Raw genomic sequence first — 144,179 nt, 5'->3', positions numbered from 1 at the left:
GAGAGTTCAGTGGTGCGAAAACCATCGGCACTGGTCTACAGATATGTTGAAAGAAGTGATGTGGTCAGAGGAGTCATCCCTCTCCATATTCTCCACAAGTGGGCGAGGTCATGTGTAGCATGTACCAAGATAACGCTACAGGTCTGAATGCTGCACCCCTAAAGTGAGGGGGTCTGCTGGCTCTGCTATGCTGTGGTGGGCATTTTATCGACATGGATTTGCTCCCCTTGTCCCTTATAGCGTTTTTCCACTATAGTACCGTGCCGCGCCATGCCGTGAAATTCACGGTTCCGCATTCATTCCCACTACACCAGCCCGCTTGGTTCTGGGAACCAACTGTGAAAGATTTCAGCCGGTTTGACATCTGGTGCTGGCCCAGTTAGAACGGGGCCGCGGAGGCGGGCCTAAATATGATCTCCTTCGTGATTGGTCCGTTAGAATGTCAGTTAACCAGGCTGCTACAAACTGACAAGTGACAAGTGTCAACCATTAAACCTTCAGCCAGTGGGCTATTATTTACAAACATTAGTTTCTGGAGAGATTATGGAAGAAACTGATTTGCTTGCTGAATTTTTTGTTGGGTTTTTCTGTTGTGTAGCCCAGTTTACATTTTTCTTACAATGGAAATGGAAATGTGACCACTAAGCACAGATGCAAAAGTGGAGAAAATCTGAGAATTATTATAGAACTTGTTGAGATCTCTTTTGAAACTTAAAAGGAGTCTAATTTGAGCATTTGTCCATCTTTTTGCTCTGGAGAAAAAAATGAGAAGCAGGAGAAATAAGCTATAGTCTCACTTGGGTTTCACACAGATCTCATAGTTGTCTAGGAGAAATAAATGAAACATTTCTGAGAGCTCCTTTCTGATTTTCTTTTCCTCTGGGTAGCCACAACATTACCTGCCAGCTATCTTTTAGCGCTCCAGAGAAAGTTGGGATGTTTGTCCTCCAACATGTGTACATATGTTCAGTGAAGAAAACACGTGACAGCAAACTCAAGCAATCTGCTTCTGTCTCTGTGGTGGCTGCTGCCGCTCTGCTGCACACTGATACAGGAAGCGCAGAAGGTGCCAGATCTTTCTGAATGTTGGTAACAGAAAAAACACAGTTTTAATAAGTAATCTGAGCAAAACTATCGTGTGTGCACTCGATAGTTGTATGCAGGGGCGCCACCAGGAATTTTGGGCCCCATGAAAAAAAAAAAAAAAAAAAAAAATATATATATATATATATATATATATATTTTTATATATATATATATATATATATATATATATATATATATATTTTTTTTTTTTTTTTTTTTTTTTTTTTTGTATATATATATATATATATATATATATATATATACATGGTTGTATGTGCATTATAGTTTCTGAAAATGACACTTGTAAGTTGATGTTAAAAATAACCGCCTCAGTCCACTAAAAAAAAAAGGTTTGAGAATGTTAGCTGGGGGGAAGTCCACCTGAATGGCAGGAGGCTAACAGTTAGCATGTGGAGCATCCAGCCAGTATCCAGCACTCAGCAACAATTTCAGCAAGATAGCAGCACTACTGTCCTACACAACAGCTGGGGGGAAGTGAAATACCATTTTTCCACAGCTTTGTAGACAGCATTATGTGACTCTGTCAGTGATGGACTTGCAGTGCAGTGTTTGGAGCCTCTAGCAGAGAGACCAGCACTGAGTGGAGGGAAGTGAGACGAAACGACTAATGTGATCTGAGCTTTTGTGCCATTGCAGAGTTGTAAGCATGGAGGTCACCATATCAGGCAACATCATTTCATTTCTATATAAAAATATGGATGGTGAGATGATTCAGTGTTGTGTTTTCCTTTAAATGTAAGGTTGCACATCCCTGTTGTCATTGTCACTTATCAGCTCATTGGCTGAAATTGCTCATCAATGGTAAGTTGCTGGCTTCCATGTCCACATAAAACATTTCCAACACTCTACCGGCAACCTTGCTGTGCCAGCTGCAAGAAGCAACAAACAAACAAATTTCTTCTTATTTTTTTGTTTGTATCTACTAATTTCATTTTATTTAGTCAGTGCCCACTGATTTGTGGGATTCACCAATGTTTTCATAGTTTTGCTCTTCTTGCCAAGTTTTGGAGGTGATCAAGAGCACTATTACCAACATAACGAAACATTTCTCACTCTCACCGACCACAAATTGTTTGTCCAGTTGCAAGAAAATATTGACTGTCAAATTATTTTTATTTTCAAAAATCACTTTTAGAGCATTTTATGTTTTAGAGTAATTAGAAAGATGAAACTGTTAAAATTTGAAAAACATTATTGAAATACTTTGAAATTAAAAAAAAAAAAAAAAAAAAACACACAACCCTAGACTGTTATTAGTTATTATTAGTGAACATTTTTGAATTTTTCAAAAATTTTCATTTTCCTATAGAAAATCAAGGCCAGTGCAGTTACCATTTTGGTTACTTGCCCTTCAGTGGTAAAAAAAAAAAAAATCTAATAAGTATTTATATCAAAAATACAAGAAAAACACCTATAAGATAAAAGATTTTTTTTTTTTTTTTTTTTTTTACAACATTTGAACATCAAGTGAACATCATAACAAAAGTGCTGATATAGGCACGCGTGTATGAGGGTTCGAGGAAGTGTGTGTTTGTCTCGGTCTGTATCTGCCTCTGTCTGTCTGTCTGTCTGTCTGTCTGTCTCTGCCTCTGTCTTTCTATCTCTGTTTCTATCTGTTGTGTCTTTCTGTATTTCTATAAAAAAAAAAAAAAAACAAAACAAGAAAAACGCCTATAACGCCTCCTCCTCGTCATCATCATCATCACTGATGTCAGGGTGGACTGGCACGACAGCAGTCTCCCTCCTCTTGCCATAAAATGTTGAAGGAAGCTAAAAATTAAACACATTCAATAAAGCAACGGTTATAAGGCCATAAACTGACAAAAATCACTCATATTCACTATTTAGAAACTAAAAACACTGTTGAAATGATCTCTGAATCGCTGTACAGTGTTATAAAAACCTTTGGCAACATTAAAACATAATATCCTAAGTTGTAATGGTTTATTTGTAAAGAAAATGCACTAAGTATGCTGTTACATGCATTGGGCATATGGCCAAATATGGACACAAATAGTTTTTAGTGAACAGGGCGCATGATCAAATATGGTGCCCTCATTTTTCAAGCCGTATTTTCACTCATTTCACTAAGTCCTCCACAAACAACACATATATCACCACATATATCACCACTAGCACAACTATTCAAGAATAAAACGTGTGAGTTTCATCAACTTACCATGGTTATTTTTTTGATGGTAAATGTCCAGTGAACCGAGCTGCAAAACGTCTTTTTTCTGACTTTGAAGAAAAATGAAAGTTTGGTGTGACCCTGGTCTCTGCTGGTCAAATGCCACAATCATGTGACCTGGGATGTAGCACGATCTTTGCTGATTGGCTGGGTGAAGACCAAATGATTATTGAACTAACTGAGACAGGTGATGGGCGTGATATGTAACATGTGCAGAAATTACCAAAAATAGTGACTTGCCCCATAAAGGGATTTGAGAGAGTATGCTCTTTTTATACTATATTTTTATATTTCAGTATTGTGTTTAACTTCATTGTATTATTCTTGGCTTGACCGGGCCTCAGTGCTTAAGAGAGAACTACAGTGGCGTATTAGAGCCAGGGGATGAAGCTTGGGGAATGGGGGGTAATATTCCTGGGAAAAATTCACAAATTTACAAGAACAAACCTCTGAAAATTTGTTTTCTCATATTTTTTTTATTTTATTTTATTTTTTTTATTATTATTATTTTGGCAAGGAAGCACATGGCTTGACTTGGTAAGGCTTGATCAGCCTCACACTGCAGACACTGTGTGTCAGGCCTGCAGCTGATGACCTCATCAAATTCTACTTTGCAATGAGATTGAGTAATAAGGAAATCCTGCTGATTTTAGTCAAATATTGTTTTCTTCTGAACTGACCCAAGTCACGGCAATGTCTCTTGAATGTCCGAATATTGTCCAGATATAGTCCAGATATAGAATATTGTGATTCTGGGCTCAAATCACCAAGATTTCCTTCTTAATAAATAGAAAAAGAGAAGAAAAACTAGTTTGTTTAGTTTTTTTCTCATAAATTTGTTTATTGTTTCTTGTGAATTTACCATTTTAATTTCAGAGAATAGCCAAGATTTTTTCTCTTAAATTTACTACTTAAATCTTGAAAATTCTGATTTTTATTTTTTTGAATTATTACCCCCCTCCCCAGCTTTTTTGACCCCTACAATTGCCCTAATATGCTGTTGTCGCAATCTGCTGAATCTGTCCCAGTGTCTTTGGTCTCTGCAAGACAGAATATTACCCTTTGTGACCACTAGGAGGCAGAGTTTGGTTCTTGAAGTTTGTGTGATGTATGTGTTTGTAAAAGTCTGTGTACAGATGGTGCATCAGTGGCTACAGACAGCACTGCAGCAGCTACACACACTGCACTAATGTGAGTACAGTCACAGCAGAGCAACCAGGAATGCATTTGATGATATTCGCAGTGCTGAGTGGAATTATGCTTAAGCTCAAAAGAAAAAAGATGGAGAGGAGAGGAGAGGAGAGGAGAGGAGAGGAGAGGAGAGGAGAGCCCTAGCAGCTTTTGAAATGAACCTCCAGGTCATTGCATTCACCCTTGAACTGCTTTGTTGCAATGATGTAATGCATTACACACACACACACACACACACACACACACACACACACACACACACACACACACACACACACATACACACACACACACACACACACACACACACACAGGACTTTCCATCAAAAGAGAGGAGTATGACAAAATGTGTTTTTTCTTCTTTTAATCAGCCTTGCTATATAGGGGAAGTATTGGATTCATTACCAGCCAAACCAAAGACAGCCTGCCCATTGTTCCCTTTTTATAGACAAGAGAAAAAAATGGGGGAAAAGGGAAAAGAAAGAACCAGGAAATAGAAGGAGAAAAAAATGACTTGGAGAATTTATGGCTTCTTACCATATGGAGCCTTCTTTCAATTAGGCCAGTAGAAAGTAATCAACAGCACAGCATGTCTTAAAGCTATGGCTAGGGACCCAACATGGGTCGTGGGGCCTTTTCTGCTGGGCCCTGATGATTAGAAAGGTAGAAGTAATGAATTACATCTACTCTTGGTTAATACGTTTTTTGTGTGTGTTTTGTACTCTTCTGAATATTTCTGAAGTTTGTAGTTTTGCTTTGACTTTGGTTTGTTTAACTTTGCTAGATTTTTAATCACACCATTTAAAGACTATACAGGCTTTATAGGCTCAAAAACCATTGTATATGAGCCCAGCTAACTGTAATGGGTTAAATACATTGGCTAATTCATGCTTTCAACTGGATATTGCTTTTTCCAGTGACCGTTTTTTTCTGTTGAAACTAGTTTCAACCCTTTGTCCTAGTCCCTTTGATATTTCATGAGAAAAATCAAGTCGTGAAATTGAGTTACTTTATTTGTAGTGTAACATAAAATATCAGCAAAGGTAGCAACAATACTTCTACATAAGCAGAATATGTTGATAGTCAATCCACCTTTGCAACACTAATGGTATGTTTTGGCACACTCAGATTGGGGCCTGAACTGAATGAAATGAAACCTTGTGGTCCAAAATGGACATAACCAAAACTGGTTAAACTGTGTTTTTGATTTTTGGTTTTAATGTGTTAATTTTTAAGGGACAGTTTCCAAGATAGGGATTAAGCCTAGTCAAAGAATAAAATGCCCTTTTAAACTGGAATAATTCTAATTCAGTGTGTGGGTCATAGACTGAAATACTGGATTTATCTTAATCTAGATCAGAGGACGAAATGCACATCCTCCAATCCCACACAATTCTTGGGTCAGGCTTAAGGAGCATCATCAAGGTTTGAAATTTAAGTAATCATCCACATCTTTTATATAAATAACTGTTCATTTTGATACCATCTTCAACAGTTCATACCATACAATAGTGATTAAACCAAGCCAGTTAAAGATAGATTATGACATCTTTCATTTGCTATTCTAAACTCCTTTGAGAGTAGCTGTTTTTGTTTTGTTTTTTGTTTTGTTTGTTTGTTTGTTTGTTTGCTTGTTTTTTAGGCTGGAAAGAATCCTGCATAAGCGAGTGTCTTAAGTGTCTTATTTTTATGGAAGAATAAAAGGGTGTTGTTAGTAATAGATGTGTGTCAGAAAAAGAAAGATAACTACACTGAGAGTTTTTATTTTTGCTAGTGAAAGAGTGCAGCACACCAAACAAATGACCACTTCTCACTGGAGGACTGAAACTGGTGGATCACTTAAATTTCATCATAGACTCCAGAGTCCACAAGTAAGTAAACTGAGGTTAAGATGTGTTTAGAAAAGTCACTTTTTAGGCTGTGATTAACTGTTGTGGATTAAGGCCTACAGTAATCTTGTTTTAATTAAATCACTGTCCAGGAAACTGCTCCTGACAGTGTTCATTGCTCTGAATTGCTCAGTAGGCTCAGGGTCAGACACTTATGTGACCACCAGAGTCTCCACTCGGCAGTCAGGATGGGTCACCCTGCCATCATACAACATTAGTGCTGGTTTCTAAATCCTTTGTCCTTAGAAGCATTTTAATGTCCTGCGGTCTCACTGGTGTGACAAAGAACTTTATTCGTTTTCAGTGGCGTATCTTACTGTTGGTGGTTCACCTTTTCACCACCAGCTCAAAGCCCTTATTTTGACAGGTCAGCACCTTTGGAGATTCTTTGAAGAATGATCTAAAGAAACAGTTCTTTTAAGAACCATGGTCTGAAAGGTTTTTTCGTGGAATCTAAAATGGTCCTACTATAGCACCACTATGAAGAATTATTTTTTGTTGCAGTTGGCACCTTTTTTCCTTAATGAGATAATAAATAAAGTGCTATTTCCACTAACCTTTTCTCTTCTCTCTTCTTTGAAGGACCTTTGCTAGATTGTAAAAGAAGATTTGGAGAACCTTTAAACCATTTAGAAAAAAAAAGTTTTTTAAAGGGCCATGGTCTGAATGGTTCTTTGTGGAAGGAGAAAAGGTTCTCCTGTGCAATCACTCTGAAGAACCACTCTTGTTTCCAGTTGGCACCTTTACCTGTGCATCTTTACCTTTGCTCAGTAAAGCTGACATTTTGCTTTGTGCATAAAGGTCCAATATCCAGGACTTTCAAGGCAGCTAAATTGCACTGCATTCATGAGTTAATTTACTGCAAAATGAAACGTAGAAGACAAACAAACATGAATGTATGAATGCCCTGAAGAGGATTATATGGATTTGGCAGGTTTTTTTTTTTTTTTTAGTTATAATGTTATGATACTCTGGCCAGCTGCAAATGTGTCATAAAAGAGATACAGCATCATTTTTTTAACATGAAATACTTTTGCAAATATTTTTCTTTCAAAATTTCTTGTAACTGCCTTCTTCTTCTTTTATTTTTTTTTAATGTTATGCATTTTTTTTGCAAACTTGACAATGCTTTGAAACAGATTACAGTGAATTTGCCCATGTTTTGCCCATGTGTTAAATTGTTTTGATGTCATACTAGTACATACAAACTAGTCCTCATTTGGCAGAGGACCCCCTGGAAGCCCTCAAAGACCCCTTAGGGTGCCCTAACCCTACTTTGAAAACCACTGGTCTATGTCATTTAATTTTCTGGTTCATATTTTACATGCATTTTTAATGCTGCACTTTGGCAGGCACAAAAACAGGATATTACAGTAATAAACATCTGTACAAGTTTAAATGACTTTTAAAAATAAAATAAAAAATAATAATAATAATAATAACAATAATAATAACAATAATAATAATAATACAATTAGTACTAGTACCACTAGTATTGTGTGCTATTGCTATAACTAATACAATCCATTATTTTAAGCCTACCTGATATATTTTCTTTGTGGTGTCCAGACAAGCAGCTCACAATAGTGGCAGGGAACTATAAGATCCCAGAGGTGTGTGTGTGTGTGTGTGTGTGTGTGTGTGTGTGTGTGTGCGTGCCTTGTCAGAGAGAAACTCAATCTCTCTTACGGTAGCACCCACCTGGTAACCGTCAGATCTGACAACAAGCAGGGCACACACACACACACACACACACACACACACACATAAGTGATGCCCACAACAAAACAATATCCAACTGATAACAGCACCCAGGATAATGAATTCTATTCTATTCTATTTATTAGGAATAGAGCAATCTGAAATATTTTTTCAAATTAATTAATTATTACCATTCTGGTTGCCTTATAGTTATGACTGCTGCCTGTGGAAAAAGAAAACAACAATGATAAAAGGTGGAATATGATCCTTGTCTGGACCTTTATAAAATGGCCCATTAATTAGGCTGTGGAGAAGACTCTGCTGAATAATGAACCTAAAGTCAGCTTGTTTTTCAGTCTAATCAAATCAAAATGTAATATGTGCAACTCCTCTGACAATTAAATGTAACGTGTTGTTTATTATATTGTTGTTGTTGATTTCCAGTTTGTTTATAGCAAAGTTAAGTTATTCAGTAGCCAATCTGAAATTTAAACTGAGTTGACCTACCGTTAACTGAGCCATGCACAAAGGATCCATACGCAGACGTTTTTCACCATTGAAATCTCACCCTGAAATTTCCATAAAAAACAAAATATATTTTAAAAATATGATAAAAAAAATATTGTAAAATTGACAGAAAGTATGTAAAGTATTACAAGAAAACAATTTTAATAAATAAATAAATAGAATTTTGTTCATAGGGAAATATAAAACCTTTTAAAATAAAGACCTGCCTGGGTTTTACAGGTTTTACCAAAAAAAAAAAAAAAAAGGAGAAAATCTTTTGTTATTTATTTATTTATTTATTTATTTCAAACAAAAAAACAAACAAACAGCAAATTTAGCAGAAAATGACTCAACTGAGAAGAAAATGAGTAGCACAGGAGGTTGCCTTATTGTCTCAAAAGTCAAGAAGAAATCTGGCAACCACAGGGGTGCTTTCTTGTCAAGCTCTCTATCTCGGGAAAAAAATTCTACTTGCCATAAAGGAAGATAATTCTCTAGAGATCTTCAAAACCTTTCTATTCATATTGCCATAAAACCAACCCTACATTTTCTAGCTCAGGCCCAACACCGTCTCCTCTCTTACTTTAGTTGAAACAACATAACTAAGCCATTGCAGTCTGCACTGTTACACTGTCTGTCTGCTGTCTGTATAAGCCTGTTTGAGGCTGAGTATGTCCACTTCAAGCATGTGGACCATGTGTAATACACCTGTGTGTGTGTGTGTGTGTGTGTGTGTGTGTGTGTGTGTGTGTGTGTGTGTGTGTGTGTGTGTGTGTGTGTGTGTACATGTGTGTTTTGTACGTCTTCTCTTTCAGACACCTGTTACACACAGGAATTTCACCAGGCACTGAACACAGGTGCTGGCATCACTGGCATCAAAAGTCCTTTCTACATTATCATGTTTCTCATTGTCTTTGCTTTCATACCTGATTTTCTAAATGTGTTGTCCTGCATGAGTTCATTTATTTATTTCAGTGTTGCTGATGATGGCTGATGCTGAAGTCAACAGCCAGCAAAAAAGAGGGACATGAGCGGGAAACAATGACTCTTGCCCCGCCCCACAAAAACATGTAGGGTGTACTTGATGCAAATTGAAAAAGCTATGCAATGCATTCAGTAGGAGTAATGTTACATTCAATTTCATATTTTTAAATATTTTTAAGAAATATCTCTTTTTTATTTGCTTATGAACTCCGCTGCACATGTAATAAAATAAAGTTTATATGAGGTAAAGTTTATTCAGTTAAAGGAAAGGAAAATAATAATGTGAAATAAGCAGATCCTGTGGCTCCCCTGGACAGCTGGCATGGCACACCGGGGGCCTGTTGTACCCACTTTGTCAGTTTGTCTCACTAAATGATGATTTCTGTGTGTATCCCTCAGCAGTACAAAAGCGAGTGGATGGGTGGTTTCCGGTGGTTACAATTTCCAGTTCCATACTAGCCTGTTGCCCTTACTTACCTGCTTTAAGGGCAGAGGAGCTTCAGTTTGCAGCTTTGAAAGGCTCTGAACAAATTCATATACCTTTCACAAGCATTTTAGCAGAAATCTGATGTCAATCCAGCATCACTGGTCTGATGTTTAAACGTATTATTTTAATAATTCTAAACATAATTTACTTGTATTTTTTTTTTCTAGTTTTCTACTTTTATGGTAATTTTCTTGTAGTTTTACTGATATAATAATGTTAATTAAACCTTTGTTAATTCAAAGCAAGGTTTGTGTTTGTGTATCTAATAATAATGTAATTCTGATTTTAAAATATTGGCTTTGAATATTGGTTATTGATGTCCTGGATTACTAATAGTCAATATTGGTAGTGGCCCTGAAAAAGTCTTTAGTATTCTCCTCTCCTGTCTGGTTTTCATTTGTCTGTCTTTCCAATGGTATTGTTTGTGCTGGATACACTTTTTTAATGGTTATCCATGTCTGAGTCATGTTATGTCATACCCTGAGGAAGATGATAGAGTGCGCTGGTTGTTGTCCTGTGCTGAATAAAGGATACACTGTCCTGTGGTGAACTCACTCTGGTCAGTGGTCACAAATGCCATAGATCCTCCAGCTTGATGGTCCTAAATGTCCTGTACTGTATATACTAGGAAATAAAATAGATGGGTTATCTGTAAAGAAAGTGAGATTTGTAACATTTGGTTATCTTACTGCTGGACAGAAAATGGTTATGAATTGGAGGATAACACCTCATCCTATCCACCTCATGTACATGGATAACCCTGAAATGCACCAGCCAACATGTTGTGAATACAGCAGTTGAATGGAGTGACAGTAATGTTCTTGAAATAAACATGAAAAGAAAAAAAAACTGGGGAAACTGTCTTCAGTTTACCTCCCGAATCCTAAAAATTTCCTGTCATTAATCATAATGAAAAATTTTTCATATATATCCTTGGGTGTAATGATTGATTAAAAACCATGGACCTTGTCTGCAAAAAGACCAAACAAAGAATGCAGCTCCTCTAGGTAGGTAGGTAGGTAGGTAGATACTTTATTCATCCCGCAGGAAATTCACTAACATCTTAACGAACAAACAAACAAAAAAACAAATCGTGCTCAAATTTTTTACTTCTGTAATTATGAATCTGTAAGAACTCCAGGCTGTTTTACCTTGAGTAGTTGGCTTAATGACTTTTTAGACTTAGGGTTAGAAAAAAGTGCTGCCACCCTAAGGCACCTTGATCTGGGACTAGAGGGACTGTGGGATGCAGTAAAGGTCAGACTTGAACTCCTTACCCAATTATGTGTAATGGTGTTTCATATAATGAGCTACAACAGGAGGCTTTTCACTGATCTCTTATTTAAAGAAAAGGGGAGAAAATGGAAAAAAAAGCTATGTCAAGTTTTGAAGCCCACACACACACTTATTATTTATTTATCTGAATTTGTCCTGAATATGCCTGCTTGTATTAGAGGTGTCCATTTGACACCCGCAGCAGCAGCGGTAGTAGTGGTAGTCGCAGTGGTATTGATAACAGTAGAATTCAAGATATATTTTGCATGCTGTTTGATAGTTTGCATGCCAGCCCAGCGTAAAATACTGGATTCAGACAGGGATTGAGGAAGGCTTTCAAGTCATGTTTTTCAGGATGTTGCTACATAAATATTTTTAAATGACTGTACTTAGTCAGCACTTCAATGGACAGCGGTAGATTGATACATACCCATGATGGCTGGGTCGGCCCCCTTCTGCGTCCCTGTCTGTGTTTGTTGCGTGCAGAATGTTTCTGGGCAGTAACCTTTATCTGGGCTGGAGCTGTGGTGTGCAAGCGGCCAAGGTGGAAACAATACATTTGTCTGAAAGAAAGTTGTTTGGCTGCTTTAAGAGCAGCAAAGACATAGCTGTTAGACATCCCACACAAAAGCATGAGGACAAAAAGTGCCTAAGGTGAGCGTTTCATTTATATTATTATTTTTTTTACCATCTAACCCTACATACAGTATGTTCAGTTACGCTGGAAGAAACCTGAAAAGCAGGGCAAGATTATTTGTAATAGCACATTTCATCAACAAGAGGAATTAACAGTGTTTTTTTACACAAGGCTTAAAAAGACATTTAATGAGAAATAAAGAATAAAACTAATTAAAATAAAATAACATACAAAGAATAAATAGCATGACATAAAAGCTGAAGTGCAGTTTTACGTAGGGTAAAAGTTTATTAAAAGGCGGTGGAGAACATAAAAGTCCGGAAGACTTTGAACCTCTTTATGTTTGTTCCAACTAAAAGTGAATGCTGCATCGCCACATTTTGTTCTCATTCCGGGTTAGCAGATAGCAGACCGCTTCCATGATGCCCTGACACATCTACATTGTACACATTGTATAGGCAAGTCAGAGATGCATTTCCAAAATTTAATAATTTAAGTTTTTGAATAATAATTTTGAAATCTAAATGATCCTTGACAGTGGTTTTCAAAGTGGTGTCCCGAGATCCCAAGGGCTTCTTGAGGGGCTTCCAAGGAAAATGTGGAATAGTTTAATATCACAATTATTGAAATGTGTGGCCACAAAAGGTCACAGGTTAACAGATCATTTCATCATCATACAGAATCAGAAATACTTTATTGATCCCCAAGGGGAAAATGGATTGCTTGCAGTTACTCAAATTTCTTTCTATTTATAAAAAATGGAAAGAAATACTAAAAAATACTGATTATACTGATACTAATTATGTGCCTTACTTTTTTTTTTTTTTAAGTAGCATTTCATCTATATAAGACCTTACATCATGCTCCACCTAGGGAGTTAGAAAATAGACCAATACACAGAAAAATACAACATGCAAAGTTGAAAGACAGCTACATTTGGTGCTAGAAAACACTCATTATGGTAAACAGAAATGGACATTCCTGGGCTGTCGTCAGGGCTTTATGTACTCGTGACGCCCGAGCCATCCAGTCTATCCGAGCGGGTAGACTTTTTTTTTTTTCTCCAACTATTTTAGCAATTATCTACATAGAGTTTAATCAAGGTCAACTGGACTGTGTTTAGATTTCTGAAGATGTTTCACTTCTCATCCAAGACGTTTCTCCAGTTCTGAGCTGAAGAACTGAACTGAGGAAGCTTCTTGGATGAAAAGTGACACATCTTCAAGCATGTACAAACAGTCCAGCTGACCTCAGTTCAACTCTATGTGGATAAACATGACTCGGATGAGACACTACACAGATATTTAGCATTTGCATGGACAAAGAGGAGGCTACACCTGTGTGGGTTTTCAGGGATGCTGAATATGCCAGCCTTGGTCCCTATGACCTTCCATTCCAAAATGATATAGGATATTGTCAAAGGCAAACTCAGTGTGAAAAGACAGGCCTGTGAGTAGCAGCAGAGCAGCAGCACTGCTGTCTGTGTGCACTCCAACATGGAGGAGAGCTGCAGCACATATATAGGTAGAGGTAACTTGTCTGGTCCAGGCGTGAGGGTGTCGTATGTGGAATTTTATTAAACAATACTGAATATTTGACACAGGGCCCCAGCAAAGCCATGCACTAATAAGAAGGCAGGAGTGTAAGATGTGCACGCAGCTGTCGGGGTCTATGAATGTGGCCAACACCATATTGTACACATCTTCAGTTTACGTGACAACACTGAAGGCAACTTGTAGGCTATTTCAGACAGTATGTGTAACCTAGTGATGGAGGACAAGCAAGCCCTCAGGACATACAAAAAAAGACAAAAATATACAGCCCCAACCGCACTCTACCCCTGATTGGGCTAATCTAAGGAGCCGTGGTCTCTCTGAAAGAGCGATGGAAATTTAAGAGTCATATATACCAGAATAATTTGCCACCATTTACAGTCAGCAGCTAGTGGTGACAGATACTCCGAGATGCATCTAAACAAAAAGTTAGGAAAATGAACGCAATATTACTTTTCACTTCATTTGAACATTCAGTCTCAAGTGTGATAGGCTACAAAGATGGGCTAACAAGCCACACCACTACTACTGGACTTTTGCATGCCTTTACCACCATAAAGAACTACATTCAGTTTCAATAAACAAATCGTAACACACAACAGCTGATCCCATTCACCAATAGGCTACCAGTAGTAAAGGCCTGAAATACAGCTGCAGACAACATGGACACATAGCCATTCTGTTTATACTACTTTCTGGTGTCCACTTGGAAGACGCGTTCCATACATGCACAGTAGATTGACATCTGATGTCTGATTGTTTTTGTATTGTTTTACAGATGTACTATAAAGACGAAGGTAATGACAGACGTCTTCATACAGGCTCTTTTCAAGTTCAGCGCCCATTTTGGTTATCCAGCACATGTGCAGTTGGTGCCTTTGTAGTAGAGACACTGATAGTCAAACTCCACATATGGTAAGAGCCATGTCTATTTCAGTTCCAATAAAAGGGACATTTTTTCTAGAGTTGTTTAGTCTTACCAGAGTCATGACAGTATCATCACCCCAAGAGGTACGCTCATCCAGTCCTGCCAGAATGAATTGCTCCAGAACTGTACAACTGTTTTATTACAGTTACCGACTTTTACTTTACTTTTATTTTTATTTTTCCATTATGGTATTGCTAGTTTTAGGTAAATAAAGGATTTTGGTACTCTTTCCACCATTGGTTGTTATGTGTGTCAACCTGGGGCTGAGACTGTTGCAAAGATTGGGACTGTGACAGGTCACAGGGCGTGGACAAGATGGGTAGTGAAGTTAATAGAGAAAACTGTCCTTTCATACTTTCACCCTGGGCTTGCTTGGATGGTGGCCATCTGTTCTGAAAAGGTGTCTGCATTCCCAAAATAGATTAAAATTATCAGTGTTGTTCGGTTGTTGAAGATTGCAGGTTATGCAAAGCAATGCCTTCAATCCAGGTAGCCTGCAAAATGTATTCATCTGTTGGTTGGTAGCGGTCCACTGATAAATTATTGAATTTCTAGTTTTCCAAGTCTGTGAAATAGTTCACTGAAGTCCTGCTTTAGCAGTTATGATTGAACTCTTTGAATATCATTGATCCCCACATGCACAATGGTTTGATTAATTTTCAAGTGGTCAGATAATATTTGAGGTACTTTTCCTATTGAAGTCACAGATCATTGCACTTGGGAAACATGTTTTAATCATCATATGTTTGTGATAACAGAGTGTCCCTCAGTTACCAGAGCCTGGTTCTACTATTTGCTTCACAGGGCAGCTCAGGCTTCATCCCTAAGTCTGAATGAACCAGTTTTAGTGTTTGGTCTGTAGACCAGTAGACGCCATTTCTAATTCACATATACCTCTTTTTCACCAAAACTGTTCTGGTTCTTGAAGTGGTTCTATTCAGGATTCTTAGAACCAAGGTATCTAGCAACTGGCCCATGCTTGTTTATGTCTGAATTCAGCTGCAGTCTGTTGGTTTGCTGTTCTATGACCCAGCACCCTGTGGAGGAGTTCATAATATTCCAACATATTAACCCTTCCAGAACTACTTTTCACCAAGTCCTTTTTAGACTCTCTCCATGTCATCTTTTTTTAAAACTTGGTGATAATTTGGTCCTGGGTTCTAATGAACCCAGCCTTCCCCAGCTCTTCAGCAATTTTGAGTACAAATTTGAGCACAAACTTTTTTTAGTACTCCCTTCCATCTTTTCCTGAAATTTAGGACAAGTACAAATTGAAGGTATTTGCTTTGTTTCATCGGCAGGCCACTGCAAGCTTTCACCATTATCTCCATCTTTCCATGTAGAATAATATATCCATCAGGTGCTACTGCGTTTTGGTTCCACCTGGGAACCTTTCAGGTTTTGAACCAATTTAATTCTGGTTGAAATACTCAGAGCAGTTCAAAGTTAGGTTTGTGAACCGGAGAGGAACCATGTCCTTGTTGGATGAAAAGGCCTAGCAGATTCAGTAATGGTTCAAACTTATCCTCCAGTCATAAGGTTGGTGGTGACTGAGGTCGCTGCTTACTTGCACCCTTTTGATGGCTGTCTGAGGGGAAAAGTGTCCAGTCTCAAATCAAATGTAAGTTCGGGTCGGGTGTGTTTTACATCTATCTTCGGGCTTTGCACCAAACTTTTTACTAGTGGGTGGGACACTCAATCAGCTCACATGGGTTCATTGTTAGTGGCTTAATGCTAGCAAGATTGGAACCACTGAAAGCTGAGCCTACTGGATTGTCCTTGGTTGTGCCAACTCACATACAGGAGACACTGGAAGTATGTCCTCTTCTAAGGCAAATATTCTAGTTTCAAGCATAAGAGTCACACTGACTGCCTGTGTGTTTTGAAGAATCTGAGGTGAAAGCAGGCATAGACCACAGCACTGGAAATTTTCTTCCTATTTAATTTAAACATAAATGTGTAAGAACAACAAATTGTTTTCTTGTTGTTTCTCAACTAGTTTTTGCTACTTTCCACTAATGTTTTAATAATTTTCTGGTACAAAGTTTTTGTCTAATTTTCTGATTTTTTTTTTTTTTTTTTTTTTCAAACTCATTCTTGATAACATTCTGGTAATTTACTTTTAACGCTTACTAATTCTTTCTAATTTCGGGGGCACTTCTTGCTAATTTGCTCATTCATTTGTTCACGTTTCCAAGGGGTAAATGTTTGTCAAAGGCGCCTGAACGCAGCCTGAATTTTGACATTGATCCAGCATCACTGATCTGACATTTAAATTTTCAGTTTTAATAATTAGAAATACAGTTTTCTTGTAATTAAAAAATGTTTTTGCAAATTTTCATTTTTTTTTTTTTTTTAACTTCAATCAAATGAATTGGCTCCGGTTTGAAAAGTTGTGTTACAGCTAAACTATTGATTAAAAAGATTTTTTTTTATTATTGTAATGATTTTTATTCTGATTTACAAAGCAGCATCTGTCCTCAACATAATTCACTCTTGATCAGCATACCGTATTTCACCAATTAATCAGCCGGCCGCAAATAGCCGCATGGTTCTTATAAACACCTGGGGTCTGCACCCATTTTGGCTGCTAACCCACAAGCCAAAAGGATCTTTATTAATTTCCAAAAACTGAGAACCACCTATAGTTGAACTCCCTCTCAGAGACTGTGTTTGTGATGCTGTGGTTTGGATTCCAGCTCTTTATCAAGTCATCCTGTCTGTCTGTCTGTCTGTCTGTCCCACCAAATACTGTTGACTAATGGTGAAATGCCATAGGAAACACTTCTGATAGGCTAGTGGTCATGGTTTTGAAAAAGTACGTTTCCACTGGCAGTGAGTCTCTGCCTCAGTTTCAGAGAAAATAACCAAATCATTTCAGGATTTCCTTTTTTTTTTTTTTCTTTCCTCTTCTCTCTTGCTTTTCAAAAGTAAAACAATACATGATCTATCTATCTATCTATCTATCTATATATATATATATGTATACAGTCCCTGACAAAAGTCTTGTCACTTATCCATTAATCCATTGGTTTTAGAAATGGCTCATATGGAAGCTAAAACCCTCCCAAATTATGTTTAATATACTAAAATAAATTTGCTTCTCTGAAGAAAGATTGATCATTTAATGAACACAGAAAGGTCAGACTTTGGCAAGACAAAAGTTTTGTCGTCTATAGTGAGTAATGTGAAAACTGAACAAATAATTTACTTCAAATACAGAAATATGCTGCATAACATCAATGAATTAAGTAGTGGTGCTGTGAGATCCATATTTAATATCTTGTATGACTTCCATGAGCTTGAAGGACTGCATCCATACAGTTCGACAATGATTCATACAATTTATTGATGACGTCATCAGGAATAGCAAAGAAAGCAGTCTTACATGCCTCCCAGAGTTCATCAAGATTCTTTGGTTTCATCTTCCATGCTTCCTCTTTCATTCTACCCCAGACATGCTCAATGATGTTCATGTCTGGTGACTGGGCTGGTCAGTCCTAGAGCACCTTGATCTTCTTCGCCTTGAGGAACTTTGATGTAGAGATGGAAGTATGCGATGGAGCACCATCCTGCTGCAAAATGTGACCCCTTTTATGGTTGGGAATGTAAGAGGTAGCTAATACTTCTTGATATTTTAGGCTATTCATATTGCCTTCCACCCTGCAAATCTCTTGCACACCCCCATACTGGATGTAACCCCAGACCATGATTTTTCTGCCACCAAACTTAACTGTTTTCTGGGTGAATCTAGGATCCATGCGGGCTCCAGTAGGTCTCCTGCAATATTTGCGGCAGCTGTGATGTAATTCAACTGAAGATTCATCTGAGAAATCCACCTTCTGACACTTTTCCAGTGTCGATCCTTTTAGCAGGCTGTGGGCGTTGGCAAATGCCACACGTTTTTTTAATTGCCTTTTGTTTAGTGCTGGTTTCTGAGCACTGATTCGACCATGGAGGCCATTTCAAGACAGAATTCTACAAACTGTCCTGATTGACACGGGGACTTGAGGTGACCAGGCCTGGTGGAGCTCTGCTGCAGTGGAAAAGGGGCTGGCCTTGGATTTTCTAACCAACAAACAGTCCTCCCGAGCAGTTGTCTTGCAGGGTCTGCCGGACCTGGGCTTGTCAAAAACATCTCCAGTCTCTACAAATCTTTTTCTTATTCTTTGGACTTGATGCTGAGACACCTTGAAGGTGTCAGCCACTTCAGCAGTGGATGTGGTTTTCAGCCTCTTGATAATTAACACTTTGGTCTCAGGGTGAATCTTAGGCATGTTGTCAGAGGTCAAGTTGCAGTTGATGTGAAGGTCTGGTGTGCTGGGGTTCTTTTTATACACACCTCACCTCACCTGTGATCAATTATTGATCACAGCTGAGGCTGTAATCTAGGATTGGGTGCATCATATGACAAGGCGACAAAACTTTTGTCTTTGCAAAAACGGACTCAGTGGGCTTTACCAAGCTGTGAACGTTAGAATGTTTTTCAGCAGCAGCTGTTTGGCACCAAAACATTATTTCAAAAGCTGTTGGGATTGAAATGAGCCATTTCTTGTAAAAACAAAATTGATTACAAATATATTTGAGGGGCACTTAAGGTCAACTTGTACCCAAGCGACAAGTCTTGTGTTATGTGTGTGTGTGTGTGTGTATATATATATATATATATATATATGTATTTAATTCACTAGAAATCATCGGAATGCAGAAAATGTATGAGGGATCATTTTAACATTTTCTTCTTTCTTGTTCAATTTCACCACAGTTGTCAGTGTTCAATTATGACATCAAAACATTTTACCCTTTGAAACCTAAGGAAATTCACTTGATTCCTGTCTGGAACACAGGAAAAAGGGCACTTTGCAAATTAGCAAAAAAATGTTGGAGCATCAAAACAAAACAAAACAAATATTTATTATTTATTAAAGTAATATATTTAAAGGTCAGATCAGTGATGCTGAATCAAGTTCAGATTTCTTGTGTTCAGACACGTTTCACAAGCATCTAATACTAAGCACAAATATACAATGTAAGGGTCTGTACAAGACAAAGTCATGCCAAATGGAGGTCTACAGCTTATTTACATAGTTTTGATGTGTGTCTATACTGTCACATGTTGTGAATATCTACGTGTGCATGTGTGTGCATGTGTGTGAGTGTGTGTGTGTGTGTATAGGGTGGACAACGGGTGGGTGAAGTAGGGAGGCTATTATTGTATATCAGCACAAAATACTGGCATCTGGTGTTTATATCAACCATTTTCTTTTTAATCAAGTGTTATTATTAAATAGAAATATGCATGTACACACAACATATGTTCACAATAGTGGTGCTGCTTTTAGAAAATCTTATGTGGATGACTTTATTACAAAATCTGAGGTCTCTGAAAGTTCATTTTCATAATGTAGTGGAATGAATGGAAACCAAGGGCTGGATAAAATTTGCTAAAATAAGTGGTGTATCCCTCAGATCCCTATACGTTTTTTACAACCAGCAGACAATAAAACAAACAGCCTTAAGGAACATATTCATTCTTTGTATTCTTCATTCTAATTCAAACTCATGCCTGATGGCCACCATCTACGATATCCTAGATGCCTCATCAATAGACTCAGAAATGCCTTTGTGTCCCAAGGGATATATTTCATATTGGTTGTTTTTAATTTGTTGACATACCATGTAAATAAAATCATTTTAATCAAAACAACATCCTGTTCCACAGGCAAGAGTGTCTGGTGTTCTGTCCAGACACTCTTTTACACCATAAGATTGAGCCACCTCTTCAAGAGTAATTTGACGTTGTTTGGAGGGTAAGAAAGAGTCCCATCTTCTGAGAATACTGACTGTTCCTTTTTCTCCCTCCTATACTCTAACAAACAGACGAATGTTATAAGATTTTCGAGAGTTACGAAAGAATTAACAGTCAGGAATAGTCTAACAAGTTTGCAGAACAGTTGATGAAGGGAACAGAATCAGAAACAGAATAGAGTTTAATGGCCAAATGTGCTCATGCATACATGGAATGGTTTCGTAGCCTATAGTACATTTATCTCACAAAGTAAGAGGCAAAGAAACAAGGTAAAAAAGAAATAAATAGGAATGCTATGGAAGGACAGCAGCTGTCCAACTTTGTCATTATGGGACAATGTGAGTGTCCATCACACTGTAGTGCAGTGGTTCAGGAGAGCTTCGAAGCCCTTCCAAGAATGTCCATAGTGTATGTATGTATGTATGTATGTATTTATTTATTATTTAGAGAATAATTATTTATTTTTTACCATAGTCACCATTCATCAGTGCAATTAAATAAGGAAAATGTTTATGAGCCAGAAAGAGCAAATGTAGAGATATGGATGTAGGGTCAGAAAAATTAAATGTGAAAATAGAATTCTTTAAGTATAAATTACAAATCATGAAAAGTAAATATATAAAAGTAAATATTCATTAGTAGTATTTTAGAGTCCTTCTCCCCCTCCTCTCTTTCTCTCCTGGTTGATTTAGTGCCGTGTGAGCAGGTTGGTGGCTCTGGCAGTTTATTGGTCATTAGTTGTGGTGTCGGCAGGTCTCACACCTCTCACTCCTGGGTGGCCAGCACTCCCTCTGCCTCTTTTCCCTTCCTCTGCTGGGTGGCCCGCACGACACAAACTAAAGCCAGCGAGCCAACGGTTTCATCATGATGACTTATTGCCCCTTTATGTGCACATCCGATGTACTTTTCCTAAGCCAAGTCAGTCATGTGACTGTGGGATGCACTCATGTCTTTCTTGTTTGAATATTTAAACAAACAGAATTGATGAGGCTCTCCTGGCTAGCGACTAAATGATAAGTTTCTAAAAATAAGGGTTTCTGCAGGTCCTTAAAAGTTGGTAAAATATCTTAAATTAAACTCTATACATATTGCGCCTTAAAATCATGAAATGACCTTTAATTTTAATATATGAAGTCATAATTTCAACATTTTTATCTAATACTAATTCTTTTTCTTTTTTAGTCAAGTAGCTCATCACCAGAGTCTGTATTTCTGACGTTATAAAACTGCTCACAAATAAAAAATTACACAAGCCCTAGCACTGACCCTAATAGTTGCCTAACACCTATCTGCAGGTTGATTTGTTATCATTCCACTTACAGGAAACTTAAAATTCTGATTAAAAAAAAAAAAAAAAACTTATATTAACAGTTTATATAATCATCTAAGTCATATCTTACTACATTTCTACCTACAGTAAAACCTATTTTTGCATTGGACAAAACGTATGCTATGTAGTTTGTATTCAGCTGCATTATATTTAACTAGAAAAGCATGATTTATGTAAATGTCAGTCTGAAATTGTGTTGGACGTTTTAGAAAGCATCCATGCTGATATCTGTAGACACACACTACCCATCTGACCTATCCAGTGTGACCTATGGAACTGGAGTCTGGACATGTAACAATGCCAAATACACACTGAATTCCTAACCATTTATTTGTCCCTGCTTTTCAAGCAGATACCAGTTGAGAGCTGCTGACAACAAGGCTGAACGGGGAAATGGTGAGACTATTAAACCAGTTGACAGGGGTGCCGCCAGGAATTTTGGGCCCCATGAAAAAAAAAAAAAAACATATATATTTGATAAAAGTATTTGACTGATATGCCAGAGGGTGGAATGCCAACCTTTTTTTTATACTGGAGCAAAACAAAGCACACAACTCCATGTGGATTTATCTATTTATTTATTTATTTATTTATTTATTTATTTTAATGAAGAGTGCAGTATGGTTCCAGTCCTCTAATGCTGAAGAGACGACATTTCGTAAGAGAAAAGGCTTTCTGAAATGTAGGCCTTACCAGAATGTAAAGTGTAAGGAAAATTATAATACTTAGCTCATGTAACATTATACTGAACAAAAAGAACAGTGGTCCTAGATGATAAACAAATTATTTAAAAAATTCCAAAACAGAAAATTGCAATAAAATAAGCAAAAATAAAAAACTAAGTGTTATGATATATTTAAATGTCACATCCGTGATGCTGAATCAATAAAGTCTTATGTCAAAGTCATATGTCAATTATGTATATATAGCATGATTATGTTAAAATGTTGACTCACTTTATATAGATTTTAATACACTGCTCTACTGATATCATCAGGTAATGATGTGGAATAAAATATAGAATACCTTTAAATAAATGGTATACAGTTGTACTCAGTTCAAAACCAAGCCAGCACTATTCATTTTTCTATCTAAAATTAATATTAAGATTATTAGGCCACCCATACCTCTTTTAGCCCATGGCTAAAAGAGGTATGGTTCTCATAGTATCAAGCTGTCATCATGTGGACACAACACAACTCATTATAATTTGTTAACTTTCATATGAAATGAAAGCTGACATGAACCTTCAAAGACAGCTAAAGGTGCATTACACCCCTTCTGAACACACAGTCTTGGAATAAGGCAGTTTTACTTTTATCTCTGAAAGGCCAACTTTTAAAGAAATGCAAAGAAACAACATCAATAAGACAACATCAGTCCAATTAGGCATGCAGGCACACACATACACACACACATGAGCATGCACACACACAAGCATACAAATACACTGACACACATACACAGAGTTGTAAATCCTGAGACCACCCTGGACTAGGCAGACCACCAGACTGACCAGTCCACCGCTGCATGGTTTTGATCAGCAGGTCTGGAAACACACATATAAACTAGAAAAGGGAAATCACACACACACACACACACACACACACACACACACACACACACACACACACACACACATGCTCCCCCACTGTGTATGCAAGCCAGTCTGTCAGCCCATTAGTCCTCATCAGGTCACACACAGCCCTAATGGTGTTAGACACACAAGCACACGCACAGACACAGACACACACACACACACACACACACACGGTCATAGCCGGACATAAATAAAAACATAAAACCAAGGCTCCATTACAGGCTCTGTGTGTTTGTGTGTGTGACAGTGTTATGGCCATGCGTGTGTGTGTGTGTGTGTGTGTGTGTGTGTGTGTGTGTGTATGTGTGTGCGTGGAGAGGGTTAATAGGAGGGACAACCAGAAAAGAATTTAGGGCCTCAGAGTTTGGCTTCTCATACTGCTAAGAGTGCTACTATAACTATTACTTCTACTGCTGCAATTACAACTGCTATAGCAACTTATCATGCTCTAAAACTAATAATGATAATACTATATATGGAGATAAGAAACAAATGGAGATATACTATGGAATCATCAAAATGCCACAATAAAAAATAAATAGATAAAAGTGTGAATAGATACTGTATGTGGATATAAAGAGGATGAAATAAATGGATACATAAATGAATAAAGGAATCAATAAATGTCGGAATATGTTTCATCAAAATAAATTAAGGTTAAAGTCTTCCCATAGACAACCAGTATAGTATTGATCTATTCTATAGTGAATATGTAATCAATCAATATTTTGTATATTAGTATGTTTCAATGCTAATATACAAAATGTTATGTCCTGCCTCTTCTCGTCTTTTGATATAATCTTTACCATGCTGAGCTAACAAGCTAATAGTTACTGCTAATAGTTACTGCTAATAGTTACTGCTAATGCTACTGCAGATCAGATACTCCATCAGTTTACACTCAGAAAACTTGAGACAAGCAGGGGGCCACAGCTGTGCCTATCATGTATAAATTACTGGATGACCTTGATGACCTGCTTCATGACAGTGTGCATCATTCTGCAGGGATGATGGCAGGGAGACTGGAGCATAAGTCTGAGGTGACTGCTCGGCTGAGGAGAACTGCCATTGGACAATCAGCACTGTCAGTCAGAGCAGCAGATAAATGGAAGTAAATATTAGTGAATGCACAAACTACAGTATTTTTAAAACAACACTTAACAACACCTGAACATTTAATATGTATTTGTGAGTTTTGTATTGTGTGTATTTTAACATTAGTATATCTCTTGGGTGTGGTTTTCATATAAGCCTCTATAGGTTCCTAACTACACCTCACACATATTTTTCTTGTTTTTTTTTTTTTTTTTTCAGTCTGAACGCTTGTTTTACACAGACGTTATCAATTCTGTGATTTATGAATTCTGGAATCTTTTTTAGCCACAGAAGCAGAACATTATAAGGTGGCTGTGTCAACCAAAAATTCAAAATGGAAATTTGAGGGATTCTGATTGTATGTTGTGAAATCTTTCATTTATTCATGTTTCAAACATTCAACATCACTGGTATGGTCCGTCCTTTAACCCTATAAAGCCATTTGTATCATATATGATACACGTTATCAAATAACACATTCCGTTTTCAGTTTCAGTTTGACCAAAATACTGTTGTATACCTTTGGACACTTCCCCTTTTCACCCTGGACCATACCATTGGCACTTCAAGTACTGTCATATATGATACAACAGAAAATCTTTTTTTTTTTTTTTTTTTTTTTTTACATTTTGTTAAAGGACTAAATAAAGGGTTCAATTTCAAAAAATTGGAATTTTCTGCTAATTCTTTCATAGTTCAGGCTTTATAGGGTTAAAGAATAGAGCGAAGCCTAATATATTTTCAGTGCAGATTTAGGGAAAAGCGTATCCCACAATTCATCAGGAGTTTGTATGCAAGAAGAAAGTCACAGTGAATGAGAGAACAAGCAACAGAACATTCCTATTTTAGTAAAAGTTATATTAGGTTATGGTAGCCTCTATTATTGCGCAACATGCCCACTTAAAAGTGCAAGTGTAATCTAATTATCAGCTAAGTTCATGTATTTATTAATTATCTTTATTTGACCATTATTAATGTATTCATTTATGATTTTGGCTGATCTGTTGTTTTGATGTTTGGATCACTACTTAAACCTTTAATTCACATTTATTTTGGAATACTTTATGTCCTAAAAACCAGTAACTTGTGCTGCAACTCAAACATCTTTTTGCCAAGTGGATCCTGCTGTGTGCTGACAAAACCTCTGAACACTTGCAGTCTTCATGCCTTCTTTTCCATTTTGGCCAGTTTCCAGAAATATGTAACTCAAGTGGTCACTTGGCCAAGAACAAAGACCAGCACAGAGAGGATTGGGACAAAGCCTCAATCAACCTCCAGCACCTCCAGCCCAGCATGCATCTGTGCACTGTGAATATTTATGTCAGGTTTGAAAGTGCTCAACTGGCAGGGTTTTCAAACCTGACAGTTATCAGTGCACAAGAGATAACATATCATATTTAATGTACTGATCCGTTTTGGGATAAGCTACATGACAGCTAACCGGAAGTGAAATAATGTCACATTTTTCTAAATGGGTGACGTATCCATTTAAAATTACTTTCAAGTTTCTATTTATGCATGGAATAATCAAACATATATAGGGCTAGTTCATTAAAAGAAATAAAATTGGCATTAAATAATAAATGATGTAGTTTTTCAGTTTTTTTCATGTACTTTTGCAAGAAATCCGTATCAGCTATTCTAGTGCTTTGCTGCTCTGAAAGCAGCACAGCCCCAACACAGAAAATATAGTGACTGCCCACAAATATCCCACACACAACACACACAGGAAGAGGAAGTAAGTATTGGGCCACATCTCTTAATCATTGAACTCAGGTGTTTCTTTCAGTCCCATTGCCACAGGTGTATAAAACCCAGCAGCTAGCCATGCAGTCTGCTTTTATAAACATTTGTGAAAGAATGCGTCGTTCTAAAGAGCTCACTGAGTTCCAGCGTGCTGCTGTAATAGTAATGTAACAGGATGCAACCGCTGCAACAAGTCAGTTTGGGAAGTTTCTTCCCTCCTAGATATTCCACCATCAGCTGGAAGTGGTATTACAGTTTTTTTTTCCAATTGCTAAAACACATTTCTTGAAACCTCCACCCATTTTCTGAAAACCTTAAACACAAATCCAAAAACTCAAATTACATTCACAAAACCCCAGACTTTTCTATCAAAATCAAACTATCACCTCAAAACCAGTTATCCTGTGTTCAAAACCAAACAATGTGCTGCATGAGATCATACACACAGCAGGTAAAAACACAGTCACCACAGAGCATTCGTCAGACACTACATCAAATAATTTAGGACAGCATCCAGGGCATGTAGTTAAAAGAAAATGTTTATTGTAAATGCATTTAGCAAAATAATATCATAGTCAAAGCAATATCTAGACTACATTCAGCACTTTCATAACAAAAACTAAAACTAAATGAAAAGCACATTACTGCACAATCAAAGTCACTGAGATTCATTCTCCATCATCATGTCTGAGTTGAGGGTCCGGCCAGAGGACTTCATCCATGTCACAGGCAATATTTACTCCAACTGGGTTGGACTCTCTGTCCTGCTTCCCTCATTGTCATCCCATGAACAAGGACATGGTGCACAATAGTTACCCAAATTTCATCAGTGATGATAGTTCTTGGTCTTCCTTGGCCTCTTCCTCATCCCCTTCCTCCTTGTCCATCACCTCTCATATGCACTCTTGCTCCTCTGTCTCTCTGTATGTTTCTGTCCATTGTAGATGGATGCACATGTGCCACTTGTGCGCTCTGAACTGACCTTTATCCTGCCTGATTGGTCTGATCACATCATTAGAAAACGTGTGTGTTCAGTTTTGAGTTGTGTGTAAAAGGTGACAGCTGTCTTGGGTTGTGTTCACATTTAGCTGTCAGTGTTTACAGTTTTGCAACACAAGTGTATGACAGTGTGAAATGTGTTTAGTGACTGAGAATGTGTTTAAGGTTTAGTAAAAAAAAAAAAAAAAAGAGCAGATGAGTTTTGCAAATTGTGTCCAAGAACCTGAACAGTGTTTAAGATTTGGCCAGAGTGTTTGATAAAAATGAAAAATGAGTTTAGGCCAATGAGAATTTGGTTCAGAGAATAGAGTTTAGTGTTTTAGCAACTGAGAAAACCTGTATTGCAAAGTGGAAGCATTTAGGAACCTCAGCGACTCAGCCACCAGGTGGCAGCACCACATAAAGTTACAGAACTTAACATTTTTTTGTATATTTGATGTATTTGATATTTTGTATATTTGATTTATTTGCTGGCGAGTGTTATTACCAGTTTTCCTGGTGACTCAGGTGTGTATTGATTATTCCCACTTGTGATTGCTGTGTTTCTTGTGGATTGTTTGAATGTGTGCATGGGTGACAATCCCAATTTGTCTTCTTGGGGATTAATAAGGTTTTTCTTAATCTTATGTGCTCACAACTTGTGAGTCAAAAGTCTAATTTGAAGCATATGAAAATCTTTATACAGTACAATCACATTATGGCATGAACAACTGCCTCTAAAACCTCCCTCACTGGCAGAGGCATCATGCCCATTCAAACTGGTGGAGCATGTGCCCCCTCAGATTTTTGGTATCTGGATTTTATGTTATATTCTATGTTATTCTATTTTTTCTATTTTTGTAATTGACCTAATTATGCTATCTCATACCTCAAAAAGCCCCCCACCCCACCCACCCACACAGATGTGTTAAAATATTAAAACACACGTGCAAGGTATAAAAATAAGACATGAGAAAACATTTACAGTTTAAATGTATAAAGTATGACGAAAGTATACATTTGACATCAGCAGGCTGATAACACATTGATAAGGTGCTTTCTTGTAAAAAAAAAAAAAAAAAAAAAAAAAAAAAAGGCAAAATTTAAAAAAAATATGTAATCTTATTTAATCCTGTACTAAACCCTTGGGTCTTTGAGGTCAGATGCATTGAGTGAGTGTACAGACTGTGGAGCACTGCTGACTCCCAGAGCTGCTCAAGTGCTACTACAGCAGAACACACACACACACACACACACACACACACACACACACACACACCCACACCCATTAAGGTTGATAGAGCAGCAATGCATGTTCGGATTAACCTGCAGAAAGCTAAACAGATTGATTTGGTTTTTCAAAAACACTGGCAAACAGCAAGAAGCAGCTTAACAAGAAATGTAAAAAAGAAAAAAGAAAAAAAAAAGAGTAGGAAAAAAAGCAAAAAATTACCTGATATTAAGCAACAGAGTTCTGATAAGAAAATTGCCTGAAAATGAGAACAAGGTTATTTAAATACAAGCAGTATTCAAACAAGAAATCTGATGTCGATCCAGGTTTCAAAGGCTTAATCAGCTCAAAGAGTACATTGAATTTACCAACAGTGGACTGATGTTAAAATTCAAATCCTGAAAGACTTTGAGTTGGTACTTTCAACCCTGATTAGTGAGATTCAAATACTGAAAAACATGAGCTGGTGCTGTCAAATCCTTCACTTGTTATGTGGAGTGGAGCAGGAGACCAGGCATGCCAGGGGCCTATTTCACGAAAGGTGGATTAAATAAGCCAGGATATAAGCCAAATCTAGGCTTGCTAAAGCCTGCCCCGCACAGCCTGGTTTATTCCGTTCCACTAAAGCCAAGTCAGGCTGAGAAGGAGCGACTTTAGCGAGTCTGGATTGTGAAAGCCAGGCTGGTGCGCGATCACGCCTCCATTAAAAAGACCATGCCGGTCGATCGTAGATTCCTTGAACGTGACCAATCAGAGCAAAGCAGAGGGCTGCGTCACTCAGTCTGAACGAGACTCAGCGCCTAATGCAAACATATGAGGAAGTAAAGGAGGTTCGTAAAGGCAATGAAATCTGTATTCACTTATTTATTTATTTATTTATTCATTTTATTTTCGTTGTAGCCTACGTATTTGCTATCTGCTTTAATCTGCTCTTGCCTTTTACTGAAGTACTTTGGGATTCTGCACTAACATTGATTTTATATTTCCTTGCCTTTTTCCCTATATCTTTGATTTATGTACGATGGAAAAATGCCACAGTTGTTTATCTTATACCTTCTTAATAAATTAAAAAAAAAAAAAAAAAAACTACAACATAATCTTTATGCATAAACTTTTATTTTTAAAAGATTTAAATCACATTTAACTACTGTTTAAAACTCAGAAATCACAAATCAGAAATTACTTAGACATCTCACATTTACAGACCCTGAAGTTTTTTGTTTCTTTTGTTCCTTTCTCCACATTATTTATTGTTCACTGTAAATCATTGTAATTTCTTTTTTTGTTATTTTTATACTGAAGTGTATTTACAGCAACGTCTCTACTGAAAAATGTGTTTCCTTTATAATTCATGTACTTGACTTGATTTTGATCTAATAAAAGCGAAAAAAGAACAAAAAAAACGTAAAGGCAATTAAAGCAAGGGAGAAAGCGTGGCAAAGTGTTGGCGACAAATGCAAATACAAATGCATAAGTCGTCCAAAAATATATTAGCCTATTTATATTATAATTATTTAGTCCATAAATATATAGACTAAGCAGCTGTCAACTAATCTCCAATGCTATAGGCCTATTATATGTGCTCTATCTATCACTCTATCTATCTGCAGTGCCGTGCAATGTCACGATTGCATGGCAATACCAATTAAATGTGTTCTTCCATAATTATGAGACTGAGAGTGACAATGATTATATCACATGAGCCACTGTGAAACAACTATGATTCATGGTCACACACTTTAAGAGTAATATAATTAAATTGATTATATCTTAATGCTTTTATTTTCATTTTATTTGAATGTAGCATAATTTGAAATTAGTCCATATACTAACAGGTGTTGAATTAACAAAGTCATTGGTTTACGATTGGAGTCATTGACTAATAGTAATTTCACAAAGTTGAACAACAGGGCACTGGATTAATTTAAGCTTGACTTCTAGCCTGGTCCGGAGCAGGCTAAGGCTTAGGCTAAGTTTCCATGGTAATTAAGGTGGGATTACTTTCATGAAACCGAGTTCAGGCTCATTATAGCCAGGTTTACTGGCCAGGTTAATCTCGCAAGATAATCCACCTTTCATGAAACCCATTAATCCGTAATCCTGGCTAAATTAAGACAGGATAGCTGCTAAATCCAGGCTTAAAGCCTAATCCACCTTTCGTGAAATAGGCCCCAGCTTGCAGAGCTGGCACATATTTAAGATGAACTAACGGCAGCATCTGAGAACACAGAGCCTCTGGAAACAGGCCAGCAAACACACAGTGAACCAACAAAGACAGAAGTGCAAACAGACGTGACATACACCAGAGACTAACAAGCAAACAAGACTCACCTGGGGAAGAGGCGGGACCACAAGGCTGGAGAACACAGAGGACTGGCTGAGGAAACACTGGGGAGGGCTCACAACAATCCAGGCTCATGAGTCTAACCCTGCACTTCAATACCCATACTACCATACTATTTAGTAGGCAAAAAAAAAAAGAATTAGTATGTCCCAATACATAGTAGCCTATGTCAGATGCAGTATGCCAAAAGTACCAGAATATTCTACTACATCCGGTCAGATTTCACAGTCTGCATTTCAGCATGCTTCTCTGGCCATTCTGACCAACAATCCTTTCATGCTGTCAATCATGCTGTCATGATTTGGTAAATTTGAAGGCCACTTCAAAGCTGCCTGGGCTTCCATAACACCTCAGCAGTGCCACAGGCTGATTGCCTCCATCATGCATACATTGATGCAAGAGGAGACGCAAGTACATAGTGCATACATGAACATACTTTTCAGAGGGTCAACATTTCCGCATCATAAATCCTTTTTTGACTGATCTTATGTAATATTCTAATATTTTGGATTTTGGATTTCCATGAACTCTTAAGCCGTAATTTCACTTTATGTGTAATGAATCTAGAATATATTAAAGTTTCATGTTTTGAATTAAATTACAGAAAAAAAAAAAAAAGAACTTTTCCGTGATAATTTTTTGAGATGCACCTGTATTTTTGAGCACTGTTTTGTTGCCTGGACCTGCTTCAGTCACCTCCTCGCTGGCCTCTCTTGGCCTGATCATCTGCCTGTCTAGCTGTGTTACGAAGTAAACACTCTTTACTGACTTTACCATGCCTCCGAGGCCTTGCCTGTCAGCAGTCCAGTCGTTACATAAACGCTGTGAATAGGTAGTTTCAAATACTAAAAATAAAATAAAACAACTTGGAAAAAGGTGAATAACTGTCTCTAATAATAATAATTCTGTGAATAAAAACGTTGTAAAGTGATTTTAGTTCGGTTTATGTGTCTGGGAGCTTATTTGGTGTATATTTAGCCTATGGCAGATCTGCAGTATATTACCTTGCAAAGACCTGTTCTATGATTAAATAGTAAAACAACTGTTTCACACTTATGGTTTTAGTCTGTTTACTGCAATGATCCGAGTGAGTAATGTATTGAGATTTTTACATTTTCTACATTTTTCTTTGCTTTGCAGCAGTGACAAAATGCTCTTTTGTCACTGCTGCTCCCGAAACACTTGCTCCCAAAACACTTGTAGAAAATTGCTCCCGAAACACTTGTAGACATTACCCTCAGATTTTTCTTTTTCGTCTTCTTCTCCTTCTTCTTTTGGCAAGCAATAGCTGCCACTTTTCTGCCTCCCTCTGGTGGGAAGCCGTCATTGGCGCTGAAGTTTAGTTTGTCAAGGTTTCATATTTCCATCTTTAATTTTGATTAACCGCATATTCCCCTCTCTAGCCAATAAATAAATTAAATTAATGACTTACATCATGCAGTATCACTGTCACATTTATTTAATAGCCACCTAAAATGTGCATGTAACTTAATGTAACAGAATTTTGACTCTTTCATCCAAAGTGACTTATTGCACAATTAAGACAAAATGTTCATTTTATTTTCTCCAGTGAACGCCTTTCATTGTGCTATCATGCAGCTGAGTTCTTTATTCTGTACTGAAAATAATGTGATCTGCAGTCAATACAAGGCAATTCACAAAATATCTCAACTCAATGTCAACATAAACACACCATGATTATTGATGTCACGCTGCTGAGGTGCACCCTGTGGTTATATGAAAGGAAAACATTACTTATTAATGATTAGATTAAAGAGACATTCTTGACAGCATGATGTGATATCAGTCACAGAGGCAGTGTGCATTTGTTATGGCTGGCTTCCTTCACATGTCCAACTAATACAATGATTGCAAGTAGTCTTTTTCAAATGTAACAGCACTTTCATATTACAGTTATATATATATATATATATATATATATATATATATATATATATATATATATATATATGTATATATATATATATATACATACATACACACACACACACACACACACACACACACACACACATATATATATATATATATATATACATACATACATACACACACACACACACATATATATATATATATATATATATATATATATATATATATATACATTGACCTTTTCATGCTCTGTGCTGGATTTGCCTTTGCAGTATTGAGGCAATGCATGGAACACAATGGTAGAATGTAGGTTTAACTGCTAATGGATTTGGTCACATGTGAGAGGAAAATTTGGGATTCGAGACAGGACTGAAGTGAAATATGCTGTCCAGAATAAATTTGACAATCTGAACTTTGAATTTTGTCAAAAATGTTGTGTAAAGAAAGGCAAAAGGGGCAAGGGCTTAAGCCAATGATCTATAACAAAATTGGAGTACTTTGTAAATCAGTGGGTTTGACATCATTTGAACATTTGGAAAGTCTATTTCTATAGACAACATGACTTAAAAAATTCTGCAGGGTCAGTTGGAAAGCAAGATTGCTCATATTAAGAAATACTACTGTTACTGAAAGACTACCAGAACTGCTACTGAAAAATCAAAAATGACATTAATGAGTGTTTGAGTGGCTGCACAACATTTGTTTTACCAGCAGATGTCACTCACATGCACAAAATGCACCAGCAAAATGTTGGGTGGTTTGTTGGCCAGGAAGAGGTAAATAGGAAGCTCTCTCACTGCAGACCAAAAACTGACTCGTCCTACTAATATAATATTAGCCCATAATATACTGGACTAATATTCTAGGGATAGTGAATTGCTCACTTGCAGTCAACCTTAAGCTGCCACATCATTGCAATTTCATAGGACCATACCAGTGATTTTGAATGTTTGCCCAGTTTACTACAGTTTACCCACATTTTACATTGCAACAAACTAGTTTGCAAATCATGGGGTACTACAGATTTCCCAACATATAATCAAAACCCCACAATTTTCATATTTGAATTTGTGGTTGAAACAGCCACACTTCAATGTTCTGCCTCTACAGCTAACAAAGTTGTTAACCTTCATAAACTAATAATTAGAACTAATAATTGTCTGTGTAAAGCAAACATTTCCCCAGATGACTATTTTTAACAGAGAGACGGTGTCACTCCACCACATTTCGAGTAATCAAAACACAACAGTGCTGCTGCTTTTTGCAAAACTAATGTGGATGACTTTATTATAGTGATGGAATATTGATGTGAAGAAAGTTTGAAGTCTATGAAAGTTCATTTTCATATCTTAGTGGAGTGAATGGAAAGCAATGGCCTTGTTAAATGTTTGAAAAAATAATATGGGAGTAGTAAAATACAACTGCTGGCGTTGGGGAGAGACCAGCAGAAACATGAAGTATATACATTTTGTACATATAACACTTCAATTACTGGTACTGGCCTTTTAGTTTTGGTTATCTATTCAATGCTGTCTTCATTCTGAGAGAACTGTTCACATTTCCTTGTATTTGTTCTGCCTTAGACTACAGTTTCATATACATCATCTGCAGATATGTTTGAGTTCAACTGACATATCCTATGAAATGGAGAAAAAATGGTTTTGTGGAATAGAAATAGAAATACAGTTGTGCTCATAAGTTTACATACCCTGGCATAATTAATGCAATATTGGCCATTTTTTGGAAAATATGACTGATCATACAGAATACTTTTCTTTTATTTCAGGATAGTGGTCAAGTGAAGCCATTTATTATCACATAATTGTGCGTACCATTTTTAAATCAAAATGATAACTGAAATCATTCAAATGGCCCTGATCAAAAGTTTACATACCCTTGAATGTGATTATATACACACAAGCTGACAGGTTTAAATGGCTGTAAAGGGTAAGTTTTCATACCTTTGACTTGTTTGATTGTACATAGTGTCTGTGTATAAATAGTCAATGAGTATCTTTGCTCTTGAGAGACCCCTGCACATTTCATCCTGGTCTACACTGACTTTGGTGGATACTGAGACATAGGGAAAGCAAAACAACTGTTAACTATGAGAAAAGGTAGTTTCTTTATCTTTATAAATCAGGAAAAGGATATAAAAGATATCTGAAGATTTGAAAATACTAAACAGTAGTCTTCAAACTCTGATAAAGAAGTGAAAAATTAGTGGTTCTGTTGATACCTAGCCACAGTCAGGTAGGCCAACAAAGATCTCAGCCACAACTGCCAGGAAAATTGGTCAGGATGCAAAGAAAAAGCAACAAGCAACTTCAACTGAGATACAGGCTTCACTTCAAAAAGTGGTGTGGCTGTTTCAAGGTGCGCAATAACAAAAATGGCCTGCACGGTTAGTTGCCAGAAAAAAAGCTGTTACTGCACCAACATCACAAAACAGGCTACAACAGCACAGGGAAGTTAGTCAAAAGTGATGGTAAGATGATGCAGCAAGTTATCAGAAAATACTGGAGGACAATTTGCATTCATCAGCTGCAGATGGGAGGCACTTGGACTTTCCAACATAACAGTGATCCACAACAAAAGGCCAAGTCAACCCTTCAGTGGCTCCAGCAGAAAAAAGTAGTGGATAGACAGCGATGGAGTGTCCATCGCTGTCTCCTGACATCAATATCATTGAGCGACTTTGGGGAGACCTCAAAAAGACAACCGAAGAATTTACAGGACCTGGATGCTTTTTGCTAAAATGAAAGGGCAGCTTTACCACCTGAGGAAAATAAAGGGCCTCATCCACAACTATCACAAAAGTTACCATCATTGATGCTAAAAGGGCTGAAACACAGTATTAAGTACTAAGAGTATGGAAACTTTTGAACGGGGACCATTTCATTTTCTTTATTGATATTTTTTTGTTTAATGATTGTGCTATTCAGTGATGCCTTATAGTTTAAGTTGAATCCCATTAAAAATAAAACAAATGTTTTGCCTGATCAGTCATGTTTTCTTTAAAGAATGGTACACATCTTAAAAATTCTTAACTGTATACATAGAAGTTAGTGAGCTGAGAAATGCAAATGGGTTTACAACAAAAGCATTAATACCCTCTCATTGTTGAACAATGATTTTTCCTATGATCTAGGCCTTTATTTTGGTTCACTGTTAAAATGCCACAGCTTTAAGTGAGAAATATGGGCCTTTCTTTAAAAAAAAAAAAAAAAAAAAAAAAAAGATGTCGTAATATTGTACTTATTGTACTTCAGTTCCCATGATTCTCAGCGATTAACTTCCTGTTGTGTAGAGTTTGGCGAGTACAGTGCATGATTTGGGTGTGTTTCATTCCGGCACTGTAGTCAGACATTTCCGCTTTTATGTTCCTGAAGTGAATGAACCCAATAATCTACATGACTGTCTACCGGATTACTGGTTCACCTGTCAGTAGTCAAATACGACTAGTACTGACAGAGAACGGTGGGGCGAGGGAAACACTATAGCCACTAAAGCAAGTACGGCTACAAGGCCTACTAGTAATGCCTTTACACCTCAAAGCAGCGGATCTTAGGCTGCGTGCAAAATCCTATCGCTTAATACACATTCAGTTACCGGCAATGTTATATACCTACACGGTCATGCAAAACCACCCAGAGACGTTAGTACCACTAAAGACTTAAGATACGCGGATTAGTCCAGGAAGCTGCGCGTGCATACTGACAGAAAAACCCCGCCCGACGCCATTCACTTTCAACCTAGAACTGTTGCGTATGTCCGTGATTACGGCAGTGCACTGCACCGTCTGTTCCTTCTGACAGCAGGACGATATCGTTCAACCCACAGGAGGGGGGCACTCTAGGTCGCAGAAGCCTTAATAACGCTCTTTCATGATGCTGATCTACAAAATACACTGAAAATTCATAATTTAGAATACATGCTATGTATGATGAACATGCCTTTGTTAACAATAGGCAGTTAGATAAGACAGCATAAAAACAGCCTGCTGTGGGTTGCTTGCTTAATTCTATAATCCTTGATACCATCAGTCCTGCTTTCTCAAGAGCTCAACAGGATCATCAAAATGAAATTGTCCAGTGTGGACAGCAAGAATTACAATTCTCCATTTGCTAGTTCTACTTTCAGACAAAACAGTGGGGTTTTAGCTGTATGATAAATAATGACACCCTGCACCAGTCTAACCATAATATACAAAATTTTAATACAAAAAAACCCAAAACAAAACATGGCAATTCATTCTACATGGAAAGTTTTTAAAGCTCCACATTAAAATGACTGAAATTTTTATTTAACTCTAGACCATTCATGGTAGTAAAACGGCAGTGTAGACAATGACGAGAAATAAGCACCACCACTAACAGAAACATAAGCAGTGCTTCAAATAAAAATTTAAAACTTTACAGTCTGCTGCTGTCCGAACAGTTTCAAACTCTTCACACAAAATTGTTTCTAACTTATCTGAACCTCAGTCATCAAAACAGGTACATTTTAAATGAAGGTCAAGATGTGACCCATAACATACTTTTGTGTATGTGGAAATGCAGTCAATGATCACCTGAATTGTGGGAACAATACCTGGAAGGGAGGGAGGATGAAAAAGAAAAAAAAAATCCCTGAATGTAAGGAAAACCAGTTTGGTATTCTAAAAAGAAAAAAAAAAACACAACAAACAAACAAAAAAAAAAGACAGCAGCCTACACAAAGAACCATCCATGTCAATACAAACATGAGTAGGTAGAAGGATTGCATTGCAGGTTTCACATCCTTATTTTGTATATCAAAGCACTAGATCTCCTTCTCTACTCATCATCATCTTCATCGTCATCATCATCTTCTTCCTCTTCATCATCATCTTCCTCATCGTCATCATCGTCATCTTCCTCAGCTGGTGCTGCCTTCTTCCCTGCAGGCCGACCTGGCCCACTCTTCTTTCCATCACTTTTTGCTGAACCACCTTTAGCCCGGTAGGCAGCCATGTCCTACACAAGACACAATAACGTGAACAAATGAAAAAACTGAAGGGGGGAGGGGGTGAGTTTCATGGCTTCTATTTATGTTTGCAAGTGTCTTGCTATTCTACCTTCAGTTAAAACTAGCACCATGTGTCAAAGAGGCTAAATATTTAATAAGACATGCATTAACTATAGCCAGACCAACACAGCAGAATCAATTAGTATGCATACAGAATAAACTGGAACACTAAGTCTTAGTCAGTTCTTCAAATGGAAAAGTGAAGTTAAAGATTTTCAGTATAATATAGTGCACACCTTCTCATATTTCTCCTTGAGCTTGCCAGCCTTAGCCTCATAGGGAGCCTTGTCTTTAGAGCTTTGTTTTGCCCACAGGTCACCCAGCTTCTTAGCGATGTCTCCAATGGAAATACCTGGGTTCTCACTCTTAATCTTCTGGCGATGGTCAGAGCAGAAAACAAAGAAAGCAGACCTAAAGTGGGGAGAGGGGGAGTTAACACCAGAAACCACCAATAGGCCAAGCTGAGGGAAATAGTGTCACCAAGTTGCAAAACTCACGGTGGCCTCTTGGGGGCATTGGGGTCCTTTTTCTTCTTCTGCCGCCTGGCACCCTTAGGAGGGACATATGATCTCATCTCTTCGTCATAGCGCTTCTTGTCTTGTTTGGCCATGACTTCAAACTTCTCCTTCTCTTTGGGTCCCATTGACTGCAAAAACAACACTTGGAAATCAGTACTTGTACAGTACATTCCTGGAAGCCAGGAATGTGTTGTTGCAGAAGCTACAGACACAATAAGCAGAACAAGGCAAATGGTATTGCTAAAATTGATCAAATGATATTTAACAATTATTACAAGTTACAAATTATTACAAGTACTTTTACATGAACTACAAGCCTCGGTAATCAGAGAAATCTTAATTTGCAGTTAAGCTCTAACCACTAATGAGCTGCAGCCTACCCATGCATGAGCAACTTCTGTTGTGTACTCACTCTGCTTACCTAATGTTCCTTAAGTGTCAGCAGAGCCAACTTCCCCTAACCCCCCGCCATTACAAAAGCAATTTCAGTGGCAGCCAACTGACCTTCCATTTTTCAGAGCATTTCTTGGAGAACTCTGCAAAGTTCACAGAAGTCCCTGGGTGCTTCTTTTTGTGTTCTTCACGGCATGTCTGAACAAAGTAAGCATAAGAGGAAGTCTTTCCTCTGGGCTTGTTTGGATCCTTTACCATGGCTGCAATGTATCTGGAATGGATGAAAAAAAAAAAAAAAAAACTCATGAGTAACAATCAATTTTATCTTGTTAATGGCAAAACAGCATGCGAGTTAGCAGCCCCATGCGACAGAACGTCGGGCTTGTGCTTCGCATCAAAATTATTTAAATTGTGGAGGGAAAACAGCTCCACAAACGAGCCAGGCCCAAGCAAGTATTTACACAGCACATATACACAGACAAACTTCAGCGGCATTAGACGGGCTACCAGACAAGGGCGTTTTAAGGCTCTAATCGGATTTCTGTTTCACTGGGACAAGAAGAGGACTCCATTTTGTCTCTTCCCGCCTAAACTAAAGTCAGCGCCAAGACTTTCTAACAAAGTCTCTGTTAATAGGAACGAACAGTAACGACGCGAAGTTCCCGTACGACGATAAAATTCAGTATTTTCAAGCAGCAAGTTGTTCAAACTAATTTACAGAGTTGGGGGCAGCGTTTGGTATCCGGCTAGGCTAGCCGACCAAATGGCGTTGGATTGCATGGTGCGCATTAAATAGTCAACCCACAAACAACAGCAGCCAACTATTAGCTAGCTCATTCTGTCGTGTAAAAAACGCAGCAAAGATGTATGCAGCCTAAAATTAGCAACGTTAGAGGTTAGACCGTAATCTTTACCGGCCACCAGCCAACGTGAAACGGGAAAAAATGTTTTAAAGTTGAAAACACCGACAGACACATAAGTTAAACTAGTGTTTGCTAGTAAAGGCAAACTAGGTCGACGTCGAAGTTAAAACAACCAACGCGAAGAGCAGTAACCAAGGAATATAAAGGCCAGTCGAAAGGAAAGGCAAAAGTAATATTTTACTTTTTTAAAAAGTAAAAAATGGCTGTGACTTACCTATTACCAGCAGCACCGCTTACAACAAGTGAGTGGAAAACAGAAAACTCACTGTTTTGTCACCGCCTGCGTACCAAACTAGCTTGACGAGGCTGTCCGCAGCTCCTCCCCCTCAGCAGCGTATTGGTCAGCTCTGAGGATTTAAATTTGAACGTGGGGCACGGGAAAGATACGCGGATGGGATTGGATAAGTGGCGTGCGGTCGTAACATCAGGGTTGTATGTGCTATCTGCAAAGTGATTGGCTAAATGGGGGGCACGGGGTCGTGTCGGTGGGTGGTTCAAAGAGACGGCGCGAAAAGTCCTTTGTCAGAGCAAAGGAGACGAAAACAAATCTTCTTCTAAATGTGGAAGCCAAACAAAGAACCTTTCATACCACTAAATTGCTTTATCTGTAAACAGTTGTCTTTTGCCACGATTATAAACGGTTTAAAACTTACTTGCTGCGACTGAGCTTGTACTGAAGTCTGCTATTGAGAACTTTTAAGAGAGTAAACACACTGCAGAAATGAACTGAGCACAGCTCTGAAAATTAAAATGGAGTTTGCAAGGAGTAACGTCTCATTTGAAAATAAACGAGTTTTTTATAAAAAAAAAAAAAAATCAATCCTCTTAGAAACAATGTAGGAATACAGTCATGTGTTTGACATTATCCCAATTGAAAGGTATTAAATAAGGCATAGACAGCCTAAATATAGGTTAAACAAAACATTTGCAAAAATCAGAAACCATTTGTCTACATTACATTTTTTAAGTCTCAGCCGAACCTTCAAAATCACTGAGGTCCTCAAGCACAACCTCTTCCTGCCGCGCAGGCACCATACTTCACTACTTTCACCAACTTACTAAGCTGCATTGTGCGTTGCAGTTACTACAGGAATGCCACAGAAATATTACAGGTTCAGTTATCCACCTAAGTGGAAACCCCTATCAGACCCGCTGGAATAATTAAATAATGTGAGCCTGAACATGATCAGCTCGAACCTGTAACAGATGTGAAATACGTCTTGTGATTGACAACTGCATTAAAATGAGGCTGGAGCGCGCAAGGATGTATCCTTTTGTTAAATACCTGCTGCTGTTAAAAGCCATTTTATCATACTTTTTCATGGAAGAAGAACCAGCAAAGTCTCTCTCTCTCTCTCTCTCTCTCTCTCTCTCTCTCCCTCCCTCCCTCCCTCCCTCCCTTTCTCCTTTGAATATAGAGCAGGAAAGAGAGATTCAATTAAATTCAATTTTATTTGTATCACATCAGATCATAACAAAAGTTATCTCAAGGCACTTTACAGAAACCTAACAGATATTGACCAAACCCATGGACCAAAATCTCCCCAAAGAGCAAGTATGGGGGCGACAGTGGTGAGGAAAAAACACATGTTAATGCCAGGTGTGTACAGACGGTATGACAGCTGGCCATTTGTGTTCAGAACACCAAAAATGCATTTTAATACTAGGTGGGAACAGAGCCACAGTCTCCTTCTCTCATTCAACCCCTGCATAACCAGAATGCAAATTGTGCTGTCCTTCCCCCCTCTGGCTTCAGTTCACACTCATTAGCAAACACTCACTAGCTGCTTGTTAGCTTACTTGTGCAGGGGGATCAATGAGTATGTTTACATGCACACCATATTCCGGTTTATTCGGAATATTCACAATATTCCGGTTGCACACATGTCATGTAAACATGCACCGAACCTGATTAAGGTCATATTCCGGTTGGAGAGAATTCCGAATAAGACCCCTAGTATATGCCTGGAAAATGCCCAGAACCGGAATATTAGTCATGGGTCGTTCGCAAATGAGTCGATTCTTTTGAACGGCTCTTTGAAGTGAACAAGTGAACCGGCTCTTTGAAATGAACGAGCCAGTTCCCAATTTCTTTGTTTTTTGCTTTAATTCACTCTGTAGAAGAAGTCATAAAGCATGTAATGGGACTGCAGTATTATTTCAGAGCTGCCATTTTTTTTTATTTACACTTTATTTTATTGTTTACAGAAAGTAATCTAAGTCAAGGAGCTGATCTCCTGTTTTGGTCAAAGCAGCTCAGGTGTACAACATTAGTATTATTACTGTGAGTTTTCAATCCAAAATGTTCTTAAAATTTGCACTGATATTTTTCTATTCTAATATTTGAAGTTGAAATCTTGTTTAGTTTTATTTTATTTTTTTATTTTTTTTTTAGTTTTTTAGTTTTATAAAAGTATTGGATAGTGTTACATATTTTTATAATCTTGTTTTCTCATTTGATACACATTATCGTGAATTTCTAAAGAAAGACTAAAATTTGCACTACATTGCAAGGTTTGTTCTTGTTCTATTTTGCACTAAAAGTAAAAGCTATTTACATGGTAATTCATTATACCCTGCTTAGCTTTTTTAGGTATTGCATGGATAACATTGACTCAAGGTTTATGTGGAATGTTTACAAATGTCCACACAGACCACTGACAAATGAAATTATCATTATTTCACGATAATTCAAACTCAGATATCCCACCAATAGAATATATATAGGATGTCTAAGTTTGAATGATTCTGATCGAAATATTAACCTACACCTTCTTAGCATCCAGTACAGTCTGATACCACCCTGTTAATCTCATGTGGAATATTTAGGTCTTAATGGGTTAAAAATAAATAAATATAAAAATGAGCCAGTCTTTTGAACGGCTCTTTGAAAAGAACGGATCCTCAAGATCCGGCTCCTTTCAAAGAGCCATTAATCTCATCTCTACGGAATATTCAGTCACGGCTGTGCATGCTCGATTCGCAAGGAATTCTGGGCGTCTTTGTTGCTATGGTTACTGCAAGTGGGGAAAACGACATGGCACACACTACAGCATGGCGAAAAGCAGCAAGAGCCCTGAGACTGCAGTCTGCCTTCAGCTGATCAAAGACTTAAATATCATGGAGTATATCGATGGGAGAAAACATGAGAAATAGCAACGGAAGAAGAACAAGAAGACTTCTTTTGTATTTCCGGCAGACCTGATGCCTACACGTGTGCTGCTGCCTCCCACAGGCTGAGTGTCGCATTACGTAAGAGAGTGGAATACGCTGAAACACGGGAACATGCCAAGTAACATGTAAACAGAATATTCCAGTTGCCGCAGTGCAGTTACCTTAACCGGAATATTGACCCGAACCGGAATACGGTGTGCATGTAAACGTAGTCAGTGACTATGTTACATGTTCCTGTGTTTTGGCGTCTTCTCCAACTTGAAGACACTGCAAGCGAGAGACAACCACCTGAAGAACTGAAGACAAGAAGAACTGAAGATAGGAAGACCTCCTGAAGAAAGAAGACTCCCAGAAGACAACCTCAGCCCCCACAAAAACAACAGCAATTTTCATTGCTAAACAAATAAAGAATGAATCCTTAACACCCCCCTAACCCTAACCCTAACCGAAATAGAAATCACCAAACTAAATAAGTAATATTTGGAACATTAGCTGGGACTTGATCACCCTAGCTGGCCTCTATGGAGGAGAGGGTCTAGTGTGTAAACGGCCAAAACCCTTGAAGATCCTGTGGTGACACTACTGATGAAATGTTCCACAGTTACCTAAAAATAGGAACAAACAACAACTAAATTATCCATCTGAACAAAAAGACAAAAAATCAAAAACAGTCAGGATTAAACCTCAGTCAGGGAGCCATCTTGGGTTATCTCTCTCAGGGAGCCCTTTTGTCTTTTCTGCCAGGAAGCCAGTTTGTTTTTTCAGCCTGGAAGCCATGTTGGATTCTCGGCCTGTCGGCCATTTTGGGTGGTCTGTTTGGCCAGGCGGCCATCGTGGGGCAACACACAGCTCAGCAAATAGGATTCCAAACCTAGAAAAATGGAGGTGAACCACACCTAACTTTAACCTCACCCTAACCCTAACCCTAACCTTAACCTCAACTTAATCCTAACCCTAACCAATTCTGTGTGTGTGGGGGAGAGTGTGTGTGTGTGTCTAAGTCTGTGTGTATGCGTCAGTGTGTATGAGTGTTTGTGTGTTTGTGTATGAGTGTGTGTTAATGTGTGAGTGGGAATGAGGGCGTTCATGTGTCGGTGTGTCGGTGTGTGTCTGCATGTGTCGGAGCCGGTGCATGTATAGAGTGGTGCGTGAGTGTGAGAGTGTGTGTATGACAGCGTGAGAGTGTGACTGTGTGTATGTTAGGGTTAAGGTTGGAGCCATAAATTGTTAATAACTGAACAACCGCCTAACTCTGAACCTCTGTCAAGGCGGGTTGTTCTTCAGGGTTTTGGCAGCTCAGTAACGGACATGGGTCAGTGCCTTTTCACGTGAAAACTCATGTCAAAAGCTGCTTGTACTACCAAAATTGGAGATGGGGTCGGTGTGAGATATCGAGTGTATTATTTCCTAACCTAACCTGGAAGACCTTTAAGGACCCCACCCCATCCCAGGATTCCACCAGAACTCAGGAAGCTCCATCAGGCCAACGAAAAAACCGTCAGGAGTGGGGACAAAATCTTGTACAATCATGTTAAAAACACACTGACATGGGAAATAAAAGAACCAGTCTGGGAAGCTGAATAACCACCTCTCAGCTAATGACCCTGCATCTTGAGCGACCACTTGTGGCAGGATCTCAACTCCCCACTCTATATGCAAAGAAACAAGTACATAATTTCCATTTGCAAAGACCAAACGCATTGTTGTTTTTAACCAGCAGACAGTAAAAGCCGATTTATGGCTCTGCAGACACTGGATGCTGCGTGCACACAGTTGCTGCGCAGAGGGTGTGTGCCTCTCATGCTTCTGTGTCCTATCACTCTAGTACGCTAAGCACCTACACTGACAAGCCTTTTCAGAAACCTTATTTGTGGCATTGTAAATAAACAGTTATGTTTTTACAAAACGTACTTGTTTTTCTGAAATAAATAGTGCAAAACAAGGTGCAAAATAATTGAAATGCGCACGTTAAGTACAAATAGTGCAAAAGAATTGAAATGCGCAAATCAATACAAACAAAAGGTGCAAAGTAGTGAGGTTAAAACTATTGGAATATGCAGGTCAATACAAAAAATGGTGTGAAGTACTGAGGTGAAAACTGGTACTACAGCAGGCAGTGAAGCCGGAGGGGCAAAATGCTGGAAAAGATGTAGTTCGGCGGACCAATAGTAGCTCTTGTGGTCTGTGTAGGGTCTGCGTAGTTCCAACATGTAGTTACAATTTTTGGGAGGTACGCGGCAAGTCTCTCCGGCGGTCGCAGACAGCCCGCAAGGGACACATTTGCTACGCAAACCCTCCATAAGCTACACATATGCAGAACCATAAATCAGCCTTAATGCAGTTCACATGCTATGCCTATTGGAAATTAAAAGAAGAATAAGTATAAAAATACCTTGGTGTTCAGGCAAAATAAAAAATATACAGTGTGCTGTGTATGTACCCCATCCATGAGAATACATTTTGCATGTTTTTTTTTTTTTTTTGTACTTTTCAGATTTACGCAGTTGACCCCAGTCATGCACCCCACTCCCAGGCCAACCCTTTCTCCATACAGTCAATGCCTCATTCTCTGCCCCCTGCTACTTAACCCGAGGGCTGTACTACAAAGCGACATTAACAGGTTATCAAGGTGTGTTGAGTCTAAAGCCAGAGTTTACTGTGTCATGAAAGTGGCTCTCTTTTGACCCGGCCTCATCACCATGCTAACGTATGCAGCAAACAGAACCAGTTCCTCACCAGGTTATGTTGAGAGCTTTGGCTTAAAAAGGGCTTTTTCTCCCGTTTGCCTTGGGTAATACGTCTTTTAACCCTTATAATTTTACACTGAATATCACCCACAAAACACAAGAATAATAGGCCACAGCAGCACCATCCCACTCTGACTTTATTCTTGGTCCTTACAATTCTGCTGGTACTGCACCCACTAAAACACCAGTTAAACATTAAAGTCTACCACATATTTTATGTCACTTGATAGTGACAAAAACTATAGTGATTTCCATGTTTCCTTCGTTTTAGGATAGAGTGGATACTAAATGCAATTCTTGAGTGTAATGTTGAATTAATAGAAATAAAGAAGATAATTTACAAATTTACACAATCCTCAGTTTCCAGCAAACATTCCCCTCTGACCTTATTTACAACAACAATAATATTTTTTATACTCCTCACTCCTCTTTGCTTGAACCTGAAAGGTTTTATATTACTCAGCCTCATCCTTAACATTTGCAAAAAAGGGGGTGTGCCCTCTCATTTGAAACTACAAAGTCTGCCCCGATCTGTGACGAGGATAGCTCTGATGCCAAAAATCAGGGTCATCTTCATTCTACTGTAAGACTGAATTCATTGTGGATTTGACATGGAGGACATGGAGGACAACCAAAAATTGTGATGTAAGCAGTAAGAAATAAAGTCTATACGTAATGAATATATGTTAAAATAGTTTCATATTTACATATCATGAAATGAACATTGAAAAAAAACAACAACAACTGACAGACCATCTAAACAGTAAATGAGAAATGTTCTTTGAATAATGAATACAGACATTGAGTAAAACCATTTTTTTTGTCACTCACTGAGACTCTGAATTTTGAATTTCTAATAATCTGTGTATTTGTGCAGATAAATGAATAAAAGGCAACAAAACATAACAAATTGTCATCACTAATCCTTAAAGCATAAGGAATATTTTGTTGTAGAGTGGCCAGTCATCAGATACTTTTGCAGAAGGTGCTCAGCAAGGGGGACACTGGTGACAATGTTGTCCAAAATTTGATTACATTGTGGCCAAAATTTCTGAGGCTGCGACACAGCTTTGGAACAATGCTCTCTTAAGATTCTTATGCCTTTCCTCCCATGGCTGTTTTCCTGAGTACATAATTCCATCTAAAGCACGACAAACCTGCACATGTTATACCCAGAAGATTTTAATGCCATGCTTGGCATGGACTGTAGGAACTTGCATCTCCCCAAAAATAGCACCAGTTGTTCATCAGTGGTAATGCAGTCACTGAAGACAAATCGCTGTCTGAAGTTTGCAAGGAGCAGGTCCCATCATATACCTTGGAGTTTGAAATATCATTACAAAGACACTGTAAATAGTGTATGAAACTGAAATAAAATTGAAATAAACTGAAATAAAAACAACCCATTAATCAGTAAGCATTTTCCATACCTGAAGCTTGCCATTTGGTTAGGTTGCAGGCAGTATAGTCTTGTGTCCTTTTGTCACCAAACCTCAGGAGGAGCCAAGTATCTGCAAATCTGGTGAGGCCCCTGGTAGCCTTGTACATTGGATTGAAAAGAGGATCTGAAAACAGCTCCTAGCTGGACACATTCCAACTTTTTTCAGTCCCTACTAAAAGAGTGAAGTTGATGACAGCCGTCAGCTCTTCTCTTGTGACATCCTTCCACTTTTTTCCCTTAGCAGCCAGTGTTCTCCTACCTACCAAATTGCTTCAAATCAGGACCTTATCAGTTATGTTGCCTGTGATGAACAGACACAAGGCGTCTTCTGGTGATGTTGTTACTGCCCCTGATGCAAGCCCTGGACAGCTTCTCAATGTATGACAACACCATGAGCAGGAAGCAGCTTGCTACAATAGATTCCATTTTTTTCTGCTTCTGTTGTCCTGCTGGGGAGGTTTTGCTTCCTTTAGACTGTCCTCACTGTCTGTAGCTGGTGCACCTTGTATAATGTATTCTTGGGCTAAGGATGTTTTGACTTAACAACATGTTGTGATAATATTTGTCCAGCAGATGGGGAGATAGAGGTTTTCTTAAAAACTGCAAATCTGGATCAAGCAAACTTCATCTGGATAAGACTTTTTTTAAAGACTTTTTTTGATAAGCAACCTTATAGCAACCAAATTTCAAAATGCAAGACAACACGAGTTATTGTAATGAAAATGCACAATAATTCAGCAATGAGAAAAATAAATACACAGACATCACCAGGGGATAAGATCCTCATAAATGAAAGAACAATAAATCAAAAATAATAACACATAAATCACCTATGCTAAATGCTAAATTTGGAGCACAGATATTGTCTTCACAGCTTTCCTATCGTGTGTAATAGATAATCCTTTTGAGTATATCACTAATTCCTTTTTAAAAATGCAAAACAGGGGGCTTAGTTTTTAAGCAGATAAAATTTAGTAAGGAATATGAGGAGGATATACACAAGTAATCATTTTCTTATCATTCAAACCATTCAGTTTCTTCACTCAGATATAGAAGAATGAGTGTTTTTCTCACAATGATTTCCCATTTTCAAAAAACAAAGTTTTTCTCTTGTAACAAATATCTCTTTTGTTCCATATAAAACACTGTTTGCAGAAAGGTTATACTTATAGTTTAAAACCATGCGGGGCCTGCCTGATGCATAAGCAGAACTAAGTACCTGCTTAGGGCCCCCGTGGCCACCCGAGGGTCCCCAAGAGTGTAAACAGTTCAACAGCCCATCTCCGGGCCCAGCAGACACTCACACATTTTCAGACGCTGTACTGGGCTCACATCTCGTTTCATCATATGAAATTTTGCAAGGGGGCAAAGGAAATTTTGGAGACAGAAAAATTGGGCATTTTCAAAGGGGTCCCTTGACCTCTGACTTCAAGATATTTGAATGAAAATGTTTTTTAAGGGTACCCCTTTTTTTTTTTTTTTAACAAATAACAAGTAAAGTGATTAACTTGTTTACAAGAAATGCATTGTCTTATGGTTTACTTTGTGACTTCTCTGTACACCATGTTCAGCATGCCACTTTGTATCACTTTGAATATTGTAGCCAAAACTTGTGAGTTTGCTGCCTTAAAAATCATTGAAGGGTAAAAATTGGTGTGATATGAGCAACACATCTACAACTAATAAAACTGATAATGGGTGTGTAGTTTCAGTAGGTATGTTAATTGTGAGTTGTACTGGTGGCACCAAGGCAACAGGGGTCCCCAAGTCAAATTCTTCTGAGGGCCCCATAAAGGCTTGGGCAGGCTCTGCAACCATGCAAGAGGTGCTTGCTTGTGAAAGTTTGAGAGAGAAACAGGAAACTGATCAATGTGCCCGCTCCCACGACCCCCAGCTGCATGAGATGAGAGGTCTTATTGACGCCCTGAATAGCCAATCAGTAATAAAAATGGTGCTGCTGATGAACCAATCACTGCCGCCGTCGCCTGTGGCGCACACGGGGGCTGATGAGCAGGTCACATTTCAGCACCTGGGAGCTGTCCGTTTCACAGGAGTCTCGCACGAGCCAGCCGGTAAATCACGGTAAGCGTGAAAACACAGGCTCATTTTAACACTCGCATAGCGACAAGCAACAAGGACAGTGGTAAATTAGTTGTAATTCTGTGGTTATTACTCCTCTCTTAACACCAACGATGTCTTCAGGTGGAACATTTGTGGAATATTTGCGACACCTCAGTGTCAAAATAATGAGTATTTTCCACCTTTGTGCTTATGAAGCCTGCTTTAGCGATCAAATGCCACTAAAATCTGCTTGAGAAATAAGGTTGACCAGCTAAAACGTCTGGGGTTAGTGACGGTGAGTTGAACACGTAACATGTTGCTGCTGACAAGGATGATAAAGCTACAGTCTATTCGTTCGGACTGAACACGGCTTGTTGCGGCGTAATTTTTCTTAGCGTCAACAAGGAAACGGATGTGCTGTCTACACAGAACTAACCAACAAAGGCTGTGAGTCTTTTTGTGATATCAATATGTGCAGCTCCGCTCCAAACTAGCTTGGCAGGAGAGCTGTGTCAGGCGAGCGAGCAATTCATTAGCTAGCGGCTAGCTAGTGCCTTGTCTGAGTTGACTAATTGATCAGACTGTGCCGTTGTAAAATGCCTCTGTAGTATTGTGTGTTTGGATGCCGCCGGTCGTTTGTCTGCCAAGATAAAGCCACAGCTGACATATAGAGGCATCACATTCCGAATCTGGCTCTGTCTCTCCTTCCAGTTCATGGTTCCTTTGAACAAGTGAATCACAAGCCAAGACAGTTTCTCTGTTTTTAGTGACACACAGACGGGCGTCCAGGCTCACAGCTCACACTGTTCATTAACCACCAATACTTTCACTGCTGCCTCACTTCTCTTCCACTTTACTGATATTAAACGTCTGTTATTAATATTCCAAGAGCCAAAATGAGTGTCATAAGCCTGTTTCAGGTGAGAGTGCTCGGGGCTGCACGTGATTCAGGTTTGTTGTTGGTCTGAATCACCAGATACAGTAAAAATGCTAGGAAGGTTCAGTGCCACAGGGATAACGTTTTTACATAAACCTGGAATTGACAAAACTAAATTTACAGTATCTTGCATATTTGCTCAGGCTATATGTTCAGCATGAAGATAATTACATATTACAGCTAATGTTCTAATACTACTACACCTGCTACATTTTTTTTAAAAGCCGTAGTCAATAATTGGCAAACACTCCATTCATACTTATAGATGTCCATCCTTTTCAGGTGGAGTGCCATAGCTGATGCCCAAATTTATGACTGGAGGCCAGCTGTGTACTGAGTTTTCAGTTTAGTTATTACAGGTTTGGAAACTGGAAACGTCAGCCTCCTCTGTCATGAAATGAATCCCAGTGATGTCACAATTCACTGAAATTAGAAATGTAATGGGAAGGATAGTAGTGCACTACTAACTGCAAGTTAGTACATTAATGCTTATAACATTATAAGCATTGGTGTAACACATGCTTTATGTAGATAACAATGATGCTCTTGTAGTTTATCACAAAAGTCTCTAAGCAAAGTGGAGTGAAGCTACAAATTCATGTATTCCTGGCCAACACCAACGTTGTTTGTGTTGGCAGACCAGAGCACACCAGGGTTTGGGCTCAAGGATTTGGAACCTTTGTATGTCAGTGTGAGAGACCCCATCTACTCAGTTTCTCCCACATAAGGGTTTAACAAAATGTATTTGAAGTCGTTACAATTAGTGGACAGCATGATCATTCAGATATAGGCAAATGTTAAGTCAGAGCCTCACAGTAACTGTTCAACCAGTAGTGTAAGCAGCAGTTTTGGCCAATCACAGCAGAGATTAATTCAATCCTCTCTACACATCTCTCTCTATCCTCTTAATCCTGTGTTGGTGTGTGGGTTAACATGCTGTGTGTTTGTCTAGCGAAATGTACATCTCACATTTTTGTGAAGAAAGAAACTAAATGTCTCCCATGGACACCTGCATATTGTTGTATATTATACATAGGTTGTATATTGTATATAGGAGTGTTAAATATACTTTCTATTTTATTTTTATTTCATTTTTTATCCATTTTATTCTTATCTATTTTTACTTGCACAGTGCTGAAGTTGTTGCAATTGCATTTCACTGCTGCTGTACCCGTACATTCATGCATGTGACTAATAAAAATCTTGAACTCTTGAACTTGAACTAGTAGACAGATAGAATGCGCTTTTCTGGCCATCCGAACCTTGTTGGAGTCGAAGACTTTTTTCAAGTCAGCCCTTCACCACAACACCTATTGTGCAGTAATCCATCAAGCCACACAAAAGTCAGCTTTGAAAACAGCAGTGTGATGTCTATGGATATTCTCATTTATCCAGGTCATCGTTCTCTTTGGGCAAAAATGAACGATTTGCCTACGATTCATTTTTGCCCAAAGAGAGCAGTGTGATCTATTTTGTATTGGGTGAAAGAAACCAGATTATTGTTTTTTTACTGTCATCCTCCTCCTCCTGGTGTTTACATATGTGGGTGTTGGTTTTGTTTAGTGGCCATATTGCTGATGCACTCATAACTGAATATTATCATGGTTTGGGATCAGATGTCTGGTCTGATACAAGTGTTGTGTTTAACCCTCTGAAACCTAAGCAAATTCACTTGAATTCTTTCAGAACATGGGAAAATGATGGATAGATAGAGATAGATAGATAGATAGATAGATAGATACTTTATTCATCCCGAAGGAAATCTGATGAGCAAATTAAAAAAATAAAATAGGCCTACAACAAAAGCATATCCATAATTACTAAGAATTATTTAAAATTAAATAAAAACTATTAAATTATCAGATTAGTGATGATGATGAGTGATGAGTGATGATGAGTGAACTCTTGTGTTTAAATGCTTGTAAAAGGCATCTGAATGGAGCGTTATCCTGAGCAAATTCATTTGATTTCTTTCAAAAACATCAGAAAAAAAGGTAATTAGTGAATAGCAAGAAATGATCTGAAAATTAGCAAGAAATTTGCAAAAAGTTAAAGGAAAATGATCAGAAAACAACCAGGAGATTACCAAAACGTTAGTAAAACAAAACAAAACAGCTATTAGAATATTATACAAAAAAAGACAAAAAATATACTAAAAGTTAATTATAAGAAAACTACCGTAAAAGTGGAACAACCCCCCCCCCCCCCCCCCCCCCCAAAAAAAAACAAAACAAAACAAAACAAAACAAAACAAAAACAAAACATTAACAATAAAAAGAAATAAAGTTGTCAGATTGAATGACATGAACATTTTTATGTGAACTTAGGTGTACCATTGCCATTTAGCAACAGTGATATTTAGCACAGCAACTTAACTGAAGTGCTGTTTGTGTGTGGGAGGTGTGTTGCATTGCCATGTTGAAGTGTTATTCTCAGTGCGTGATGATACACATGCCACTGTGCCCTATTAAGCGTCACTTATGCCTAGTTGCTCAAAACTCTTACCAGCTGAATATTCAACAGAAAACCTGTTGCAGGGTATTATTTATGCAAAAGTGTGGCAGGGTATTATTTTTGTTGTTGCATAGCTCTACCCCGACGTGGTATGCTGCACTGTATAACATGTCACATAGGTGACTGGATTAGTTTGTTGTCATGGAAATTCTCACCACTTTGTTGCTTCCTTGAAAACATAAAGTGCCAATCAGGGTCAGCTACTTCATCAGGCGCCAGCATATTTGCACACCTAACATATTTGCTAACCCTAACCCTAACCCTAACCCTAACCATGCAGATGACAGAACCCATCGTGTACGTCTTTGCCAACATCTCCAAGATGCAGTTTTGCTCTTTCCAAAAACTGGCACGATGTTGACACACATTTTTCTAATAGAAACTACTCCCAACAAGAAATATTGCTCATTTTCTTACAAACTTGATCAGAAGCTCATAATGGCATTCTGTAGATGTGTGTGAATTTGCTTTTTAAAGCCAAGTGTTTTATTGCTGTGTCATTTCTGGCTATGCTGAAAGTTTGCCTCCACATTCCTTGTGTGAATGAGACACATTTCTTGCTTTCTCTTTGTTGTAGCCGCAGGGCCTTGCCAAGAGGGTGTTGATGGGTTAATCAGAGGAATTACAAGACAGACAGACAGCCAGAGGGACACAGTTGGAGAGAAATTTACAGAATTTCGTTGTACAATGTACAGTGACAATAAAGTCCTCTAAGTTCTAAGAGAAACAGTTGACAGTTGTTGGGTGTAGTGGACGGCTGACACACTAGCCATTGTTTTAGAGGTTACAGTTTGCTGGATTGCGTGACACACGCGTGGACACACTCTTTGGAAAATCAGTCTTTTAGCTGTTTTAGAAATAGAATTGTAGTGGTGCCCTGGTGACTCATCTGACAGAGCGGGTACCACCTGTCAAGGCTGAGTCCTGGCTACAGCGGCCCAGCAGACCGATTCTGGCCTAATCCCCCTCTCTCCTCTGCTTTTACTGTCTTTCTCTACTGTCACTATCAAATAAGGCACAAATGACCAAAAATTAAATATCTGGAAAAAAAAAAAAAAAAAAAAAAAAACATTATAAGCACTGCTATAAGTCTTAGGTTACACTATAAACAATTTTGATTTTAAGGACGCATAGTATACTCAAATTTTCCTATGTTACATTCAGTTCAATAAATAACTAATTACTATCATACAATCAGGGTTGGGTAGAATACTCGGAAAAAGTATTTAGTTCATTAATACAGAGTAGCCTACATAATCCTGAAAGAAATCAGTAATGTTTCCAATACTAATTGGAATACTAAGGTATTAAGTTTTCAGTATTACTATATTGAAAAAAATTATTTACATTTTGAATAAATCTTGACAGCAGGTGCTGACTTTGTACTGTACTGTCTATATTATTCATGTCACGCTATAACATATTCCTTATTGTACAACAGATGTCTCTGTTTAAGCAATGTGATTGGTTAAGAGCAGTGTGTTATTACTTTAACATCGTTGGAGCCATGTCACTTCATCTGCATTATTCTGCTACAACAGCTGTCCAACTATCAGCTGATTGTCTCTCACCTACAGATAATTCTACAACAGCTAACTGAAACAACATTCTCTGTGTGGCTAACAGTGGATTTGTTTCTAAATATGACTTTTTGTTTACATTTTGAGTCTCGGGAATAAAACAAAAATAAGGCAAACATTATTGTTTGCCTATTTTAGATTTATGATTAATTGATGCTTTGTCACGTAGCATCACAGAAGATGATTTGAACAAACTGGAGAAGAAAAGAGCTACAAAATGGCAATTCGCCAGAAAGTAACATTGTAACAGATGAAATATTACATGTTGGCTGTAAACAGTCTATACCTGTTGCTAGACAAGTTTTACTTTGGGGAGATGTACTTTTTGGCAGAGCATTAAAAACAATAATCTCAACTTAATTTCACCTTTTTATTTGAGATTAAAAACAATGTTGTTGCAACAAAATTATAACTGTTGCATAAAAGCAATGAAACATTCAAGGCTTGTGTGTTATAGTAAATAAGCTGTGATATTATTTACTATAACACATTATTTACTATAACACATGGTCTATGGAACATGTGTTCCATTGCTTAATTACACAGCAGTTACAATGTTGTAGCAACAATATTGTCTTTATCTCAAATAAACTGCTTAAGTTAAGTTGTGATTACCGTAAACTGATTTGATTGGAAAAGATGAAGCTAGTTTTAAGACCACTGAGAAGGTGGAAGAAGCTGCCTATATCATTGCAAAAGGCCAGCCATACTGATCTTGTCAACAATAAGCCGGTGCTGGGTACTGAGAGGCCGACTGCACGAAATGAAAAGCCAACTTTTCATTCTACCAATTTAGTAACTCATGCATTTAACCAAGCAACCCACTGGATTGGCTACTGACTTGAAATTGATGTATTCAAGTACCACTCACTGCAAGTTTAGGCATATTCATTGAAACTGCTGACTGCTCTTTATTTTTTGTGCAACCCCTCCTTTCACACAGTCACATCCGATTGCCACCCATAATACTGTGTGACAGCATTATGGGTTTTGATGTCAATAACAAACATGGTGGCACTCAGTATTTACTTTTTGCCGCTCAGTATTTTTGATGTTTCCCATGTATTAACAGTTAGCTACAATTGCTGAGCCAAGGGTCAAGAGTTCAGTCAAAAGAGTCAAGGGTATTGAAGGTCAGTGGCAGTAGATTAATTGGAAGGAAAGGCTGCATGAGTAACTGATTTACAAAGAACCTGGCTGATATTCTGTCTGCGCTGGATTTTTCAAATGCATTAATCAAGTTCACTGTGAGGACATCAGTGGAAGTGATGTAAACTGGCCATTGCACCCAGATTAATTTGTCAGCCAGTTGGCCTACAGTTGGCTGGGGGGAAATGACAGGAGGTAGCATTTAGCATTCGGAGCTTCCAGCCAGTATCCAGCTCTCATATATAATATCACAGTTTTCAAAAGGGGTGAATTATCCCCTCAAGGTGAAAAACACCTTAACCAGACTTTTAACAGTAGCCAGTATGGAAATACATGCAGTGTGTGTCTCAGTATCACCTCACTGGAGGTGAAGGAGGAAGGTCTGTCTCATCACTTTCTCTGTTCAGTCTTTCACTTGTACCACCCATCTATCCATCATCCACCTGTCATCCATCCATTCATCCATCCATCTCTGACTCACCCTCCTTGTCTCTATTTCCATGGTAACAGAAGCCTCTCAGTGGCCTCTCTCTTCTGGTGTAGTGTGTGTGTGTGTGTGTGTGTGTGTGCCAGTGTGTGTGCTTATCTTCTTGGGTCACATCTTTTTCATTATTGTTGTCAACCATTATCTTTCTCCCACAAGCACACACCCACTGCTGCTGCTGTGTGAAAAGCTCACAATGGTTGTCATGTTTTTACGTGGCCTGCAAGCCGACACAGTCCCTTACGAGCTCCATGTGACCTTTTAACCTGCTGGCTTGATCAGGACAAGGACATGTGTTAGTGCTGTAGTGTGATGTTGGCAGTGTAGTAGTACATCTACATTGTATGAGTGTGTGTTTGGTCACACACACTTTTGTTTCATTCTCCACTGGAGTGGAGAAATAGAGAGAGGGCCCTGCTTAAAGATCAACAAATACATTCAGTGCTGTGCTACAAGTTTATTTATGTTCATTTTGGGGAGGGCATTTTGAGTTTTTGATGTTAAATCGTACTCAGCATCCATATGCTTTTGAAGGATGGTGGAGGGATTCATGAACTTAAATATACATGTACAGAATTTCATTTATTGGTTTGAGTGTGGATTAGGAACCGGATATGTCAATTCTAAAATTATTTTCTTATAAATGATTGCCTATGACTATGCAGGTTTATTGTTGGGTTTATGAAAGCCATAAGCCACTGTTATAGAGTTATAGTAAGAGTCATTATTCGTTATAATAGTTGATTGACCAATTTTCCTTAATACTTTGATATCCTAAAAACAGGAGTGTAATAAAGAGTTGTCATATCAGGCAGCAATACACACTATAAAACAGACTCAAATGAGTTAAAGTATACATTTTTTTAGCCTTCCTTTACCCATCCACAAGATGTGCTGTAACAGTCATTTGTGCTGTATAGGGTGAGCCTTCATACATATAATCAATTCAGATGTCAGTGTGCTAACCCGATGGTTTTTAACCCTTTATAGGGCACTCATTGAAATACTTTGAAATTCAAAAAAAACAACCCTAGACTGCTATTAGTGAACATGACAGGACTTTATTACTTTTATAAAATTTTTCTAAAATTTTCATTTTCCTATAGAAAATCAAAGCCATTGAGATTGGTCAAAGGCCACAATCATGTGACCTGGGATGTAGAGCGATCTTTGCTGATTGGCTGGGTGAAGACCAAATGATTATTGAACTAACTGAGACAGGGGATGGGCGTGATATGTAAAATTTCTGAAATTACCAAAAATAGTCACTTGCCCGATAAAGGGTTAAGAGTCTTCCAGGGAGTACTCAGGAAAATGAGAAATAGTTTAATTTGACTTTTTTTGAAAAATGATCTAGAATCCTATATCTCACATTATATATATATATATATATATATATATATATATATATATATATATAAAAATAGAGTTGATATATTCATTCTATTATTCATGCCAATTTTCCTGTATTTTTTGACCAGTGTTCTGCTAAATTTCTGATATTTTTTTATGCTAAGTTTTTTTTTTTTTTTACAGTGTTTTTTTTAATGTATTTATTTATTTTATTTATTTATTTATTTATTTTAAACTAATATTCTGGTGATTATTTGCTAAGTGATTATTTTAACTTACCATTTTAATCTCACCACTTTAAATTGATTTGACCCCTGCACTAACTTATAAATGTCAACCATAGAGGACATTAAGACAGCAATACCATCACTAACTGACTAAAGCCTGAGGAATACCTCTTACCCTTGAAATGAAAGCTCCTCTGCAGCTCTGCTCTATTGTCATTGCATCAGTTTTGTGCTGAATCAATGAGTAAAACTTTATTTTTATTTATTTATATTTATTTATATAGGAATTTTTAAACAATCTAATGCAATGAAGTCTGCTTTTCAGTTAAACAAAACAGAACAGCAAAAAGAGAGAAAAGGCAACAGAAATATAAAAATAAACTTTCATACTCACTGTATACCTCTAAACTCTATACCCTATAATATTTATGTTAGATCATTATAAGAGCTTAATACCTGCCAATACCTGTAGAAAGAAGCCATGACACCCATTTTCTTTCAAACTCTGATGAACCTTTGGGTTTTGGAACTCTGCAACTCTGGAACTCTGTGACTTTGCACTACAAGTGAATGGTAGTCCAGCTACTATGGATTCACACACTTGTGATTGATGTTATGGTATGGGAACAACAAATAAACAAAAAAAGACTTAAAACAGAGTAATAATTAAAATGAGATATAAAATAAAATAAAAATAAAATGATAAAAAATAAAATAAAAAATGTATCATTGCTGAAGGCATTATTTTACACCATAACAGAAGTCCTTCCTGCCCCTCATAAAAGGGCAGTTTGTTGAATTGTACACAAAACATGGCAGTTTGTTTGCCTCAGCCTTAATTTTCCTTCTGTGTGTGAACACTGAATACTGTGCAAAAGAAACTAATGTTGGGATTTGTATAATGAACTTACTGAATACAAAGATAATGAGTGTCTGTGTGTTTTATGTCTCTAGGTGAGGATGTCCCAGGTGAAGCAGGTGGGGCTGCTGGCAGCAGGGTGTCAGCCATGGAATAAAGATGTGTGTGCTGCTAGTGGTGACCGCTTTGCCTACTGTGCTACTCTGGCCATATACATATATCAGGTAAAGTATTGTCTGTGTGTGTGTATGTGCTGAATGTTTCAAATGATAAGTGTGTGTTTCCAAGATCATGGTGTGTTTCCAAGTGTGTTGTGACCTGATGGTCACAACACACTTACCTTACCAAATGCCAACTATAAAAATATTAGTAACTTTATTTAGATAGCAGTATTTACAAAGTGCTTTATAGGCAAATAAAAAAAATCAATAATAAATCAAAATGCACATAAAAATGGCATGGGACAAAATCAATGTAAAAGAACAGATGAGTTGAAACAACAAAATTGTAAATTAAAATAATAAAATGAAATAAAAACAAATAAACCTTTACAATTAGGTTTTCAGAAGTGGTTTAAAGTGATAAAGTGATTGGGACAGTTCGATCTGCTCAGGAAGGTCATTCCAAAGCATGGGGGATCTAATTGCAAAGGCACAATCACCTCTTGTCTTCAGCTAAGATTTTGGGCCAGAGGGCCAGAGAATGGAGTGAAAGTAATCAATAATAGTTTAAAATAAATTCTACAACTTGCACGTAGCCAGTGGAGAGATGCAAGAATTGAGGGAATGTGTTTTTGCTTCTTTCTGCCAGTTCAAATTCTAGCAGCTACATTTTGAGCAAGCTGAAGGCTGGCAAGGGTCTTTGTGCCAGATCAGTGTATACAGATTGAATCTGCTAACTCTGCGCACTAACAGATCATTTTGCTGATCACTGAACCCAACCAAGCCTCCAATCAAGCTTCCCCCTCTGATTGCTGAGATGGATAATTCTGGCGACAATCAAGGAGAATAAAACACAGTCTTACATCTGTTGTCACTGGAAACACGAATTCAACGGCAAACAAGATGGATGGTCTCTGCCTTGCTCAGTAGAGGGAATATGAGATGTGCATGAGTGGTCAACTATTATTACCAGCCCTGATTCATGTCACTTAAGGGCTCCAAATCAGAATATCATTTTAAGAATATGTGATTTTTATAGAAGGAAACTATGATGGGAAGAGTTTCATATTTCACATTTTCATGGCTATCAAATAAAATGACAATGGAAGGACAAGGAAAAAGGGTTCTATAAAACATGGTACTTTTAAGTTCATTTAAATCTAGAAACGGGACACCATCAGTGACTAAAAAGATCAACTTTATTTGAAAAAGTAACATGTAATGTAGAACGCATGATCACATGATTGACAACATTCATTATTTGAATTTTGTTTCACTGGTGATTGTTTGCCTTTTAATGATCAGTGACTTAAGGTCATTGTTCCCCCACCTTTTTATGTACCACTACACGACTACATAGCAGTTTCTTAAGATTATACCATTGTGGAATTTACTCTTAATCCAAGCAAACACAAGGCAAAACAAGGCAACTCCTCATTTTGTCCACTTACACCTTTGCACAAGCTAAATGTCTCTGTAATTATCTACTTTTTTCTCTTTCTCCCTGTGCCTTTTTGCTTCCTTCTGTTCCTCTTGTTCTGTCTCTGTCTCCTTCACATAGTTGGACCAGCAGTACAATGAATTTAAGTTGAGATCCATCATGTCAGAACATAAGAAGACCATAACAGCCATCAGCTGGTGTCCTGACAATCCTGATCTGTTTGCATCAGCATCTGCTGATAACCTGCTCATCATATGGAATGTCACAGAGCAAAAGGTTATAGCAAGACTGGACAATACCAAAGGTAGATAAGTGACAGATAGTCAGATAAACTAATGACACATAATAACACATAGACCTTCACTATAGGCATCATATATGTGGTGTAGCTATCACTGGCTTTTCATGAACTTAGAGTGGTGGAAAAAGGTTTTCGGACACCCCAGGCATTTGTGAAATATTGCATTAAGAAACACTCTTAGGTCTTCAAATGAAATTTCTTTTGGTACAGTCTCAGCCAAAATACTAAACAAATCCTAAAAAAAGCCATTAAAAACTTAAAATTGATTGGTTCCATAAAAATACATAAGAAATTTTGAGTATTGGGTCATTTTTGGTATCAGTGATGAAGGTCGTTCTTTTTATTAAAAGACACAATTTTTGTTGCCAAGCTTCATGTCTATATAAAGCCAGCACATTTGAAAGTTCTTCAGACACAGAAATGGCTAAAACAAGGAACCTAACGCAGGAAACACGCCTGAAGATAAAGATTCTCAGCCAGGAAGGGTACAGCTGCCGCCAGATAGCCAGGAAGTGCAGATGCAGTCCTTCAGCAGTTGGATACACTCTGCAGAAACACAGACGAACCAACAGCTTGGAAGACAAACCAAGATCTGGGCGTCCAAGGGTTTCTTCAGCAAGAAATGACCGCATCCTGATCACATGTGCAGGCAAAACCGCCGAATGACATCACAGGAGCTTCAGCAGCAGTGGTCAAACCAAACTGGTGTCCAGTGTTCCACCCGCACTGTACGTGGCCGACTTTTAGATCATGGCTATCAAGAAGCCCCTGATCAATGAGAGACAGAGGTTAGCCCGGCGTCGTTGGGCCCAGGCACACAAGAACTGGACAGCCAGGAACTGGAAGAAGATTCTGTGGTCAGAAGAATTTGTCAAGATTTTAGTTTTGTTAGTTTTTCTTGTAAACAATAAACAAAAAAATATAATTTGTATTTGTTTGTATCTGTCTAATGCAGCCACACCTTTTGAAACACAAAAAAGATTTTTCCGCAAATATTTCATGATAATATTCGAGATTGTGTAAAATTTTAAGGGTGTCCGAAAACTTTTTTCCACCACTGTATAAAGAAGACTTTGGTATTAGACACATGTAGTATAGCTATAACATTGGCCACCACAGAAGTAATGCTGGTAATGTCTTTCATGTAGTACATGTAACATTCAAGTTACTTTGACTTGTAAAAGACACCTGTGCTAGACCTATTCTACACTTTGTTTCTACATTTTGTAAATGTTCATTTTCTTATGGGTTAGAGCACATTGTATAACTGCAATGTTGCTGTGTCTCCCTACAACTGTGTGATGACAGGTTTAAATATTGAGTTGAAAATTGCCTCATTAGCCTATAAGTAGGGCTAATAATAACAAAAAGAGAATTGACAAATACATTTCAGAATACCTCAGTAATTTTGCGAAGATCAGTAAACGTTATTTGAATTGTCCAATGGTAATATTCAGCTTAGCAAAAATTTAATTTCAACCTTCCCCTAACTCTAAACCTAACCTTGCCCCGGGTATTGTAGACTTTGGATCTTCTATCATCTTCTGGAAGTATGGAGTCAGATTAATCTTTAATGTTGTTTATTGTGCATTTTCCCTCTTTTTTGTCAAATGAATTACACTCAAAATACACTCAAAAGGGTACATAGGTGGAGAGAGAGTCCGCAACCATCGTCTCTAACTATAAGTATACAAAACCATCTAAAATTATTTACATGATATTATCATAGGCATATTTTTAAACAGCAAAATTTCATTTTGTAAATATCACAGTTATCATTAATACCAGTAAATAATGACACCCCTAGTGTTAATAGAAGATGCTGCTGGCGGTCTCCTGGTCGTGCTTCAATTATGCAAAGGGTGATTCTGCTTCTTGAGTTGCTTTATGGTAGACTGGGGTCTTCTATCGTATTCTGGAAGTTTTCCGCTTGAAAAAGTCCTACTTGAAGACAGTGTATCTTACCACTCATTATTATGAACCTGGACCCAAATCTTAACCCTAACCTTACCCCAGGATTTGAAATTAATGATGGTATTCTATAGGGGTGCTAGGGAAGAACAGAAGAAGACAGAAAGTAGATTGTTTAATGGTAGACTTTGGATCTTCTGTCGTCACTCTAAAGATTGCTTTTAATGAATTTCTGATACAAAGTCGATAAATCAACTAACGGTCTGTTGAAACAAAGTATTTATATACATTGGACAGGTTGATCTGAAGTTAAGCATCAGCTCTGAAACAACTGATACAAAGTTGAGTATTTACACTGAATTGGCTGAACAGGATATGATGCCAAATATGTAGTGACTCAACTATGAAACTCAGCTCATACAAAGTTGACACCATATTGGATATTAACGATGGACAGTCCAATTAAAGTGAGGCTCCATGTGTTTGCATGTGTGTGCTTTTATCTTCCTGTCCTATCTCCCAGATATTCATGACACAATCAGTTGTTTAAGGGTAGGGAGATGACAGTACAGTTGGCCAATACAGTGTCCTCACAGTTATAGCCTATGACTATGTCTCCTTCTTCTCCACTCCCAGGCATCCCTGCATCAGTCAGTTGGTGCTGGAACTCAGCTGATGGAGTGGCCTTTGTGTCCCATCGTGGGCCTCTGTATATCTGGGTCTATGGAGGCCCTGACCCTGGGGTCACAGTGCATAAAGAAGCCCACTCCTTCCTCTCTGATATTTGTCTCTTCAGATGGCACCCAACCAAGAAGGGCAAACTGGTGTTTGGGCACACAGATGGAAGTTTGTCCATATTTCAACCAGGTACAAGCTCATACATTAACAGATTGATGGCAGACATCATTACTAATTGCACACTGAAAACATGCTATTTATAACTATATTTTTCCTGTTATCAACATCTGGAAATATCTGGTAAGTTCTGCACTTCATAGAGCACTCCTAGCCAGAGAAGCAGTGACCATTGCTTAAGTTTGGTCATGCTTGAAACCCAGAAGCAAATGTTTGTTTGACTAGCTCTATCTATTGCATTCTAAGCAGCATTTTTTTTGCAACTTGAATAAAATAAAAGTATGTCTTAAAATAAGGAAAAAGTATTCAGGGTCAGAATGGCCATATAAAAATTATCAAATAAAATTTGATGAATCACTCACCACTTTTAAAAAAGATTTGAAATCTCCTTTTTTCCACTGATTTTAGCTAGGTTTTTAACTTGAATTTTAACTAGACAGAGTTATAGATGAATGATTTGTCCCCTCTATGGGTGACTTCAGCTGTTACTACAAGCCTTTATGATCAATGTAAAATAGAAAGAGGAATCTTCCTATGGGAAGTATGAATGACTCACCAAATATAGAAATATAGACAAGTGGCTCACCAAGTAATGTCGTCTTCTAAATCTTCTTCTAAATTTCAAAAAAACTGTCTATATGGTATTCTCAAAGCGTCGAAAAGTGGGGTCAAGTTCAAATATATTTCTAAAAGGTGAGGAGGTCCAGTTTGTACATGAATTTAAATATCTTGGTGTCACCCTTGACTCAAATTTAACCTTCAAAAAACATGTTAAAAATTATGCAAAACGGTAAATTTTAATCTTAACAATTTTAGGCATATCAGGCCGTTACTTCCAGAGAGGGCTGCAAAAATGTTTCTTCATTGTATGATTTTTCCGCATATAGAATATTGTATCACCAACTGGTCACTGGCAAACTTAAGTATGCTAAAATAGAATCTCGATAGAATCTCTCTACAAAAAAGCTGTAAAAGTATTGGATAGGAAATCCTTTTCTTCCCATCACTGCCCTATTCTCAGGAAATATAATATTTTAAGTTTTGATAATTTTAAAAAGTTTAAACTTGCTTGCTCTGTATATAAGATCTTGCATGGACTTGCTCCACCGTCATTGGGTGCTTTCATTATGTTCAGATCCACTAGAGGGCCTAGAGAGCCCAGAGAGCCTCCAGTAGAGGTGACTGTACAGTACCACTTAGACACACAGCTTTCAGTAAACAGGTGTTATCAGTCAAAGGTACTGAGGTCTGTAATGAGATTCTGGCTCCAATAAGAGACTGTACCACATTTAACATTTTTAATGTCAATCTGAAAAAGTGGCTGAAAAGAAACCAGATCTGTCAACACTAATGTTATATTCAAGATTTTATGTGTCCTCTCAGTGTTTTTAGTTACTGTCATTGGTGTGTGTCAGTTGTCCAGTTCTTTTATCGTGTTGTTAATTTTTTGTATATATCATTTGTATTGTTGTCATTATAATGTTATTTCTTCTGACCTGCCAGGGACTGTAGATGGAAAGTAGCCTTTGGCTAAATCTAGCATATTCACATTTACATTATTATTAATATGCATTGTCCCTTTTAAATAAAATAAATAAATAAATAAATAAATTTCCTAATTAGATTTAGTTATGTCTAGTGTGTAAATATGACGTTCGAAGGTGTTGCTATAGAAAAGGTGATCAAGACATCACCAGAACTGACAGGGTTCATCCTCTTGGCAGCATGAACGTGGGCATCAAAGTTAATCACAATCTGCCCTTTAGTGTAGAGGTGCAAAAGCACTTTGATTAATAGGCATCTTTGGTTTAGATAAGAAAGTGCAGAAAACCTGTATCACCTGTAGTGATTTGTTGCCAAAATGGAAAAACGTTGCTAGATTTTTTTTTGCTAGTTAGTTATTGAAATAAAGTTTCCATGGGGACTACTAATCTAGTGACAAATTCAAATTGGCCTCAATTTTCACCAATGAATTCTAATGGAAAATACCATTCACTTCAGCTTATACATTGTAAATAATACTAGAAACAGAGAGCCAAACATCTATGTGTTACACACGCACACACACAAGCACACACACGCACACGCACACGCACACACACACACACACACACACACACACACATACACACACACACTGTGTTGTATAAGTAGAAGTATATTGGCTTGTAAACACACACACAGACTTAATAACCTCCATGTCTTCTTTGTCTAGGTTGCAAGAGTCAGAAGCATGTCTTGCGTCCAGAGTCTTTAGAAGGGACAGATGAGGAGGACCCGGTCACAGCTCTGGAATGGGACCCTTTGTCAACTGACTATTTGCTGGGTAGGACACAATATTAACAATATTATTAAAGTTGTGATGTAAATATGTCTGTATTATTTAGGTGTTTGTAACTACTACTATTACTACTACTTCCACTACAAATACTACTACGACTACTACTACTACTTATAATAATAACAATAACAATAACAAGAATAATAATGATGATGATGATGATGATGATGATTATTATAACTGGTATTGGCAAAAGGTTCTGAAAAAACTTTAAATGCTCTTGTTACCAAACGTGTGACCATGCAACTACCATCCCTTTGCCATACCATTTATAGGTGGTGGTGTGTTTAGTTCATGTTTTTTTTTTGCTAAAGTGTTGCTGTGGACATTGGCAGGTGGTTACTATGGATTTTCAGGTCGTTTTCTAGGCAGTTGCTGTGGTCTTTTGAGTGGTTGCTATGCTGTTTGCAGGCAGTTGCTATGGTAGTCTAGGGTGGTTGCTAGGACGTTGCTGGGTGGATGCTACGGCCTTGCTAGACAGGCGCTATGGTGTTCCTGATGGCTGTTAAGGCGTTGTTAGGTGGTTGCTATGGTGCTTAAGGGTTTTGCTAGATGGTTGTGATGGTGTTATGAGTGATTGTTAGGGCTTGCTAGGCAGTTGCTATTGTGTCTGGGGGTGTTATGCAGTTGCTATGGTGTTCTGGGTAGTTGCTTGTGTGTTGCTCCTGATGGTTGCTAAGGCATTGCTAGACAGTTGCTATGGCTTAAGGACACTTCAACACACCCTCTGGAGCAGGCAGGGATTGAACCAGGAACCTTCCAATTAGTAGACGACCTCTCTACCACCTGAGTCGTGTTGTCCGAGAAAGCAACGGTGGGATGCCAGGATTTATTCTTGAGTCTCACAGAGATGTTGTGGAGCTAAGTCAACTACACATCTGGCTCTTAGCACAAGTGGTAAATTTAGTTTAGTAGCACAGCAAATCATTCCATAAGATCCTAGAAGGTGGTAATAGTTGAGACTGCCCACAAGCAGAAACTGAAGACAAAAGAAGAAACGCATAGCTTTTGCTTAGCTGTTCCAGCCTCCACATAGTTCACATTATTTTATTGTTTTTATTACAGTCAATCCCTAAATGTACAAGGCTAGCATTTTGAGACATTGGCCCAATATGTCTTCTTTTCTTCACTTTGTCTCCCTCTAGTGTCCAACCTCCATAATGGTATCAGGCTGGTGGACAGTGAAGCATTGGCTTGTATCACCTCCTTCTGCTTCCCTTCAGCTGCTGCTTCAGTTCAGTGTCTTGCCTGGGTTCCCTCTGCACCAGGCATGTTCATCACTGGAGGTGAGAAGCATGGAGCATGTGTGTGTGTGTGTGTGTGTGTGTGTGTGTGTGGTCTCCTTAGCAAGGTGCCCTTCTACCTGGGTATGTTCACCACTGAAGGTTAGACTTTCCATTCAACATTTTCAGTATTTTTAGAATTTTGGATTCTGTAGCTAATCGAAGGCAGCAGGACTTCTGTGTTGTTTCATGTGAAGCTAAGTTGATGAGTGTGGTGCTGATTTTAAGTGCTGCTCAATTCTGCACACATCAATCTGATGCAGATACATAGATGAAATGTTGTGTAACCAGCATGAGTCTCTTGCAAAAGTAAACTTGCAGATGTTATGTGCAGATGTGTAGAATTATTTGCAAATGTGTGTGGAGAGTTGTGTAACTGTATCTCAATCCATGTGTACAGTAATCAGGTTTGTAAAAGTGCAAAAGCATAAGTAAAATAAGTTTCCAGCTTGTTATGCTGAGGATAACCAATCTAATTTCTTTTTATCTTTCTCTCAGACTGTTTCTCCCTCCACTCCTTTGGATCTAATTTTTGTCTTTGTTTCTCCATCAGACTCCCAGGTTGGAGTACTGAGAATATGGAATGTATCTCGCTCCACTCCTCTAGACAACTTCAAATTGAAAAAAACTGGATTTCATGCTCTGCATGTCCTCAACTCCCCTCCTGCCAAGAAAGGTATGATTCAAGATAAATAAAAAATAATAATAATAATTTGGATTTTTGCGAGCTTAGAGTACAGAGAAATGTACACTTGCTGTCAGAGTTGAGGGAGCTGCCACAAAGTTGTTGTTTCCAAAACCTCACCAAATTAGCATCAAATTATTTTCCACGCTAAGCATTGCCTTTACTTTTGAAGCAGAAAACAAATTATGGATTAGAGTTTTTCATTTGTTCCTAAATATATCATTATCTTACTCTTTTTCTTCACAATGATATCTCTTTTTGCTTCTAATCCATAACACCTTAGGTTCTGCTTCCTCCTCTGGTACCATGCTTCATTGGATTTGGCTCCTCTGGTCCCTCTATTGTGGCAGGGTAGCATTGCTCCTAAGTCCTCAAAGAGAGCCTAACAGACAGTCACATTTCATTTGATTCAACCAAAAAAAAATGTTTGTTGCAACAAATATGGGTGTAGTATTGTACAGAATGTCATGGTGCCTGCCATGGCCTTCCTGAACAAGTGGCTACACATGACCACTTGTCAGCCTCCTTCATCAATGGCTACCACAATAAGCATTGATGACTGTCTGACCAATAATGGAGGTTTTGAACAGGGTCCATTCTGACTCCATGTCCCCAACCTCCATTGGGATCAAGGTGCTCCAGAGGTGTGAGCTGAAGACCTTCCAGACAGAGTTCTCAGCCAGATGTTCCCAGTTCACCCTCACTACACACTTGGGTTTACCAGGTCTGTCCGGCAGCTTCCCTCACTATCTGATCCATTTCACCACCGGGTGGTGATCAGTGATGAAAGCACTGCCTGTCTCTTCACCTGAATGTCCAGAAAATACGGCCATAGGTCTGATAAGATGACTACAATGTTGATCAAGCACTGGCCTAGGCACTAGGTGTATTTTCAAGCTTCATGTCAAACAGTGTTACAGACAATTCATGACTTCCACAGATGTCCAACAACAAAGCACCTCCTGGGTTCAGGTCAGGTAGGCTCTTCATCCAAATCACCCCCCTCCAAGTTTCCCCATCACAGCTGGTGGAAGCGTTGAAGTCTTCCAGTAGAGAGTTCCCAGATGGGGCCTTCACTAGGATACTTCTTAGTTCCTCTAGAAAGGCCTCATGCTCGTGATGTCGTATATGCTGAATCGCAGCTCAGAGTGTGTGCTGAACTGCAACCTGAAGTCACAGTGAGGGGACTCTCTCCTTCACCAGGACAAACTCCAACACAGTGGTGCTTAGTTGGGCGCTAACAGGTAACCCCATACCTGCTCACCACCTCTTACCCTGGGCAACCCTGGAGAAAAACAGCCCAACCCCCATTCAGGAGTTTGTTTCCAGAGCTAAGGTTGTGTACAGAAGTGAGCCCGACTATATTTACTTGGTATTGCTCGACCTCTTGCCCCAGCTTCAGCTATGGCTTGAGCTCTTTTCCTCCCAAAGAGGTGGCATCTCACATGCCAAAAGCAAGTTTCTGCACTGTAAGTCCAGTCCTCCGGGGCCTTCACCCCCAACCTTCCATCTGTGTGGCTTCGCACCTGGCCTCAACTCCTCCTGTCACAGGTAGTGGGTCCGTGGGACAGCAGCCCCTCATGGCTCATTTGGGCTGAGCCCACCTGGACTGCATGACAAGTCCAGCCACCAGGCCTGGGAGGCCTGGCTCCAGGAGGGGACCCCGTTATCCCTATTGCAGGCGGGGTGCCTGTATTTCCATGGGGACTGTTTATAGGAGCTCTGTGAATTTATATTTTGGACTTTGATCATACAATCATGACTGTTGGTTCTTGTTTTACAGATATGTATCTGATTATCATAAGAATGTGCTTGGCTCATATCTCGTATATAGTAAGTAACGATATGAGTCAAAGGTTTGTCAAGAGAAATGTCAAGAAATAAGAGAGAGAAAAAAGAAATATACAGAAATGTCAAGTTTGTGTTCGTGTGACCATGAAATTCTCTGCTACAGATTTGTTAAATTACACAACATCCTGATTTCCCTCCTCTGTCTCATCTGTCTCCATAGCTCTTAGTGCCTGTTCTCCCAGTAAGAGTCAGTACACCAGTTCCACCAGTGAGGCAGTCCCCCCGCCAAACCTGTCTCAAAATCAGTCCTTCTCTCTGCCCCCGGGCCATGCTGTCTGCTGCTTCATGGATGGAGGGGTTGGACTCTATGACATGGGCGCCAAGAAATGGGACTTCCTACGAGACTTGGTATATCTTAATATCCTTTTTAATAGATAGCTAGGTAGATAGATGTGTATATATGGATAATGATAAACACTGTGGATTCTTGAGATACATTAGTTTCTAAAGTTTTTTGGTGTGAATCTGTGAAATGAAGTGCACAGAGCTGGCCGTTACCACTCTTCACGTAGTCTCCCACCCTGAGTTTTCAAAATGGGCGCCAAGTCAGTGCTCTTTGGCATAGATTCCACATGTCTCTGTAACTGTACTGGAGGGATGGAGCACCATTCTTGCAAAAGATATTCCCTCCTCCATTGGTGTTTTGATGATGCTGGTGAACTGACATGTTTGTTTATAATCTCCCGTATGTGTGGAGGGTTGAGATATGGTGAGTGCAAAGGCAATAGCACATGATTTACGCACTTTTCATCCTCATAACATAATTCAGTGAGAGTATGTTTCATCATAGGATAAAGGCAGTCACACAGAATAACTAATGATTTGTAGTGAGCCTTCCCTCTAAGGAGAGTGGAAGTGGAAAGTGCCCCCCACAGCATAACAGAGCCAGCGGACCCCTCACTATAGGGGTCCAGCATTCAGTACTGTAGCATGCCCTTGATGTACACTACACAAGCATCCAGTACTTATCTGGAATACGGTGAAGAACGACTCATCTGACCACATCACTTTTTTCCACATTTCGGAAGACCAGTGCCACTCAATGAATGCTCAAATGGGCATTTGTCTTTGTAGGGAAGGCCTTATGCACTGCCGCCCTACTGCAGAATTCTTCTCTATGTACAGGATCTTGTGGAGGAATGGTGCTCCATCCGCCTTTGAAACTGTAATGTGCTAAAAAGGTTTCTGAATAAACTTGAAATTTTCACCATTTATTCATGATGAGTGAGTTATTAGTGATTGAAGTCATTACGCTAATATTTAGTATTATTATTATTTAAACTTTCTAACAATACTCTATGCTTTTATGCAATGGAAGCCAATACATAGGACTTAGCAAAACCTGTTACAGTTGATCTATACATATAGAGTTCACATTATAATCCTCCATATATCTGTCTTTCTATATTGTGTTCAGGGTCATGTAGAGACCATCTTCGACTGTAAATTTAAGCCAGATGATCCCAACCTACTGGCCACAGCTAGTTTTGACGGGACCATCAAAGTCTGGGATACAAACACATTAACAGCTGTCTACACCTCCCCAGGCAATGAAGGGGTGGTCTACTCCCTGTCGTGGGCTCCTGGTAGGATGCAAACACACACACACACACACACACACACACAGATAGGAGAGGTTATCGCTTGATTCCTATAAAAACAACATTATTATTCATGATTCAAATGAAAGTTGCTGATCTCTGTTTGTTGTGTGTGTGTGTGTGTGTGTGTGTGTTGGTTGGTTGTTTTTTTTAAAGGAGACCTTAACTGCATTGCTGGGGCCACTTCCCGTAACGGAGCCTTCATCTGGGACGTCAAGAAAGGAAAGATGATCACCCGTTTTAATGAGGTTATTGTTACTATAAATATAGTATAACCCATCCATGCTATCTGTTAAGGTATACGTTAAAGATCTGATATCATCTCCACTACCTAACCTGATGAATCCCAGCGACCTCTGGGAATTTCACTTTATTTATTTTTATTTTTATTTTCTCTCTCTCTAGCATGGTAAGAATGGTATATTCTGTATATCATGGAGCCATAAGGACTCAAAACGGATTGCCACCTGTAGTGGGGATGGATTCTGGTCAGTGCCCTGATTTGTCCTGACACACTTTCGGATTTAGAAAAGATTTAGATGAAAAAAAAAATACATTTCTCTTTCAGTCAGATTTTTTGTGTCTTGAGTTGCAGTCTGTGTTTTATATTGCTCTGATTACAGTATCATCCGGACCATTGATGGTAAAATCCTCCACAAGTACAAACATCCTGCTGCTGTATTTGGCTGTGACTGGAGTCAGAACAACAAGTGAGGCATCAATCCATGCAACTGTCTTTCTGTATATCTGCCTTTCTATTCAATTGAAATTAATTTATATGGTATGGTTGTTAAACACAAACAGTTATTGTCAGTTTCTAATTTTGTGAGAAGCTGAGATGTCCTACTTTGATTCCATGAATGATGGACACTGACTTCACGATTGCTAGACAGGATTAGTCTAATAACTACAGTCTAATAATAACAGCAAATTATCATTATTATTGAATTGTTTTGCTAATAAGCCACATATTAGAACAGATACGAAATGTTACAGAAACTACAACTCGTGTGAACGAGACTGGCCATAATTTTACACATATTTCCCTAGCTCTGTTTCTCTGTTTTTCTAGGGATATGATAGCTACAGGCTGTGAGGATAAAAATGTTCGTGTCTACTACCTGGCCACCAGCTCAGATCAGCCTCTGAAGGTATTCACTGGTCACCTGGCCAAAGTATTCCATGTCCGCTGGTCTCCACTCAGAGAGGGAATACTGTGTTCTGGATCAGATGATGGGTAGGTATAAAAGTATCAATATAAACATGTAATTACACTAAACATATGCTTTTACTCACTCACTTTATAATACTTTAGGACTACTGGTGATGTTGGAAAAGAATATTGTTGGAAAATAATACAAGGATTTAATCTGTAAAAACTGAGCTAAAAGTTGAATTCAAGTGCGAACACATAAGCTTCAATACTCCATTTTTGATTTGAGGCTTTTTCTTTTGTATAGTCTTATAGTTGTTACAGTAGCAGTAGCAGTGTAGTAGAAGTCATAGGGTTGAATCAAGATCAACTGGACTATTTGTACTCATCCAAGAAGCTTCCCCAGTTCTGACAGACTGGTGGAGAGTCACAGGAATTTAACCTGTGTGAGGATGTTATCCAGGTCTCTGAATCCACTGGATGGTTAGTGCTCCTTCCTGTTGTGATGACCGTTGTTAGTACTGATGGAGTTACCAGGAGTGAATTGCGGTTATTAGGGTCTTCCAGGAGTGAATGGTTGTCACTGGAGTCACAAGAGGTCAAGGTTGTGTGGTTCAACCTCCTGGGAAGGGATGACAGGACAGTGTTGTAAATCGGAGACAGATGGTGTCTGACAGGAAGCGATCTATGTCAAGATAGAAAAATCATCTCTGTCTTGACATAGATCGCTTCTTTCACTCCTCTATAAAACCATTTGTCCTCTGTATCCAAGATGTGGGCATTGTGGTCCTCAAAGGGGTGTCCCTTTTCTTTCAGGTGCTTGGTAATCCTCCTGAGTTTCTCAGATAAACTTGGTGATGTTCCTCTGAAGGACTTCAGACCTCTGCTCTCCACTTCTTCCATGTAGAGGTTGACCACAATGGGAGATACTGGTGACTCCATTGCGCAGCCATGATTTTGTCTGTAAAACTCCTTGTTGCAGTGGAAATAGGTGGTGTTCAGGCAGAGGTGGGGTGGGGTTGGTTCTACTCTCCAAGGTGTTGTCCTGTAGTAAGCGTTGTCTTGCAGTTTCCACTGCTTCTCTACTAGGAATGCAAGTGAGTAATGAGGTCACATCTAAGGGAAACCATGGGTTCCTCCAGGTCCAGCCTCATACCTTGGACTTTGTTCACAAAGTCCATGGAGTGGAATGTGGTTATGTCAGTAGTTGACTTGTTTTATTAGTTTATTAGTCATTTGGTTTAATTTGGTTCAAGTGTAAATTAGAAGGTTAAGATGACCATTGTACATTGTGTCTCAGCATGTTTATTGTTCGGTTTATTGAATGCACAGTTTAGGCCAATGTAAGTCTACCGCTTTCAAATTTTATCAGAATATAAATAAAAACAGCAAATACTCAGATACAAATACCACTAGTGTCTTCGCTGCATATCCCTTCTTGTCAAGCTGTAGGCTACAGACTCACTCAACAGTACGTCACTCAAAGGCACTAATTTTAAGATTACGGCTAGGGCTTTAGATAGGGTTAGATGTATCTTTGAGTGACGCAGCTAATGCGAATGTCTTTGAGTGGACGTCTCGTTTAGTGAGAGTGCACCCTGCAGATGAATCTTCCAGTTTTCCAGTTGTAGTGCTTAGCTGTCATTTATTCTCTTGCATTTTTCTTTGCCTGTTCAGTCAAAGGTGAAATAAAACAAGTTGAAGGGCTCTAGTTTTCCGGTGCAGCGCAAGGTGGCACAGTGAGGCGAACCCCGCGCAGAGCTAGTTTCGAGCATCGCAACCTGAGGCACGCACAGTTTGGTAGTTTGGCAGACCGACGTGCGCTGAGATGGGAGTGGCGTTGCAGCAGGGGGAGGTGTCGACAGATTCAGCTTGGCGCAGTGACAGTTTCGTGCCAAAAGGCTTCACCGAGGTGCGCCAAAAGCTCTCCATCTGAAACCAGGTCTACTTTCAGCGCAAGGCGGATCACAGCCGGTGTAGTGGAAGTTTGGCTGACCAGCGCGCAGTGCGCACATGTCACCAAAACCTCACAATCAGCACAAACGGTGCCAATCTCCTTTGATCTGACATCAGTTGTGACAGGACAGTCAATATGGAGATAAATGTATGTGCTGATTGAGATAGTAGCATTGAATAGTGTTTTTCGTCTGTATTTATTGGATTGTTAATGTGCCTGACATTCTGGACACCTGCCTGTGAGGTTTTGGTGACGTGTGCGCACTGTGCACCGGTCAGCCAAACTTCCACTACACCGGCTCCTCCTTGCCTGCGGCAGTAGACCTCCTTGTCAATTGTGTAAACCTTCATTACGCCTTCGTGCAGCGCATTTTAAAGGCGAGGACAGGGACTCATTTGATTGGTTTAAAGTCAATCGGCTGTGTCAAACCCACTCTACGCCTTCTCTCCTCCCTTCCGCCGGTAGGAGGGACAGCGGAGTACTTGCGCCACCGCGCACAGTGTGCCAAACTTGCAAAATCCCCTTGGCCACACCCAGTTGGCGAAGCGCAGCTGTGCTGCGCCCCCGCCTCGCCCGGTCTGCGAAACTAGAGCCCGAAATCTCTATCTCATGAATTCTATCTTTTTGTTGATGTTATCTTTTGTCAATCTCTAATCTTTCCCTCTCTTTCTGTTTGTCTAGTACTGTTCGTATATGGGACTATACCCAGGATGCATGTATCAATGTGTTGGGTGGTCATACAGCTCCAGTCAGAGGTTTGATGTGGAACACGGAGGTTCCTTACCTCCTAATCTCAGGTGCTGTTACTTAAAATACACTGACATTTAAGTGATTAAGTCATAATATGATAATGACTGTGTAAAGGGCAATAATCTCATTTATCTTATACATAACTTGCCAGATGATCTCCCATTTGACTCTCTGGTCATTAATACAACTAGTATTAATAACAATGAAAACTGGATAGGGCAAAATTTCCTTAAACTTATGGTGCTATTAGGTGATAAAATAAAAGGCATAAAGTGATATTTTAAGTATACCCCTAAAACAGCCTTCGATCACCATAAGTGTATCGGTATGGCTAGAACTTTTTAGTGACAACAGAAATATTGACACATTGGTTTATCACGAGCCACCTTGATCATGATAATAATGAATTTTATTTGTTTGGCACCTTTCTGAAAAATGGAAGGTCACCTTACAGGAGAAATAAATTAAAACAGAAAAACAAACAGCAAGGTGTCAGTCAGTCAATCAATCAATCAATCTTTATTTATATAGCGTCAAATCACAACAAAAGTTATCCCATGACACTTAACAGGTAGAGCAGGTAAAGACCATGCTCTACAACAGTGAACACCAAAAGATGCTTCTGATTCTGCTTATAGCTAGCGTGCTGCTCGAGTGTAATACAGTAAATGTTGGAGTTTTTAAAAAGAATCTGAGACCCTACTTTTTGGTCCTGGTTTAAAATTACAGTAATTACAGTATTTTTTAAAATATTCGTTTTTATTTGTGAATGTTATTTTATTTTTTTGCGTATGAAATATGAATGGCACATGACTATTTTCATTTTCAAGTCTCAGTGTGGAGAATACAATCAATGGGGTAGAAAAAGAAATGCTTTGGGAGACTTTGGGGTTTATTTTTGGAGTATCCATTGGCTGTACAGAAGTGCGCAGGAGAGCTCCCCCCAGGAAAACAAATCTCAAATTTCCCAATAGTCAAAGAATTGAAAAGATTTGGGTCAGAATCAGTTAATATGATGGAAATATGTGCGCAATAGGGTCCAGGTCTAAAACACTTTAACTGATATTCAGTTCTGATATACAGTGAAATATTATACAGTAAAATATCATCATTTTAAAATAGATTGAGGAAGATAATTTACCATATGCCATTAAGGGCTTACTGAGGTAATTTGTTACCATTTTACAACAATAAAAATATGCATGTTGTGAAGACAAATGACATTTTTTTTTCTGATTGAGGTTCATGACACAGTGTTAGGTTGGTGATACTGTAGTGTCAGAATGTGATATAATGTTTTTAATATTTTTTTATGATGATGTCATATATTGCAGGTTCTTGGGATTATACAATCAGAGTGTGGGATACAAGGGATGGAACATGTTTAGATACAGTCTATGATCATGGAGCTGATGTCTATGGTAAGAGCAACCCTCCAGCATGTTATCTGGCTTACATTAACTTCTCTGATCAGATGGGATGAGGAAACACTGGGAGAATTTATTACCTCTGCAAAAGGAATTGGACAAAAGTGATGTTTTTGCCCCATTCCGCTTGTCTCTTTGTTTGTTTGTTTGCTAGCAGAATATCTCTAAAAGCTATGAATAAACTTGTACTGAATTTTGTGGAAGGGTTGACATAAGGCAAAGAAGAACTGACTAACTTTTCACACAGATTGGCCAAAGTGGGGCGTGGCTTTGATGTGCCCTGTTTGACAGCTTTGATGTCAGTGACATCTTTTAAATCACCTGAAATCAAATGTAATCCAAGTTTTACTAATACAGGCAAACAAAGCAGACAGTGGTCCGGCAAGGCAGTGTTCAGGTCGCTGACAGGCAGATCCAGGAACATAGACAATGAGAGAGTCCATACTCTATGAGATAAGAAGTGTTGAAAACTATGAAATTAATTAAAAAGGTTATTGAATTAAAGATGTCATTTGAAAATTATTTATTTATTTATTGTTGTTGTCAATAATAACATTGTGCTCCTCCATGTCTCCTAAAAGGAAAGTAACTTTTTCTGTTGCCAGAGTATTTAATCTATTTATTTTACTCATCTCTCTCTCTCTCTCTCTCTCTCTCTCTCTCTAGGTTTAACTTGTCATCCCAGTCGTCCATTTACTATGGCCAGCTGTAGCAGAGACAGTACAGTTAGGCTGTGGTCTCTCACACCTCTCATCTCTCCACTGCTGCTCAACATACTGTCTGACATGCCATGGGACAAGGTCATAGGAAACAGTGGTAAGGGCAGATTCTATTCTATTCTGTTCTGTTCTGTTCTATTCTATTCTATTCATAACGCTTATTTAACCTATTAAAACCTGAGCAAATCCTGAGGAAAAAAATCTAAAAATTACACAAAAATGTTTTATAATTATTAAAATTATGTATCAAAACATAATCAGTGATATGGGATCAGTGCGCAAAGTGTTGTGTTTAAACAACCTGAGCAAATTCACTTGATTTCTCTCACAAACAGGAAAAAGGTAATGAGCAAAAACCAGGAAAAAAAATAGTATGAAATTAGCAAAAAGCTCCAATAAAACTACCAGAAAATGACAAAAATAAATTTAAATAAAATAAATCTGTAACTATTTTATTAAAAGATTTATTATTAATTAAGATATTAAAAAATAGAAGAAAAAAAGAAGAAAAAGCAGAAACCTTTTCAAACATTATCAAGAAATAATTGTAAAGGAAAATTTGCAAGATAACTATTATCATATCAAATACTGGAATTATTATAAATATATATTTACATGAAATTATAAGAAAATTACCAAAAGACATGAAAATTACCCAAAATTATAAAACAAAAAAAGAGAAAGAAATAAAGTAAACTTTGTTAAGAAGGTGAAAGGCTTTCAAAATGTTTTATTTTTAACCTGAGATGTTCTATTTGTCTCCAGACAGAGCTATGGTTCCTGGCTCATCCCCCCTCCTCTGTGGCAAAGTATCCAGAGACATCAAACAAGAACTGGACAAACTGAACACAGACGTCAGGGTCAAGAAGCTCCGCTGGTTCTCTGAGTGCTTTTCGGTTACTACATTTGAATACTAATTTGTCAGTAGCAGTGTTTGGTGGACAATAGGTAGTGTGCTAATGTGCTTAAACTGCTCAGAACTAATACTTCATTTTGTCTTAGTGCTCAACCCACCCACAAAAATGTTACAACTATAGAAACAGAATGCATGCACTGATGTCACTGACTGACGAGTTATTTCATATTGGTGAAGGTCTAAGGCACGACTAACAGAAAACATTTTCTGACATCGCAGGACTTAATTAACATTTTATTTGTTAACAGCACAATTGGTGATTAGAATTATCTGACATCAAACTGTGTATGTGTATGTGTGTGTGCATGTGTATGTATATTCATGCAAATATTTATCTGATTTTGTATTCTCTGCCAGCCTCCTGGAGGCAGTAGTAACCTGTGGGACTTGGTGTCAGTTATCAATGGACAAGATGACTCACTACTGCCACCCAGCTACAGCAAGGGAGTCATGCACATGAAACACTTGCTGAGATTTAAAACTGTAAGTCACTGTAAGCAAGCATCTACCCTCAAGTGCAATCCCAGCCAAGCAATACACAACAGGGGGCATGTTTTTTTTTATTCTATTCTATTCTATTCTATTCTATTCTATTCTATTCTATTCTAGTCTGAGGCCCAGGAGCTTACTATAGTCAAGATGTCTAAATTTGGAGGAGGCATCGGAGCACCCAGTAAAGAGGAGAGGCTCAAAGAAGCAGCAGATATCCATCTGAGACTGGGACAGATCCAGCGATACTGTGAATTAATGGTGGAGTTAGGACAGGTAGGGTGTATGTGTGTGTGTATGTGTGTGTGTATGTCCTTCCCCAGAAAGTATATGATATTAAACTAAACACAGTTCTTTGACCATGGCTTTGAGTTCCAGAGAAGAATCTAACAACAGTTCAGTTTGACTCCAATAATTTAACAATATATTAAATTATTATTATTTTAAAAATGTAAATTATTTATCAAACAGACCTAACAATTCAGCTACCAATGAATGAGCAGTAGTATGCATGTGATAACATAGATTGAAAAATAAGCCGAAGTGATACCTCTTCTCTGAATAGACAAGCTAAGCAAGTGTACTGCTGTTAGCCAGTGAAAATAGAGCGGAGTGGCAACTCTTCGCTTTGTTACACAATCTATGTCAGTGCGCTGCTGTAGTCTGGAAATCTTCTTTGCCTTTGCCAGACATATGTTCATATTCCACACAAAAACAGCATTTCATTCAAATTATGTCAAATTCCGCAATATTCCGTGTTAAAAATAGATTCGGTTTTATTTGGCTAATTCCGCGATTCCATTCTTAGATGGCAACACCCTAATCCTAACCCTATTTTTGTATAGCTATATCAAGTTAAATGCCTCAAATACAATAAATTTGGTTCCACAATAAAAACACTTCCACTGTACAGATACATTGTCATCTACTAGTTTGCCCATGAAATCACTGAAATCACAGCAGAATGAAATGATGGAGTTGCTGGAGTTCGTAGCCATGTTCATCCTGCGGTCTCCTGCCCAATGCATCTGCGCGCTGCACGTATCGTCCGCGCACGCATCAGTGTGTATGACGAAATCACGTTGGGGCAAGCCCTCCCAGGGCCCATAGAAATGAACTGTAGGGTCCAAAATGTGAAAAAAAAAATCTCAACATGTAAGTCTATGAGAGCGCCTGGGACAATTTTCAATCTGACCGAGATCGCCCCAAGGGGGCGGGGCTGCTGGTTGGAGAGTGACATTCAGGCTGCTGTTGTCACAGCGATATTCAGGCTGCTGATTGGACAATAATATTAAGACCTAGACCGGCAAAATAAACTCTTTTTTCTCTCTTTTTTTCGTTTGGCTTTTGGAGGGCGATGCACTATCGCCCACTATGGGCCAGCCGCCCCTGTTCAGATGACTTAGAAAGTGGAAGGCCATGATTGGGAAGAACAGTCATGCTGATCTGAACCTCTGCACTGTATGTTGTTATTGGGGTAGAAGTGGTTTTTCTGTGACAAACAACGGCTGGTTCAAATTCACCCACTATCCACTATATATTCCTCCGTGTAAGGTATCACCCATTTTGATGTAGTGCTTGAATTGTCTGTGTTCAGTTAGAAGATACCCAAAATGCACTGAACACACAGTGGTCTGATACAGACCACTGTGTGGTCTGTATCAGACCACTGATACAGAGAAGCCATTGTTTCTTACCAAGGAAGAAGTATTTTTGTTGTTGTTCCCCATGCTGTCACTGTATGACAAACACTATATAGTGAATACTGAATGACTGAACAAGTGAGCCATTTTGAACACAGCAAATATGTTTGAAGACAAACTTATAAGTATACAAAACAGTTCTTCGTCCAAAGGTATATAATCACCTCAGACCTGAGGCCATATGTTCTGGATGTTCCGAGACTGAGCTGTCAACTGGCCATATGGTGGAGAGTTGCAGCAGGTGGCAGGGGATTGCCAGACAGACCTGGTAAATCCTGAGCAGACAGTGAGGAATGATTTCAAAACTCACCTCTGAACAAGCTTCTGCTGTTTCCAGGCATAAGTAGCGGACACAGGGTCAGAGTGGATGCTGTTCAAAACTTAAGAGGAGCTATGGTTAGAAGTTGGTTGATGCCTATCCTGAAACCTGAAAAATTGCTGGTTTGGACTGCCCAATCCAATTTTAATATGCAACAAAGTATCAACTTTATATCAGTCTTACCCAACGCCTAACTGTAACTAGTACAAGACTGATACAAAGTTAAAAGTCAGCGATCTACATTGCCTCACTTGTGAAACTCAACGGATACAATATTGTTACTGAGTTAAATACTAACATTGGACAATTCAAAGTGTGGTGAAAGATCCTATTATAATATGGATACTGACATTGATGTAAATAGATAGTAATGAGAATCAGAATTGTCATCTCTCTTTCAGTGGGACAAAGCACTCTCAGTAGCCCCTGGAGTTTCCATGAAGTATTGGAAGAAACTCATGCAGAGGTACATTCTCATTTTTTCTCATCTTCAGCTTTTTCTGATAATGCCACAATATAAAATAAAAGTGGTGCCTTTAAACAGAGAGCTTACAGTATGACAAAAACAGCTTCACAACACAATTTATTGTTTATGTTCCAAGAAAGTCAACCTGCTAACTAAACCTACTAACCTAAGTGTGCTATATAAATAAAGTTCTTTCTGAAGTTCTCTTTGTCCCGATTCCCCAGGAGAGCTGACCAACTGATGGTTGAGGATAATGACGATGCCATACCCTACTGCATTGCCACAGGAGACATAAAAAAGCTAGTGAATTTCTTCACTGGCAGAGGACAACTGAAAGAGGCCCTGCTGGTAGCACAGGTACAGAGAAGGAGGCAAAAACTGATACACTGACAGAGTCATGAAATGCTCAGTTATTAGTGTTTTTTCTGCATTATTGCTTGAAGGAGGAAATGGAAGGATTGATACCATATAGATGGATGCATGGGTGATAAATGGATAGATGGGCATCTTTAAGAGGAAATACTGACGATGATGATGATGATGATGATGATGATGATGATGATGACTGTTGTTATGAAATACTAGTGATCGCATTGATGAGTACATGAGGTCAATGTTTTTTTTTTTTCTTGAAGATGATTAAGATGCTGTAGTTTCTTATTACCAGGGAGCCTGTGAAGGAAACATCCATGCACCTCAGAGCTCCACTGCCAATCACACAACCAATGATGTGGATAACAGACAACAATACCAGGGGTAAGCAACAAACACACAAACACAAACAACATTAATATTGACACATTAACTGTAACAACAAATCGACAACAGATATACAATTGTACAAGCGACTAATAAAGCCCCTTCTACCACTTGTCTTCTCCTACCATTGTGAAACAGGAGTTGCACATTTTGTTCAACCTAATGTGTGGGACCGTAAACCATGTCCTAAGCCCTGTTCGGACAGCATTTTACAGGGGTATAGATAGTTTTGTGGATCATTTGAATGAATTTACCTTCCCTCCTTCCATAATGTTGCCTACATACATTACAGCACCTCAAAACACATCTTCATGTGACCACACACAGTTTGCTGTGGTGCTTCTTTTCTTTGGTTTTACCTGGGCAAACCTGCATTGCAGAGCTTTGTAGCACTTAATCACTGTATCTCATTTGTGCATGAAAAAGCCCCACAAATTTTTGTCAATCTGTCAAACTGTCCACTGCAAGTCTAATTTTAGGTGTTTAGCAGCTACCTGATATTACAGATATACTGGGATAATTTTTTCTGATAACACACATGATAGAATAGTAATAATGTTAACTATAAAAGCTTTTACTGGCTTAGGTCAGGGAGGAAACTCCATCATATCAGAGGTTGACAATACTGTCTGATGTGCAGTTTTCAACAAGAGTTCAATATCGGCCCTGTATATCAGTGTAACTCTGAGTTGAAACAGATGCTGTGTTAACAGTCTCAGGCTGAATAGCTCTGTTTCTGTCCAGTCTCCTCCACAGGGTGTGTAAGGAACTGGCTGAGTGGTACTTCCAAGATGGCTGCTCTGTCCTTGCAGCATGCTGCCACCTAGCTGTAGACAACATCGAGGTACATACTTGTGCTTGTCTGTGTGTGTGTGTGTGTGTCTGTGTGTGTGAACATGAATGAACCGCCTTTCTGATTAATGAGAAAGACTCATGAGGAAGTGAACGCACAGTTGCTTTCAATTTAGCAAAGGCTATTCAAGAAGAATCCAAAGGAGCTTTACATAGCCATCCTCTGTCTGAAAACATCAGCTGATTTCAGTTTTGCTGGCCCCCACTAGGTGCGAAAGCCTAAGAACTGGTATGTCACTAACTGACTTACTGAAATTTTTAGAACACACACAGTGAAGCCCCTTAGTGGTGACAGTGCCAGCAGACGATACACAAGCTTTAAGGCATTTGTTAAAAAAAAAAAAATAGCCTTAATCTGTAAAAGTGGGTTTCAAACATTTAAGGACCCATAAGATACAGAGACAAAAATAGTAACTTCATATGTCCCACTTTTTGTTTTTTGTTTGTTTGTTTTGTTTGTTTTTCATATCAAAGTGTTCTGATTATGTCGATTTCAATTTAAAAGTAAACCTATTTATTTTTTATTTTATTACACTTTTTAATCAGAATACATTATTTTCTTAGAGGATTCAAAGGATTACAGTCTTCTATTGCTTGCTGAACTTGTATTTTCATACTGATTATAAAGTTTTGAGATAGCACTGAAATTAGCTCTAAATCCTGTGTGTGTGTGTGTGTGTGTGTGTGTGTGTGTGTGTGTGTGTATGTTGTGCTGTTAGTTAGCCATGTCTAGCCTGATCCGTGGTAATGAGTTGGAGCTGGCTGCATGTGTAGGCATTGCTCTAGGAGAGCCAGCCAATCAGAGCACAGCTTACTGCCTTGAGCTCTTGGCCAGGAAGTACATGAGGACACCTACCTGGTGAGTCCAAATCCAATCGGAAAACATTATGCCTATTTATGTTATGTTATGTTATTTTATTTTATGTTATTCACTGTTTTATTCTTACAGGGACAATACAGAGAATAAGCAAAAATAGCACAATAATAAAAACATTTTATTCATACTATAGTTGAGCGTCCTGGTGTTCCATACATGTGCATTTCCTCATCCGATGTGTGTGGGTTGCATCACTCAAATTTAAGGAAAGTCTTAACCAAAACCATAGTTATGTGTAAATCAGTTCTGCAGCCACATCTGTAGCTGAGTCCAATACAAAAGCATTAAAACGTGGAAGTCACTGCAGAAAAACATCAACAATAACCGCTGGCAATAGTTAACTAATGTAACATTCAGCCACAATGATCTGTTTCTTTGTTGTTTAAAGTAACATTATATATTACTGATTTGTGTTTGAGGTTATTTTTTCTATGTAATGTAATAACAGTCTAATCTAATCAAATCATCAGTCCAACCATGCAGCTGTAAAAGCTAATAGTGAAACAAAGCCTATCTGTTATTATGGACACATTGAAGCTAGATAATTGGACAAGTTAATGCTATCCTTGTATTACATTAGCGTGCAAACTAACAGCTGCTGCTGAAGGCTAGGTGTGAATATTAAGTAACTGTTCAGTTCAACATCACAACCTGTTTCGGTTTCTGTTGAGGCAGCAGACATGTGATATTAATTTTATCATTCAGAGGCCGGTTTGATATATAGCACTTGAAGTGTTTCCCATGGGAGGGAAGGGAAAACAACACCACAAATGTCAGTGATCCATTTTATCTACTGTTCTCTTTCAGTCTACTTAATGTGTTGAAATTGTCAGCTGCATATGTTTATATAATCCCACAATAATTCACTATCACTTTCTTTGATTATTTTATTACTATTACTACATATGTCTTCTCTTTATATTCCAGTTGTAGGCATATATTATTTTCTTTTCCTTACATGCAGATGTGTTTAATCAATGATCCTTCTCTTTTTACCAACAGGTATTGATACTTTCATCCCATCCTTTTCTCTCGTTCTATCCATGTTGTGTGTGCTTGTCTATTTGTTACAAATCCTGCCTCTTTATGTGAATGCACTCATAGCTGGACATGAAATCCTTGGTTAACAGAACAATCTGATAACCCCCTTAATGAAACCAGCGAGCTGGAATCACTTTGTCTGGGTAAGTCAGCTATTGATAGCAGATATGTTTACATTTGTCCTGTGTTTAAAACATCCAGGGAGCTGTCAGCTGACTTGCTTCACATGATTCCTGACAATGAGCTCCTATTGGCCAAGCTTTGTGCATTTTACCCTGGAAGTACTGCTGAAATCAACCAGCTGCATGGAAGGGTGAGTCAGCAGTTAACAAAGTTCATATGCTTCGTATGTTAGTATGCTACAACACACTAAAGTGTTCTAGCAACCAGCCTATTAAGTAGTGTTAGTTTTTTAAAGCCATTTATCGTTGCCCCATTGAGTGCGAGTATAGCTGGGTGGGACTCTGCAGCATATAGATATCAGGGTCAATACTGAAGCCAGCGGTGAAATGATGCTCTCTGTATCTGAGAATGATGCCAGATAATTTTTAAATAGGGCCTAGGGTCCAAAAGAACAGTTTGCCATTTAATACACCCACATTGTATAAAAGTTATACTATTTTAAGTATATTTTACATACAATACAAATGTATTATGGTTACATATGCTTTTCTTTCATTTAAAGTATAATTAAAATACATTTAAAATGTAATTTAATTACACTTGGAGTATATGTAAAATGTAATGCTCACAGCTTACAAATCCATTTACATTGAACTAGTGGTGTATTTCCACAGACTGATTGTGAATTGTCAATACATTTTAAGTGTAATTGAATACTTATAGTGAATAATAATATAATAGACCACTTAAACATTCATGTATTTGTATCATGTATCTGGCAGTGTAATTGCAGTATATAATGTGAAATACAAAAAGTCTAGTATATGTTCTTAAAAAATACTTTCAATACATCATTTTATATATAATGTATATACAAGTGATAGAAGATGTAAATAATATTTACACTACATTAGTAAAATATACTTTTTCAAAGAGAATATTTGAGTCTGTTGTTTTTACAGCATAATAAAATGAACTTAGCATAAGTATGCTTTAACTATGTAATTATGCTGATAATGTTTAAGGCACTTAGTGAAAATACTAGAAAAGTAGCTGACAGCAATCTTCTAAAAAGCTACTTTAAATATTACTCCATAGATTTCACAGTAGTGTATTTATTAAAATGTGAAGTCAAAACACTCTTTTGAGTATTTAATAAAAGCATAAAATGAATATACTTTCAATACATTTAAAATATAAATAGGCCTGCTTATAACATACATACTTAAAAGAGCAGCATTTCAATGCAAATATGCTTTCATACATCTGAGTAATTATTTATTTCACTGGGACTGTTCAATATCAACTGAGTTTTTTCAGAAAAGTGGAATGTTTGAGTTATTTGAAATGACCATGTTTTTTGGTGTTTGTCATTTTGTCTTCCAGTGTGGTCTGCCTCCGTTAGATGAATGTAAGTCCTTGGGAGAGGCAGCCATGTCTGAAGGAGATTTGTTTTCTGCTGTTAAATTCCACCTACTGAGCTCTGAACCAGAGAATGCCCTGCACATAGGCATAGATCATGTCAAAGGTACTGGAAACTCAGTCTGGTTGTGTGTGTGTGTGTGTGTGTGTGTGTGTGTGTGAGAGTGCTTACCCTTTCGCTGTTGTATAGCGTATTTTTGGGTGCAACTGTTGCTCTTCAGTGGCGTTTATATGATGGATTCCCCGACACAATCTGTATAATGTGTGTGTATAATGTATAATGTATTTCAGCTCGTCTTCAACAAAACCGACAGTCCATGGAAATCCATTTAGCAGCTGCACCGCTCAGTTCTTCTGTGTTGACAGATTTGTCCCTGGTGTAAATGTTTGTGATAGTCAGCTTCAGGCAACTATACAAACATTCAAACTATTCCTGCTAAAATAATCTTAATTTTGCTATTTTGATTGGTCAAATCATCCTGCTTTATATCCGTTGAAATATTTAAGTTCACATTACCATGTCATAATTGTATACAGCACTCTGATCAATCGGGAACTTTCTCTGTTATCCCACCTAACTAGACCAGCTGAGAGGAGCTGATTGGACGGTGGATCATGTCCAGCCAATCCTAGACCTGCTGAGTTACATCAGAACTGATCACCTCATCATGGCTAAGTTGACTGAGTAAAAGCAATGTTATTGTTATTATCAACATTGTTGTTGTTGTTGTTTGTATTATTAAGGCTGTTTCTGTGGTTAATGGTTGTCATATTAAGTGTGGTGTTAAACTAACAGTTCATCCAAAATACCAAAAAAGATAATGTCATACTTACCCTAACAACAATTTGGGTATCCAGATAGTTTGTGTGTGATTTGTCCAGGATTCCAGTTTTCCACAATCTTCCCTGTCTCCAAGCACCCTGATAATTGATTTATTTCTGTTGCACTTTCAAAACCAACAGTTGCGGGGCACTTGAACAAATAAAATAAAATAAATAAAAATAAAATGAAATAAATAATCAAACAAACAATTAATAAAAAGATAAACCAGCTGAAACACAGAAACAACATTTAAAAAATAATTAAAAATAAAAAAAAGCATTCATAAACACCATATAAAAAGGCAAAAAACAAAACAAAACAAAACAAAACAAAAAAACAGTGTCAGAATCTGACAGACTGGAGGAGACTCTAGAGCAGAGTCTCCTGCAGTCTGTCATGGTGAATCCTTTTAGCTACGCTCCGCTGATTCTGGCCTTTTAACTCTTAAGTTGATTGAACTCAGCAGATTTTCATGCCAACCAAAAACTCCACCCGTGAAATCCCCTGGTGGAGTTTTTGGTTGGCATGAAAATCTGCTGACTCTTGGCACGTGGTTCCCCAGCCTTGCTCTGGAGGTTGAACCTTGCAGGCATGTTGCACTTCTGGCCACACCCAATCAGTGAATTCATTCAATTCAGTGAATTATCTGTGAATTTCCTTCGGGATGAATAAAATATCTATCTATCTATCTCAGTGATGTTGCAGCAGGTCCTTTTAATAGCTGCCAAAGGCTAAGTACCCGCAGTTATATCACTGACTGGGTGTGGCCATAAGTGCAACGTGACAGAAATTCTTTTTTTTCCAGTTTTTAATTGTTAGCTTACAATTATCTTGGGTGATGTATAGAAAAGGAGCTATATAGGGAAATGTCCAGTCTCACCTGCTGACTGTCAACTCTAACAGTGCTAGCTGTGCTAGAATGGATAGCATCCACAGCAGGTATCACATCAGTGGCCTGATAGTGTGCAAAAAAATGGGGCTGGATGGGTTTTCTTTTGTGGAGCTCAAACTGTCAAAATTGACATGAGAAAAATCAATAGCAACATCTCTTTGCAAAAACAATGATATGGATACCCACCATAAACCACAGCCCTCGAGGAGGAGGAGTTTTGTTAGGAACTACACTATTTCCTGCTGGAGGACATAGGCAAACTTATTGTGGATATTTAACTGTTCCTTTAGGTACTGTCGCTGAAGGACATTTAAAATAATGGATTGCATTTGGCTGTGGGCCAGTGAATATGTGGGTGTTTCTGTTCATGTGTATTCAGAGCCCGCAGTGAGCTGCTGATCCTGTGTGGCTATATTGGAGCACTACTGGCCATCCGAAGACAGTACTCCAGCATTGTACCTGCACTCTATGAATACACCAGGTATACAAACACAACTTCTGTTTTTTGCCTCCCCGTTCATGTGTATTCATATGTACAACTCTCAAATCATAGTTCCAACTAAAATATTAAGTTACAAACACGACTCAAAGAATATCACATAAGAGAACAGTGATCTATTTTTTTCAGTGCAGACTGCAGAATTTTCAAAATGTAACTGAATGAGAAAGTCAGTGTTACAGACTGTGGCACTCTCTGCATGTAATGCACGTTATCGGCCAAGTCACCAGCCTCCAGGATTTTATCCATCGTTCATCCTGTTCTTCTTTTTTGGAATTGTACAGTGACCAAATATGTTATGGGTGTCACTTGGACAAGAGCACAAATTGGGAAAAAGATTTGAGATAAGGTTTTTAAATTGAGGGACAGAACAATATAAAATACACTTGATGCTTACTTAGGTTCTTGTTATTTTTTATTACATGAATCAGATTAAGATTGGATTTTTGATGTTCATATAGCCACTTTGTGTTTTTCTGTCTCTGTGACGGTGTTTCTCAGTCAGTTGTTGAAGCGCAGGGAGGTGTGTGTTCCTCTGAAGATTGAGCAGCTGTCCATGGAACTGGATGCCTGGCGGGCCTGCACACACATGAACAAGTATGTTACACACACACTCACGGACACATTCATGCACACACTGTCATGAGAGGCGCTTTGAACCATGCTTAGCTAACAAAATTACATCACCACAAATTTGTTACAGCATAATCACTTTTTTAGGTATGTTAATATGTCAGTAGGTATGCTAGTCAGCATGTTTTGGAAATGGAATGATCAATGGGTTTGAATTAAGATAGAATAATATATTTATTTATTATTTGTTAATCATATATTCAGATTATACAGATAGTTATTTTCCCTGATCCAATCAAGCACTCAGGTGCAATATGTTAAAAGACATATTGTCTACCCACTGAAGAAAAGATAGCTCCCATATTTAAATAACAGATAAGTGTTTCGGTATGAAATAAATGAGCAACACATAGCCTATACTACTCACTGTCTTCTCTGCGGTGCAGGGAATCAGTGCCCTTCAAAACCAGGTCTAAAAATGTTGAGAATTCCTGCACACACAGTATCACAACTACACTGATATTTTCAGCTAATTAGACCTTTTCCACCAACAAAGACCAACAAGGAACTGGCTAATTTTGAACTGTTCAGTCTGTTTGACCAAAAATAAATTGGTTCAGAACCCGAAAATGTGGTTCTTCTCCTCATACTTACCTGGCAGGGGAGATACCATGATCAAAAAGGTGGTTCACCCAGGGCGAGGCTCAGTCATTGCACTCCGGCTGTGCTGACCCCTGCCAATTCCCCAAATGTGGGAATCTCGACTGCATAATTTATGGTAGTGGGGGACTGCATCCGCGCGCTCCCCTTATTTTTTTTTTTTTTGAGAATTTCCCTGGTTGGGATCAATAAAGTATATCTGTCTATCTATCTATCTATGTATCTATCCTTCTTCTTACTAGGTACTGATCTACAACATATTTATTTATGTTGTGCGATGCCCACTGTTGATGGCATAACGGTTCCACTGGTGCAAACGCATGCTGGTTCACTAGTTAGCAACTTTGTTCCAAAAATCCTTAATGGAACTGATTTAAGAGCTAGACCTTTTGGTCAAATAGAGGTATACAATTAATGATTTTTCAAGAAATTTGATGATACAAAGGTCAAGTGCTTAAATACAGTCATTACACAAAATAGTCACAGGTATGTCTTGGGTGATGTCCACAGAGTCCCTATGGAATACAAAACCACACAAACCCCAAATACACTATATGGGCCAAAGTAATGGACCACCTTCACACTCCATCTCCAGGAGCTTTTCTGACATCCCATTCTAAATCCACTTACGTGATCATGGAATATATTTCAGTGAGCTCTTTAGAAAAACACATTGTTTCAGAAATGTTTATAAAAGCAGACTGCATGGCTAGGTGCTTGATTTTATACACCTGTGGCAATGGGACTGAAAGAAACACCTGAATTCATGATTAAGAGTGTGGCCCAATACTTTTGTCCATATAGCATATCACGACGGGAAAGAGCTATTGGCTTTTTCCATTTTGTGAGATTTGAAGTGGTTGTGGTTTTGCCCTTAACATACCAGTATACCAGTTATTACTGGAATGCAAAATGTTATTCAGCTTTTTTCTCTCTCATTCGGTTTGTTCATAATTTGTACTTAACTTGAACGCTTTGCTTTGAACACATTGTTGTTTTACAAAAATATTCTACTGTTATTGGTCTACCCTTGATTCTAACCTTACATCAGTGCAGATCTCATCCTGCCTTCAAGTGCAATATCAGAACCTTTACGATATTGTAACTCCTGCATATATTGGGTAATACTGGTAACCATAGTGACCTGAAAAAAAGAGAAGCAAGGTGGTGCTTGTAAATACAGTAAATACAGTCAAGCACTTAAAGGCACCATTAACCTTGACTTTTTGAGGATATCACAAAAAGAAAAAAGAAAAAAACAGGACTACAATGAGGTGGGTAATAATGGCATGCATGTAAAAAAATAAATTAATAAACAAATAAAAACATCAGGTGAATCCCTCTACATATCATTATTTGATCTCAGATTAATCAGCTTGTTAATAACAATAAAATATAAAATAATTAAAGAAAAGAAGATACAGAATGGCACTTGTCCTGTATCTTGCTTCTCTTAGTGACCCCTTGTGCTGAACATTGCACTTGAAGGAAGGATTAGCCCTAAGTGTAGTGTGAAATATAATGAAAATCAGTGCTGTCTCTGTGTTTGATATGTCAGGTGTATATATGATGTCCCCAACAGTTCTGCATCAGAGGGTCTCAGAGAAGAGTTCAGTGCACTAGAAAAGCGAATCCAGCCAACAGACTCTGGTAAAAATTATATTATATTCCATCTTTTAAACTTTGTCCATGAATGACTAGTTTGAAAAATATTCAATCGCTCCTATAATAGTGAATATATATGAAACGTGCTGTCAGTGAGAAATAACAGGGTTCATCCCCAAAAGGTCCTGAATTGTCCGTGACACCTTGTGGCCATGTCCCTACACAACACATGTGAAAAGAGTGAAAAGGTAGTTGAATAATTTAAAAAAAACTTTCTTTCTTTCCTTCTTCCCCTAGCAGCATTAGTCCTGTATGGTATGGACTATGTGACAGGCTCCAATCTACCCAGCCACTCAGATGTCCAACTCTCCTGTTTCACTGGGCATAGAATACAAGTATGTGTCTCTATGATTTACCAGCTTGTGTGTAAAAAGATGTCTTAGCACCTTTTTCAAGTTTTGTCATGTTTTTTATGTGCAGGGTCCAGTGTTTTTGCTGGAGGATGGTAAATCAGCCATCTCCCTCAATGATGCTCTAATGTGGGCAAAAGTCAACCCATTCTCCCCACTGGGAACGGGACTCCGCATCAACCCCTTCTAACACACACGAGGCCTCTCCACAGGGTGGACACACAAGAATGAGTCAAACAGAAGATGGAGAGGAGGAGCAAAAGCCAAAGAGTGAAGACATGGGAGAAAATGGGGAAATGGGCTGTGGTTCACATCACTGGCCAAGTATGTTTTATTTATCTGACAAAAGTGGCTACATTATCAAATAAACAACATCATGCAATTCAGTGAAAAGGAAGGATACACAAGCTTTTGGTAGAATGTCCAAGTGGTAATCTTAGCCAATAAGAACACAGACACCAATATCAATCATGAGCCCCCAGTGGACTGCTGGCCCCAGCGTTCCATGCCAACTGTTTAGTATGTACTATGATTACTGATATAGTATTATCTCAAAAGTGAGAACATGACAAGGAATCTTAAGGCTGCACTGTTATTTCAGAACCTATTAACAATCCCATGATTAATGTGTGCTTTGTGGAGATGTAATAATATAAACCAAAACCAACCTTTGCAAACCAGCCATGTTGCTGTTGTCAGCCATTTTTGATGCCAAAATTTACACAGACCTGAAGCTCCTCTCAGTCCTTCCTTACTCTTTAAAAGGACACACCCTTTTTGCAAAATGTGATATACTATTATTTCAGCTGTTCTGTAGGACAGTAGTGGTGCTCTCTTCCTCTCATTGTTACTGAGTGCTGGATACTGGCTGGATGCTCCACATGCTAACTGTTAGCCTCCTGCCATTCAGGTGGACCCCCGACCCCCCCCCCCCACCCCCCCCCACCCCCAGCAGCTAACATTCTGAAAAATAACTGCCTTAATCAATTAAAAAAAAAAAAAAAAAAAAAAAAGGCTGACAAATACATAAAACATATGTGATAGAGTAGCGTGCAGGAAAAGAAGAAGCTAGCCACAACATTACTTGCCAGCTATAACAGGCAAATTACAGTTAATTAATATCACATTTAATATCACATTTTTCACAATGGGTGCACTATCCCTATAAAGAAACACTGTCCCCGCTCCCAGCTCTGGAAATTCAAAATGGTGTAAATCCATGAACCAAGTGAGCACAACAACCAAGGCTGGTGGTGACACATTCAAGGTCAAAACGAGAACATTATAAGAAAGATAACAAAGTATGTCATGGTTGGTTTATCTTAGCTATTAGCCTCGCTATTCCTTGGTGGTTTTGCAAAACACATTTAAATACTGTACATCCACACTCTTGATACCGCCTAGTGGTCAGTTAAAACTACATAGTGCAGGTTTAAATAGATGTGAATAGAAGATTGGCAAAATCGACAGGAAACACAAAAATAACACTGCTTTGAATTAGCAGTGAGGAAGGATTTTAAGATGGGGGGCTGTGAGAGTGTGTGTGTGACTGTAGGGGAATGGTGTAACAATGTAAACTTAAAAGTAAGCCGTTCATGCCTATCGTGAAATTTCACTCTGGCTTTATAATGTCATTTGAAAATAGATCACAGTTGTGTATTCAGAAGGGACAATTCCTTGTCAATTCACCAAATTCAGCATGTAAATAGGGAGAGAATTGAAAGTCCTATAGACAGAGCACTCATTCTTGAATATGACAACCATGTCATGTCATAAAATTTTCAATATTTGAATTTTAAAGCAGGTCCAAAGTCAGTAATGGCTGCAGTGAAAGTGACTGCACCCCTGTTTGATGCAGGGCGAGGGAGCAGACCTGACATGCCAGTGTGTTGTGACAAGTCCTTTCACCTTTCTGTTTCAGGACATAGGGTCAAGTGTTGACACAAAGATACAAGGCAGAGTCGATCTTAAAAGTAAAAAAACATCAGCCATAGCCCACTAAGCTACCAGAAGGTTCAAATGCTTCTCAGTGTTTTTTTTTTTTTTTTTTTTTTTCTACAGCTCTGTTCTTATGTCATAGAGTTTTGGTGCTTCAGAGGTACTGCAGTACACAGTGTGAGAAACAGTACAATGTCAGAGTTTTGATAGAACCCCTTTAGTATTTTACATCATATCTGCTGTTGTCAGTTTACATTAAATTCACGCTCTTGAATGTAAATTCTTGTAAAAACATCTTTACAGATATTAAATTTGCCTTACATTTGACCGTGATGATGACTCCATACTGATGCACTCCATTTTGTATGACTAAGACAGTTTGCTTTCTTAGGATGTGAGAGCCAGGGAAGCTGTATGTCATTAAAATGTTAAAGAGGATAATTTTTTTTCTCCATTTTTCTCATCTCCTGGAGGGTACCATGTGTTTGCTTGTGTGTGTCTTTGTGTCTGTGTCTTTATGACTGTCTGAAGTAAATGTAAAAGAAGTTGGAAGACTTGTACAACAAGGATTTTCAAACTTTTTCATGCTCTGGACCCCCTAGTTGACTTGAAATTCCTTCATCCTGAAGACCCTGATATGAAAGGATATTTTGGTTGGAGTCAATTATGAAATTGTTTATGTTTGCATTGTTTCATTGTTATTGTACATAATGTCAGAAATAATCACTCATACATAGTGAATCAAGCCAATGAATAAATTCACTTGATTTCTCTAAAAAACATGATTAGAAATTAGCACAAAAAAATGCCAAGCCCCCACAAAAGCAAAAAAAAAAAAAAAAAAAAGCCTCAGATTAGTAATGCTGGATCAACATCATAGTTCTTGTGTTTAAATATGAGATAATAATAATAACATAAAAAATATTATTACTGTTAGATTTCTTGTGTACAAAATGTTTGTGAAAGGCATCCTTTCACAAACACTTAAAGTACAGTGAAATTAAACGATTGCTCATTTTGCTGCGGACCCCCTGGAAGACCCCTGGAGGACCCCTGAGGATCCCTTACACCACTTTGAAATCCCCTGCTGAGCAGAGCTTGGGAGAGTCAAGCCAAGGCCTTCCATAGCACAGCACTGGCATACTGCAGGAGACATTTGAATACCTGATGATAAACACCAACTAAACTGAACCATACAACCACCACTGAGGAATTTCAAACAAATTCAAACAAGCATGTTATCTGGAGCTTAGATGGCCTGCTGGGCCCACCAGTGGTATAGGAGGAGGGTTGTGAGGTCACCACATTTCCAGTTTTCGTCATCTATGGGCAGCATGAAAGTTGCCACCAAATTTCATGGTGATCCACAAAATAGATTTTGAGAAATGCCATTCTCGATGTAACTGCTGACAATCCGATCGACTGATTGGTTACGTCCAGGTCCCAACAACACTGCAAGAGTAGTTTCACTATTGGTGCAAAGAAATCAAACCCAGTATTGGCACAGTATACAGATGCTACTTTATTTCATTTTGCCTGAATCTATGGCATGGCAACATGTGCATTTGTATGTCATGCCAATAAAGCTCACTGAATTTAAAAACTGAAATAGAGACAGAGAAAGAAAAGAAGAGAAAAGAACAAAATGCACACTCACAGGAGAGATCTTGGGAGCTGTCACATTAATAGATTTTGTTGTGTCTATAAATTTCATATATTTTCTTCACTAGTTACTCTATTAGTTATGCTAGTCTCCTATTTGTTACTGCCACACTTAATTTGATTTAATAAATTCTAAGTTTTGCATTTCATTTGGTGTCATTGATGCAAGCCTGTGGTTTGTATAAAAAATTACTTGGGAAACTGGTCAAGGGCTTTTTTCCTTCTCCAAAAATCATTATTACTGTATATCCAGGGATTGCCTGGAAATGAAAAATGGCCCTGGAGCTAATAAAGTTATTAAAAGCCATGCCCCTATCTCTTCACCTGTTTCCAAATTACACATGAGAAGTGCTACTTATTGCCATCTAGTGGTCAAAAGATGTGACAGCAACACTTAAGACAGAGAACACTACAGACAGAGAACACTTAAATGGGTTACTACAATCCCTTCGCCTAAAGTCTTGAGTGAAATACAAGTCTACATTTCCTCAAAAGGAGAGCAACACATTGCTCTTAGAGGGATCCTGGCTAAAAAGGAGCAGATACTGGCATCAGAATCAAGGTAGAGGTAGGTGACATTACACTGTCTTCTCTTGCACAAATAAAAGGGCCTGTGACAGAAACAATAAAAGTGATTGTTGTGAGCTGAATCTTTTTTCGTGAAGCTTTGGGTGAAATATAGGGAAATATGTATAAAGTTTTGAGCACTCACCACAAGGGTGAACATGTTGCTTGGTAAAGTTGGCTTTAAGGCCATACCCACATCTAGTCCACACAAGTCCACACAAACTCCACATTTTTTGAAAATATCTTGTTGTCTTGGTGACATGAGTATGTGCAAAGAGGCTGAGGAGTGACCACAGCAGTTTGTTGATCCCAGAGCTAGCTAAATATGCGAGTACAAATATGGTCAACGCATATTAACAACAAAACTGTACAGAAAACAAAGTTGAAGGATAAAAATGAGGCTGAGTAGTTTATATGGACAGAAGAGGAGCTCCAAATGAATAAAAATGAATACAAGTTGTTCAGAATAACTGCATGCACAAAGAAGAAAAGTCACACTGCTGACATCAGTGTTATCAAATTGCTTTGTTTTCACCATTAACACACCAAAAGGAAAACAGCATTTTCAAAAATTTCCAAAAGATACATATCCAGTAGCCACAAAAGCTGTTTTCATGTGGAGAGAAGCTTAAAGGGCCTTTCACACAGCGAGTGGTTTGGGCGGCGCTCTGCGGTGGGTATGGCGCAGACGGGCGCAGAGTAGGGCGCAGGCATGCGCATTGTGCACGTATGTGGCGCTGGTTGCTATGCGACCGAAACAGACGCTATTGAGTAGTTTCCCATTCTGGCGCACTTTTTCTCTGGCGGACAATACAGCAGCTTCGGATGCATCATGTACCTGTCATTAAGTCAAAGGACAGCCCTAGCAGTAGTTCTTCTGACTCCCTTCCTTTCCTTCATATCTGTCCCTGAGGTTTTTCCACTTTTTCTTCAACTCTTCCACTGTAAATAGGCAAATACATTTCATTTATGAATTAGCTGAACTAATGCTTAATAAATTGTTACATGAATGAAGGCTGTATTTTCTCATGTCATCTGATTTCACCTGTTACCTGTTGTGTGTGTGACTTCACATGAGATTTTATAATAAATGTATGACTATACTGCATTGTCTTTGCGAGAGTAGTCCATATCCCATGATGTCAATCATATAGATTTCTAAATACGTACACCTCCTGTCCATTTAGAAAATCCTTTGTTTCAGTTTACAACAGTATTGGTGTTTAATTGCAGAAAAAAATTCACATATTGTGGAAAGGAAAAACATCATATATCTCTGCCAGTTTTTAAACACATCCGGTATTCCCAAATTGTGGGAGATCCCGGTAGGACTGTAGTCTGGTGTCCCACAGCTCTGCACACAGAGAACAGCCACAGTGATGCTTTCCTCCATCACCTATTTTTTCCCAATTCCAATATTCTCTCCTATTGGGCACGCCGAGTTGACGTCACAGGGCGCTGCATCCAAGTTGAAAATTTTCAACTTGGGCGCAGCACCCTGTGCAGGGGCGGCCCCTCTCGGCGCAGACTGGTGCGCCCTCGCACCCCGCGATCATATACACAATGAATGGCTGCGGTGGCTGAGGTCTGCGCCGAGCACATGCTATGTGAAAGCCCCTTAAAACAGAGAGAAGTAGTTGCATTAAAAAAGTCTCCATCTGAAATTGGGATCATAAAAATGGAAACAAGTTGACAACAAGTAGGCCTATCTTTGAAACAATCTGAGGTGTTTGTAAAAGAGAGAATACAAAATGGTACTTTTCTGGTGAATAGTATGATACCAAAGTCAAAGAATAAAATAAAAACACTGATTCTTGGGAATTTGGATAAAACAGGTTTTAATTTTGAAAAAAAAAAAAAAAAAGTGAGTTAAATTACAAAATCTGAAGGTATATCATTATAGGCCAAGGTCTTGGCTGTTCAGCAATGTACCGGTGCAACCTCCTCATTTTGCATTTTTTTCATAAAATAGGCATTTTTCCAGTTATTAGGCTACTTTGTTTTTGTCAACACTGTCACTGTAATGTTTTTTTTTTAATTTGAAAAACATATTTTTGTATTAAAAGAGACTATTACTTTAATAACTCAACAGCACCAAAGAAACATATTGTAAGCATATTCATTTAAAACCAATATAACTGCCTCTGACGGTGGTGACACTAATCTGACGGTGGTGACAGTGGCCTCATTAAAACATACATTTCCAAAATTTATACCACTCAAGTCAATGGCTTCTTGCTTAACAACTTGATTTAACTATTTGGTACCAAAAATAACAATCCTGAGCACTGTTATAAGCATTTTTCAGACTTCAGTCATCACCGTCACACAGAAAACCTGACGGTGGTGACGTCTGACGGTGGTGACAAAAACCTGCTCTTTCACATAAGCATGAGTTGTTCACATTAGCCAGCTTGTTTTCCCCCTGTTGCTACCTGCATCAGACCTCTTCTTAAAAAGTATACATTTATTCCATAATCTAATCTAATATTTTTTATACTGAAGTGACGGTGTTGACAATTTATGACAAAATATGAAGAGATTTAAGAGAAAATAGCAAACCATGTTGATTATTGACTGCGTAATGCCTGAGCAGGTATGTGTAATCTCGCGTTACTGCCACCAGTCCAAATAAGGTCAATCCGGAAGCTGTGACAACTTGCAGCGCGGGAGATTTCTTCCTGGTTGAGTGTTGACACGTTTTCTGCTGCTGACAGAGCTGTCTTGTATCCCACAGCTTCGAAAAAGTCCGTGATTCAGCCTTACTCTGGACGATGGAACAAGAAAACAACAACCAGACGCCAGTTCTTCAGAACGGGTAACTTGTTTGAACTTTTATGTCGCTCTTTTTTTCTCTCTTCTGAGCGGCGTGTGTTGCTGCACAAACCCTACGGCAACGCTCTGTAAAAACTGCCTCAATGATGCTGTTCTGAAAAACTTGTAGGTTGTTTAATACAGACTAAAAGAGCCTCGGCACGTGCGCTTTCCCTGTATACAGAAACTGAACCAAACTGCGTGAGAAAGTCCGGCGTTTTACAGTTAAATTGTTAATCGACAAAATGAATGTGCCATAAAATACAGCTCCAGAGGTGCCCGAAGTTACAAGAACCACTCAGTGAATCGGCACATTCATCAAGAAATACTCGTTTGAGAAGAATGACAACTATCATTACAGCGACCGAGGTTACCAGCCACCACGGTGCTGTGATAGCAGGACTAACGCACCACCTGAACAACGTTCACTCAGACAAAACATACGACGACGTATTAAGACACTCTGAGAAAAAAACTCGGATATTCTTCGAGATTACGGAGGTAAATTTACGAAAAAAGTCACAAATTTATCGGAAAAAGTCGAAATTTCCGGGATTATACAGTGACAAATTTATGAGAAGAAAAAACTCGGGAATGTTTTTTTTTCCCCCTCCCTTTTTGGTCAAGGAATCATGACGCTTCACTTTGCTGAATCCTAACATTGGTTCTTGGTTCCTTTGCTAAAAAAAAAAAAAAAAAAAAAGTAAAGATATATTTTCCGAGTTTTTTCCTCATACATTTGTGACTATAATCTCAGAATTTTTCCCTCATAAATTTACCACTCTAATCTCGGAGAATATCCGACTTTTTATTGTAGATTTTCGAGTGTTTTCTTTTTTTTTTTTTTTTTTTTCCTCGGAATGTTAGCTCCCGGTGCGTGATGAATGCCCACTGAGACATGTGTGACTGACAGCTAATGAGAGGCTTGGTGGGTGGGTGGGTCAAGAACAAGGCTTAGAACAAGGCTCAGGAGATCAGGACAACTCTTGTACCCCATCATAACCTGAATTATATGAACGCTTTGCTCCATTGTTTATGTTTTTGTGAACATCTGACATCCAAACATTTGATTCATGGCAGGCATACAAAAAGTGTTGTTTTAGTTCTATGGGTTCTTTGTCTTGTCTTGAACCAGAGGGCTTTTATCTTCCTCATCCTTAACATTAGTAAACAACGTGGCGTGCCCCCTCGTTTGAAACTGGAGTCTGCTTGTGTGTTTTGGTTTAACACTGATGGTGTGGCGCCTCCCCGTGGCAAAATCTATAAATTGAAGTTGAACACAGTTGATCTTCGGTGTGGGGGGTGGTCAAACAAGTAATCAAGGCAAGATGCTCATTCTCTATAAATAGAAATTACATTACTAATTTCTCTCTTAAAAGTAATTGTAATCACAATAAATAAGATATATATATATATAAACAAATAATTAATAAAAATAAATTAATAATCAATAATAAATCAGATATATGAAGACTAGGCCAACACATCGGTAGACATGTTCTCCCCAGTGAGAATCCCTATATTCTAAAACCAATATGATCAGCAGGGGCCAATATATTTTCCTGGTTTCTGAATAGTCTCCCTGACAATCTAAATTGATCTAACCTGCTTCACTGGTCCAGGTCTTTTCAAACTTTTCATGTTCTGGACCCTCAGATTGGCTCTCATCCGGCCCTGAACCCCCACTTGAAGTGATTTTGCCCAAGTCTCTGATATAAAAAATTACATATAAGTACATATACATACATACATATAAGTACATATTTTTCTATTGCAGCAAAAAATTATTAGAACATAGGCTAATTAAAAAAAATGAAGAAAAAAGACAATTAGCATAACAAATACAAGAAATTTTGTAAAAAAAAAAAAAAAACATAAAATTAGGAAAACACTGTTGAAAAATGACAAAACCATATTTATAATTATTAAAATTATATATTCAAATGTCCTATCACTGATGTTGGGTCAGATATCTTGTGTTTTAAATGGTTGTAAAAGGCATCTGAATGCAGGTCTCACAAGCTGCGTTCGGATGGAAGACCCTAAAGGACCCCTGGGGGTCTCCTGACCCCACTTTGAAAATCACTGCTCTCATCTCATGCTTAAATAGCACAAGTAATGAGAATGTTATTAGAACAGTAACTGTAATGTGATTACAGAGAAATTCTAATGTAATCTCTTTCAGTGCCTATTTACTGGGAAATGTAATGTAGTTACAGTAATCTGAGTACTCCAACACTACTTAACTGTAATGTAAATATAATAGAAATATCTAATCAATGTGTGTATGATCAAACTTTTATCATATATTTGGACTACACTGTAGTATACTTGTATACTTATTTTTGTCTTTTGAAATTATTTGTAGTAAAGTATACATTAGCCTATTCCTAGTATCTTAAATTTTACCATTTTAATTCTGGTTAATTCTCCACCATATGTGTTTTTATTCCAATTATTTCTCACCTTGCTTCTCTCTCTCTCACTCTCTCACTCTCTCTCTCTCTCACTCACTCACTCACACACACACACACACACACACACACACACTTCTTGGCTCTCTGCACACATACTCTGTCTTGCTGTCTCTCCCTGTGTGTCTGCTCTGACTCTTCTCAGCGGTGTGTTTTTTAAACTCAGCCAAAAAACTTGTGTCTCGGATCACCCTGGGTTTCATTTTCACCCATGATTCAGGCCAATCACATATGGAGGTGCCTTGTTGTAACTGACATATTGAAACAACCAAAACCACCCTTCATTTGTCCAACAGTTTGTAGTATTCAGGCATTAGGTACCTAATATTGATGCCCAACCCTAGTAAAGACATGTTTAAGACCACGTATGTCTGTGTCTTGGCAAACCAAAGTGCTGGTTACATGATGACGGTGACCATGAAGGGGGTGGGGGTGATTATGAAATTGTGGTGGTAGGCATTTCAATTTATCTTCCAGGGACCAAAATAAAATCATCTCCTGTTATTTTTTTTCTCTGTGTCGGTGTTCCTCTTCATGTTGCCTGGTTTCATCTTCTGTATATTCAGGTTAAAACAAATAACCCTGAATTCGCTCAGAAACATCAGATTAGTAAATGTTGTCCTTATCAGTCTTTGGTCTAAAAGTTAGCACTGTAGCTTTTAGGCAAAATATTGGGTGGACTGTCATTTCATTTAGCCCTCTGTCTGTCTCTCTTTTCCTTGTTTTTTCTGTAGCAGTGTAATTACAAAGAGGGAGGACTACCTGGAATGGCCGGAGTATTTTATGGCTGTGGCCTTCCTGTCAGCTCAGAGAAGCAAGGACCCAAGCTCGCAGGTATCCATGAAGTTAAACACACACACGCTGCACACAGCAACTGTTTTTCTGTGAGTCATGGATCTTTGGATAGTCATGGAATTGTGTCTGTTTGCAGGGTATCCGCGGGGTCTTGAAAAGTATTAAAAGGTGATAAATCAATTTCGGGAAAATCAAGACCCTTGTTGTTTTTTCACCTCGCTGACAGATGACGCACGACAGTGAACGCTCTTATCGTTTGGTCTCTTTGGTGTAGAGAGACGAGGAAAACAAACACGCATAAATGTGGCAATTAATCACCATCAGAAAAGTTACTGACTTCATTTAAATTTACCGTGCAATTAACTGACTTATCGTATGTCGCGACAGGCCTATCGGTCACCCACACACTAATGTTATCAGAGCGGAGAAGCAAACTCTGCTGTGTACACTGTGTGTTTATGAGTGCTGCTGCTACGATAATGATGTGTCATCGTTGCTGTGTTGCCCTGTGGCATTGCTGCCACCAGACCTGAATGTTTCCAGCACACAGCTGCCAGATGGCAAAAACTGTGTACACACAAAGACTGAAATATGCGTACATGCTTTCTTTTCCATGTTTTTTCATCAGATTATTATAAAGCCGTGCTGTCAAAACTCGGAAACTGTGGAACAGGCTTGCGTTATCATTTGTATTTGCCGTAAATATCAGTTCTCTGCCTGCTCCACCAGTCTGTACACCTGTTGGTTAAACAAGCAGGATAAAAAAAAAAAAAAAAGTGCTGCATCGCCAATTGTGTTGAGTTCTCCAGCAGTCACAACAACTGTCATTATATGTGGCCAGTATACATGGCTGTGCAGGTCATTATACTGTCCATATAATTAATTCATCACATGGACCTAAGCCTTTGCATGATATCTCAGAAATGTATCAATGATTACTTTGTAGCATTCATTTCTACACCAGTGTTACAAGGTGTCAAAACTAATATAAAGAATATTAACAGCAAAATAAAATGTTGACTCTGACCTTATTATAAATTATATTATAAATTATATATTATATATTATAAATTAAAAGAATGATAAACATGAAACACACAAGTAATTATTCAGTGTTGTGTTAATAAATTTGCAACAATTAAATGAGTGAAGACAGTGGGCTCAGAAATGTTTCACCCTGACCAAACAGTGTAGTGGTAACTGGCTGCTATGGGCAACAGCATCACGTCAGGTTGGACTGCTGATGCATGGCACTAGTAATACAGAATAATAATAAACTTTATTAAGACCTTTTGCGATTAAAATTTTGATAAGCAAAAAAAAAAATGGCCTGCCACATTTATCAAGGTTGTGGAATCTCAATACTTAAGTCATGGAAAAATCAGGGAATTTTCTCCCAAATTTGGGTTTTCAACTGATTATAAGATCCCAAACCCTCCTCCTATTTGAGTGGGCACCTCCTGGCATTTTCTACCTATTAACAATGGAGGATGGTGGGGTGCCCTGGTGGCTCAGCTTGGAGAGTGTGTGCCATATATCAAGGCTAACTTCTTACTGCTGTGTCCTGCGTGTGATTTCCAGACCAAGACCTTTGCTGCATGTCATCCCCTCACTCTCCCCTGCCTTTCCTCTATTGCTATGGAATAACGAAGAAATGCCAACACTGTTGCTCTCTCTGGCTGCCACCACCTAAGCTAAAATACACAATAAATTGCTTTAGATTCCAATACTGGCTATGACACACTCGCTCACCCACCTCACCATCCTCCCAGATTACTATGTCCCCACTCACTTCTGTGTTGCACTGTAAGAGCTGTGTGCACCTCAAACAGACAATATCAGAGGTGGAGAAGGAGTTCACACTGCATCAGATTAAGGAGACCGAATAGGTTATGAACACTGTTGTGTCATTCATCCCTGCACCAGTTGCTGCAACACCAGAGCTTGATTCCACACCTCTGTGCCTTATCGCTGCCTAGACTGCCTGGCTCAGGCTGGGAGCCAGTCCCATTCCATACCAAGTAGAGCCGTAGATAGTTGTCAACAGGCCTGCATGTGGGAAGAGTACCTCTTTGCTTTTTATTATATTTACTGATAACTTTGATAAATTGGTCAACAGGGATTATACTTTACTTCCCTATCCCCTTCATACTCTTCCACCACTGATGCTGTTACCAGATGGTTCACAATGCTCTCAGTTATTGCTAGTGTGGTATGTCAGCCCAAGGCATCCACTAAGAAGAGACTTCTTTCAGCCTATTCCTCCTTCCTAGACATTGTTGAGAAAATGCTAAGCGCTATCTCCTTGTCAGCAATTTAGTTATTCACATCGGTTGCAATGACTTTCTGAATCAAAAGTCATCCTAATAGCCTGAAAGGCGATTTCATCCTTCTTTTAAACAATAGCCAGCCCTGTGCAATACTGTATCATTTTTCCCTCCTTCTGTGCTTTCTGTTTTACATTATCATTATCATTTTGGCACATTTTGTCATCAGAAAGTGTCGAATCATGTAGTAGATGAATTTGGGGCTGTCCCGATTTATCGACTTAATTGATTACATCGGTGACGTAAATATATTGACACGTACAACATACTGCCAAGTTGTCGATTACATCGATCACGCAATTTACGCAAACAGCGTACAGCAGACGTTGACATTCATGAACAGAAGTGGAAAAAAATTCAGGCGGAAAAGAAGGCAGCAGTGGCACCACGAAAAAAGATGGTCAAAGATGTCAAGTGTGGAGATATTTTGAGGAGACGCCAAATGACTTGGTCAGCTGCAGCCTTTGCAAAACGGAGACGGCGTACCACAGCAGCACCACAGCGATGAAGGAGCAGCTGAGGCGGCGACATCCCAGTGTGCTGCTGGAGGACGACATAAAGCAAAAAGCTGGACAGTCATTAAGTCTAACTAACTAATGACCAACTCACGCGAATTTCCAGTAACACGGTAGCATGAATGAGTTAAAGCAACACTAGGTAACTTTGACTGCACCCTGCTGCTTCCAGAAACAGATTTTATTCATATAGCACAAGTCATCCATCAAAGGCAACAAGTGTTGAACATAAGAATTAAAAAGAACATGATGTTAAATAAAAAAAAAGACGTCTTATTTTATTTCCCACCCGCAATTTGCAGTGATCCGCCTCTATTGATGATGATGATGATGAGTATTTTATTGATCCTTCACAGGAAATTACATTACATTGCTGCAGCAGCACACATTCATACATACATAAATAGATCTAAAAACATATTCTGCCCGAAGCCCCCTCTATTCCCTCTATAAGTGGGCGCCCCCGGTTGCAGCTGAGTGCCAGCTCCTCTGCAGGGGTGAGGTCCTCAGGTGGAGCACCCCTACCAGTAGCAGTTGCCTCCATTCTTTTTCTGGTGGCTACAATGGTACATATTTTCAGCTCAACTAATATTTTAACAAATACATTTCACATTTCATTATAGGCTACTTAACACTCTGGAAAATATTTTTATCTTATTTTCACCTGATGGCCGGTTCTTTTTTCACTATTCAGAATTAATATAGGCCAAGGGTTACTCAGTGCGCACACACACACACACACACACACACACACAATTAGGCTGATTGAAAGTAAATGCATTGCAGTTATATCGGTTCTCCTAAGATAGCCTATATTAGCCTATTATTTTAAACATACATCTGATATAATCTAGCCTACTGATAGGGCCTAATATCGCCACAGTCTTACAGTATCTAGTGATCTGAATGTTCAATTACCGTATTCATCTGAATATAAGACGATATTTTTTCCATTGAAAATGTCCTGAAAAAACACCCTCGTCTAATATTGAGGGTCTAAGCAAATACACATGTATTGTACTTGCATATGTAAACCAGTAGGTAGGCTCGCCTGATGCCGCGATTACCGGCGAATGGCCGCATTGCGCAGTCACTAATCAACCATGTTGTCTGTGTCATTGTCCGTTGTGCTGCTGCAGCCGCGTATGAACAAAAGTTAATTTATTATTAAAGGTATATATGGCAGTATGTGTGCGCCGCTCACCTGTCAGATCCAGCAGACCTGACTGGGTGGGCGCGGTACCGACCGGTGCAGCGGCCGGCCCGCCTGATGCTGACCGGTGCCTCGGCCGGCATCAGGCGGCAGTCGTTTCGCGGGGGTTGTGACACTCAAAAAATGTATCCACCATTTTATAGCCGCTTCTTTTCCCGTTATTGTCTATGAGAAAATGCTTTTTGTGTTGCTGCAGTGCTGCCTGCTCGTGTTCTGTGCTGCTGCTGCTCTGTGATGATGTAAGGGACTGAGCCTGAGTGTGGCAGTGTCTCAGATGGATGTGATTGACTGAAAACACGCACCAACATGTTTTTTGTTACGTTTTGTTTTAATCTCTTGTAATTGGCTCAAAATCATGCTCAAAACACATCCAAACGTTAGGGTTAGGGTTAGTTTTTTTTTTCTTTAGAAAAAAGCTCCCGAATAATGAGGAGAAACTTCGGACAGAAAAACTATTCGGGATCAAAGAATTATTTGTGTACTTCCGAATGTCGTATTCGGGTTCGGGTACATCCCTACTATGCAGTCTTTGTATGACTGCTTGCATTGAGCCGTAACCTCCGTACTGTGACTGTTCAGGAGGAATACTGTACTGTGATGCACCTTGTTGCTTGATACATTAAATATCACATGAGTGGTTGTATGCAGAAGACAATCACAGCCATAGTGCCATACATTTTATCCCTGGGGATCCCTTTAAAACTCATTACTGTGCTCTCTGTCAGAGGTTTTTTTTTTTTTTTTTTTTTTTTTTTTTTTAATGTTTATTTGACAGGGGTGATATTTACAACATTGCCACAAAACAAAAGGGTAAACGGAATGCATATAAGACATCTAACTAACTAATTTGCAGTCTTTTGGTTGAATGGTCTTTGCTTGGTGATTGAAGGCAATAGCCCTTTACACTGGGAATTCACCGGGAAAGTTACCCTTATATATTTAATCTTTTTTTTAAAAGCACAAATTTGAATGTCATAGAACAGGCTCGCAGGACATTATTACTCTCTGATAAATACTGAGCTTGGAGGGTCAACATTTAGTTTATTTGCTCCAAGAAGAAGTTCCACGGACTGTTATGCAGAAATGTTCAAAATTTCACAGGAAAACTAATCTGTCAAACCTCTGACTCTCTCTCTAGGTTGGAGCCTGTATAGTGAACCAGGAGAATAAGATTGTTGGTATCGGTTACAATGGTATGCCCAATGGTTGTAACGATGACTTAATGCCATGGTCCCGAGCAGCTGACAACCGTTTGGACACAAAGTATCCTTACGGTAAGTCTGCACGTACAAACACATCACATTCTTCTTGCTCTTTCACATAGCCCAGAAAAGGACAATAGGCATCAGTTCTTTATAAAATGTGTTTTGTTGCCAGACCCGTGCTAGCAGGGAGAGGTCCTAGAAACTAGTGTCACCTACTGACATATGTTTTTTTACAACTAACCTAGTGGAGCCTCCTTGTGGTAATGATGTATGGGCTACTAAGTTACACTAGATTTTTATGATTTGTAAAACCATCAAAGTGCCATAATCTACAAAAACCAGGTTGTGAATGTTTAAGGACCTACAAACTACACAGAGAAAAACATGAACTTCATAATTGTCATGGTGCTTGCATGGCTAGTAAAAGTATCTGCAAAGGAAGACAAGATGGTGGGTGCATGCTCCGTGCCACATGGCAATTTAAAGGCTTACATGTAGATTATATGTAGATGAACAAAACTATTTTTACCAAAAAATCAGCACACTTCATTGTTAGAACTTGAATTAGAACATCAGAATTGTGGCATAAAAAGGGCACTAAATTGCACAATTTATAAATTGCTTCATGGAACTCAAATCATTTGACCTGTAAACCAGAATATGCAAAACTTTACCTTTTTTTTTTTTTTTTTTTTTTTGCTGTAATGTAACCATACATCAATCCAGTCCTACCTCTTGATGGCACACTGTACACTTTACTAAGGACCACTTGAATTTAAATCAGCACAACTGAATGTAGCCAGTGGTCCTTGCCATTTGATTTTTTTCATTATGTTGTGTATATCTCTACTGCCACTAAACCGGTACATTTTCTCATTTTCAATTGAGTTGATTGAAAATGAAGCCCGTCAGACCCAAACTATTTCAGACATTGATCATAGGTTTAAGAAGTGTGGCATACATAATTCCAAGGTTTCTTTTCCCCCCAAGAATTTATATATGGAAATGTCAAGAAAATCATTGTTTCCGTTACATTTTGGAGCAGTGGGACACCTCTGCCAAGTTGCATCGCATTAGAGGTGTTCCATGATGGGTTGAAGGACCGCCTACTCACCTGATGTCTTCTGTCTTCAGCTGTGATCCAGCTCAACACCCCTGAAACCAACCAGATCGTCACTTTTCCAATAGAAAAAAATCTCTGGCCTGACTCTGCCCAGTGCAGCTCAATTGCCAGCTGATGGGCCAGATGCAAAAATGCAAACTGAAGTGCAGGTCGGCTATAAAGCAGCTGTTTAATGAGCAAAATCAGTTTACCTGACACATGAGAGAGATGAGAGTGATGTGCATTATGTGGTGGGGGTGTCAGAATCGTCTTCCGACAGTGAACAGAAGACAGAGTCTTAAGAGGGAGAGGGGCAGCAGCTGAGTGGACCTCCAAGGATGGAACAATTTCCTGTTCTGCTGACACAGGGGAGACATTCTGCTACATCCCTTAACCCCACAGAGTCATGCTCGGGCCAACTGCGTACGCCCTGGCCATTTTAAGGTACATCAAGAGCTGCTTCAGTCTCCTCTTCACTGCAGAATCCTCCACCTGCTAATTGTCAACACCAATCTCCATGGGAGCAGGCAGTCCCGTGAGTGGAAAGGTGTGGATGCTTTAGGGGATGGAGGTTTTCCTGGGACTTCTCATCCTGGCCGGGGTGTACAGGTCCCGCAATGAGGCAACCAGGAGCTTGTGGGATGAGTGGTCCGGTTGGGGCATGTTTCAGGCCACCATAACCCACAAATGATTTGTCCTGATTAGCGCTGACCGGCGCTGATGAGACCCACAGGAGGGACAAGCTGGTGGCGTTCTGCGATCTGTGGGAGAAATCGGCCAGCCGCCTCCCCAAGACATCTGTGTCGACAAACAGCTTGTGGGGTTCAAACAATACATCCCAAGCACACCAGTAAAATACGGACTGAAAATGTGGGTACATGGGGAAAACCGAAGGGGGACCCCCCCCCCCAATAGAAACCAGGGAATGAGGGTGGTCCTAAATGATGGAGGGGTTCCAGGGCCACACCATCACTACAGATAACTTCTTCACATCGTTAGCCTAATGTTTTTGCTTTTATTTGTCTTATGCAGCTGGTTGGCACATCCAGCTGCAGACGACAGACCCGTTGATGGCCCCTTGTGCTGTTCTACAACATGTTTCCCTCTACAACACTTTCATGCTGTGGATGGTCACCCTGAGTGGAGCCATGGAAAATCCCAAAAACTGAGGTTGTTTATTGAAGATGTGCGTTTGGTTGGTTGCGCAGGTGCGTGACTGTTGTGTGATTAGAGTGGAGCCCCGCCCTCCTTCTCACAAGACAGCTGAGCGCATTCCGACCTGATAGACCCTACACTGAAATTATATGAATTAGATTAATAACCAACCTGAACGTATTTAGTTTTGATAAAAACGCGGTCTAGACATATTCTATAGAAATGTGATGTTAAATTATTTCTGTTATATTATTTATTTTTTAATTTGAAAATTAATTAAATTAAGTTAATTTAGCGTGACTTTCTGGTGAGGCAGGAGGCTCCGTTGGCGAGGCGCTGTGCCCCACCACTGATGTTTCTACCAATCCATAACATTTAGTGTATGGAAAATAATTCAGTTTTGTGTTTTTCTTAATCTAAAATGTTAATGGCATCACATCAGAAACTGATATTTAGATAGATAGATAGATAGATAGATAGATTTTTATTGTCATTGCACAATCATGTACGTATAATAATGCAACGAAATTAGGGCTCAGTCCTTTCGGTGCAGGGGAGAATAGAAAGCATCGTGCATCTTGCTAGTTGAATAGCCAAGTCCAGTAATAGATGGCTGCAGCCATGTCTCTTATATCAGAAAAAATTCAACAGTCACGGAAACACTTTTTGGATGTGCAGTTCGTCATCCCGTGTTCGCCATGGACCTGGCGCTGGAAAAAGCTGGGAGGTGGCGGCCCAAAGGGCTGTCCTTTCAGCCGTGCTAACGCACCGGCCCTGCAGCCTCGACGTCCTCCGGAATGTCCTGGCAGCGACGAAAGTCCGGTGAAATTGGCATCCCGCAGCGCAATCCCAAGCTCAAAAGGTCCTGATAACTGTTGTTTCCTTTGCTTGTTTACGTTTCCTCCTGGACTTGTCACTGGGAAGAACTATCCACAGAGACCCCGGTGTTCTAACGGTGTCCTCCGGAATGTCCTGGTAGCGATGAAAGTCTGGCGAAATTGGTACCTCGCAGCACAATCCCAAGCTCAAAAGGTGCTGACGACTGTACGTGTACATTGCCCAACATAAGGTGGTGTTTTAAGCTAAAAACACAACCGTTCACACATACAAAAACATATAATACAGCACCGAGAGTGGAGAGCTGTAGCCGCTGCGTCTATGCGCGCTGCCATGGCAACCACCAAAATATATTTAAAATATTTAAATATATATTAAAATATATTTAAAAATATTTAAAGGGTGCAAATTATAAAAAAATATATTTTGTAGTTATGGTCACAACAGAAATATTTCAAGAATTTAAACTCATTTAAAGAAGAAAAAATCAATATGTAAAAACTTCACAGCAATTTTAAGTAAAGGTATAATTTTTACTCAAGGGTCTGAAAGTGTATGTGGGGGTGGGGGGGGGGGGGGGGGGGGGGTCCATAGCATTTAGTTTCTAGAACAAAGTTTTTTTTTGTTTGTTTGTTTCTTTTAATACAGGAACATTGAATTAACAAACTGGCAAAGGGTTAAAATCCTGAAAAATAATGAATATTTTGTAGTATTGGAGAGCTCTGAAGTCACTGAAAGCAATTAACCAATTGAAGTTGAGATTTATAATTAATATGTAAAAGTACACCCTATCAGTGCCCTCAGTACAAAAAATGTACCAAGGTATAGTGTTTTAAAGGGATCCCAGAGGGATAACCACTGTAGATGACATTAACATAGTAAAAAGATAACATTAAGAATTTTGGACGTGGACGGTTAATACTGACTTTGAGGCAGTTTAAAATATTTTTGGGATGGTTTCTGGGTGGAGAAAAAAGTTAGCCTGGAGCCCTGAGTGCGGTGCATTTTGTCCTTGTTTACATCCAACTCTAGGAGAGGAGCATGATGTCCAATGATGTAGCGGTTAAAAATCACTCAGATTCTATAGAATTTAACATGAAATCAGAAGAACATAAAGCTGCAGTTTTGTCCCATGTCGATTTTGTTTATCCTTCATACTCTGGCCCATATGGTTGTGAAATGGGTCATAAATTGCATCCTAAGTGGTCTAACAAAGCTCTTAAAGACTTAAAATTTAACTTGGTGGACCCTGCAGAAACCCTGCCCTGTGGCAGGGCCTTAGAGCTCTTCTTTTTTTTTTTTTTTTTTTTTTTTTTTTTTTTCAAAAACTGCTTTCAGCCAGGCTGCACACTTTGCCACGGAGGCTGATACACAGTGCCCTCTCTAAGTAGTGGGTCAAAGAGGCATAATGTATAAACACATCAGTGAGTATGTTGTGAAGTTTGTTCTGAAGTCAAATGTTTTTTTATTTCACAGTTTTAAATTACCTATTGATATTCACTCTGACAGCATACCACCCAGGTGCAACAAAACCTTTTCACTCCATGCTGAAAAAAATCCTAGAGGAAAAACTGATTCACATACATGTTTAAAGATATTCCTATGTGCAGCTAAGGCCAGATTTCCCTTGTTGCCCGTACTTAGCTGCTTCAAGTTCAGCTCAAAGGCAGGACAAAATATAGACCTGTAGGGGGAGATAGATCATAAATAATGATGTAGTTTACTGTTTACATTCTCTCTCTCTCTCTCTCTCTCTCTCTCTCTCTCTCTCTCTCTCTCTCTCTCTCTCTCTCTCTCTCTCTCTCTCATATAATAGCTTAATTAGGTTGGACTGCTATTACCAGATGTCATCTTTTTTGCTAATGCACCTGTGGGTGTGTTTGCTTGCATGCATGTATGTTCTTAACACGTGCTCCCTTTATCATGACTGGAAATTTTCAGTACTGTTCCTTGTGTTTGTATGTGTGCTATGATTTCCATGTTTAAGAGATGCTGTTTCTAGTTTAATTATATATATCATATTTGTGTCTGTATAGATTTATGTATGAGTGTTGTGTTCTCCTTACTTGGGTAGCCATGACTAAAGGCGTTGTTAAAGGATTATTTTGTGTAGCTTTCATCACTTAGTGACCAGCTGTTGCTGCTTTAGAGTTCAAAATCTCATTACTTTGCCAACGATCACAATACATCAGCCATTATAAGCCAAAATGTTCCAGTTACAACTCAAACATCTGGGACTCACTCAAGGTGAGAATGTGAATTTGTGTTTTGGCTGTCGATGTTTATGCTGGTGTGTTTGCCACTGTGTGTGTTAGTGTGAGGGTGTGCTTCTGTGGGCAATTTCGATGAATGAAGTATTCCACAAGTACTCTTGTTCTCTAGTTTTTTTCCACCTCTCTTTGAAAGAGTCAGCTGGCATTAATGAGGCTTGATCTTTTGTCGTAATGACTGGCATAAATTTAAGGGCGTATTCCACGAAACCCAGCTGATCTAGGCACACCAGCTGTTCATCTTCTAGGTCTTGGAAGAAAGCTTTCTTGTCTTTTTTTTTTTTTTCGCATCCACCAAATTTTATTTTCTTTATTTTAATCTTTTTCTTTCTCTTTCGTTTTTTTTTTTTTTTTTTTTTTTAATATATATAAAGCTTTCTTGTCTTTCTCGTCTTTTAATGTAGATTTCCCTGGCATGCCTGGGTTAAGTGCGAGTATGTGAGGTTTACCATCATTTGTGTGACAGCTGTTCCACAGTAGTGTGAATGCTTTCTTTTACAACATATAAACAGTAGTAGTTTAGGTCTGCAACTAACAAATATTTTTATTGTCAAATAATCTGCGTATAATTTTTTTTTTTTTTTTGAAAAGGAAATTTTGCACATCTATTCCATGACATAGGTGCAAAGAGGACCTTGTATATCAAAAATCTTATGCAGATACTGCCAAACTTGCAATATACAATACATTTAATTGCATTTACTTATTTATCTTGCCTGATGAAAGTCCAATATTAAAATGTTGCAAAATAATGTGTTATTACAAGTTTAACATCTATAGAACATTAAAACTATTAATAAATCAGTGTTTCCTCTGTATTGAGTTAGCAGTGGTGCACCACCATAGCAAGGAATCCAAACCTGCAAGAGAAAATGTATTAAAATAAATCTTGTACTTTAGCCTTATAATTATGTATAGTAGTAATAAGTGTTAAGGTTTTTTTGGCATTTCGGCTTTATTTGACAGTCACAATAGAGAGAAACAGGAAAGACAGGGAAGAGAGGGCATGACAAGCAGCAAATGACCTGAGGTCGGATTCAAACCCAGGATGCTGCGATCAGGACTCAGCCCTAACACATGGTGTTAGGGCAAGTCTGAACAGGTTCTACTTGCCCCCGTCTATTTTTACTTGCCCCGGGCATTTGGGCAACCGTTAATGTCGGACCCTGGAGTGATAAATGTTAGCAAGTTGCAGTTCTGTGCAGTTCTGAAAAGAGAAGATAAGGTTAGATAAAATAATAAGACACTTAAGTGTCTTATTATGATATCAACAATTTAGCAGCATGATGTCATGTTGATGCATTTGCACACCCTACAACGCAGTCTGCAGCACTCTCACCACAACAACAAATGGAGCAGCGTCAGCCTCTGACCAGGAATTCAGTGTTCTCCACACCACCCAGGAATATTGACAGCCCCATTAGTATAAGGCTTATAAGAGACAAAGTATGTACCTCGTGAGCCTTTGCCTTTGTGTGGGGAAAAAATGAGTGGCAGTTCAAGTTCAACATGCACCACAGCAAGCTATAGGCTAGTTTACATTTACTTGCCTGTGGCAAGTAAAATGAGTTGTACAGTGCACATAAAAGATACTGCAAAAGATACTATTTGTGTCTATTGAGCTACTGTGATCCCGTTCCCAGAATAAGGCATTCACAGTTACATTTAACAGCCAATCTCCACAAATACTGGCTATTTTGATCATTAGTCAAACAGGCCACTAAAATCAATATTTGCTGGCTTTAGAAAATTTTACTGTCAAGCCCTGCAAAGGCAAAGAGTGAAAAATGAAGTGGTTACTTAGAGTTAAATGACTGCGGGTGAGCAAGTGGGCCAGATATTCCCGTTCCCCTCTGCGCTTTTGTGTATGGTCAGTTTAGCAGAGTTTGGGCCAATTAAAGAGTATCCATTTGGTCATACTTACACTTATGTATGTTCCTTTATGTTCCTTTATGTTCCTTTAAGTAAATGAGCAGCGTTGGTACGCTGTAGGAACCAGGAGAAAAACATGGCCTAAATTGGGTCCCTTGAGGTTTTTTATGCACAGCAGAGGTGCATTTGCCATGTAACATTGTAATGGTTATGTTAAGAATTTCCTGGGGAATTTGGGTTTGCTGTGGTTGTTTTTCAAACAGACCTTGCTGTGGTTTAGTGACTTGTGGATATTAACATGCACTCCTCACTTTCTGTCTCAGCTAAAGGCCATTTAAAGGTTTAAGGTTATTATCAGTATTTTTTTTTAAAGTAACACTATGAAAGGTCCATTTGATGATAATGCACAGTAATTGTGATTGTCATTATTGCTTATATAGGTTACTTGTGTATGAGTGTGTAAAATTTTTACTTTATGTAAACTTGGTCAAAACTAACTGGTTTTATGTTTGTCTTTTAGCACTGTATTTGATGCATTGCAGTGCCCTGCAGTGCCTCAAAACAATCAGGAGCCAGGAGATCTTATTTCATTGGCAGATATCTTATGACCATGACATGACACCTGCCATTAGAGCTGTCGTGATCATGAAATTATAGCTGACTAGTAATTTTTGTGCAAATAATTGCAGCTAACAATTTGTCTGTTTGGGAAGGAGCTATACTGCCTATAACAAGTGTGAGGTATCTATACCTATTAGGCTTGGGCCAATATTCAATATTACCGAATATCGCAATATTTGCTGTCATATGCAGTATTTTTCACAATATCGATCATCACACAGTTGTTACAGCATCATCGGACTTTTATTTTGAAAGAGAAATGTATGCGGAACTGCTGTGACGCGGCAAGATTTGGATATGCATGCAGCGTTTCAATACACAGACATTGAGGATTTAGTCACAAAGCAGGTTTAGTGAAAACTCTGAGTCTGTTAACCCTGAAATGAGGGAAACTCTGAGTTTTTCTGTTTCACAAAGGCAGGTAACTCAAAGCAGAGAAGGAGGGGTAACTCTAGCCTGTTTCACAAAGGCAGGTAACTCAAAGCAGAGAAAGAGGGGTAACTCTAGCCTGTTTCACAAAGGCAGGTAACTCAAAGCAGAGAAAGAGGGGTAACTCTAGCCTGTTTCACAGAGGGAGGTAACTTAAGCTCTCGGTCAGTTACCGCAGTAACAGACTCCATGAAACTAACCTGGTCGGGACCAGGTTTTTCTCATGAAACCTCGAGTTTCTCTCTGTGTCCGCCCTCTTTCAGCCACACACCGTATTTAACTTCCTCATTCATTCAGTCAGCAGGCCAGTTTTGGCGTGGCATATTAGTTCTAACGTCTGTTATTTATAAATAAATAAAAAAAAGTCAGTAGGCCTTTATTAGAAGTCCATGAGTAGTGGGCTGTATGCTGTCACCTTCATCTTTACACAGGATCATAAGCTGTCATCTGTGAGGCGTGCGCGATGTTTGCTTTTAAGAGCGACACATTTTTTAACACGTGTTATTTAGATGTTACAAGATCACCATAATCTTCAAATTTAGAATTACATTTTAAAAACGAACGAACTAAAATAAAATACATTTTAATTAAATACTCATTAATTATTTTCAAAAGCCATAGGGAGCCGCGGCTTGCCGACCCCGGGCTAAGGCTACACATTAATCACCAGCAATCCCCCAGCAATCAGTTTTCCCTTACCAAAATTTAGCCTAACTGAGCCCGCTATAGCCTCTGACAGACAATATGTCGGCTAAGTGACCAAATCAGATCAAATTGGAATTATTTATGATTCAATTTATGATTTATGATTTTTCTTTCTCAATACTTTTTTGTTTTATTATGTTGCCTATTGTTTTCAGAAACATCCAACACGTGCACACACAGTCCCATGTTTCGTATTCAGCAATGGCAAAGAGACAGGTCACATACAAAATGCCTCAGCATAAAGAAGAGATGTTGGATAGAAACATTTATACACACACACACACACTCACAGGTGGTGCAGATTGTGATGATTTTGTTGAATGGGATGTATTGTGCTGAGTGGGACCATTTCCTGCCTCTGCTCCCACAGTGTGTCACGCAGAGCTGAATGCCATTATGAACAAGAACAGCGCTGATGTGAAGGGCTGCACTATGTACGTGGCTCTATTCCCCTGCAACGAATGTGCCAAGCTCATCATCCAGGCAGGTGGGTGTGGAGAGTAAACACACGCACACGCACACGCACACACACACACACACACACACACACACACACACACACACACGTCAAATGTGTGTAGGGTTCAGCTGAAAGGTAGAGATATTTTGTGTGAAAGTTAAGTGTATTTAAAGCAAAATTGAACTTGTGCTTGGTTTAATGTAAGGATATATAGCTCCCTGGCTGTAATGAGCCCACATGGTGGTGAAATATTCTCATCAGTTGATCCATGCTCTTCTGAGCTGCAATTCCACAACACTGTATCCCTTTCTCTCCATTGTCTTCCATGAAAAAACAAACCACAATACCTTTCTTTTTCTTTTCCTGTTATTTTCTGTTATTGAACGGAGGGAAAAAATATATATACATCATGGTTTAGCAGCCCTACTGTGTTGTAATGATCTTACCCAGGAAACTAGAGTCTATTAAAATTAAATTTGGCTTAAATTTGTCACCTCCTGATGAATATGGCTGTAAATGAATATAATTTGGAATACATCCATTTGACACATACAGCACATTCCATTTGAATGCACAAGGAAGGAGCATGTTTACATATTAAAATGTTAAAGTTCCCCTAAAATGACTTCGAGTTCTACTTCCTGTAAAACAGTATGTTAAATCATCGTCATTAAATCACCAATCGTACGAGTGGGTGTAAATTAAAATTTCAATCAATAAAACTTTACAAAACTTAAAACATCCTCTCTCATCTACCTCATCCTTTGAAATACAAGAGTGTTTCTCTCTCAAACTGATACAAACTACATCATGAAGCTCATTGAGAGAAGGCCAAGGGTTTGCAGCGCTGTCAACAAAGCGAAGGGTGGCTACGGGGTGGCTAAAGGGTGTGTGTGTGTGTGTGTGTGTGTGTGTGTGTGTGTGTGTGTGTGTGTGTGTGCATATGTATGTATATGGGTATATATATGTATATGCGTGTATATGCATGTATGTGTATATATGCATATATCTATGTATATATCTTAGGGTTGTCTCGATACTAAAATTTCAAACTAGATATCGATACCCAGGAAAATATTTGATACTCGATACCATTTTCGATACCGCGGGGATAAAAAAATGACAAATTTAAAATATTTGTATGCCTCATTTATACTCAAAAATAGCCTTTTCAATCAAAAAATAAAATAAAATTTTATTTTCACTCCGTGCAAATTGCAAAAATAACCCAAATAATATAATAATTTTACAACATTTTAACTTATAGTGCAAAAATAACAATGACATATGTTTTAGAACTACAAATTTACTACAAACTACTAAGCATTATTTTTATTAACATAGTATTGTTTTATATGATTGACATTTTCTGGAATTGTGTCAACGGTGGCTTTGCGCATGTGCGATTCATTTGCTGCGTGGCCGCGGAGTGGTGAGGGTCTCCTCTCTGCTCCTCTCCTGACTGCAGCCGCCTGTGACTACCTGTGAGGACTTTGGGGCGGGGGGAGGGGCTCGCGGCAGCACCCCCTGCTCGCTGAGAACAGGAACTGCAGAGGAACAATACGTGCTTTCATGTCAGTCTCCGAAATACCAGAAGAGTCTCCAATAACACCAGGAAAAGTCGCTAGATTTGTCTCTAGTCGCTTTTGACAAAAAAAGTCGCCATGGGGAGTTGGAAAGTCGCCAGATTTAGCGAGAAATTCGCCAAGTTGGCAACACTGGCCGAGTTGCTGGATCTCTGCCTACTGGGCGCTGTTTGGCCTACGGTGCTGCCTGTCGAGTGCACATGATGCGCTCGTGCACTGTAGTATCGATACTTTGGCAAATTAATATCGTATCCGGATACGGCCTTTTAGTATACTTTTCGGAGTATTGATATTTTTGATAATATATAATATATATATCTAATATATCTATATATGTATGTATGTGTGTATGTATGTGTGTATATATGTGTGTGCATATATGTATGTGTATCAGTGTTAATTTCGTTGACGAAAACTATGACAAAATATTCATCAACGAACCTTTTTCACGGACGAAAACTAAATAAAAACTAAATAAAAAGTCAGATATGATGACGAAGACTGTGACGAAATATAACTGACGCTTCAGTCAACGAATAAAAACGAGAGGAAAATGTTAGGGAGGGATGAACGGAGAAGAGATCCAATCAGAACTACCCTTTTTGTAGGACAAGTTTGGACGAAATCCAATCAGAGCGAATCTTTTGAGGGTAGGTTGATCTATGCAGAGCAACAGCCGCGGCAAGTGCAGTTAAACGCAGCAGCAGATCCACAGTCACAGGAGGAGGATAAAGACGAGTTTGCAGAACTTCACATAGTTTTGAGGACGTTTTCATGACAGTTAAGTTGTTTACCTACATTATATTTAGTTGTGTTTAGTTGCACAGTCTTAGTTACACAGCTTTGGTTGATTTCAGTTGACTTCGCTCGTTAGCAACATGCTAACATTTTGCAGTGCACCCGGTCTGAGCACATCATTGTTTTTGTGAGTCGATGTGAGAAGCTGGTTTAGGCTATCTTCAGACCAGATTTCGAGCAGAGTTTTGAGCTCTGCATCCGACCACGTCTGCCCCCGAGACATTTTAACATGTTTGTTTTCATTCTCCTACCGAAGATGCACTGTGTGTTGTTACTTCCTGTGTTTGGTCCAGTGTTTTGTCCGCTGAGCTTACACACTGCATACGAACCGCACAAGGGTTCACTTGGAACTGAACCGAGACCTACACTTTCTGGCGGACTAGGGTTCGCTTGTTTGGTCCGCACCAGAGTTCGGATGCATGTTCGCACCTGCCCAAACGAGGGCAGGTGCGAGGAAACAAACTCTGGTCCATTTAAAGCGGACCAAACAGCTCTGGTGTGAAACCGCCCTAAAACTCTTAGCATCACTCTTAACATCACTTTTTTGAACCATCCTGCGTGTTCCCCTGATCTAAATCCAATTGAGAACATTTGGGGTTGGATGGCAAGGGGAGTTTCCAGAAATGGACACCAGTTCCAGACAGTGGATGTCCTCTGTGAAGCCATCTTCACCACTTGGAGCAACATTCCCACTAGCCTCCTGGAAACACTAGCATCAAGCATGCCGAAACGAATTTTTGAGGTGATTAACAAGAAAGCTTTTTTGCCTTGGCCATTAGGAAGTCATGACAGTGTGGATACCTGACAGAAAATGACACTGAATCCACATTTTTGCGAAGATTTGGACTTTTAAAGGCTGTGGTCTTAAACTTTTGATCAGCTGATGAATAGCCTATTTCAGTTTAATGGTTCTTTGCAATAAATTGCTTACTCAATTTTTTTTTTGTCTCACTCCCATTTCTTCTTTTTGCATTTTGAAGCTCTACTTAGAACCTTAAGATCCAACAGTGCAAAATATAAATTCTTGCAATTTCTCAACTGGTCTTAAGATTTTGATCAAGAGTGTAGCAGGTAATGAGGTAATTGTGATTAAATTGATTTGTGAGCTCACTGGTGATTCCCACCTCTACTGCTGAGCAACATGTTAGTCTGCTTTAGTCATTCACCATCCTCACTTTGACTAGAGGCAACTTCACGACAGAATGCTCCTTGCTGCTGGAAACCTGCATGTGTGAGGAGGATGTTTTCATAATGAAGCAGGAACCTGGAGAGGAAACATAAACCCCACTGTGCAGACAAGTGCCTGTGTACTGTATATGTTTGACTGTGCTAGCCCACTGAGTAGTTGAGTTGACAGGTGTGTATGTAAGTTATCACCCTACAGTGCACCACAGAAGATGGGTAGTGTGTGTTTGCACATTTGTTTGAGCTTGTAAAAGCAGGGTGTGCTGAGCAAGTAGCATGTGAGATATTGACTTCCACTTCCAGAGTGTGCATGCTGTGTCTTGATATCTCAGCATGGAGGTGCACATGCGTGTGTGTACAGTCTGTCGTTAAAGGCTATCAATGGACTGTTTTGGACAGGTAAGGGTAACAGAGAGGAAGAGAACCTTGGTGTTTTTGTATTGGAGACAGCTGAGATTTTGTATAAATATTGAGTATCTTCAAATTTAATACTATCATTAACCAAACATTAATTTACATATGTGTCTGGGTCTAATTGTGTCATTAGAGTTGTGTTCTGGTGGGGTGTTGACCCAGCTTTGAATCTGGCCAAGGACCTTTGTCACATGTCATCCCCCTGCCCCTCTCCCACAGCACACACCTGACCCAATTAAGGCCCACATCTTCCTGCATGCCCTGTTCAGGTAGATCTGCTTCAACCAGTCAGCATGAAGCCCTTAAATGGATCAGGTGTGAAAGAGCAGAGCTGAAACCAAAACCTGCAGGACAGTTTGCCCTTGAGGACTGGGTTGGTGACCCCTGCTGTAGTGTTTATAATAAAAAAGAAAAATGATATAAACACTACTCTGCGTCCTCCGTTTTCATGAATACATTCTATTTAATTTAGCTAATTTAATTCAAATAAATTACAGCCTACAGCTCAGAGAGGTACTATTGATATATATTTGATTTCCCCGATTTGATTTGATTTGAGTTTTACAGTTATGAGTTCTCTCCTCCAGTCCTTTATCAACACCTGTCTCAGACGAATCCTAAGAATACAATGGCTGAATACCATCAGTAACCGGGACTGAGGCAGAGAATAGGACAGCAGCCTGTTGAGGAAGAGATCCTCCAAAGACGCTGAAGATGGGTGGGCCATACCCTTCGCAAGCCTGCATCCCACACCACAGATGTGAAGAGGTCTGGCCATACATGGGGACAGCGGGAGAAGTTGGCCCAGGATCGGGAGGACTGGAGAGCCCTTGTTCGTGGCCTATGCCCAAAGTTGGGCAGTAGGCGTAAGTAAGTAAGTTCTCTCGTCCGGCGTTGCCGCCATCGCTGCTGGTTGGCGCGAAATGCATTCTGGGATACCTGAATGTCCACACAAGTCACCAACTGATGCATCCTCGCTAAAAGGGGCGGAGCAAGAACACATCCAGGAATTTGGACCAAACTTGGTCAGATGCGAACTTTGAATTGGAACAGGACTTGGGTCGCGACTGATGACGTTTCACGTGTCCGCAGGAGCACAAGCACAGACAAGAATGCGAATTGAGAAACGCCCATTGATTAACATCCTGACCTCACCTGTGGAACAAACTTCCTGTAGATCTGAGGTCTGCTCAAACTGTCAGCTCCTTTGAATCAGGGCTAAAAACACTATTGTTCACTGAAGCGTACTGTTAGATTAAATACTTGCCTGTACTTTTTAACTACACAGTGTTGATTTATGCCTCCTCCGCACTCCAAGGACTACCTGTTGTATTGCCCGTACTTTTAAACTACACACTGTTGATTTATGCCGTTTATTTTTCTACTTCATTTCTTATCCTGACTGCTCTATTTGGGTTTATTGTTAAATCGGCTGCAAATGTCAGAGATTCCAGGGCTAAGGACTGAGTCCGGGCTGAAATCTCTAATAGGAGAGGTTTCAGAGTCTCAGGAATCAAGAGTTTGGGCTGTCGGCATCCCTGCGGGGGGTGACCGGGAAGTCTGAGTCAGCTACTGCTGTGACTCAACACTGGGGAGCATGCTGTGAATTCAGATCTAGAAGGGAGACGTCCTGTGATGGATCTTTAGAGTTCATTACGATCTGAATAAGACCAGTGTGTGGAACCTGTGTCCGGTGGGACGGTAAGACTCTGAGTGAAGGACTCAAGAGCAAATAGTGTGCACGCATTGGGTGTGTTATTAAGGGCGAAGTCCTATACAAAAAAAAAAAACAAAAAAAGAACAGACCCGACCAGCCTAATTCAAGATGGTTCAGAGCCACGGACAAGAGATCCTAGCTGAAATCTCTGACAGAGCCGGTTTTGAATTTAAACTCAAATTTTGTCTGGTTCACTTTTTGGTGGCAAGGAGCCGCAGGGGTGATAAGGCCTATCACGCCCTGGGCCCTTGGTCGTCTAGCTCAGGCAGTGTACTGAGCCTGTTGCTGTTTTATGTTACTGTATTTTATTATCGCTATCATTCTAAATTTCTATTTCCCTTTTTTGACTGTTTTTATTGTTTTAAATTGTGTCTTGTTGCTTTTAATGTTTCTGTGAAGCACTTTGAATTACCTTGTGTTGAATTGTGCTATATAAATAAACTTGCCTTGCCTTGCCTTGCCTTGACCTCCTGAGACCCTGGCCGTTTCTGTTGCAGTGTCTGGAGAATTACATGATCAGTGAAGTTACACTGCTGTGCCTTACAGCGCATAATTTGACTTGAATATCTTGATACATTATTCATAGATAATTTAAATAAATAATGAATAAATAATAAAGAGTAGATTGGCATGTTACTTATATTGTACCCTCTGTTTTCTTTAATTACATTATTATCTGACTGTATTTCTGGTAACATTAATGTGTTGACAGATGCAAGATAGATGCGTGGGGGGCATATGTGCCTCAAAGATTATTTTATCACCAAACATGCTGGGTGATAAAAAAGTCTCGATAATTTTCACGATAAAATCTTCCATGGTAACGATGATATACTTATGAAATTTATTTTCAATATAGTTGTTTGGGGTCCATTTTCCCCTACTACATGAACAGCCAATCGTACAGCAGAGAACCCAACATGTGCTATGAGTGGTTGATGGATGTTTCCAGCCATTCCTCTATTTCAATTATGAAATTGATCAATATAAAAAAAACATAGTGATAACATTAGCGGCCATATTGTCCAGCTCTATGTTCAGGTGTAATAAACAATTTAGTATGCCTTGCAGACATTCATTGTCATCATAGCCACGTTAAGATAATCTTTGTTTGCTGAATGCGCATTCCTGTGACATTATTTTTTTTGGAAACATGTAGAAATTTAAGATGGTTCAGAGAATTGCTCTTAGAAAATGCTCCTAACCTCTGAGATAGATCATTATTAGGAAGCAAGGCCCTGGTTTTGATAGCTTTTTACATTTACAGAAAGGCCTCATCAGTTTTATGTGGAATGATTTTGAATACAGTAAAAGGCAGAATGGCTACTGTCCATCTATATTCTAGAGACTTAAGTAAAGGTTGCTGTGCTAACAGGACAAACAGAGAAGTCGACATGTCCTCTTTCTCAACAGCTTCCTTTTCAGAACCTCATTACAGTAGGAACATGTTGTCACTCCAACTTCTCTTTTCGGGCATGATGAGAGATGTACGGTGGCCGCGAACCACCATTGCTGCAAATAAAAAAAAAATAATAATAATAATAATAATAAAAACAAAAACGCTGCAACTAAAAAAGAAAAACGCTGCGTTGCAAATAAAAAAAGCAACGATGCAAACAAAAAGCCAAAACGGAAGTGAATTACCGGGGACTATTATTGCTGATGCACAGGTGTTTTTTTATGTGAGAGAAGAAGACGAAGACAGCGCAAAACAAGAAGAAAAACGAACGAAGTTAAAAGTTACTGTTAAAACAGAATTTGTACTGCATTAACTGCAGTAGCCATGTGTTTTCTATTTTCATGGCAGATTTTTTATATTTGTTATATTTAAGCAATAAGCCCTGAAAAGCCGTGGGTTACAGTGATTTTACAACAGCTGAGGGGCGTTCTAAAATGTAAAATCGCCGTTGTAAAATCACTGTAACTCACGGCTTCAAGGGGCTTATTGCTTTTATAAAACGGTTACCCTACATATAGCCCATAAAATAAACACACAAGAAAAAAATCAATAATTTATTGGTAATAATGCAACAATAAAACTGAGAACTATTCATTCTTCCACCAAGCAAGATAGAGTGGACAGAATGGTTGCCAAGCAACACAGATGCTAAGATTGCTTTGTCATCTAGCGCCATCATCATGTTACATCAGGCTATCTGGGCTCAGGAGGTACAGTAGGCATGAGCAGTGCACAGTACTCCCTGTTCATACCAGGTGCAGCTTCTCTACATCTCCTTCACCCAGTAAGAGAAATGTCATTTTAGCCTCAGGAGGTATTTAATTCCTAAGAAAACTATGGTGTGGTGTAGAGCTACTGGAAGAGAAATAACTTTTGTAATTGGGAAAGACGGGGATGCCTCTGAGTTCCCATTGGTTTAGGGAATATGCAGAATAACTGGTTAATAAGCACATTCACTGCAGAGTTGGTGAATATGCAGTTTTTGTGGGAAATGTGTATAATGACAACTGAATTGGACTATGAGTATCATGCAGGCTAATTTGATAAGTAGCATGACTCTACTGTAGAGAAGACTTCTAACAGTATATTTTCTCTCCTTCTGTCTTTTTTGCCCCCTCCATCCTGTCGTCATCCCTCCATCTTTGTCCAGGCATTAAAGAAGTCATCTATTTTTCTGATAAGTACCATGAAAGCCTAGAGATGACTGCTTCCAGAAAGTTACTCAACATGGCAGGCATAGGATACACGTAAGTAACATACCTCTCTCTTCGCTTGCTCTCTCTCTCTCTCTGTCACTTTTTCACTCACTCACACACACAGTTTGTGACATTCATTGCTTTGTTGTCATTTACTGGTATGTATTGGTTTTTATGTAACAACTTGCTCTGTCTCCTTCTGCTCTGGTTAATTATTAAGTTTCCCCAAATGCCTTTCAGCAATCCTCAGAGAAGGGCATTTACATTGCAACAACATGTTGCAGCAAGGAATGTGTCTTGGTTTCACTTGTTATATAGGAATCAATTAATGGAGAGAAGAAAACAAAAACGTACAATATTAAAAGTATAGAGAGCATTGTAACACCAGCCATTACTTTTTGTTTGTGAGCAATCAAATTCATTCGATTCATTCAACAAATATATATGAGAAAAGTCAAGTGACTTCTCTGGGTGACTGTTACAAACAGCCTCTGCTTAATGTTGGAATGTGTCAGTGGCACATGTGTTCCTGGCCTGCCTACACATACACACATGCACCCAAAAATTTTTGATTATTGATTACTATCTAAAAATAGATAATTGATTATGGCAATAAAAGACTTTTTTATAAGCTTAAGTGAAAAGTAAAAGTGAATTATTGTCTGATGCCCCCATCAGATCATAGCACACACACACATACATATAAATCCCACCCCAACAACAACAGTGGTTCCTGGGTGACAGTCTGTTGAAAAAAAAAAATGACATCTTTGGCTACAGTTTAGGTTTGTCATGAGCAGCCCTCTTCAAATGTCTGCCTGGGTGCTTTTGTGGCACAATTTTTTAAACTCAAATGTGTCAGCACTGACCATGAAAAATGATCAATCATAATGTCCAGTTTACGTGTACAAAAACATGTTACAACATTGATACAGCTTCTTGAATTGGAGAAAGTGAAGCAGGGAGAGACAGGGAGGATGAAAAGTGCTCTGCAAAGCAAGAGCAAATGAGTAGAAGAAGAGAAGGATGACTGGCAAGTTCAGGTAGACAGACATTCTCAGCAGAAAGAGGTGAGTGAGGGGATGCATGCCTAGATGTACTTTATTTTTCTGACTGTTCATGCAGCCTATACATGGGTTTCAGATGGGTTATGTCCTTGATCTGGTGTGTGTATCTCTCTCGAGGTGTAATATTTTGATATTTTGTGTGTTTGTGTTTCGGGGTTTTTGGAAAAGTGTAAATCTGACCACTAATGATGTGCCCAGGGAGCCCTGGTCACTGTGAGATGGAGTGTAAGTTAATAGGTGGTGGGTTGAGCCTGAGGAGCGTGAGACGTTGAAAGGCAAGACAGAAAGAAGAGAGAAATGAGAGACATACACTATATCAGGGATTTTCAAACTTTTTCATGTTCAAGAACCCTCCAGTTGACTCTCATTAAGCCCTGGACCTCCATGTATAAAATTATTTAGTTAGCCTATTTGCCCTAAGTTGTTTATCCTTATAAAATAGTCTAGGAGTCATAAAATAAATTCAGAGTGGTGAGATTAAAACATAATGTTAAAATAATCACCCCTACATATGTGTCATAGTGATGTCTAGTCAATTTCAACCCTTTCAAACCTGAGCACATTCACTTGAAAAAAAAAAAAAAAAAAAAAAGCCATGAGTAAATTAACAAGAAATTACCAGATCATAAGTTAAAAAAATAGCAAAGGAAAAAAAATGTATTTACAAGAAATTTCTCAGAAAACTGTTAAAAAATACAGAAAATTAGCAACAAACAAAACAAGTACAAGAAAAGTAGATTTATAATTAAAATGATATACTTAAAGGTCAGATCAGTGATGTGATTTCTTGATTTCTTGTGTTTAAATGCTTCTAAAATTGAATTATTCCTGCCACGTATGTGTCTACATATGTGTGTAGTGCTTATACCGCTGTAAGGTGCTGGAAAGTTTTTGAAAATGGTTGGACAATCCTTGACTTTGATTCTTAACTGTTTTCACTGCATGTATGTCCTCATGCCTGTGCATCCTGTGTTTTCCCCCCTGTGTGTTGGCAGGCAGTTCAAGGCCAGGAGGACTCAGATTGTCATTGATTTTAATTCCATTAACCACCCTGGAATGCTGAGCAGCACGGCCAAGTCAAAATGAAAACCGCTCACCTTGGGGAGCCGCTGAATGAGGAAGGGAGGCTGGGGAGGAGAGCAAGAATGAAGAGATTGAAAGAGACTTTGATGCCTCTCTCTCTGTCTTCTTGCCCCCTGCTTTGTCCAAAGGAAAAACTCAAGGATACCACGACTTTGGCGTCTTTTGATATTTTTCATAAACGGGAAATTCAAGAAAGTTTAATTTGATGCTTCGCCCTCTATGGCTCAGTGTGGTAAAGGGTCTGCCTTTCTGTTTTCATCTCTTAGTTTTTCCCACTTTTTTCCTTTTAAAACTCCCTTTAGCCTGTAGAAATGTACAAGGGCTGTCAATACACTGACCTAACCGTTAAGAAAAAGTTTTCATTTGTAAACCTTTTGTTGCATGGATCCTCTCATGGCTCTCCATACAAGAGAAAACCTACAGTAAAATCAGATTCTTGACAAAATAGTTCCCACACATTTTTCCAGGTATGGTATGGGGGAAAAATCCCCTCGTTAGAGAGCCTTCTGAGAATTTGATATGTTTCTGTAGGATTCAGTATCATTCAGAATGACATGTTTGAACAAATTTGCCAGATTAGAGACACTGATGGAAGATCAGTGTTTAGATGTCATCGTTTTCTGCTGCTGAGTGATTAAAAAGGCTGGTTGAATTCCATGTGATCTTTTTTTTTTTTTTTTTTTAAATCTTCGATTCTTAATAAATTATAAATATGGATCAGAAGTCAATGTATAGATTCTTATCAGGCGTATAGGTTATAGTTTAAATAACTGAAAGTTTATATTCTAAAACTATTGATAAACACTTGTATTGTGAATCATTTGATTGTTTTTGGGTAGTTTTTACACTTGCTGTTGAACCAGATTTCCTAATTTCAGTGGGGTTTTTATATTTTACGTTAAGTAGTATGGCTATTGGAGCATAATCTAGCCTTGAATTCTTTTTAATGCAATAGTCCAAAGAGATTCATAGTGTCTATACTTGACATAGTGGAGTTTCTTTTGTAATTGCTTAGTGCAGTCAAGAGTGGCAATAGGCAATTTAAGCAGTTTACTATGTACATGATTCAAAGCAGTGGAATCCAAAGAGCCCATGGTTCGAAAGCAAGACTGGTGAATACAAAGAGGCAACAGATGTGCCGTTAATAACCACTCAGGCTGTATCCACATGGAGATTCTTTTTCATTTTTTGGTCACTGAAAATGCTCTCCGATGTTGTCGCACATCACAAGATCTCACCTGCATGATCAGTCACACAAGTGAATCACATTCGGTTATTCTTAGCAGCTTGTATTTATTTGGTACGTTTTGTCCATATAAACCACTCATCCTTGTTTTTATCATTTGACTTCATATTCTGGATAGTTTTGAATGTTTTTAAGATGTTTTGAAACCAGATTTGCTCTTGCATTTGTAGCTAATGGATGTCAACCTAACCGAAGCCTTAACTCCCCAGTGTCTTTGAGCATGCTCATGTCATGAAGATGTATGAATTTTTACATTCCCCGGTGTAAAAATATTTTTGATAATGCTACCCTTTGGACAATGTTAAAAAGGATAAAATTGGGTTTTCAAAAATCCCCTTGTGGACATAGCCTAAAACTGCTGTTTTTATTGTAGAGTTCCACCTTGTGGCAAAAAGGCTGCCAGAAGCATGTTCATTTGTATTGGTTTTTGGGGAAAACATTCCCTCCCAAAGGTTGCCTGCTGACTGTACACTAAAAGTAAGCTTGTGGCTTGTGACTTTACATACATTACGCAACTATGTAAATTCATGTTGTCATTCCTCCAGTTGTGTCAGCTGTTGGTGCAGTGGAAGTCAATAAAACCTTGGGACTTCAAGAACTAGTGTCTAGTATGATTCTGTACACACACATTTAATGTACACATATAGGCCAACTAGGTTATTGAATCATTAGATGTAACTGCTGGCTTTTCAACAGTAAAGCAAGTCAAGATGATAAATACGTATTTAGATGGGCCCAAGAACAGCTGTTGTTGGTCAGAATTTTTCCACCCCTGTATCTGAGGAACTAGACCATAATTATCTTGTGGTATTAAACTTTGTTTTCTCATTATTTAATAATCTCATTGTCTTGAGATAGTAAAAATGTTCAAGTTTATTTAGTTTAGTCTCAAAGGGCTTTAGATGCCTAACCAGGACAAAGAATAAAGTGCATTAATGCAGCAAAGCTAATGGCTGTGGAAGGTGCAGGAGTAAACAGGACCTGGGATATCAGGCCCATCGACCCACAGATGTGAACAGCATCTATGATGCAAGACAGATATCATCTACACAAAGATGGGAATGGCTTAACACAGAAAACAACATAGTCACAAGTGAAGGAAGAGAGGAAAGAGAAGCAGAGACTGACATCTAAAATGGCCTAAGCTAAACTAAGAGAGTCAAGAGGCTGAGACTGAGCCTCCTTCAGTGGTCAGATTGAAATTATATAATATCCATAAGTTAAAGAAAACAATTAAGTCTTAAGTTTGGTTTTAAAAGTATTAAGAAGTATTTTGACTTTCTTATTTTTGTGGGTAGACCATTCCAGGGGAAGGGAGTGTGGTAAGAGAAGGCTCGGGGGCCAGCTGACTTCTTTGAACTTTTTTAAGATGGGGACTGTAACAGTGTGGCTTTATTGGATGGATGCTCATCTACTTTAAAAGGGAACCCTTGGGTACATTTGGGTATCAGTAATCAAAAACACAAAGTCTTGCACAACTTCAAATGCACAACACTGACATTAAATAATGAGATATAAACATATAATGTAGCCTTCTTTATTATAATTAGCCTATAACCTACACAGGTCTTCAATAAGCTCATCAATAACATAGCAAACGTTTATTAAAAGTTCAATCAAATTTAGAAGTGCCATAAGTTCAGGTGCCATAAAGATAGAGAGTGAATCTGCCTTCCGAACTGAAATAGGAAGTTTGTTCCACAAATGTGGAGCCTGGAATTGGAAGGATCTGCCTCCCGTTCTAGTTTAAGAGATTTTGGGAACCACCAATAAACCTGCATTTTGGGAGCGCAGTGCTCTGGCAGGGTGATAAGGAACTATGAGCTCTTTCAGATAAGATGGTGCCTGCCCATTAAGAGCTTTATAGGTGAGGAGAAGAGTTTTAAATTCTATTCTACATTCTACAGGAAGCCAATGTAAAGAAGCCAATATTGGAGTAATATGATCTCTTCTCCTAGTTCTAGTCAGCACACGTGCAGCAGCGTTTTGGACCAGCTGGAGAGTCTTTAACGACTTGCTGGTACAACCTGATAATAAGGAGTTACAGTAGTCTAACCTGGAGGTAACGAAGGCATGGATTAATTTTTCTGCATCACTGTGATTACTATAACTACAGCTTACCCAGAACTTCAGTCAGCAACATTTCCCAGCACTAAGAAACCCTCAGTTATGAATCCCATTTTTAGTTCAAAATAGTGTTGCAAAATTCATGGAATTTTCAAAGTTGGAAAATTTCCATGGGAATTTTAGGAAATTAATGGGAATAAATGGGAATTTTGGGGGAATTTTCGGGAATTTATATTCACTGCATTCACCCGGTCATATATATGTATACATAATAAGCATTTTGGTTTGTCATAAGCAGATATGTATGCAAACATGTTACATTATGATGAATTTCCAGGGAATTTTCGGGAATTTTCCCTAGCTGAGTCAAACTGTTGTGAATATTGGCATAACCAGTGTGTGAAATAAGGGGGAGCAAAGAGGTGCACAGCTCCCCTGGTGGTGATATGAGCTCCTCTGGCTGGAAACATTGTGAAATTTTGGGGGAGCGGTGCCTGTTTGGTGCCGGCCAGCACCGCATGGTGTGCGTGGCCACCCGGTCACGTCTGCTGGATCTGGTTGATTATTATTATCAGTTGATTATTGATTGTGCAATAATCAAAATTGTTTAATGCACGCAGCGCATTAAACAATTTGCGGAAGCAGGAGGACAGCATGATTTACGTCGTGCATGTGCTCGTGCATGAGCGCCCGTACCATACTGGAGCACACCCCCTCCAACCGTGCCAGAGTAATTTTAAGTTGATTTAATTTAATTTAAACAGTCAAATGTTACTTTGGTGGTCCGTGGATTAATTTTTATCATGTGGATTGAAGTTTGCGTAGCCCACATAAATGCTCGGGAAATCTGTTGTTCAAATGAAATTAACCTGATCCATCGGGGCGTTTTATGTAAATATCCTACATTAAGATATTAATGGTGTCACCCGTGTGTAACAAATTTTCTCTTTATAATAATCCTATGCCTGTTCTGTTGTAGGATATTAATGCAACGACCAGCAGTTCTACAGTGTTAGTAAGAGGTGTAGGCTGTTAATTCAGGCATAGGACTGTGTGCAGTACTATTGTTAAGGTGTGCATAGTTGTGAATTCTCCATGTTAGAGACTGTGTGGACTAACCATATATACACTGTCCCATAATCATCTTAAGTTTTGCTACAAATTTGATGGTTTTCATTGCTACATGTGCAGTATAAGAACAGAAGCTGCAGTGTGCAAATAATTTTTTTGCCCATTGTACGGTGTACGGTGACGTTAACTTAAGCAGTTGAAAATGGTTGCCAGGCTAGTAAGACAGCCTTGCCAATCCTAAACCAGTCACTGCCTAAACCAGTCACCAGGCCATGTTTCCTCTTACTCAAATTCCTGAATGGCTTTTTATGTGTGAGGAAAGGAAGGAAACTGACTGGACAACGCTTGGGAGAATGAAAACTTTACTGTCTGTTCAACATGTTGGTGAAGAATGCTCAATAATTTTATCCCAACATTAAAATTTATAATTAATTTGAAAATTACTATCTCTAGAATCAAGTTCTCTCTGTCTGGTTTCTCTGATTCTAAAGAGAGATTGTAATTGGATTTTCAAATTAGAAACCTTTTCCCCCAAAAGAGCTGAATGAAGAAATGGAACTGGTTCGTTATTTATGAGGTGCATTGGCTTTTTAGTGTTGTGGGAAAAAAAACTGTCAATGAATTTTATGAACAGGGATTAAGAATACTGCTGGATGTTTAGACTCAAGTGAGAAAAGCTTTTGTATCAGTGGAGTGAGTGCACTGAGCTTTCCATTTGTTGACTAGTTGTAACAGTTCTAAAATTTCTTTTGCTTAGTCAAAACGAGTGACGTGTTCTCATGTTTTCTGCTGTGCTACAGTTTGTTCCGCTCGGCTCTATTCATTGTGGCTGTGTGGAAAGCCATTTGGTCCACAAGCCTGTTTATCTCTTCTCCCCCCTGGTGCTCCAGGCGCTTCAAGTCATTCAGTCAGAAAAGTCAGGTATCTCTGTGTCTTAGTATAAATGCAAAAAAGAATATATTTCAGTTGGTTTGACTAAAGCATGAAATGGCGAACAACATCCACAATGCAAATTTAAACTGACACCTTCAGACAAAGCGTCATCACCATCAGTGCAAGTCGAACCAGATTTTCCAGTGCAAGGGGAGAACTTGAAGAGATGATGTTTTGAGAGTGGAAGAGTCAATTAAGGGCACAGTTAGTGTTACATCAAGTGTGTGTGTGTTTGTGAGTATTTAAATGTAGTTGGTAATTACTCCACTGGTTATTTAGTTTGTGAGCAAATGATTAAAAAACAATAAAAAATACACTATGAAAGAGTAAATGTTGCTCTAAAAGTGAATTTATAAGAAATTAAATGTTTCCATATTCAATTTCTGATTGTTTTTTTTTTTTGTTTTTTTTCTTTGTCCATATAGATCTGGGGTTTTCAGCTGGTGTTCTGCACCCCCCTAGTGGTCTGTGGTCATTTCACTTAATCACCATAGTAAATTATTGGTGGTATATTTTGTACATGTAATCAGCGTGGATATGACGGAAGATGTCAATCATACTAAGGCCATAAGTATTCCGCCTTTATGAGAGTGATTATGGTTGGTTGACTGCATGTTTAGAAAACCACCAATGGAATGAGCATAAATGTAGTATGCATGGTATTTTGTTAATGCAAGACCTAATATGAAAAAGGATTAATAAATAATAATAATAATAATAATAATAATAATAAACATACAAAATATACATACAAAATATGAATAACTGAATTCTGTTACAGTTTAAATTAGTGGTATTCTGAATACCATTACTGTCTCTAAAAATAGATTACATCAAGGGTTTAACTTATGTGTTTTGTTTTATTTGCACTAAAATTCAGGCACATATTTTCCACCAAGAATTATTATCATTATTATTATTATTATTATTGTTATTGTTACCCATATGCCTTCCTTGGCTGCTCTGTTTAGATCCTCCAAGGGTTTTTTGTGTTTGTAGTTTCACAGCCATCATTTTGACAAAACTGCGCCATGTAGAAACTCAGGCCCACAGTTATGCTCCATTTATGCCCTCATATTTTACCTTATTAAGCTGTAAACCAGTGACCTAGCTCTTAACTAATTGACCTGGCTCTTGTGCTGCTTCCTCCAGGTGTTCTCTTCCATTACATACTCTGCAAAACAAATTAGCCGATTATTCCTAAAAATGTTGTCATGTGATTCATTTTATGTTTCATTACCTAGATGCTGTGAGGAAGCATATATTATGAAAGAGAAAGTGAATGTTGGAGAAATAAGTGGGGTTTTTTTCTTGAGTTTTCAAGAAAAATGATAAGTTGAAATTTGGAATAAGACAAAACTTATGTGGCCTATTCTGAAGTTTACCTGTCTTTAAATCAGTTGATGAAACAATTGTTTTGTATGATGAAAACTGCATGAGATGGAAATCTATTTGGTCCAGTTGAGTCTTGCCTTGGTATCTTTGGTACCTATGAACAACATCAATTGTCAATCATGAAAAAATTGAAAGTGAGCCACATTTTGTTTTGTATTTTCTCAGAATCAGAATCAGAATCAGAATCAGAATCAGAATACTTTATTGATCCCCAGGGGGAAATTACTTTTTGTTACAATAACAACTCCCACTCAAAGTGTAAAGTAAAAAGAGCAAATAGAAATAGAAAAATAAAGAAGGGAATATAAAAATAAATATCAATATAAATATATATAGAATAAAAAGAAAGAAAAAATATATTTACAAGTGCAAACATGGACAGGAGTTATTGCACTATATGTTATTGCACATAAGTATGGTATTGAATATGGATTATTGCACAGGTTATTGCACATAAGTATGGTATTGAATATGGATTATTGCACAGAGGGAATTTGCACAAGAGTTAGTTCATGGATTTTCTGTTATTTTCTGTTTTATGATTTAAGGACAGTTTTATTTGATAAGCTCCAGAATTATCACCATTTTGTACTTGAGGTCTGTGAAATAGTGAAAAAAAATGAGAGAAGAGAGAAATAAACAAAAAAGTAATTTGTTGTAAGGGTGGCCACAATTTTTTTGTAGGGAACTTGTGTGGAAGTTTGAATGTTTTCTGTAAGCAGACTCGTTCTGTCTGCAGACCAAGGCTCTCATGACAACCTATATACATTCTAAAACAAATTCCCTTTGATTGTCTCCCTCTCTTTTCTCCCACACTCACTCCATTTTGCTAGTGCTCACTTTTTTCACTCAATACATTTTCAGTCAGCCCTCTCTCCTGCATCTTCCCTTTATCTATACGTTCTTTTGCTCATCTCCTCTTTGATTTCCTTTTTTTCTTCCACTCTATCCTCTTCAAGCATCATCTGTTCACCTGCCCAATTTTATTCTCCCCTGCCCTGTCCTCCTGTTTCTGCCTCTCTGTGACAACGTAATGAATTGAAACAAGCCTTGGCTCTCTAGTTTTCATTCTCTATCTCCCACCCTCTTCGCTCTTTCCTTTCTCAAATAACGTCTTTACTTTTTTCTTATACAATCCAGCAGAGAAGGGATTTTGAACAAGCCCTGTCCCTCTCATCTTTTATTCATTATCTTTTTATCCCGTATTTCCATTAAGACAGTGTTATCATTGCTTCGTCTCACCACGACTTTATCCCTTTATCAAAAGCCTCTGTAAGAGTATGTAAGACAACCGCTGATAATCTGTGATAGGCTACAGTTGTTTGACTTGACATTCTACTTGCTTTACAGAGCTGGCCATTGTAGGAGCCAATTCATTCAGCACCTGACTGAAGTTGAGAGGAAAAGCTGAAATAATGATGATAGAGGTTCTCATTTTGCAGGGATAGAGGTGGATTCTATGCATTTATTCATCCAATAAATAAGGCGTCAAGTTGGGAGGTCAAGAACTGTCAGTCAGTCATGATGGGGTTGTAACCTCTTACATCCATTAATCAACTCAGACTGAAAGTTTAGGAGAAACAGAGAACTTCAGAAATGTAACAAAGTCCATTGCAAATGAGCAACAAATGATAACACAGGCAGTGAAATAGTGATAAAAAAAAAAAAAGCAATATAAGAGATGAGCAAGAAAATAAACAAAAGTAAGTAAGTAATTATAGAATATTGTAGCAAATAAAAGCTAAACCATCAAATTGCAGCATTTCAATAAGCTCTTATGGGTAATTGTCGGAGCTTATGTCTTTATTTAAAGGTAGACCATGCAGTTTGGGAAATGGGAGGGCATACTAGTAAAGGATGAAACTAAGAAAGAATAAAACCCAGTAGATGCATAGTCTGTGCTCTGGATGCCACCTCACATTGCCTCTTGACTCCAAAGTTTTTATTGAACAGCAAACATTCCAAATGACATGAAGCCTCTTATATTTTGGGTTATGATAGAAAGACTTCTGCCTCCTGCTAAACATGAGGCATGTAAAAGTCAAAAGTGGAACGAGTAGGATTTGTTGGTTGCGGTTTGTAAACACAACATTCAAAGTTGGCCCCTTCTCCCTGGCTAAGCTAACCACCGGCAGCGAGTTTTTCTTTCCTAGGATGGCGACAGAATGAAACGCCTGCCCAAAATGTATCATTGCTGTCCTAGGAAAATAAAATACTGGCCTGTCGGCATCTACTTGTCCAACAGAAAACAGGCCAACACTGCACCGCTCTTCATCCTCATCCTCTCCCTCAGTGCTCACCAGCAGATAAAAGCCAACCCCAGATCCACTCCTGTTTTGGAACCTTAGTAGATTTCCTTTTTCCGCAGTTCATGATTGGATGTGGTGCTATCGATCTGGCACTGCACGCTGTTATTGGCTGGGAGCTACACACCCACTGCCCAACGGCATGCCCAGAAGAGTCCCGAGGTCAGCAAAACAAAAAAATCCAGGCATAGGGCAGGCTCTGTTCAGATACACACACCAACACACACCTCTAGTGGCTCATAAATGATGATTTAAAGGGATTATTTTTAAAACTTGTATAAAAAGAATCTATGTGTGCTGGCGATTTCCGGTAATTACGTATTCATGATTTTGTTTTTTTTATACAGGGTTTTTCTTTCCCCTAAAGCTTTTTTTTCCACAGCAGCCATTTTGGGATGAAATAGCAGGGTAAACACAGGTGTTACTAATGACATTAATGAAGGTTCTGTTCCATTTAAGTCTAAGAGAGCCATTCCACTGAGCCAGCATGAACAGCAGCAGGGCCCTGACTCTGTCACACCTAAATGGAATTGAACGTTCACTAATGTCATCAGTAACACCTGTTTACCTGCTATCTCAGCTCAGAGTGGCTGCTGTGAAAAAGGTCTGTTTTGTCCCTGTTTGAACTTGCCATTTCCCAATGTGCTCCACAGTTCCTGCCATTTAAGTAACTGGAGCTTGCAGGCTCCAAACCTCACCCCTCCAAGATGCACCCAATGGTGAGAGACATCTACACACCATATACCCCCCACCCCCAACTCTTGTCTGCCACCACCACCACCGTGTCACACATGCGCTGCACCAGTTCATACACTGACCTAGTAGCAAGCTAACAGCTACTCAGTACTGTTAGGGCTTGGGGCATCTAAGGTAATGGGCTTGTATCCTGAGGCTGTCAGAGCCAGTAATTATTTCAACCACAAGAGGGCAAAAGTGCACCAGTGTTGTGCTTTCCAAACAAACCCCAGTGCATTTTCAGGAAAAACATTCACCATCAGATTATGAATTCCACACCTCGCATTCATCTAACCCAGACTTTGTATCTGCCTTGCTGAGCTGTCAGTGCAAAGTTTAAGTCAGACAGCCACAGCAGCCTCATTATACAACAGAGATGCTGATATAATCCATGTTTAGTTTTTCACAACTGAACAAACAGTTAATTTTATGCACAAAAGGTAATCGAAATCTCAAAAGAATGAAGGCATGTCCCAAAATTGAAGAAGTCAACAAAAACAGTAGATAATGTCTTTGTGGAGGCAGAAAACAATACCGCCTATTACATTGAGTCTGCTTATTTTATTTCTTTGCAAAACAGCATGGACCCTCCTGTTATGCAATGTGCTATTTGCTGATACTACACAATAAAGGAAAAAGACAGTCTAGCACAATAGAAATACAGTTTTGTCATTTCTTTAAAGTTGCACTGCCCCCCCTTTTCTCAGAATGCCATATCTTATGTGATTATTCATCAAATAAAAAAAACGTTTGCAAACCAATGGAAACGAAAATTTCAATACTGCAATACAGTAAATTCACCCAACACCTGTTTAGGGTTTGCATATGTGCAATAGACATTTCTAACTATGATGGAAATGAGCTGTTTGATCTCATTTCTACAGTATGGCACAGGTGTTAGACTCTATGAAGAATAGCAGGGCGTAGTGTAGGGAAGTCCATGGCTAGTTGGCTACAGGGGCTGGTTGGCAAAGTGATTATAGGCTGCTAGGTTATAATATTTATACCATAATTTTCTCTTCTTGCCCAGTTTTGCTCCATGTGGTCATCTCACTGGTCATACATAAAACCTTAAGGTGAGGGTGATTTGTGAGTTCTTTAATTTTTCCGTTTTGTTTGATTTGGTGAATTAAAGTCAGCCTGTTGTGTATACACACAAACAGGTGACTGAGATATAAAGGGACAGGTTTTGATTTTAAGGTTTATTTTGAGTTGCAGGTCTAGTCCATGTGCTAGCAAGCTACAAAGTTAGCTAAAGTGATATGTGATAAAGTGATATTTTTCAGGGCTGATTGGAACTGTGAGTCAACTAACCCCAGTCCAACAGCATAGCAGGCTAATTATGATTTTGACCTCATTTACAGCTAAAGACATGGTTAAAAACTGCAAAAGAACTACAGACAAACACAGTTTGTATTTTTAAAACTATAGGCTGTGATCAAAATGCAAAAGGATGATGCACTGGGTTAAAGAAACAAAACTGGAGTCTTCATCAGAAACCTTTATGCACATTCAAAAGACAGGCATCTTAGTTATGAAGAAAAAAGAAAGGAAAAAACAGACAATGCACAGGTTGCTTAGACAAGATGATTTTATTTTCTTCAGGGATCAAAAGACAGTCTCAAGATGTAGAGCACTGAAAAAAACATAGTGCCAACCCAGCACATATATGGGGCAAGATGACACATTCTGTGTAAACCCACTGTTAAGATATATCTCCGACTTGAAGGTTTTCATTGCTGTAGAAATCAGAATGTGAGATTAACCTTTTCTGAGACATGAAGGTGAAAACAAAAAGTGTGCCATCTGGCCCCGGTCCCTCCCCAACATAATGACAACAGGCAGCAGATGCCTCTATTCTACACACCAACAAGATCTCTCGGACACCAGATCACTCCATGCCAAACCTCCAGCTACCTTACAGTCATACCAAAGCTGCTGTGACGGCTTTGAGCGAGATTCAAGATTCAAGATTCAAGATTCAAGATTTATTTGTCACATGCATGAATGTACAAGTACAGCAGCAGTGAAATGTAATTGCAACAACTCCAGCACTGTGCAAGTAAAAAAAAAAAAATAAATAAATAAATAATAATAACAATAATAAAATAAAATAAAATAAAATAAAATAGAAAGAATATATGACATTCCTATGTCATATATGCATGTCCATTTTGACTGAAGTTCAATCAGGGAGACTACCTGCATCGTCTTCACGGGATCACTCACCACTTTCTCTCTTTCCACACTAGCTGTTCGGAAGGCACCCCATTTTCTGTGGCCTCTTTGGATTATGTCAATCAGCTTATCTTCCCACATCCCTCACATTTTTTCCCACTTCTTCTATATCACTCCCTTCTCGGTTACCTTCTAAGAGAGGGGTGGTGAGCATTTTACCAGTCAATGGCCATCTCAATTTTTAGAACATTTTTCGAGGGCCGTAAAAAATAACTGAATGAAAATTTAACTCAGCATATTTATTGATATGCTGTTGTCAAAGCTGCTTGTTGGGCACCCAAACTCTGCTGAAGAGCGTTAACATTATGCAAACACATTTGTCCTGGCAACTCATCCGGTTTACCATGTTTTTTTTCATCTCTGTCAACGCGTCCCCACAACCTGGACACAAACTGGGCACAGTGGCTTGCATTTTACTTCAACAAAAAATAATGGTTTGTCTGTTTCTCTTGGAAGTTTTCTTTTTCTCTTGGTCCTTTCTGTGATCAAGGATTATTGCATTGTTCACTGATTTATAGCTGACTAGTTAAATCTAAGTAGGCTCATTTTGTTTTAAGTCCTCTTAGGACAGGAAAAAGGCTTATAGAAATTAATGAACTGAACTTGAACTTGAACTGCATTTATACTGATACACACAAGCGCAGACACACACACACACACACACACACATGCACATACAAGTACATAATGAGGACAATATTATCATTGCAAACACAGAGGTGCACATGAGAAATGGTGATGACACACACACACACATACACACATGCACTCCATTGAGCTGACAAATCTGTCAAAGGACCAATTTGTTCTGCTCTCACCTAGGCGGATGTAATTGAGTCATCTCATATCCGACTTCACACACACACACACACACACACACACACACACACACGCAAACACACATCAGCATAGCCGCTGTGCAATGGTGCCTGTGCAACAATCACATCACTAAAGCAATATTGATTTAGAAGACTCCCAAACATAACAAATGTGTTTCTGTGTGTGTTTGTGCGTGCGTGCGTGCGTGCGTGCGTGCGTGCGTGCGTGCGTGTGTGTGTGTGTACCCATGTGTATATGTATAATAGAGGAGGATGGGCAATATGAAAAAGAAAGAAAATAAGGAGGCAAATTGAGAGGTAAAGCAATAGAAACAGATGGGAGGATGATGGGATCTGGCAAGCACAGCCCTGGCTCTATTGTTTTTTTTGTTTTTTTTGTTTTTTGGTTATCTATTTATTTATTTATTTATTTATTCATATATTTGCATTGCATATGAATGCATGTTAGAACAATGTGCATCCTCTGTGTGGTTTGACAGAAAACATTCAAAACTAAGCTTAAAACAAAACTGGCTGATCTCACATGCCAGGAGAGAAACCTGGCTGGCACCCCTCACAAAACAGCGAAATCTTAAAAAAGTCAAACTTGTCACCGGCTTCCAAAGGTCATAGTGTAAAAAAACAGAAGCCACATTGCTTGACACCTGGCATCATTCAGCAGAATATGCTGAGCAGTTTGATGTATAATATGTGCATGTTGGCCATGTGTTTCTTCTCTGAGGGTTTTTGGGATATAATGAGAGTCGTCTTGAGATTTCCCCTGTTCTGTTAAGTGCGTTGTCACAGGAGGTCCCAGAGATGGCGCCATGTACACACAGTGACGTCATGTCAAATCCATGAATATGTAAGTTATGTTGTTGTCTATGTGTCTGTGTGTTCCTATTAGACAACGATGTGTGCCTTTATTTACCTGCCTGTGAGTGTGTGTGTGAGTGTGAGTGAGTAAGTGAGTGTGTGCATGTATCTGCATGTGTGTGTGTCAGTTCGATGTGTGTAAACTTTTGTTTATCTGCATACAAATGTGTAAATGTATCCCTGCTGGTGTCTGTATTCTCTCAAAAGGCTGCAGGCCCGGTGTGTGTGTGTGTGTATTCAACAGGCAGTAGACAGCAGTTGTCATAGTGTAAATGTGCTGTGAAATTGAATTATGGAAATGAGACAAACTGCAATGCTAGCCATTTTGACCACTGTAGGGGAATAAAGGACCATTCACACCTCATTGTATCTGCTTTGGCACTGTGTTGCTCTGTGCGTGCATGTGTGTGTGTGTGTGTGTGTGTGTATCCGAGCATGCCTCTGTGTTTGCACTTGTGTTCCAGTGGCTGCGTCCCTCTGCATATGTGTATGTCTTTGTGTGTGTGTGTGTGTGTGTGTGTCTGAGTGTATGTTTGCATACTTGCATCAGTCTCTAGGTGTACACACTGTTCAGCTAACGTCTACAACATGTTAATAGGATTTAAGCCCATTATGCTAAATAACTGCAATTCAGAGCACTTAAAAATACTGAACAGCCTCTCATAGCCACAGCATGGGGCTTAAAGGGATAGTTCATCCATTTTGAAAAATCTCATACCCCTGAATGGAGGCTCCAAATGCTAACTGTTGGCCTCCTGCCATTCAGGCGGACTTCCCCTTTGCTAGTATTATTTTAAAAGATTACACACTGATGTGGCGTAATCAAAAAACTGACTGTAAAAAAACAACTTTGCTCTTCTGCAGTCTGAGCTGTCTGTGCTGGTCCTCAGTCACGGTGGCTGACAGGTGCCTTAAAGGTACGTGAAATGTGTGTGGCAGAGGGGAGTGGAGGAACGGAGGAGGCTAGCCGCAACAGAACTTGTCAGTTATCTTTTAGTACTGAGGAGAAAGTTGTTATTTTTTCCCTCCAACGTCGATGAATGTAAATGTGTTAAATGAAGAAAACAAATGATGGCAAACTGAAGCGATCTGCTTGTGTCTCTGTGGTCACTACTGCTCCTTGTGCGTGGAGTGATGGAGGACGTGCAGACGTTTCCAGATCTTTGTGGATTTTGATAACAGAGAAACCCAGGTATAAACAGCTACGTAAGCACAACCATCATCTGTGTGCTCTTGTATGTGCATTTTAGCTTCCGAAGCAACACTTGTATCTGAGAGGAGCCGGAAACATTGAAACTTTTAAACATAGACTAAAAACCCATCTCTTTGGTCTGGCCTTTATGTAGTGTCTTATAATATTATAATTTTATAGTTTTATAGGTATTCTACTTCTTATTTACTAGTAATTATTTTTTATCTGTATTTGTTTTATTGTTATTTATTGACAGTTTCTATTATATTCTACATTCTATTTTATTGTTTTTCATCTTGTTTTTGTATTTTATTCAGTATCTTATTCTTGAGTTATTTTATTCTTGCTGTGTCTTTGTTGTTTTAAATAATTTCATATTGTTTTTATATTTTTATTCAGTATCTTATTCTTGAGTTATTCTATTATTGCTGTGTCTTTATTGTTTTAAATTGTGCCATATTGTTTTTTATATTTTATTCAGTATTTTATTTTATTTATTTATTTATTTATTTATTTATTTATTTATTATTATTATTATTTTTTAAATTAACCATATTTTATGAGCGTGCATCGGTCTACTTGTCCTTTCACTTCTTATTTTATTTATCAAGATGTAAAGCACCTTGAATATCATGCATTTGTTTGAAAGGTGCTATATAAATAAAATTTGATTGATAAAATTTGATTGATTGATTGATGATTGTAAAGTGACATTAAACTGTCTTTGAGTGAATTAAGGCAAAAATGTTAGCCAGGGGGAAGTCCACCTCAATGGCAGGAGGCTAACAGTTAGCATTTGGTGCATCCAGCCAGTATCCAGCACTCAGTAACAATGAGAGGAAGATGCCTGGGAGGTGCATCAGATTTTTCAAAATGGACGAAATATCCTTTTAAATAAATTCGCTGCTCATCTCATTGAATGTGTCACACACACTGCCTGATTGTGTACATTCAATCAGGCAGTGTGTGCGTGTATAATGATTCATTTCAGATAGTGAGCTCAGTTCTGTGACAGTGAAAAAGAATGAGGAAGTAAACATTTAAAGTGCTCTTTTTGCTTTCTTTCCTCTCCTGTCTGATTTTTTTTTTTTTTTTTTGCACCCCCCCCAACTTCATGCTCTTGTTTAAACCTCATTACATAACACTTGCGAATCAAGATGAGAGAGAGGCAGAGGATGAAGACTTTTCAGCTGTCTCTCCTCGCCTTGATCCCGGCTACATTACACTGACTAGTCATTTAGGTTACGTCAGATAGGATATACTTTCATCCAGGCTCTGATGCACATTGGGTCATTTATGCTGCTCTTAACTCTCTCTCTCTTTCTTTCACTGTTTCTCAGATTGCACTTAAGGGGCTGTAGCCGAAAGGTTAGAGAGGTGAGCTTGTGAGTGGATAGTTGCTGGTTCAAATCCCTGGGTCAAGTGTTGGAAATTAGGCTGGAGAGCTTGAAAGAGTAATTCTGTGCTCTCCTTAAACAGGAGTGTTGAGGTCCTCTTAGCAAAGCAGTGAACAACCATTTGCCACAGTAGCACTGTTCAAACTGGAAAGCTCCGAGTGGCCACCAGAAGACAGCTGTGGTCGGACTGGTCAGAGAGTGTTTTTGATAAGGTCAATATGAGGAGAGGTGCTGGAAAGCACCATGGTGTTTAACAGAAAATCTGTTCTTTACTGAGCCATATCCAGGTAAAAGTTGTATTGATGTGAAATTGTAACTTGCTAGCCTTGATTTGTTAGCCTGATACTATTTGTGTGCAAATGAGTTCTGATTGTGTCACAAAAGTGGGAAACTTATTCTGCATTTTGAGGATGCCAAAAAAAAAAAAAAAAAAAAAAAAAAAATGTTCCTACATGGAAAAAAACATTACTCTGAGTAAGTTTCTCTTGAAAATCCTCGAGATGAAACCTAACCCTAAAGAAACTGATCTTCACCATCATATGACCTTAAATCTATAAAAACACCTCAGTAGGAAATGCTGAAATTTACACTGAAAGCTAGCTAGCTAACATTGCCAAATCTGATTGGCATGCTATTATCTGTGACATGGCACCATACCTTACAGGTGTTAAAAAAAAGTGTTTCGTAAGAGCTATGGGATCCACTGGGCCACACAGACATTGGAAGTATGACTTGCCTGCTGGCAAATGCCTTCTATATGTTCTTGAGCAGAGTCCAAAATGAAGCATTTACCCGCCAAATGCAGGTCAGTTTTGGGTTTGGAGGGTAAATTGGCCAGGTGGCCAGTAAATAATGTGGAATTACAGCATAGGCCCAGGATTTTTATGTGTACCAGCCGAGTCTAATGTGAACCCTGACTGTCCACTGTACCTACTGTGACGTCAATGTCTGGTACTTTCTACACCATATCTGTCTGTGCTTTTGCTGTAAGAAACATGAGTGTACCATGTTATTATAGATGCAGCGACACATTTCTGATGTTAAGCCATCAAAAAGAAAACATGAAGACAAAAGGAAAAATCATCAAGGTTGACGTTTTTGTAAGAGGTGTCATCAGAACAATGCAGGAGTCCTGAGATCCTGGCTAACACATGAAGTCCAAAAGCACAGTATGTAAATAATGCATGATGCAGTTTTATGGCTGGTAGGTTTTCTCAGTTTACGTGCCCTTAACAGATAAGCACAAACGTTAATTTTGGACCCTGCTACCCATTTTTAAAAAGGAGGACTGGAGAGTGTGCTCCACAGTGGCAGTTCTGCCTATGTTGCCACCCCTCGGCGAAATTACTGGCTTGCGCCCTTCCATGTTACTACTCCTACCGCAGCGGCAGTCGGCCGCGGCACCAGGCGGGCCGGCCGTGGCACTGGCCGCCAACCCAGTCAGGTCTGCCGGATCTGACAGGTGAGCGCAGTACCGGCCGGAGCCGTGGCCGGCCCGCCTGATGCCAACCGCTGCTGCGGCTGACCCGCCTGATGCAGGCCGGTGGCTTTTTTATTCAAACAAGATTTTGTCCATATAAAAAGTAGCCCATTTTTCCACAAAAGGGTCTTGAAAAAGAGGGGTCGTCTTAAAATCAGGGTCGTCTTTTATGCGGGTCAATATAGTAGTCTAGAAAACGATGCATG

At 38.8% G+C, this 144,179-nt stretch overlaps 3 protein-coding genes and 1 non-coding gene across 12 annotated transcripts; 3 read left to right on the top strand and 1 right to left on the bottom strand.

Annotated features, from left to right (window-relative positions):
- Positions 1-36,675: 36,675 nt before the first annotated feature.
- hmgb2a (high mobility group box 2a) lies at positions 36,676-39,724 on the bottom strand. The gene is made up of 5 exons (XM_030057908.1): positions 39,577-39,724; positions 38,551-38,710; positions 38,026-38,174; positions 37,765-37,939; positions 36,676-37,476 (listed from the first exon to the last, which is right to left on the bottom strand). The coding sequence occupies exons 2-5, from the start codon at positions 38,695-38,697 to the stop codon at positions 37,297-37,299; spliced, it is 651 nt and encodes a 216-aa protein (XP_029913768.1). The 5' UTR covers positions 38,698-38,710; positions 39,577-39,724; the 3' UTR covers positions 36,676-37,296.
- An 8,993-nt stretch (positions 39,725-48,717) lies between these two features.
- wdr17 (WD repeat domain 17) lies at positions 48,718-91,652 on the top strand. 9 transcript variants are annotated; one of them, XM_030054562.1, is made up of 32 exons: positions 48,718-48,806; positions 57,984-58,112; positions 59,611-59,794; positions 62,339-62,569; positions 64,773-64,883; positions 66,044-66,184; positions 66,735-66,857; positions 68,878-69,065; positions 70,135-70,303; positions 70,475-70,566; positions 70,724-70,806; positions 70,942-71,028; positions 71,391-71,555; positions 74,110-74,225; positions 75,513-75,599; positions 76,272-76,421; positions 77,090-77,220; positions 77,598-77,723; positions 77,850-78,005; positions 80,153-80,217; positions 80,442-80,574; positions 80,885-80,973; positions 81,721-81,820; positions 82,548-82,687; positions 83,948-84,059; positions 85,256-85,397; positions 85,874-85,976; positions 87,386-87,487; positions 88,007-88,102; positions 90,321-90,388; positions 90,644-90,738; positions 90,824-91,652. In XM_030054562.1, exons 2-32 carry the CDS (start codon positions 57,990-57,992, stop codon positions 90,941-90,943), a joined length of 3,828 nt encoding a protein of 1,275 aa, XP_029910422.1. In that variant the 5' UTR covers positions 48,718-48,806; positions 57,984-57,989; the 3' UTR covers positions 90,944-91,652. The 9 variants fall into 9 exon arrangements, 8 of the variants coding, with proteins under 8 accessions (XP_029910422.1, XP_029910413.1, XP_029910406.1 ...); XM_030054553.1 differs by having other exon boundaries at positions 90,641-90,738; XM_030054546.1 differs by having other exon boundaries at positions 90,297-90,388.
- Positions 88,725-88,888, top strand: LOC115369064 (U1 spliceosomal RNA). The gene has a single exon (XR_003929105.1). It is a non-coding gene; the product is annotated as a U1 spliceosomal RNA (small nuclear RNA).
- Positions 91,653-97,568: 5,916 nt separating the features above from the next.
- Positions 97,569-128,063, top strand: dctd (dCMP deaminase). The gene is made up of 6 exons (XM_030059299.1): positions 97,569-97,738; positions 100,943-101,042; positions 106,197-106,332; positions 115,625-115,741; positions 124,024-124,120; positions 126,132-128,063. Exons 1-6 carry the CDS (start codon positions 97,695-97,697, stop codon positions 126,220-126,222), a joined length of 585 nt encoding a protein of 194 aa, XP_029915159.1. The 5' UTR covers positions 97,569-97,694; the 3' UTR covers positions 126,223-128,063.
- The last annotated feature ends 16,116 nt before the right edge of the window (positions 128,064-144,179 follow it).

This window comes from Myripristis murdjan, chromosome 1 (assembly GCF_902150065.1).
Source record: "Myripristis murdjan chromosome 1, fMyrMur1.1, whole genome shotgun sequence".
Classification (NCBI taxonomy): domain Eukaryota; kingdom Metazoa; phylum Chordata; class Actinopteri; order Holocentriformes; family Holocentridae; genus Myripristis; species Myripristis murdjan.
The sequence above is the reverse complement of the archived record's forward strand: the minus strand, read 5'-3'. Positions and strand labels throughout refer to the sequence as shown.

Bases quoted from the DNA above. Each gene is read 5' to 3' on its own strand.
- hmgb2a (XM_030057908.1), bottom strand. From the start codon at position 38,697: ATGGTAAAGGATCCAAACAAGCCCAGAGGAAAGACTTCCTCTTATGCT. The intron at 38,175-38,550 runs GTCAGTTGGCTG...TTGTTTTTGCAG, and splicing joins AATGCTCTGAAAAATGGAAG to TCAATGGGACCCAAAGAGAA. The intron at 37,940-38,025 runs GTGAGTTTTGCA...TCCCCACTTTAG, and splicing joins AATGCCCCCAAGAGGCCACC to GTCTGCTTTCTTTGTTTTCT.
- wdr17 (XM_030054506.1), top strand. From the start codon at position 57,990: ATGTCCCAGGTGAAGCAGGTGGGGCTGCTGGCAGCAGGGTGTCAGCCA. The intron at 64,884-66,043 runs GTAGGACACAAT...GTCTCCCTCTAG, and splicing joins GTCAACTGACTATTTGCTGG to TGTCCAACCTCCATAATGGT. The intron at 71,029-71,390 runs GTGAGGCATCAA...CTGTTTTTCTAG, and splicing joins GACTGGAGTCAGAACAACAA to GGATATGATAGCTACAGGCT.
- dctd (XM_030059299.1), top strand. From the start codon at position 97,695: ATGGAACAAGAAAACAACAACCAGACGCCAGTTCTTCAGAACGG. The intron at 101,043-106,196 runs GTATCCATGAAG...CTCTCTCTCTAG, and splicing joins GCAAGGACCCAAGCTCGCAG to GTTGGAGCCTGTATAGTGAA. The intron at 124,121-126,131 runs GTAAGTAACATA...GTGTGTTGGCAG, and splicing joins ATGGCAGGCATAGGATACAC to GCAGTTCAAGGCCAGGAGGA.